Source organism: Enhydra lutris, unplaced genomic scaffold (genome assembly GCF_002288905.1).
Source record: "Enhydra lutris kenyoni isolate GAN:26980312 unplaced genomic scaffold, ASM228890v2 scaffoldscaffold10, whole genome shotgun sequence".
NCBI lineage: Eukaryota > Metazoa > Chordata > Mammalia > Carnivora > Mustelidae > Enhydra > Enhydra lutris.
In genome coordinates this window covers 2,873,414-3,009,082 of record NW_019154094.1, presented here as the reverse complement: position 1 = coordinate 3,009,082, position 135,669 = coordinate 2,873,414, and the positions used below count along the sequence as shown (strand labels likewise).

General features: G+C 55.6%; 5 protein-coding genes across 8 annotated transcripts in view; 4 read left to right on the top strand and 1 right to left on the bottom strand.

Moving 5' to 3' along the window:
- The first annotated feature begins 5,741 nt into the window (after positions 1-5,741).
- LOC111143795 (FK506 binding protein 8) lies at positions 5,742-15,621 on the top strand. Of its 2 annotated transcripts, XM_022497675.1 has the most exons (9): positions 5,742-5,818; positions 7,176-7,492; positions 10,261-10,430; positions 10,598-10,686; positions 10,971-11,191; positions 11,838-12,010; positions 13,936-14,013; positions 14,530-14,661; positions 15,090-15,621. In XM_022497675.1, the coding sequence occupies exons 2-9, from the start codon at positions 7,201-7,203 to the stop codon at positions 15,174-15,176; spliced, it is 1,242 nt and encodes a 413-aa protein (XP_022353383.1). In that variant the 5' UTR covers positions 5,742-5,818; positions 7,176-7,200; the 3' UTR covers positions 15,177-15,621. The 2 variants fall into 2 exon arrangements, with proteins under 2 accessions (XP_022353383.1, XP_022353384.1); XM_022497676.1 differs by lacking the exon at positions 5,742-5,818 and having other exon boundaries at positions 6,355-7,492; positions 10,974-11,191.
- A 10,500-nt stretch (positions 15,622-26,121) lies between these two features.
- LOC111143794 (elongation factor for RNA polymerase II) lies at positions 26,122-98,533 on the top strand. The gene is made up of 12 exons (XM_022497674.1): positions 26,122-26,278; positions 72,945-72,992; positions 79,403-79,524; positions 79,968-80,131; positions 82,206-82,480; positions 86,168-86,292; positions 90,950-91,046; positions 92,178-92,652; positions 95,963-96,029; positions 96,281-96,452; positions 97,634-97,678; positions 98,327-98,533. Exons 1-12 carry the CDS (start codon positions 26,144-26,146, stop codon positions 98,441-98,443), a joined length of 1,842 nt encoding a protein of 613 aa, XP_022353382.1. The 5' UTR covers positions 26,122-26,143; the 3' UTR covers positions 98,444-98,533.
- A 29-nt stretch (positions 98,534-98,562) lies between these two features.
- On the top strand, positions 98,563-106,865 carry LOC111143792 (inositol-3-phosphate synthase 1). 2 transcript variants are annotated; one of them, XM_022497673.1, is made up of 11 exons: positions 102,790-103,674; positions 103,781-103,909; positions 104,058-104,219; positions 104,525-104,657; positions 104,761-104,954; positions 105,183-105,332; positions 105,416-105,631; positions 105,764-105,928; positions 106,023-106,136; positions 106,210-106,427; positions 106,565-106,865. In XM_022497673.1, exons 2-11 carry the CDS (start codon positions 103,790-103,792, stop codon positions 106,764-106,766), a joined length of 1,674 nt encoding a protein of 557 aa, XP_022353381.1. In that variant the 5' UTR covers positions 102,790-103,674; positions 103,781-103,789; the 3' UTR covers positions 106,767-106,865. The 2 variants fall into 2 exon arrangements, with proteins under 2 accessions (XP_022353380.1, XP_022353381.1); XM_022497672.1 differs by lacking the exon at positions 102,790-103,674 and adding an exon at positions 98,563-101,278 and having other exon boundaries at positions 105,416-105,928.
- Positions 106,866-107,081: 216 nt separating this feature from the next.
- LOC111143796 (single stranded DNA binding protein 4) lies at positions 107,082-121,588 on the bottom strand. Its single transcript, XM_022497677.1, is given in 19 exon segments — positions 107,082-107,489; positions 107,861-107,968; positions 108,130-108,158; positions 108,532-108,610; positions 108,705-108,775; positions 108,867-108,921; positions 109,029-109,064; positions 109,168-109,213; positions 109,514-109,581; positions 109,668-109,735; positions 109,887-109,956; positions 110,042-110,101; positions 110,327-110,371; positions 110,373-110,393; positions 110,886-110,975; positions 114,553-114,637; positions 114,733-114,794; positions 115,168-115,240; positions 121,530-121,588. Coding segments are annotated over 19 exon segments (1,155 nt in total). The 3' UTR covers positions 107,082-107,459.
- A 10,000-nt stretch (positions 121,589-131,588) lies between these two features.
- The window catches only part of LOC111143799 (leucine rich repeat containing 25), a 6,269-nt gene continuing 2,188 nt past the window's right edge, over positions 131,589-135,669 (top strand). The window contains exons 1-3 of one of the 2 annotated variants that reach the window (XM_022497682.1): positions 131,589-131,617; positions 133,779-133,890; positions 134,495-135,288. In XM_022497682.1, coding sequence (XP_022353390.1) covers positions 134,504-135,288 — 785 coding nt within the window. In that variant the 5' untranslated portion in view covers positions 131,589-131,617; positions 133,779-133,890; positions 134,495-134,503. Of the gene's footprint in view, positions 131,618-133,778; positions 133,891-134,255; positions 135,289-135,669 lie in introns of those variants that run through there. The other variant, XM_022497683.1, reaches the window with a different exon arrangement.

Sequence of the window (135,669 nt, the reverse complement as noted above, 5' to 3'; positions counted from 1 at the left end):
CCAACCAGGAAATATCCCATGCTACGTTTAGTCTTGTCTCCTTAGTCTCCACTCGGTGACATTTTCTCAGTCTTTCCTAATCTTTTATGACCTTAATACTTGGGAAGAGTACTGGTTTTGTAGACTACTCAGCAATATGGGTTTGTCCAGTGTTTCCTCATGATTAGAAGGAAGTTTCTGACTTTTGGCAGGAATCCCACAGAAGGGATGTGTCCTCAGTATGTCATATCTGGAGTCACAGGTTATTGATGTGTCTCATCATTGGTGATGTTGACGTTAGTTACTTGCTTAAGGCATTGCCTGCCAGTTTCTCAACTGTTAAGTTACTAATTTCCCCTTTACAGTAATTATCTTATGGGGAGAGACCTTAAGAGACCATGCAAATACCCTAGTTTTTTTTTTTTAATTATTTTTTTTTAAATTTTATTTATTTCTTTGACAGAGAGAGAGAGAGAGCCAGCGAGCGCAGTTGGGGGTGGGGGTGGAGGTGGAGGGGAGATGGCAGAGGGAGAAGGAAAAGCCGGCTCCCCGCTGAGCAGGGAGCCCCATGTGGGGCTCCATCCCAGGACCCCCAGATCATGACCAGAACCAAAGGCCAACCCTTAACTGACTCAGCCACCCAGGTGCCCTACTTTTTTTTTTCTTTTTTAAAGTATTTTCATCCACTAGTTTTAGCATCCATCCATGGCTCTTGCCAGCAAAAATTGCTATAGTGATTTCTGTTTATTAATTAGTTATTAATTGGAATTCTATTGTAAGCAAGAGCTGTCCATTCTTCTCTAGTTATGCATTTATTCAAGTATTTATATCACTATGAACTTATGAGTATTTATTTTATTTTGTGGGTTACAATAATTTCTTTCTTTCTTTCTTTCTTTTTTTTTTGTAGGCTTCATGCCCAATATGGGACTTGAACTCACGACCTGAGATCAAGAGTCATGCGCTCTGCAGCCTGAGCTAGCCAGCACCCCTACAATTAATTCATTACTTACTTTGCTGCCCCTTTAGGTTAGCTTCTATGTTCTTTTAATATGTCTTCATCTTTGGGGCTCCTGGGTGGCTCAGTTGGTTAAGTGTCCGACTCTTGATTTCAGCCCAGGTCATGATTTCAGCGTCGTGGGATCAGGCTCCGTGCTCAGTGGGGAGTCTGCTTGAGAGTCTCTCTCTCCCTTTCCCTCTGCCTGTCCCCCGCAAATAAATATTTTAAAAAATATGTCTCCATCTTTCTCTGAGAACGTCCTTAGTTTTAGCACTACAAGCTGTTCCATGTTTGGTTTGGAATATCCCTGGAATCAGCCATTTCTCCAAGGAGGCTGGTTCCTCTTCTTGGAGAATGGTATTGAGAAACTAAGATCTGGGAGGTTGGTGTGCTCACTGCTACTGGGGTATCATTCATTGCTCAGAGATCCTCTCAGCAGTAAGAGTTAGAAAATACAGGGGTGCCTGTGTGGCTCAGTGGGTTAGGCCTCTGCCTTCAGCTCAGGTCATGATTTCAGGGTCCTAGAATCGAGCCCCATATCAGGCTCTCTGCTCAGCAGGGAGCCTGCTTTCCTCCCTCTCTCTCTGCCTGCCTCTCTGCCTACTTGTGATCTCTGTCTGTCAAATAAGTAAATAAAAATCTTAAAAAAAAAAAAAGAGAAAATACAAATATATGGGCCACCTGGGTGGCTTAGTCGTTAAGCGTCTGCCCTCAACTCAGGTCATGATACCAGGGTCCTGGGATGGAGCCCCGCATTGGGCTCCCTGCTTGGCAGGAAGCCTGCTTCTCCCTCTCCCTCTCCCCCTGCTTGTGTTCCCTCTCTTGCTGTGTCTATGACAAATAAATAAATAAAATCTTAAAAAAAAAAAAAAAAAAGGACGCCTGGGTGGCTCGGTTGGGCGACTGCCTTCCGCTCAGGTCATGATCCGGGAGTCCCACATTGGGCTCCCTGCTCATTGGGGAGTCTCCTTCTCCCTCTGACCTTCTCCCTTCTCATGCTCTCTCTCTCTCTCTCTCTCTCTCTCTCTCAAATAAATTAAAATCTTAAAAAATAATTATAAGAAAAAAGAAAGAATTGTGGAGCTCTGTGAGTCAGGCAGCAGCCAGTGCTGAGAAAAGAGCCTGGGTGTGGGATGCTGGGAACCATGGCTTTTGTCTGCAGACTGCACCATAAGTGACCCATGCTGGAAAAACCAAGCTTTTCAATGGGTCCCTCAGGCTCTGTGGGAAGCCAGGAAACTTTCGTAAGGGTCCTGGAAGGGCTGGGGGGTACAGGTCAAGGCTAAAAGGGTCTTGGTTGGCCCCAAATGTTTGTGCAGAGTAGAGACAAGAAAATATTTTTCTCTTTTGTGTTCAAAGGAGAGGGTGAAAAGTGATGGGGACACTCAGACCAGTGATGGGAACATTGTTTGGGGGAGGCCTGAGTCTAGGGACTGGAAGCCGCTCTCTGCCCCTTTTTTAGTTTTATTTCCCACTTAGTGCTTATCACAGCTGCTATTAGATACTTACCTGAATCATTGTTTGTGCAATATCCCGCTCCCTAGGTGAAATAAAAGCTCAATAGGGGAAGAGACCTGACCTATATTGTTTTTCATCACTGTGACCTTGAACAAGGCACAGTGCCTTTGTGCCTCAGTTTCTCCATCTGTAAGATGAGGATAGTCTTTTTTTTTTTTTTTAAAGATTTTATTTATTTATTTGAGAGAGAGGCAGTGAGAGAGAGCATGAGCGAGGAGAAGGTCAGAGGGAGAAGCAGACTCCCCATGGAGCTGGGAGTCCGATGCGGGACTCGATCCCGGGACTCCGGGATCATGACCTGAGCCGAAGGCAGTCGTCCAACCAACTGAGCCACCCAGGCGTCCCAGATGAGGATAGTCTTAACAAAAAACATGCATCAAATCCCAAAAAAGGCAAGAAAAGAGAGAGAAAAGGAGCACAGAGCAGGTGAGTCAGAGAAAAAACACATAGGAAATCAAATAGGTCCATAATTATATTAAATGTAAATGGGCCAAATGCCCCAGTTAAAAAGACAAAAGATGGGCAGACTAAATAAAAAAGCAAAACCCAATTCTGTGCTATTTACAGGAGACACATACAACGTAAAGATACAGAAAGGTAGAAGGTAAAGGTTGCAAAAGGATGGTACATTTTAAAAATGAGGCTGGAGCACCTGGGTGGTTCAGTTAAGCATCTGCCTTCGGCTCAGGTCATGATCCTGGTGTCCTAGGATCAAGTTCTGCACTGGGCTCCCTGCTCAGCGGAAAGCCTGCTTCTCCCTCTCCCCCTGCTTGTGTTCCCTGTCTCTCTATATTTCTGTCAAATAAATAAAATCTTGGGGAAAAAAGAAAAATAAATAAATAAATAACAAGCCAAGGGTCACCTGGGTGGCTCAAGTCAGTTGGGCATCTACCTTCGGCTCCTGGGGGTTCCTGGGATTGAGTCCTACATTGGGCTCCTTGCTCAGCGGGGAACCTGCTTCTCTCTCTGCCTGCTGCTCCCCCTGCTTGTGTGCTCTCTCTCTGACAAATAAATAAATATAGTCTTTAAAAAAATGAGCCAAGAAAAAACAATGAGCCAAAAGAGAACTGTGTGTCATCTTAATGTGAGACAAACTCCACTCCAAGGCAAGAAACACTGAAATAAAGAAGAGCACATCATAACAATAAAAAGTCGAGTTCACCAGGAAAACTATGACAATTGCAATACCATGTAGTCAATGACATGATCTCCAGATAGCAAAGCATTTGTCTCCTAAGGCTCATACAACAACAATTAAATACATGTGAATGTGGGGTGCCTGAGTGGCTCAGTGGGATAAAGCCTCTGCCTTCGGCTCAGGTCATGATCTCAGGGTCCTGGGATTGAGCCCCGCATCGGGCTCTCTGCTCAATAGGGAACCTGCTTCTTCCTCTCTCTCTCTGCCTGCCTCTCTGCCTACTTGTGATCTCTGTCAAATGAATAAAATCTTTAAAAAAAAATACATGTGAATGTTTGCCTTCACCTGTGAAGTCTGAGTGTCAGCCATTACTGTTAGTGTTGCAATAGTTGCTGTTATTAGTTTATATTTAATTTGGTTGTTTACTTATTAGTATCAGTGTTTATTACAATTCTTCCAGCCCTTATAATAGAGATGGGGCTGGATGGGTAAGAGATTCCACTATGCAGATAAAAACACTGACTAGGTTGCCTGGGTGGCTCGGTGGGTTAAAGCCTCTGCCTTTGGCTTGGGTCATGATCCCAGGGTCCTGGGATGGAGCCCTGCGTCGGGCTCTCTGCTCCACAGGGAGCCTGCTTCCTACTCTCTCTCTGTCTGCCTCTCCGCTTGTGATCTCTGTCTGTCAAATAAATAAATAAATAATCTTTACAAACAAACAAAACCACTGAGGTTCAGAGATGGATAGGGAGTAGTCCAAGTCCCTCAGAACCAGCACTGGCCCAGGGTTTATTTGATGTTCTTTCCCAGGAAATTTCTCACATATCTTCACCACCCTAGCACCTCTTTCGCTGGTTAGCTTGCCTGCCTTCCAACCACAATGATTTCCCTGAATTCCCCCCACCTCCTCTCCTTTTGTGCCAGTCACTGTGTAGGCCCCAGTGCTAAAACAATGACAAACAGACCCTTCCTAGACTATGGGGGTTTTCCAACCTAGGGGGCAAGGCAGAGTTAAGTCAAATAATAATACAGACATAAAATCAGTTATGAAGTGAAGGTTCATCATGCTAAGAGGGCTGCCAATCAGGCTTTGCCTTGGGGAAGTCTGGGAGAGCTTCCTGTAGGAGGTGACCTTGGAAGGAGCACCAGTCTGACAAGTTAGTTACCTCCAAAGCCAGTTACCTCCTCTGGTGTTAGCTACCTCCAATAGCCAGTGACTCATTCATTCATTCATTCATTTATCCAACTACCATACCATAGGTGCTAGGCATCAGTCAAGGATGCAGTGGGGACAAAACAGGCATAATTCGTCCCAGGGTGGAGCAGAGTGGGATAAGAATGAAGGAGATCTGCAAATGGGTAACTCCTGGGAAGGAAACAAAATAGAACGAGGGAAGTGTAAGTGTCCCCCCTCCTTTTCAAAACAAGATCCTTAAAAACCCATCTAATCGAAGCTACCACCTTCTCCATGGGTATCTTATCACCCTCTGGCAGAGGGTGCAGGGAGAAGAAACTCCTTCCAGCAGCCTTGCTTGCTCACTCCCTCACCTAACCATTAATTGCGTTTCTTCTCTGTGCAAAAGAAAAGCTTTCTCGGAGATTAGACCACGCGAGGGTGGCGGAGGTTCTGCGTGCCCTTGGGTGATCGCTCCCCTGGAGACCTTGGGTCCACATCTGTAATTAGGGCTTAAGGGTGGGTCGTCCAGCTGTCCCAGAGCTGCACTGACAGTCACGTCTGAGCTCCTTAAGGCAACACCTTTTAGGGCTGTCCTCTCAACAGCCCCCACAAGGTGAGAGTGCGTGCATGGGAGTGTTTATCCCCATTTCGCAGATGAGCAAGATGAAGCTCAAACGCGAACGGTGAGTCCTGGTAGGCAGCGCGGCGCTAATTGGCGAAGAGACCCCGAGACCCCTTCTCCCGCCTCCGCCCCCGCCCCCGCTCCGGGTGGCGCGGCAGCCTCTGCCCCTTTAAGAATTCCCCGCGGAAACAAGCAGGAAGGGGGTGGCGCTTGCTTCCGAGACGGATGTGCGCACAGACCAATGGATGCTACAGTCGCCGCAGCGGCGGCCAATGGGCGCGGCGGGGGCGGGGCCGGGCGCCCGAGCCTGGTTCCCGAGGCGCGGCGGCCACGGCTGGGGGCGGGGAGGGGGGCGCAGGACCCCAGGCGGGGGTCCCGGAGCCGGAGGCACGTGTCCCGGGGCGCCGGCAGGGTTGCACCGGCTGGGGGCGCTGCCCAGGCCTGGGCTGGTCTGGGTGCCGGGGCGACGGGGGCTGGGGCCGATGGGCGGGGCTAAGGGCCGCTGGGGGAGGCGAGCCGGGGGGCGAGGAGGGTCGGAGTGCTAGAGGGGGCGCGGCAGAGCGCGGGCGGCTGGGGGTGGGAACCGAAGGGGACTGAGGGGAGTAGGTGGGGGCAGTGCTGGCAGAGAAGTGCAGGGCCGGGGGCCCTGAGGGGTGCGGGGGTCGGGGGCCCCAGACTGGTGGCGTCAAACAGGCATGAGGCGTTGGGGCCCTGGGTGGGAGGTTGACGGAGAGCCAGGCCCGGGTGGGGGGGTCGTCTGGAGGGTGTAGGGTATGATGCGATCCGTTGAGGGGCGTCTGGGGACATCAGGGTGTTTACGGGTCGACTGAGCGGCTGTGGGGAGAGCTGGCCCAGGCTGGGGGCGGTGGTTGGGGGAGGGGGGAGGGCGAGTTATACGGGCGCAGGGGATTGTGGGGGGGGGGGCTGGGAGGGTCTCAGAAAATGGGGCCGGAGCCCGGAAGGAGCAGGCAGGTGAGGGTTAGGGAGGAGATGCTGTGGGTTAGAATTAGAATGAAAGCTAGGCTTTACCACCTCTGAGCTTGGGGCCTGGGGAAGAGGGGCAGTTGTTCATAGCCAGAAGAGGAGGCTGTAGAATCCCTTGGGGGTCTTGACCACCCCTGTAAAGGAGGCTACTTTGAGAGAGTGGTCAGGAGGCTTGAGGAGAGGAGGAAGGGCTCCCAGGGAAGGGTATGGGCTAGAGTCCTTGGCATTGGGGGAGTGGTATTAGATTCAGGGTATGGAAAGAAAAGGCTTGGGATTTCTAGTGGCAACCCTTAGGAGAAGGGGCAGCTGGAGGTGGGATTCCTGGTAAAGATTCAATTCCCTTTGGGCTCTAAAAACAGACTTCCTGAGACTTCAGTCACCCTAAAAAAATCCTGGCAACCCCCTCTGGGCGTTTAAAACCCCGGTTCAAATTCTGTCCCTGCAGTTACCTTGCTCTGTGACCTTGGGCAAATAGCTTTGCCTCTCTGGGCCTCAATTTACTTTTCTGTAAAATATGGGGGCAGAGGATGTTTCCTACTCTGGGTATTTGTAAAAACTAAAAAATAATCAGCTGTAAAACAGCTAACATTGAGACTGATTGATGGCTAGGGTTTGATGTGTGGGACAAGCCTGGGTTGTTCTTTACCCACTGTACAGATGAGGAAATTAAGGCCGGGTGCTCCTAAGTCACACAGCGGGTGAATGGATGCAGAGGAGAATGTGAGGGTGGGATTCTTACCCCATCCATTCCCCCCACCAGGGCCAATTCCCATCCCCCCAGCAGCATGGCTTCCTGTGCTGAGCCCTCTGCCTCGGGGCCTGAGCCCACTGCCCCACCGCCTGCTGGGGTCCCACCACTCGAGGACTTCGAGGTGCTGGATGGGGTGGAAGATGCAGAGGGCGAGGAGGAGGAGGAGGAGGAGGAAGACCTGAGTGAGCTGCCACCACTTGAAGACGTGGGGCGGCCTCCACTGGAGGAGGCCGAGCAGCCTGGGGCCCTGGCCCGAGAGTTCCTGGCCGCCATGGAGCCTGAGCCCGAGCCCGCCCCAGCCCCGGATGAGTGGCTGGACATCCTGGGTAAGGAGCAGGGGTGGCTTGGGTTGACCCACACGGCCTGGACAGCTCAGGTTCAGGAATGACCTTGGCCTAGGCCATCTTCTCCCCTGAGCCTCATTTCCCCCTCTCTGCTATGCAGTAGTTTGGAAGTCAAACATGTAACCACGGTGATCGCTTGCCACAGGCAACTGGTTGAGACACTTCATATCTAAGAACCCCTTTCATTGTCACATGCACACATGCACGTCGTGTTCTAGCCCTGTTTCTCAGAGCTGCTAAGAGCAGCTCAGAGAGGCTGAGTCACCTGCCCAGGGCCACACAGCCAGTACTCCAGGTGCTGGCAGCTCCCAGCCCCCACTGCTTCCTTTTTTGGCATTTGTCTGACAAGTGCCTCTTCCCTGAAAATGTGTCCAGGGGTCAAATAGATCTGGAAAACATCTCATTTTGTTCAATCCTCTGTCTGACTCATAGCATGCATTAGCATTGCAACTACTCAGAGAAGGCCTACAAGAAAGAAACTGGGGGATCCCACACACATGCCCCATCATGTACCCCATGATAGTGACCCTGGAAACTAGAGAGAAATACTGCTGCTGGTACTGATACTTTGTATATTAAATAACATTAGTGTCCACTAATAATGATGGTAGTGAAACATCGTTAATAAGATCACAAATACTGATATTAAAGCAATAGTGTCAAGTAATCCTGATTTGATAATGCAGATTTGTTACTGTTATCATCTCTACTGCTGATAGAAATGCCACTTCTGAAAATAACACCAGGTTGGGGTGCCTGGGTGGCTCAGTCAGTTAAGCATCTGTCTTCGGCTCAGGTCATAATCTCAGGGTCCATGGATCGAGTTCCCACATCCCCACGTCATGCTCTCTGCTTGGAGGGGAGGTTGCTACTCCCTCTCTGCCTGCCCCTACCCCAGCTCATGCTGTCTCTTGTTCTTGCTCGGTCTCAAATGAATAAATCATAACATTACAAAAAATAAAAATAACACCACTTAATATTTGCTGGGTCCGTGCCAGGCCCACACATCATTTTTTAGCCTTACAACGACCCTAAAATGTAATTCTTATCAAATCCCCCTTTTTTTTTTTTTTTAAGATTTTATTTATTTATTTGAGAGAGAGCGCATGTGCATGCACGAGAAGGGAGAGGGTCAGAGGGAGAAGTAGATGCGGGACTCGATTCTGGGACTCCGGGATCATGACCCAAACCCAAGCCAGACGCTTAACCAAATCAGCCACCCAGGCGTCCCACCATCTCCCCGTCTTACAGATGAGGGAACTGAGGCTCAGTGAATGGAGGTGCTTGCCCAGCAGACAGCTTCCTAGGCTGTATTAGAATTTGGGAAGCTCTTCTTTACTGATATTAAGAGCTGCTCTGCTTTCCCTCTGAGCACGAACCTGACTGCCCATTTATGTTTGAGCCAGCTGCTTTCTGAGGTGAGAATTTGGGCTTCTGTCCAAGGAAACTGAGGCCTTGAGAGGGTACATGATTTGCCCAGAGTCTACTGAGATAAGAGGCTAGTGCCTGCTTATAACCCGACCAGCACATCCACCATTCATGCCCAGATACTTAGAGACACAGGGATTCCTAGGGAGCCACTAGATGAGTTCTGAAACTGGATGTGGAGCATGGACAAGTTGGGGAACAGTATAGAAATTTGGAACATTCTAGAATATTCCAGAATATTAACAGCTATTTCCCTGTCCCTCACCTTTAGTCAAAGGTCCATTCAGAGTTACAGTATATCCCAAACTGGTGGAATATTATAGAATCCAGGTAAATGCTGGGAATATGGATGACTGCAGGTATTAGTCTGATGGGCCTCACAGGTGTAAGCCCTCAGTTGCCTCAGTGGTGGTTGTGGGATGACAGTGGCTTTCTTTGTTGTGCGGGTTCCTTGAGTGGATTCGTGAGGGTGCTGGGCCTCACGGCTGCTCAGTAGCTGTTCGCCAGGGCCATTTGTCCATTCCTGTGATTGCTTGGGGCTTGGAGGAAAATATGGGCTGTGGGCCCATCAGGGACACTGTTGCTTATAGACCCTCTGGCTGCTTAACTTTGAATTGTAGGGATGTGCTTCTTTGGTAGAGACACAATCCTGGTGTCACAGAGACTCTGATAACCAAGCAGACTGCTCACTGGGTATCACCAGGGGTCTCCCTGATGTCCCCATTTCATGGCTAGGTAAATGGAGGCCCAGTGTTGAAGGGCTGGATGGGAACCAGGAGAGGGAGTGGAGGGCGGCTTCAGAGTCTATCCTGCACATCCCTGCCAGCCTGATTCTGCTTGGCAGGATGACTTTTCTCAGCTCTTTGTCCGGGCCAAGACTTAATTTTCTTTTCTTTTTTTAAAGATTTATTTATTTAATTGTCAGAGAAGGGGTGTATGTGCACACAAGCAGGGGAGTGATAGGCAGAGGGAGAAGCAGGCTCCCCACTGAACAAGGAGCCCGATATGGTACTCGATCCCAGGACCCCAGGATCATGACCTGAGCCGAAGGCAGACGCTTAACCAACTGAGCCACCCAGGCATCCCAGATCTAAATTTTCTTAAGATAATGGTCAGACGGGCCATAATTGTCACCCCTCAGATTGATCCTTTCATGCCTAGTGTCCAGCCAGGGACAGTTCCAGGGGCATGGGATCACCTACCCAGTAAGTGGCAGAGCAGCTCTTTGAGGCTCAGCTGGGTGCTGGGAGAGGGGTGCTGGGGGGAGCAAGCACCCATCTGACCTGCGTGGTGATAGGCTGCTCGTCCCCGGTCCCCGGCAGGGAACGGGCTGTTACGGAAGAAGACGTTGGTCCCAGGCCCACCCGGCTCGAGCCGCCCAGCTAAAGGCCAGGTAGTCACTGTACAGCTGCAGACCTCGCTGGAGAACGGCACTCGGGTGCAGGAAGAGCCAGAGCTGGTGTTCACCCTGGGCGACTGTGACGTCATCCAGGTGGGAGGGCGCGAGGGCCCTGGCAGCTGGTCTGGAGCTGAGTGGAGGAGGCCTGCTAAGGGGAGGTGGTGGCTGCTGGGGGGCAGGGTGGTGGTGGGGTCGGAGTGGGCGTGGCATTGCTACTGTGTACCTGAGCCTGCCTGACCCTCTTGCCCCCGCACACCCAGGCCCTGGATCTCAGCGTTCCACTCATGGATGTGGGGGAGACAGCTATGGTCACTGCTGATTCCAAGTACTGCTATGGCCCCCAGGGCAGGTGAGAACCTGTTACCAGCAGGGTCCCAATGGAGGACCCCTTTGCCCACCAAATTGATAGCAGAAGAAACAGACTTAGGGAGGGGAAGTCACTCACCAAGTCAGGAAGCCCATGGGTCGCAAGTTACTTCCCTTTCGTTTCACTGAGGAGGGGGTGATGGTGGGGCCAGCTCCCAAGTCTTGAGCCCTCGCCCTTTCCCCCCTGCTCCCTAGCCAACCCAGTGTATCTGGGGTTCGCTCATGGTGGCCGCTGGGTCTGAGTGCTGCTCTTGCCCCATCCCCCAGCAGGAGCCCGTACATCCCCCCACACGCGGCCCTGTGCCTGGAGGTGACCCTGAAGACTGCCGTAGATGGGCCTGACCTGGAAATGCTCACAGGGCAGGAGCGTGTGGCTCTGGCCAACCGGAAGCGGGAGTGTGGCAATGCCCACTACCAGCGGGCCGACTTCGTGTTGGCTGCCAATTCCTACGACCTCGCCATCAAGGCCATCACCTCTAGCGCCAAAGGTGAGTGCCAAGTCAAATCCTGCCGCACCCCCTGCGAAGCCATCCACTCGTGCCAGAAGCATCCAGCCACAGAAGGACTCAGACTCAGAATGATCTAGAATATTCCAGAATGTGGACAGATGATCAACTATTCCTGACCCTTAGACTAGAGTCCACTGTAGACTTAAGGTATGTCCTCAATCAACAGAATAATACAGAACACAGGTAGATGTTGGAATGTGAGTGACCATGGACCATGTCAATCCACATGCCCTGTGGTTAGGTCTTCGCATTGCTTAGGCTCGATCTTATTCTTTAGGAGCACCCTGAGGATGGGCTGGTCTTGGCCCGTGTTAGAAATAGGGAAACTGAGACCAGAGAGGCTTGAGGTCCTCCAAGGAATAGATGGTGGAGGCCCCGCCCCTGGGAATTCAGAGCCCCTCTCTCCAGTCTCTTGGGACTGGGGTACTCCGAGGCCCTCCCCACTCAGTCCCCTCTGCCACCAGGTCCAGAGGGAGCGGGCCTTGACCTGGGTCACAGTGTGTGGGGTGCCTTTCCCTGGGGTCAAAGGTGGCCAGCCCTCCACAGATGGGCGGCTATGGGGGGCTGGCGGTACGGTAACCAAGGCCACGGTTGAACACCAACATCCCCCTGCCCCCCGCTGCAGTGGACATGACATTCGAGGAGGAGGAGCAGCTCCTGCAGCTGAAGGTGAAATGTCTGAACAACCTGGCAGCATCACAGCTGAAGCTGGACCACTACCGAGCTGCACTGCGCTCCTGCAGCCTTGTGCTGGAGCATCAGCCCGACAACATCAAGGCTCTCTTCCGCAAGGGCAAGGTGAGCTGCGGGCCGGTGGACCCGCTGATTCCCCCACACCCAGAGCAGTGGGGCTGATTCCAAACGCTGGATTTGAGACGAGCACGGGCATCAGCCAGCCAAGCTCTCTGGGATACAGGTGGGGAAACTGAGTCCCAGACAGGTGCTGAGGTGTGGTCTGGATCATAGCAATTTGTTGACAAGCCAGACTTGAACCGTAGGTCTTAGGTTCCCTCCTAACTGCTGACACTGCCCTGTGACCCTTTGGTGACTGCTCTTTGTATATAATTCTCCATGGTTCACACATCTCAGAGTAAAAAGCCAAGTCCTCATTGCAGACCTTGGGGCTCTGGGTCATCGGGTCCTCCCACCATCCCCTTCCATCCCTCCTCTTCCTTCTCTCCATCCTGCTCAGCTTCCTCAGTGCTTGCTGCCCAGGCTGGGGTTATTCCCACCCTAGTGACTTTACACAGGCTCTGCCCTCTGCCTGAGCCGTTCACACCCCAGATCGCCCCATGGGTCCCTCTTTCACCTCCTTCAGGTCTTTGCTCCTATGTCACCTCCTCAGGAAGCTCTCCCCCCCACACCCACCTGACTCCCTGCCCTGTCTTCATGTTCACCATGGTGGCGTTAGCAGAGGCAGGTGTCATCCTGGCTGTTAGGTCCCTTATTAGAAGCTGGAGATTTTGTCCATTTCACTCACTGGTAAATCTCTAGCCATGCAAACAGGGCCGGGTACACAGTGGGTGCCCAGTAAATGCTGTGGAATGTAGGGATGAATTTGACCTGTGTAGACTTGACCGTAATTGCTTTTGTCCCCATCTGCTATTCATCTCCACCTGTGTGTGTGTGTGTGTGTTTGGTGCGGGGGGGGGGGGGGGGGGGCGGAGTTCAGCGCCTTTAGCAGTACTGAGGAAATTGAGACACAAGCAAATGGTGGGTCACCTAGCCTGTCGGTGAGAGGCATGAGCAGGGCTTCCCTCCAACCGGCATTTTTAAACCACTTGTGTGTAGGGTTCTGTGTAGAAATGTGGGAAGAAGATGCTATCTCTATTTTCTCAGGGGTCTGATGCTCTTGGGGGCAGTGGAATTGTCTGCTCCTATAGCCTCACATTTATATCTGCTGGTTGTAGGCGACACAAACCCATCCTAACAGATTCAGACAGGAGGAGGAATTAATAACTTATGGAATTGCCAAGTATAGGGTGTTGGCTTCAGGCATGGCTGGATCCAGGCATTAGCAATGTTGTTGGGATGCTGTGCCTGTCTGCTGTGGGTTTTCCCCTCAGGGTGATCAAGGTGCTTCTACCTGCTCACTCAGAAAGTTCAAGGCTTCCATGTCTGTCCGTGACACCTGCATGGTTCAGGTGGGCCTCATTGGCTGGCTCTGAATCATTCACTGTAGTCAAAGCTTTGGAAATGCTCATTTAGCTTCTTGAGCCAGCTAGGGTGGCAAGGGAGGAGGTGAGGCCAGCACCCAGGTTTCCTGCAAAGGCTGAGACAGACATGCAGAGGAGGGAGCAGACTGGGACGACATTGAGCCTAGTGGGGCACTTATGTCGTCTTAGGGCTCAGGGACGGTATAAGGGTGGCTGGGTCCCTGGGGTGATTGTGGGTGATGGATTTGGGACTAGTCAGGGTGACCAGGAGCCTAGCAGGGCTGGGCCTTTTTTTTTTTTTTTTTTTTTAAGATTTTTATTTATTTATTTGACAGAGATCACAAGTAGTTAGAGAAGCAGGCAGAGAGAAAGAGAGGAGGAAGCAGGCTCCCTGCTGAGCAGAGAGCCCGAGGCGGGGCTCAATCCCTGGACCCTGGGATCATGACCTGAGCCGAAGGCAGAGGCTCCAACCCACTGAGCCACCCAGGCGCCCCAAGGGCTGGGCCTTTTGAAGAAGATCATGGCGCACTGTCATTCTAGAATGACGCCATCCATTTCCTTCCACAGGTGCTGGCCCAGCAGGGGGAGTACAGTGAGGCCATCCCCATTCTGAGGGCAGCCCTGAAGCTGGAACCTTCCAACAAGGTGAGCAGAAAGGAGGCAGCCTTGGGACCTACCCTGCTAACTTGTCTGGGAAGTCATCCTGTGGTCTTTGCCTTGTCCTGCTTGCTGTGGCTCTCCTGGGGTTCTAGCCTGGGCAGTGACGGCGAGGGGCTGGGTGACTGAAGAGCCCCAGCCAGCTTGCTGAGACCCTTATGACCCCTGCATAGATGGTCAGGGCTCACCCCTCCCCAGCCAGAATCCCAGAGGCCAAAGGTGCTACCAACATGGCCAGTGTCAGTGTCCTCAGGTTTTCTACCAAAATCTTCCTTTCTCCTGGCCACCTTGTACTCTGCCCCATCCACTGGTTGCCTAGGGGGATAGAGATGGCAGCCCCTACTTTGCTGATGCCCTGAGAGGAGCAGATGGAACTTTCGTGTCTCAGTGGTCCTCACCCCAAAGTGACCAGGGTTCCCCAGAAAGGCGGAACATCGGAGATGATGGTCAGGTTGGCTGCTCCCACTGCATGTTCTTAGCCCAACTGACACCCACCTTTTGCAGACGATCCATGCAGAGCTTTCAAAACTGGTGAAGAAGCACGCGGCCCAGAGAAGCACAGAGACCGCCCTATACCGGAAAATGCTGGGGAACCCCAGCCGGCTGCCTGCCAAGTGTCCTGGCAAGGGTGCCTGGGTGAGCGGGGGCTGGCAGGCGCAGGGATGTTCCCAGACGAGGGGCAGGGGCTAAGGGTGGGGCATGCCACCCAGAAGGAGTTTCTTCATTTTGCAAATGTTGATGTCAACTGGGCTATGTTGGACCATGTTGGGAACACAGAGAAGCCTCAGCCCTGTGCAGTCAGGGTTAGAGCAGAAGATGGAAGAAGACTTGGAGGGCTCAGGGCGGGGAGTGATAGCTCTTCCAGAGGGGAAGGGGAGGTGTTCTAGAGCAGGGGACACTTGGCTTGAGTTTTGATGTATGAGTAGGAGTTTGCCAGAAGGTGGGAAAGGCTTTGTCAGGCAGTGGTTTGCTGGGAGGCCTCTTTGGGCCATGTTGGTAGCTGAAGCCTGGGGAATCAATCTTGACCACTCTCCAGCCTTCTCTTCCCTCCCATTTATCCACAGTCCATCCCCTGGAAGTGGCTGTTTGGGGCGACTGCTGTTGCCCTGGGGGGCGTGGCTCTCTCCGTGGTCATCGCTGCCAGGAACTGACCACCCAGGTGGCCACCACCCCCTTGCACACCACGGACCCCACCCCGCGCTCCCTAACTTCCCCAGGCTCCCTGTCCACTGCCCTGTCTGATCCAGCCCCCTCCTCTGGGGCGGGAGCAGTGAGGTGTGGGGGCCACATGGCCCCAGTGAGACAGGAGGGACTATGGCCCTATAGGAGGAAAGTGAGGCAGGGCCCGGGCTTCAAGTCCAGCCCAGAGGGAGGGGACCCTCATTCCTCCAGACCCAATTCCCATCCCCACCCCCATCCCCTTGGGTTAGGTCTCAACAGAGGCCAGCCTCAGTTTCTCCTTCCCAACAGGCCTGGGGGCAGCCCTTCCCCAACCCAGTCCCTGTCCAAGCGTCAATCCCCACCCACACCGCCTGCTGCCCTCTGTCCAGGTTCTCCCTCCCACTCCTTCAGTGAAATAAAGCCTCCTACCCCGCACTCTGCTGCCTCTAGTCCCTTCTTCCGCTGTCACTTGGGGCTGGGCCAGAGATAACCTGTGTCACATCCAGGGTCATGTGGGACTAAAGCGGGGGTGGGGGCATCTCCTCTTAGGCCACGGCAGATCTGCTTTACAAAGGGGGCAGCAGAGACCTAGAGAAGTGGGGCGATGCATTCAGGGTACCCAGCCGGCCTCTGCAGGAGTTTACACTCAGTTAAACTCCACTTCTCTTGTCTCTGTTGCCTCATCTGAAAATAGGGATCCTGACAGGATCTAACTGGGGACAGTGCTGAGACCTGTGCAACCATAGGGGGCCGGCTGTGCGGCAAGCAGACAGCCCCATGCCTGGGTAACAGCATAGCCAATGCAAAGGCCCTGGAACAGGATTGAGCCCAGCGCGTTCAAGGTTAAGGAGAGTGTGTGGTCAGCAGTTCCTCTTGATTTCGTTTCGTTCCCCCCCCCAACCTGGGGCTGTAGGAGCTTCTCCCTTAAATGCTGCCTACCATCACAGCCAGAGCGGGTGGTCAGGCCTCTGTCAAGACAGCACCTGTGACCCTTCTCACGGCTTCATCCTGCCTCCGGGAGAGGAGATCTCCAGGAATAGACCACCACCACCAGGACTGTGTTGCACCTGTCCCCTAACAGCCGCATTAGGGAAAGCCACCGGTCATAGCCACCCAGCAGAAGGTAGCAGTTAGGCCTTGAGCTTGCCTACTCTGGGGTCCTGGTCTGTGAGCCATCTGGATAACTCTCTGGGCACAGATCTGTGGGTGGCTTGAACCTGCTACCCTTTCCAGCATTCAGCTGCTTTAGGCTTAGACACAGCAGGGGGGCTCTGTGGGTGGCACTGCGGGAGGGGCTGTGGGTTGGCCACGCTTGGCGGGGCTAGAGTCCTAGGTAGGACACCCCCTCTTTCCTCAGTCTTGCTGACCTCAGACTGGGGAGCTGGCCTGAGTGGTGACCAGCGGGATGGTGGGCTGGGAGGGTGACTTCCTGGCCTGGGTTGTGAGGGTCACAGCTGCTGTCGTTCCCAAGCGCTGATCATTAGCGTGGCATTAGTCTACCAGGGACACACGGTGGCTTCATTCTGTGCCCATTATTTGCATATTTTGGAGACAAGTCCTTTCTCGGGTAGGTATATTATGAATATTTTTTCCCATTCTGGGGCTCACTTTTCATTTTCTTAGAGCAGACATTTTAATTTTGAAGAAGTTCAGTTTATGTTTTTGTCAATATTTGCTAACCAGGTTTGTAGGGATTTTCAAGGTGTTCTTTTATTTTTTTTATTTTTTATTTTTATTATATAAGGATTTTATTTATTTATTTGACAGAGAGAGAGCGAGAGCAGGAACACAAGGAGGGGGAGTGGGAGAGGGAAAAGCGGGCTTCCCACCAAGCAGGGAGCCCAATGCAGGGCTCGATCCCAGAACCCTGGGATCATGACCTGACCCAAAGGCAGATGCTTAACGACTGAGCCATCCAGGCGCCCCTAGGTTTTCTTTTAAATGGTATGGCTTCAGCTTTTCTATGGAGATCCATGATTCACTTTTGTGTGAGGTTGGAGTTGAGGTTCATTTTCCAGGTAGCCTATCCAGTTGTTCTAGAAACAACTGTGGGGAAGACTTTCTTTTTCCTAGCAAGTTATTGTGGCAGCCTTATTAAAAATCAGCTGATCACGCATGTGTGAGTCTTCTGGCCTCTTCTCCATGCTCAGGATCTCTCTGTCCTCAGGTTTTCTGTGTCCTCTTTGTGGGTCCCACGCTGGGTTCCACGGTGTGCTGAAGGCTGTAGCTTTCTAGTAATGCTGGAGTCAGGCTTTGCTCCAAGGTTCTTTTGGTTGTGCCCATTATTAGTTAAGCACACTGAGGCCCAGAAAGGAGTCAGCTCCCAACCAAGGTCCCATCACCTGGGCACAATGGGCAAGATTAGCCCCAGGTCAACCTCCCTTCAGAGCCCATGCTGTGCCCACCAGCCAGGTCTACACCTCCCTGCAAGTTAGAGCCAGGAAACAAGAGAGGCTTTGAAGGCCATGACCAGGAGTGTGAACTTCAGTATGTTCCTTCCCTTGGTCTTTCCATCCTCTGGTCTGAATGGGAGAGGGGACAGGGTGTCCAGGACAAGGGGCACTGATGTTTCCTTGTAGGCACAGGAGTACTTTGGCAGGTATGAAGCATGCTGCCAGGACTGGCATGGCTTGTGCAAGAGGTGTGCTGGCCGGGCAGTACATGACACATTCAGAGGACAGCTAGGATGGATTTTTATTTCGTATGAAAACATGTACCAATGCCTCCTGTATACTTGGTCTTAGGCAATGACTCAACCTGGCCTTGCCCTTGAGGGGTACAGCTCACAGTGGGCTATGAATTGGAAGTGAGCAAGACAGAATGAGCTGTGTGTGTGTGTGTGTGTGTGTGTGTGTGTGAGTGTGTGTGTGTGTGTGTGTGTTTGAGTGAGGGAGGGAGGGCATTCATATCTGAGCACTGGACATCCTTTGCATGCCTCCATGTCAAGTCATTGTTAAAACCTCCTGGGTCACCCAGTGTGGGACTATCGGGGAGCCTCCCTCATCAGGCAGAGGACAGAAAAGAGTCATCATGAATGCTTGTGGGCAGATGGGTGGGTGGAAGAAAATTACCATGGAATCATCAGTCACCAGGGCTGATGGAGATGTTTTAACCGACACTGAAATGTTCCCAGGAGGTCTAGCAAGCACACGGGCCATCTTTGAGGAAGAGTCTGCACGGCTGTCCCTACAAACTGTTCCCACGGAATGCTAGGCCTTACCTTCTTCATGGGACCCAGGGAGGAAAATTCAGCTGATTCACGAAGCAAAATGGAGGTTTGGGGGCACTTGAAGGCCCTACTGATGTAGGTCAGTAAAAAAAAAATAACTAAGCAGGCTTAGGTTATTCAAACCTGCACGTTCTCAAGAAAGGACTGGCCCTCGGTCAGCTCCTGGCAGGTCACATTCTAAGTTCTTGGGATGTTCTGGCTGAGAGTCTATGCTAACAATATAATTTAGGGTGGGGCCTTTGGTCCCATGGTTTCAGCTTGACCTGTGGAGTGGCTGGAGACTGAGTTCAAGCATGTGGGTGGTCAGCACTCCTTCCCAGTAAAAACCCTGGACAAGGCTCAGGTGAGCTTCCTTGGTTGGCAGTACTCTGTGCATGTTGTCACAAAGATTTCTGGGAGAATTAAGGGGTCCGCACCTGGATGCTTGCCTGGTTTTTCCTGGTCTCTGCCTCATGCACTTTCACTGTGATCAACCATGGCCACGAATATCACAGCTAGACTTGCTGGTTCTGAGATGCCCAGCTGAGCGAGCAGCAGAACAGGCATGGGACCCGAGGGCTGCTTGCTGGCTGCCCGCCATGCAGAGGGACTGGCTCCAAAGTGAGTGCTTTCAGGACACCTGGGTGGCTCAGTGGGATAACCCTCTGCCTTCAGCTCAGGTCATGATCTTGGGGTCCTGGGATCGAGCCCTGCATTGGGCTCTCTGCTCAGCGGGGAGCCTGCATCCCCATCTCTCTTTCTGCCTACCTCTCTGCCTACTTGTGATCTTTGTCAAATAAATAAAATATTAAAACAACAACAAAAAAAAACCAAAGTGAGTGCTCTCATGGATCCTTGCATTCCCTCTGCTACAAAACAATATGGTTCAACATCTCTAAGGCTCATTGGCTGGCTGAGCAGCTGAGCGGGTAGGAGGCTGGCTCTGAGGGCTGTGGGCTGCAGAAATTTTAAGGGGCTCCTGAGATTTCTTCCGTGTATCATCCCAGGACTGGAAGTGGGCAGGATCTCACTCCTGTGATTACATTGTTATTGGGCACAGTTGACTTTAAGATACGGAGATAATCTGGGTGGGCCTGACCTCATGGGTTGCAGATGACAAAGCCAGAGAGACTTGAACTATGAGAGGGATTCAACATTCAAAATTCTCCCTCTCAAGAGGGGCAGACTCTCTGTTACTGAGGTGGAGGGGGCCACGAGGCTAGCACCTGAGAGTGGCCCCCAGCCAACAGCAAAGAAATGGGGACCAGAGTCCTACAACCACCAGGAAATGAGTTCCGCCCACAACCTGAAGAAGCTTGGACATTGAGCCTTGGGACGAGGATGTAGCCAGTCAACGCCTTGCTTGCAGCTTCATGAGACCTCGAGCAGAGGACCAGTTAAGACATACCAGACTTCTGACTCACGGAAACTGCGAGATAATAAACATATATTGTTTTAGGCCTAAGTGGGAAGTGCTTCGTTATGCAGCAATAGCGAGCTAACGTGTATTGACAGCAGATATGTTAGCAACTGCTGAATAACAAAGAGTGGGTATTCATCTCAGTGTGGTTGAAAAACACATAAATAGGGCGCCTGGGTGGCTCAGTGGGTTAAAGCCTCTGCCTTCGGCTCAGGTCATGATCTCGGGGTCCTGGGTTCGAGCCCCGCATCGGGTTCTCTGCTCAGCAGGGAGCCTGCTTCCTCCTCCTCTCTCTCTCTGCCTGCCTCTCTGCCTACTTGTGATCTCTCTTTGTGAAATAAAATAAAATCTTTAAAAAAGAAAACACATAAATAAACTGCAAGCGACATAAATAGATGATAGAAAGGGATTAGATAGACAAATTCTCAAAAACTCATTAATAATAATGATTTCCGGGGCGTCTGGGTACCTCAGTCGCTAAGCGTCTGCTTTCAGCTCAGGTCATGATCCCAGGGTCCTGGGATCGAGCCCTGCATTGGGCTCCTCGCTTGTCGGGAGGCCTGCTTCTCCCTCTCCCACTCCCCCTGTTTGTGTTCCTGCTCTTGATGTCTCTCTCTCTGTCAAATAAATACATAAAATCTTAAACAAACAAATAACGATTTCCATGATGATGCCATTTGCCGTTTGCTGTGCTTATCCATATTTTATGATGTGGGCACACCAAGGAGGTCAAGACACGTCCCAAGCCATGTAGGGAATGAGGAGCCGATGAGGGTCATAGAGTTAGAACTTCTGCAATGAGCTTGGCAGGTGGAGTGCTTGTCCAGGGGCATCCCATGGTGATCAACCAGCTTCCTGGGGTTCCACTGGGAGCCACTGGGGCATCAAGCATAAAGTGGAGAAATGCTTGTTGTGAAGCAGCACAGCCCATGGCTGTGGTGTTCTTTTTTTTTTTTTTTTTAAAGATTTTATTTATTTATTTGACAGAGAGAGATCACAAGCAGGCAGAGAAGCAGGCAGAGAGAGAGGAGGAAGCAAGCTCCCTGCTGAGCAGAGAACCCGATACGGGGCTCGATCCCAGGACTCTGAGATCATGACCTGAGCCAAAGGCAGCGGCTTAACCCACTGAGCCACCCAGGCGCCCCGGCTGTGGTGTTCTTAATTCCTTCTCTCTTTTGGGGGGGGGTAAGGAAGGAAGGGAGAGGGATCAGCAGGGGCAGAGGGAGAGAGAGAGAATCTTAAGCCGGCTCCACCCAGCACAGAACCTGAGATACAGCTTGATCTCACAACCCTGAAATCATGACCTGAGCCAAAATCAAGAGTCAGACACTTGACCAACTGAGCCACGCAGGTGACCCCCTTCTCTTTTTTTAAAATATTTATTTAAGTGTCTCTGCACATAACCTGGGGCTTGAACTCACAATCCTGAGATAATAAAATCACACGCTCCCGCAACTAAGCCAGGCAGGCACCCCTGTTCTTAATTCTCTTAACTTCTCCAAGCCTTGGTTTCCTCATCTGGTGGATGAGTCCAAACCACTGTATTTACTCCAAAAGGTGGTCTTGGATGCCAAGCACTGAACACAGAGCCTGGTGCATTTTAAACACTCAGTGTTACTACTGTTTATGAGCTAAATTCACAGAGGCTCAGAAAGGGGTCCTGCCTTTCCCAGTGTTATTACACAGTGAGCTGGTCAGCCCTCAAAGCTGGCTCCTCCCATGTTCTCCATTCAGCAGTCCAGCTGTCTCTATCCTCCCCATCCTTCTCTCCAGACTGCCCATACCTCAGCTACCCTATTCCTGCCCTTCTGCAATCCCTCTGGGCAGTGCAGCCCTGCCTGCTCGAATATTTATCTGGCCTAGCCCCTGGATAAATAGCTGGGCCCAGACAGCGGGCAGAGGGCTCAATGTATCTGAGCAAGTGCTGGCATCTTCCATTTAGGAGGGACTGATCCCAGGTGAAGGGTAGGGGATTCCAGAGTTTTGACCCTGGGCTTAGGCAGTCCGGAGTTGGAATCTCTGCAGCAGCGTGTGAAACCATTCTGAGCCTCATTCTCCTCATCTACAAAATGGGCTGATATCTGTGTTGGGAAAATGAAATGATATCATTTATTCATTCAGCACATATTTCCTGAACACCTAGTTCATGCTAGGCCCTGTGCTGAGGGTGCTCAATGAGGAAATATACAGAAAGGGACCTGGGTACCAGAGGCAGAGTGAAGGGTAATCAGGGAGGCTCTGGGTCAGAAAGATTTTAAGTTCAAGTTCCAGCCAGCCCACTCACTGGCAGTGCCACTCTCCTTGAGTCCTGCCTCACCCCTCTGGGCCTTAGTTTCTCCATTTGTAAATGGAGATATTAATGGCAGGTATGGGAGAATGTTTCAAGGAATCTGGCATTGCCTTGGGCTCAGCAGTTTATGGTTAGGGGGTAAATGGATGATAGTGCCAACTTGGCAGTGGTGGGCAGAAGTAAGGAGGTCACCTTGGTAGAGATACATAGGTCCCTGAACTTCACCTTCCTCTCTTACCTCAAAATCTTTATCTTATGACCACTGTCTGTAATTAGATTGAAGGGGAAAAGAAAACAAGAATGTCCCACAGGTTAGGAGACCCAGGAGCCCAGGAGAAGCTTGCCTGGGCAAGTCAGTGCTGTTTTCCAGCCTCAGTTTCCCCACCTGTAAAATGAGAGATTGATAAAACTGCACAGTTCCTGTGGAAGAAAGTCTGGCAGGTCCTTGAAAAGTTAAACATGGAATTACAATAGGACTTAGTAATGTCACTCGTAAGTATAGACCCAGGAAAAGGGAAGACATTCATCCACACAAAAACTTGTACATGAGTGTTTACAGCAGCACTATTCATAATAGGGAAATGGTGGAAACAACCCAAATGGCCATCGATGGATGAATGAATAAACAAAATATGGTCTGTCCACACAATGGGGTATCACATAGTCATAAAAAGGAATGAAACAGGGGCACCTGGGTGGCTCAGTGGGTAAAGCCTCTGCCTTCAGCCCCGGGTCATGATCTCAGGATCCTGGGACCATGCCCCTCATTGGGCTCTCTGCTCTGCGGGGAGCCTGCTTCCCCCCTCTCTCTCTGCCTGGCTCTGTGCCTACTTGTGATCTCTCTCTGTCAAATAAATAAATAAAATTAAAGAAAAAAAAAGGAATGAAACATTGATACATCCTATAATGGGACCAGCCTTGAAAACACCAATCTTTTTTTTTTTTAAAGATTTTATTTATTTATTTGACAGACAGAGATCACAAGTAGGCAGAGAGGCAGGCAGAGAGAGAGAGGAGGAAGCAGGCTCCCCGCTGAGCAGAGAGCCCGACGTGGGGCGATCCCAGGACCCTGGGATCATGACCTGAGCCGAAGGCAGAGGCTTTAACCCACTGAGCCATCCAGGCACCCCAGTTCTTTTTTTAAAATTTCTCCCTTCAGGGGCACCTGGGTGGCTCGGTGGGTTAAAGCCTCTGCCTTCGGCTCAGGTCATGATCTCAGGTTCCTGAGATAGAGCCCCGCGTCGGGCTCTCTGCTCAGCGGGGAGCCTCCTTCCTCCTCTCTCTGCCTGCTTGTGATCTCTGTCTGTCAAATAAATAACTAAATAAAATCTTTAAAAAGAATAAAATCTTTAAAAAAAGTTTCTCCCTCCAATTATTTTTATTTTATTTTAATTTTTTTTTACATTTTCTTAATTAACATATACTGTATTATTAGCCCCAGGGGTTCAGGTCTGTGTATCGTCAGGCTCACACACTTCACAGCACTCACCATAGCGCATACCCTCCCCTATGTCCATAACCCAACCACCCTCTCCCTAGAAAATACAAATCTTGAAAATAAAACAGCAAGTTATTTTACCGGCAAAATAGGTTTATTCAGGAATAGCAGAGGAATGGCAACTCAGAACACTCAGGCTATGACAAAACTCTTGGCAAAATGGAACAAAGAAGTTGAAACATTACCTCAGGGAGGAGGAGGAAGTTGGGAGGGGCTGCTTTGGAGGAAAGTAAGAGTTCAAGGTAGTGACAGTTTCTCATTGGCTGAGTTGCATTAGGTTCGTTGGCTGGGCTATTGCTGGGCCAGGGGAAAATCATCCTTCATCTTGCTGGGGTAGCAAAGTAGACTCCTTCCTGTTGGGGTTTGCATTTGAAAATGAGTCAGTAGGGTACAGAGCTCCCTCTCCTGACCTCCTGACTTCATTTATTTACTGAGAGAGAGAGAGAGAGAGAGAGAGAGAGAGAGAGAGAAGGGGCAGGGAGTGATGGAGAAAATCTTAAGTAGGCTCCATGTCCAGTGAAGAGCCCAACTTGGGGCTTGATCTCACAACCTGCGATCATGACCTGAGCCAAAATCAAGAGTTGGGCGCTTAACCCACTGAGCCACCCAGACGTCCCTGACTCGATTTTAAATGAGGTTGCCTTCATTCAGTTTCAAAAAAACATCATGCTGGGGCGCCTGGGTGGCTCAGTGGGTTAAGCCTCTGCCTTCGGCTCAGGTCATGATCTCAGGGTCCTGGGATTGAGCCCCCAGTCGGGCTCTCTGCTCAGCGGGGAGCCTGCTTCCCTTTCTCTCTGTGGGCCTTTCTGCCTACTTGTGATCTCTCTCTGTCAAATGAATAAATAAAATCTTAAAAAAAACCCACATCATGCTGAGTTTTTCACTGAGTGCCAGTCACAGAAGGTCACATATGGTATGATCCCAGTGATATGAAATATCCAAAATAAGTAAAAGCATAGACACAGAAAGTTGGTTAATAGTTGCAGGGGCTGGGAAGGGAGGAATGCAGAGTGACCATTTTGGTGGGAAGGGGATTTCCTTAGCGGTGATAAAATTTTCCCCAAATGAGATAGTTGTAGTGGCTGCACAGTGGTCTATATGTACTAAATGCCACTGAATAGTACACTGTATTTATTACTTATTTAAGATTTTATTTATTAATCTGACAGAGAGAGGTACAGTGAGAGAGGGAACATAAGCAGGGGGAGTGGGAGAGGGGGAAGCACGCTCTCCGCACGCCCGGCTGTATCTCAGGACCCCAGAATCATGACCCCAGCAGAAGGCAGATGCTCAACGACTGAGCTATCCAGGTTCCCCTGAATAATATATTTTATTTATTTATTTATTTTTTGACAGACAGATCACAAGTAGGCAGAGAGGCAGGCAGAGAGAGACAGGAGAAGGAGGCAGGCTCCCTGCCGAGCAGAGAGCCCGATGCGGGACTCGATCCCAGGACCCTGAGATCATGACCTGAGCCGAAGGCAGAGGCCCCAACCACTGAGCCACCCAGGCGCCCCATATATTTTATTTATTTTTTAAAAAGATTTTTATTTATTTGACAGATCACAAGTAGGCAGAGAGACAGGCAGAGAGAAAGAGGAAGGGGAGCAGGCTCCCTACTGAGCAGAGAGCATGAGGAGGGGCTCCATCCCAGGACCCCGAGATCATGACCTGAGCTGAAGGCAGAGGATTAACCCACTAAGCCACCCAGGGGTCCCCTGAATAGTATATTTTAAATGGATTTTTGGTACCTTATGATACCTAAATGTTTTCTTAAAATGGGAAAGCTGGACAAACACCAGGTCTCAGGAACCTTGAGGATATAGAATTTTGTTCTATTAAAACTGTACTTTTATCACTAGCAAAATTTACCTCCTCCCCAACATCCTTAATGACCCAAAAGCCCCAGGCAGGGAATCCCATCTGCTTACCTTAAGGGAAGCTCCGCCAGCCCCACCCAGCGTCCAACGCGCACTTGGTTTGCATAGCCACGCCCATTCACTCCGTCAGCAGCCGGCCCCGCCCCCCACGTGTTTTGCACTGGCCCCGCCCCCTCTTTGCCCGGGCTCTCAACGGAAACCCAGGACAGAAGGCTTGGAGCAAACTCATAAATAATGCATCACGTCAGCAGGCAGTGGGGCGTGGCTTCGATCATTGCCTGGTGGAGCCAGGATCATGAATTATGCATATTGAGGCGGGGTCTGAAGGTGTGCGCGTGTCGGGGCGGAGTCTGGGCACGGAAGTGGTCCCCTCTGGGGTCTTGAAAGGTGGGGCCATCCACGCCTCATGAATATACAGCACCTCGGGGCGGTGACTGTGAACTTCGCCAGGCCCATAGGGGGCGCGACCAGCTGCATTCATGAATAATGCAGCAATCGGCGGGCCGCGCAGAGGTGACCGTGGGTTTCACTAGAGCCATAGGGGGCGTGGTCAGCCGCGTCTCATGAATAATGCAGCGCGTCAGCGGGCGGCGGGGCGGGGCGGGGCTGGCGCGCCGGCGCTGGAACCGGGGAGGGGGGGCGGGGGAGCGATGGTCGCAAGATGGCGGCGCTAAAGGAGGCTCGGAGCTACGGGCTGTCGTGCGGGCGGGTCAGCGACGGCAGCAAAGTGTCCGTGTTCCACGTGAAGCTCACCGACAGTGCCCTGAGGGCCTTCGAGAGCTACCGCGCCAGCCAGGTGAGCGGAGCGGGGCCCGGAGCGACCGTCGGGGACGTCGAGGCGCAGGCCGGCCTCATGCGCCCCTCGCGGAGGCGTCCTGTCCTGGGGGCGCGGGGTCCGGCGTCCGGCGTGCTGCTCGCGGGTCCCTGGACCGGCAGGTCGCGGGGTGAGCACCTGTCCGGCTTGGAGCGTGGGGAACCGCGTTCCCTCACGGCTCTGGGAGGTGACACCGGCAGGCGGCCCGGGGCGGCCAAGGGGCCCCGAGCTAGCGCATCTGGTCAGCGGTGGGGGGGGGGGCGGTGTTTGCGATTGAGTCGGCACCTGGAGGCGTCCGGAGCCTTCCCGGCTCACCCAGCCTCTGAGTAGGAACTGAGCTATTTACCTGGCTGGGGGGCGGGGGAGAGGGTTGGGGAGGGTTGAGGTTTTTCCGTCCGGGTCCCAGGCAGGGTGGGTCAGTGGGGCCCCGCTGTTGGGACATCTGTGGAGAACCTGTTCCGTCTGTGTGGGGAGGCTGAGTCTGCACTTGAGGGGGCTTCAACACCAATGAAGCCCTTGGAATTGGGCTCACTCTTGGTTCGAGGGAAGGGGAGTTTGGGCAGAAACTGACAGCTTGTTTGCAACCCCCCTGCTCCTCGCAGGTGACTCTGTCTTACTGGACAATTTTGGAGAATGGGAGTGTTTTGGTTTGGGGGAGAAGCTGTGCATGTGTGGGGGGGTCGCTGGCATGGTGCCTTTCCCAGGCTGGGAGCTCTTAGTGGGCACCTGGGAGGGAGCTCTGGCCACCGCACCTGGCCGCTGACTCTCAAACTTCTCAGGGGCCGATTTGGGTCCATCTGGGGGAAGTTAGAGGCGTTTCACTTCTGCCACCTGGCCCAGGGTGTGTGGGTTGGGGGAGGCTGCTGTGCACCTTCTTTCAGGCTTGATTTGCGGACACATCTGGGGCCCTGGTCAGAAACTTGCTTCTTCCCGTTTCTGTTTGTCATGGTGCCCTCTTTGTCGGGACAGAAGTTGCAGGTGCCCAGAGTGGTCAGGGCTTGAGGGGAAGTGGTTTGGGAGCCCTTTTCCTTGTTGTCTGGAAAGTGGGAGCTTTATAGTCATGAAATGGCTGGGGAAGGGTCTGGTGTCCGGCTCAGGGAGGCCCTGCTCCCTGTGTGTGTGTGTGTTTGTGTATACTGGGAATGGGGGGACTGAGGGCGGGTGAGGAGAGAGACTAACTAGGAAGGAATGTGGCTTTCTTCCTGCCCCAGACTTGTTCAGCACCATTAGCTAAGTTGGGAATTTCTTCCCCTGTTACGTTCCCACCACTTTCCTGGTGCCCACCCTTCCCGTGCTGCTTCCCACTTTTTTGGGGCAGTTTCCTTCCTGTCCTAGTATCTTTTATCATAGTTTCCCATTGGTAGAAGAGGTCTTCTTTTTCTTTTCTTTTCTTTTTTTTTTTTTTTTTAGAAGAGCGAGTTCTCCCCTTGTCAAAAGGATTCCTCAGGATGAGGCTAAGGTGCCCTTGCAGGTGAGAAGTTGGGGTGGGGGAACAACACACACTGTCCAGCTTAAGTTGCCCTTCCTTGTGGAATTCCAGTGTGGAGTCTTTTCCCTAGGCAATTCTGACTTGTCCTGCAGGAAGGCAGGCTTTCCTAGAAACAGCTGGGGGAGAGCTCATGAGTCATGTAAATAAGGTGAACTTGGTACCTGGTCACTTATGAGCCCCACCCTCCCTACCATGCTGCCCTCGCTTGATCTAGTCGTCAGGAAGGCCCGCCTATGTGTCCACCTCATGCTGTCACACGGCTATTTTTAATTTAGGGTGTTGGTTACATCCCCTAACTAAGCTGGATCTTCCTCATGTGAGGGTGAAGGTAACTGCAGACTCTAGCTCATCCCACTGGGAGCCCAGCTGTGGATGTCAGCCAGGAGGGGCTCCCTTGAAGAACTTCTCCAGGCCAGTTGGGGCATCTTGGCCAGCTGGGCTAAACTTTGAGGGTGACCCAATTTGCATTTTTCTCCGAAGCTGATAGGTCATTTAAGTTACTCGGCAGTTTCATATTTAACATTACTTGTTTGGGCATTGTAGTGGACTGAGCTAAAGTCAGGGCAGCTTGGGTGCTTTTGGGTGGTGGGGATAGGAAAAGTGACTTGAAGAACTGGTTTGTGTGACCAGAGAAGTGTATGGGTTAGTAAGAAAACCTCTTCCGCACAGACGTCAATAGTGTCTGGAGTTTTCTATCCTGTAGCACTGTGGTTATATGGTTTGCCAATGGCAACCTGTGGAGAGGGTTTTTATTTTTACTTTTAATTGCAGAGAGGCTTTTGCAGATTCAGATGTGGCAGGGGACTGGAGAGGAAGTTCCTGTGAAACTTTCTCTGTGGCCCAAGAGAGCCTGTAATCCTAGCTCTTGGAGGGAGCCTGAGTAAAAGTCCTCCATGGTTTCTCTCTCCAGAGTGGTATGGTGTCTGAGCTGCCTTTGTGCAGACCTGGTGGCCAGCCTGGAATGTGGCAGAAGATAACATATGCTGCCACCATAGACTTTGACTTCATGCAGTTTCTCTTTGAATTTAAAAAACTCGAGTGAGTCCTGATGTGGTTCCTCCTATAGATCTCCCTTTTCACTGTGATGGGCTACTTTTGGGAGAGAAGAGAGAGGAAGTGTAGACCCATCCTTCCAAGATAGCGTCATGTGCCTGCTCAGAGAAGTGTTCCCTGGCCACTCTGAGGAAGTGTCCCTTCTTGGGGCACCTGCCTCAACCACCTTGGTATTTCATTTTTGGATTTGGTGGGCTCTGTTGCTTAGTGACCTTCTCCTCTCCTGGTTTATAAGCTCCTTGGTGGAGAGGAGCATATTGTTGTTCAGTAAAAACTGAGGGCCCAGGGGAGGGGCTTAAGAAGCCTGAGGATTGTAGCCTAGCAGGGTTTAAATCTTGGTTCTATCTTCTTGAGGCCTCGGGCCAGTGCATGGCCCCCTCCCAGTCCCGATCTTCCCCTTTGGAGGGGAGGATCCCAGTGTCCAACCCTCTCCCAGCTCTGGATCCTTCCTGTCTTCAGGATTGTACACATCACAGTAGCTGACCCCTCCCAGCCCTGAGAGTCCTTCTCTCAGGGCTACAACATCCCAGTGCCCTATCCTTTTTGAGCTCTGGATTCTTCTCAGGTCTGGGAGGGTCCTACTGCCTGGCCATTTCTGAGCTCTAGATCCTTCTCCTCAAGCCTATGAGGGTCCCAGTACCCAACCCCTCCCAGCTCCAGATCCTTCTCTCAGGGCTGTGAGGGTCCCAGTGCCCGGCTTCTTTCTGATCTCTGGATCCTTCTCAGGACTATTGAGGGTCCCAGTGCCCTGCCCTGCCTAAGCTCTGGCTCCTTCTTCTCTCAGGGCTGTGGGGATTCTTTTGACACATGTGTGGCCATCAGTGCAGCCCTGACACCTTCCCCTCCCCCTGTGTTCTCAGCATTGGGGTGCCTGTACCCAGAGCTGGTTCCCACCTGGAGGTTTGAATAGAGACTGTGAGAGACAGGGAGCCTGGGCTCCTGCATCTGCCTTGGTCAGATTGAGCACCTGGTTTGTATAGGGCTCCTGCTCAAGTGCGGGACATTCAGGAGTGACCAGGATGGGCCCCTAGCATCATGAGCTGGTATTCTGGAGGCAGGAGACATATCGTGAACAGGGCAGCACAGAAATTGGTACAAAGAACTTGTCAGCAGTCAGCATCAGGAAGGAAATAGAATGGGGTGATGTGATGGTGCGGGGCGGTGCGAAAGGATACTGAGAGAGCTGCTTCTAGGATATGGCCAGAGCTGAGGTCTCCCTGGCGAGGGGTCCTTTGCAGGGAGGGGTGGGGGTTCCAGGCATGCTGCCTTCAAGCCTTAAGGCACAAGAGGCTGGGGAGGGTGTTGGGGCATAGAGGGCAGCTGCTGGGGCTCTGTCCTGGGGAACGGTGTGTGGGGAGAGGAGATGGAAGAGGCCTGGAGCAACTAGCCCATGACTCTTGCAGAGCCGTGCTAGGGGCTGCTCGCCTGCTGCTAAGGAGGCGGCTGTGTGGATGTCATCTCGGGCACTGGTGGCAGGAGGAGCCTTAATTTAGCCTCTGTTCCCCTCCCACAGTGAGGCTCCAGGAGGTAGGCTTGTCTCCCCTTTCTGGGGTGGGGGGTGCGCAGTGTGTCCTAAGCAGGGCAGCTTTCTCACCAGCGCTGCCTGCTTTTCAGACTGGCCATCTTCAGGAATAGCCGGGGCTGCTCCTCTCAGCTGTGGGCCAGGCCCCTCTAAGCCCTTTGTCCAGGCCTCTGTCATCTTGTCAGTGACCTTGGCAAGAAGGCTGGCTTATTGTTTGCCCTATGCATTGGGGGCAGTTGGAGCTCAGAGGGTCCTCTTCTACCTGCCCAAGATCACTCAGACTGCCTTCAGTGGCCCGGGCTGCTTCTTGAGTTGGGGGGAGATCTTGGGCCACTGGGGTGCAGCTAGGAAAGGGGGTCCCAGCATGGTCTCAGGTTCTTGTTAAACAGCAGCGTTCTGGACTCCTGCAAGCACCGGTGACTTGAGTGGCCGTGCAAATTCCTGAGGTTGCTGTAGTGCCTGTACTGTGCCCCCTGCCCCTGAGAAAGCCTAAAGATGGTGATAACCAACATCCGTGGATCACACCTCACATGCCAGCATGGGCCCGAGCTGCTGCACACACTCACTTATCTCACCCCGTCTGTCAGCCCTGCGGTGGGGAATGGTTCCCACCTGTCAGGTGAGGAAACGGGAAGAGACTCTAGGAGACCACATCACTGGAAGGAAATTCCCAGCTGGGACGGGACTGAGAACCAGGCATCAGGCTGGAATGGCACGTGTGGCTCCAAGCGCTGCCCCCTCTGAAGGGAGGTGGTCCAGCGGGGTGGGCAGCAGCCTGGCCCACTCGTGTTAGGGGCATGGCTTCCTGTCTCCTGCGCTCTGGCTGTAGGGGTTCAGTTTACATGTGTGTTTCGGAGTGGGCTCTTGGTAGTTCTGGGTGGGGTGAGTCCTTCCTCGAAGGTGCCTGTCTCATAGGCGCTGTGGGAAGATGTATGAGTGACCCAGCGTGTGGAGTAAGTGATGGACGTTTCTGCAAGGCAGCCAGTGACGCTGCGTGTGACGGGCCAGACCCCACCTCAACCACTATGACCCTTGACTAGGCTTCCGGCTTGCGCCACGGTGACTGTGGTGATTGTGTGTAAACAGCAGGCTGCTTGGCGGAAACCCACCCTCTGTTGACTCATCGGCAAGGCCAGAGTTCATCACTCTTGAAGCAGTTTTGACATCATACCCGGATTGTGACATCTCTGGGGAGTCTTTGAAAATAACACTGCTTCTCCCGTTCCGAGTAACTGTGGTTGCAGAGCAGACATGGGAGATCTGCTTCTGGGGCAGCAGACCTGCCTGATGCAGCCTGGCCAGGCCCACGCCGGCCCTCCCTGCTGTGCCTTGGGGGTTTGGCCTCCTCTGGGTCCTTCATTTTTAGGGTCTTGCTCCCCTGCTCCCTGGCCTGGTGATTTTCCCTTTGGTCTGTGGCGACCATGGTCTGGAGTTGTCTGAGATCTTACTCCGGTGATGTGTGGCCGCTGAACAGTCACCAAGTGCCCAAAGGGACGCCTTTGAGACCAAGTGACCTCTGACCTGTAGGCGCAGTGAGTGATAGACAACTACGATGTGTAGTTTTTTGTCACTTTACTCTTCAGTAAAAAAGCTGGTGTCCAAATGAACCATCTAGAGAGAGACCTCCTGTGCCCACACCAAGTGGCCGTGCCAGAGTCTGATGCTAATTATATTCTCTGGGTCGGTCCCTCCCTGGCCACGTTGTGACGCGGATCTCAGCTGAGTCACCAGGTCAGCGGGGCACATTGGTGACTCCCCGAAGCCATTCTGGGGGGGAGTGGACCTCACATGTTTGTGAAGTTCTTGGGGTCACCTAGCTGTTATTTAAAAGTAACACATGTTGAGAAGTTTACTGTAAAGGGAGTATAGCTCAGCGTAGAAAACTTGGAAAATACCTGAAAGGAGCCACTTCCTGTTCTTATGGGCACGGCCGTGGGGCTGTTGTTGACACCTGGGCACCTTCCTCTGTCTTGTGTCCGGGCACCTCATCATCACAGTGGTATCCTCGTATTGTGTTAGATCTTACTTCTTCCCTGACACCATTTTAACTGTTATTCCATATAATTGAAAGCTTTACATTTTAGTGACTGCATCTGTCTTGCAGTGTGCACCCTAATGGGTCAGTATTCCTCAAGTATATGTTCCAGGCATCACACGGCTGCTGGGGATTCCCGTGTGCTGGGAGCCTTGTCTGCTGTCCCGTGCCGAGGGCTGTGCAGAGGCGCTGAAGGGCAGTGAGGGGCATCCCTGCTGTGCCTGTGCATCAGAGCGGACCATGAGGGTGCATGTGGCTGAGTGGGTACAACTGTATGATGAATTTGAGGCTTGGGAGACATGTGGTTTGGCCCGTGGTGGTGGATGGTCCAGGAGGGACAAGGCTAGAGGTGGGCGGCCAGGAAAGGAGGCTCTGAGGGCCCGAGCTGGGGTGGCACTGGGGAATGGGCCAGGGGGCAGGTGTGAGAAGTGTTTGGGCAGCCACCTGTGGCTAGTTGGAGAGGTGGACATTTCTAACCTTTCCTGATTCTGGCCATGTGGCAGAAACATCTTCATACTCAGCTTTATTGTCGTGCTCGAGCTGGGTTTGTGAGAGTTGCGTTATGCGTGGCTTGAGAAGAGGTTGACAGTTGCCCCTGGAGTGACTCTGGGCTGGAGGAAAGATGAGCAGCTGATGGGAGAGCTGCTGCAGGTCTGTGGCAGGTGCCCGTCATTGTCCCCATCGATGTCAAGCCGAGTGGTGGATGTGTATACGCCGCCTCATTGATGCTGGCTCTGGAGCCCACACCTTTCTGGGTTGCTGCTTTTGTGCTCGGACACGGATGTCATGTGGTTCTTTCAAGTGTCCTGAGTATAATTGGAAGGTGTTTTGAACTGATGTGGCAGCTCTGGAAGCCAGCAGCTTTTTTTCCCCCAGTTCTTAGATTGTGTTCTTTGCTCGGGGGTAGTTGGATGCCAGCTTTCCCTTATTGTGCTGGTGTGACCAGTTTCTGGGTAATGGGTGCTCGGGATACTGGGGGAGCCAAGGCTGGACGGAGGGCAGGTGATGTGTGGTCCAAAGCATTGATAAAGTTGGGTTGAGGGCCTTGTGACCACTCATCACTTCCCAGCTTTCTCAGATGTGCTGTGGCACAGGTGGCCTTGGATCACCCCATCCTTGAGAAGCTCATGAGCTGCCTCGGATTGAGGATGGGTTAGTCCTCCACACCGTCGTGCCATTGTGGGTGTTCTCACTGTTCTTCAGATGGGGAGACTGATGCTTGACTTGGGACACCTTTCCTGAATGTGTGCCCTTCCAGTGACCCCCCACTCCTACCTTGGACTGTCAGTGGGTGTCAGCTCCTCAGTGTTTGCCTTGCTGTCCCCGTGTCCATCTTAGACATCTTAGGGAAGGTGTCCTAATAAGGAGGTGCCTCCCTCAAAGGATGCTGAGGACCATGAGTTGGGGTCAGGTAGACTGGCTCTAGCTAGCTCCAGCTGACAGCCTGGAGACCCAGGCTTCCTCCTGAGCTTCAGTTTCCCTGGGTTGAAGCAACACCTAAGATGGTAGTAGGCACCCCAGGTCAGAGGGTCCTGCCATCCCATCCTGTCTCATTGGTCCCCCCCCCGACTCCCCACCTTGTATGCATGTGTTACTGTACCATAAGTTTAAAATATCCACTCATTTGTTTCTGTTGTTAAGGGTTTATTTATTTATTTATTTATTTATTTATTTGACAGAGAGAGAAAGAGCATAAGTAGGCAGAGCAGCAGGCAGAGGGAGAGAGAGAAGGCAGCTCCCCACCGAGCAGGGAGCCCGACGTGGGGCTTGATCCCAGGACCCCAGGATCGTGACCTGAGCTGAAGGCAGCCACTTAACTGACTGAGCCACCTGAGTGCCCTGGCTTTCCCCAGATTCTTTAGCAGCTTTTCTGCCAAGAAGCCCACCCCCCTGTGCATGTCCCCCTTCTCTGTCCCTCGAGCAGCCTCACCAGGTGGTGGTGATGGAGTGGGCAGTGGGTAGGGACCATACAGAGCAGAGGAGGACCTAGGAAGTGCTGGCTGAGTTTCTGACGAGACTTCTGACCTGGCCTAGGGGCCACTGCTAATGGAGTATGAGGAGTCAGGCCCAGAGCTGTGGATGCCATGGCTCCGTCTTTGCCTTCAGGTTGCATGTGAACTCAGGGCTGTTGGGGAGTGACATAAGGGCAGTCTCGAGGGGCCAAGCCCCCTCTCCACTGGAGAATGCTATTTCTTAGGGACGGGAGGTGGGGGTCTGTTTCCTCCATCGTCTACCCTGGGCAAGTGGAGCCCCAGTGTGTAACGGCTGAGTAACAGGGGCACCCCTTACATTTCCCCATGCTCCTTGGCCTCTTTCTGATACGGGGACAGGTCCACCACAGCCCTTGTGTGGACATGTGCATGTGGCATGTGGCCTCGTTGTCCTGTTTATCAGAGTGACTTTGGATTTCGTGGTGGGTTGAGGCAGGCCAGGTGCTGTTCTGGGCCTGGGGGCTTCATGATGGGCAGGCTAGCCAGGCTCCATCCCAAGGTCCTCACATCTCTGGGGGAGGCCCATTAAGAGCATGGTGGTGGTGGTGACCATGGGTGATGACTTCTGGGAGGGAGAAACACAGCCGGCTGTGGGCAGGAGGTGCCGTGGGAAGTGGGGCAGGCGGAACCGTCTGGGAAGAGGCTGAGATTGCCGAAGTCTGTGTGAGATCTGAGAGGGTGGCCACAGGAGGAAGGCTGGGGTAGTAGGGCAGCTGGAGGGCGTGGGGGTAAGGGATGCCTAGGCAGGAAGTTGGGGTTAATTTCATCATCTAGCTGACTAAGGAGTTGTGACTGCAAGGACCTAAGCGGGTATAGACAAACTCCATCCCCTGTCTAGGTTCACTGTGGGGGGACTGACGCAGTGCTGATTTCATTCATGGACAAACATTTTTTCTGGGGGGTTCCATCCTGTGACTGGCCATGGTCAGGAAGGCCTTGGGAATGCTAAGACCAATCAGTAGGTCTTTATTGGAACCTCTTAGAGTCTTTCTTAAAATATTTATTTATTTATTTATTCATTCATTCATGCTCCTTTCCTTCATTTCGTCCCCTTGTAAAGGGAGATTCAAGTTTCTTGGAGCCTTTTTTTTTTTTTTTTTTTTAAGATTTTATTTATTTATCTGACAGAGATCACAAGCAGGCGGAGAGGCAGGCAGAGAGAAAGGAGGAAGCAGGCTCCCCGCTGAGCAGAGAGCCCGATGCGGGGCTCGATCCCAGGACCCTGAGATCATGACCTGAGCCGAAGGCAGAGGCTTTAACCCACTGAGCCACCCAGGCGCCCCATCTTGGAGCCTTTTAATAAAAATGGTGGTGAGAGGCGCCTGGGTGGTTCAGTGGTTAAGCCTCTGCCTTCTACTCAGGTTTTGATCCCAGGGTCTTGGGATGGAGCCCAGCATCAGGCTCTCTGCTCAGCAGGGAGCCTGCTTCCCCCCCTCTCTCTGCCTGTCTCTGCCTACTTTTAATCTTTCTCTCTCTCTCCAAATAAATAAATAAAATCTTGAAAAAAAAAACTAGTGAGATACACATAACTTAAAATTACCATCTTAACCGTTTTTTCCCCCCTTCTTAACCTTTTTTTTTTTTTTAAGATTTTTATTTATTTATTTGACAGAGATCACAAGTAGGTAAAGAGGCAGGCAGAGAGAGAGGAGGAAGCAGGCTCCCTGCCCAGCAGAGAGCCCGATGCAGGGCTCGATCCCAGGACCCTGAGATCATAACCTGAGCCGAACGAAGGCGGAGGCTTTAACCCACTGAGCCACCCAGGCACCCCTCTTAACCGTTTTTGACTGTACCGCTCAGTGGTATGAAGTGTGTGCACAGCCGTCACTGCCATCCCTCCCCAGAGCTTTTCTGTCTTGCCAAACTGAAACTCGGTCCGCATTGAGCCATAACTCCCCCTTCCCTTCCTCAGCCCCTGGTGTTTGCCGCTCTGGTTTCTGTCTTTATGAATTTGATAACTTTTGGGATCTCATATAGCGGAGATCATATGGTATTTGTCCTTTAAAATTTTTTTAAAAGTTTGTTTGTTTGTTTAAATAATCTTTACACCCAACATGGGGCTTGAACCCATGACCCCAAGATCAAGAGTTGCATGCTCTGAGCCAGATAGGCACCCTGGTATTTATCTTTTTATGACTGGTTTCTTTCACTGATCGTAATGTGTCCAAGGTTCATCTGTGTGGTAGCATGTGTCAGTTTCCTTCTGTTGTAAGGCTGACTAGTGTTCCATCATATGGTGTATACCACATTTTGTTTATCTTATCGTCTGTTGATAGGCGCTGGATTGTTTCTACCTCTTGGCTGCTGTGAATAATGCTGCTGTGAACCTGGGCATAGAAACATCTGGTCAAGTCCCTGCCTTTTTTTTCCCTCCTAGTTTTATTAAGATATATTTGAGATCTAGCACTGTATAAGGTTAAGGTGTATAGCATAATAATATGACTGACGTATATCATGAGATCACGACCATAACAAGTTTAGTTAATATTTAGAATCACATGTTGATACAAAAACAGGAAAAAAAAGTTTGGTTTTTTTTTTTTTAGAACTCTTAAGATGTTTTCTTTCTTTCTTTCTCTCCCTTTCCCTCCCTCTCTTTCTTTCTTTCTTTCTTCTCTCTCTCTCTCTTTCTTTCTAACATTTTATCTATTTATTTGAACGAGGGAGTGAGCAGCGGGAGAGAGCATGAGGCGGGTGGGTAGGAGCAGAGGGAGAGAGAGAAGCAGATTCCCTGCTGAGCAGGGAGCCCTACACAGGGCTTGATCCCAGGACCAGTGAGTGGTCTTGACCTGAGCTGAAGGCAGACACTTAACCGACTGAGCTACCCAGGCGCCCCTAAGATCTACTGTCTCAAGATCCACTCTTCACAGGGAGCCTGGGTGGCTCAGTGGGTTAAGCCTCTGCCTTTGGCTACAGTCATGATCTCGGGGTCCTGTGATCGAGCCCCATATCTGGCTCTCTGCTCAGCGGGGAGACTGCTCCCCGCCCCCCTGCCCCCCCGCCTGCCTCTCTGCCTACTTGTGCTCTCTCTCTGTCAAATAAATAAATAAAATATTAAAAAAAAAAAAGATCTACTCTTCACAACTTTTCTGTATATCACATAGCCGTGTTAACTGTAGTCATCATGTTATGTATTACATCTCTGGTGCTTATTTATCTTACAACTGGAAGTTTGTGGCTTTTGATCCCCTTCCTCCAATTTCCCCTCAAGTCTGATCTCTTCTTCTGTGGTTTATCTTTTTCTTTTCTTTTTTAGGATTCTGCATATAATTGAGATCTTACAGTATTTGTCTTTCTCGGTCTGAGAGAAAGAAACTTGAGTCCTTGAGTCCTTGTTTTCAGTTCTTTTGAATATATATTCAGAAGTTGAGTTGCTAGATCATATGGTAATTCTGTTTACCTTTGAAAAACTGCTAAGCTGTTTTGCACAGTGGATGTCCCATTTCCCATTTTACATTCCCACCAGCAGTGCATGAGGGCTTCAGTTTCTCCAGCCAGCCATCCTCACCAACACTTGTTCTTTTCTGCTTTTTTGTTTTTGTTTTTTTGTTTTTGTAATAGTGGTACTGATGGGTGTGAAGTGGTCTCCAAGCCTTTAAAAGTACGTGACTCTTCAGTGAGAGTTAAGTTCTGTTAGGGTGCTGACACCTACTGGATCATTGATGGGCTCAGGAGTCTCGTCTTAGGTGACAGAGAGCTGGACCCCAGTGGAAATCAGGCCATGTTGGCTCTCACACTTGAGATGGGCTTGGGCTAGTTTTAGGTCCTGCCTAAGGGAGGATCTTGATCAGGGTCACCTGGGTGCAGATAGCAGGAAGGGCAAGGAGAGCTGTTACCATGCCCCAGCTCTCCCAGGGGTAGGACTTCTGTGTCCCTTCCTGTCCTCAAACAGGGGTCCTGAGGGTGATAGGCAAGGCTAGGTTCCGCCCTTTAGCACCTGAGGCTGCTGAGCCCCTCCCTGGCCATAAGTTCAGATGGGGCAGAGTTTGTGCTTTGGTGAATTTACCTCTTTGTGTCCCATGTTGAATCACAAGGTGACTGGTGGAAAATGGGCTTTCTTCCAGATAGGAAGTGGCTTGGAGGCCCCTCAGGTTGGGTGCTGCCCTTTGGGGGGTATTAGACAGGGAGCTATACCTTTGGCTTGGCCTTGGGCCTGGGGTCTGTGCCGGTGCCCAAGATGGATGGGAAGGAGGAGTGTTTTTTTTCTGACCCTGTGGGCAGATGCAGTCCACTTGTCTCAGGGCTTTTGACTCTGGAGGCTGTGCTCCTTGCCTCTGTCCTGCTCCTGTCTCCCCTTCTCCTGCAGGATGTGCCTGTGTGCCTGGGGCCGCACACTTGCTTTCAGGCCCCATAGGTGAGCATAGGCTGATCAGAGCCCAGCTGAGGGACTGGGCTGAGGCAGCCGTCCCTTCACGCTACTCTTCCTGGCGGTGGTGGTACTGCTGGGACCCAGGGGCCTTTTGGAGCAGCATTGTCTCCTGCCATTGGCCAGAGGAGGATAAGTGGGTTCAGAGGTTCCCTTTTTTATTTTCCTCTTTTTCTGCACAATGACTTTTTGGAGGAAATTCAGCTTCCTGATATGGCCCTTGTGGTTCTCCCCACACCTGGAGGGGATGATTTAAGGGTCCTATAGCAACACTTAACACTAAGGAGAATGCCCACTGAATGAAGTCAGGACAGCTAGATTTGTAGTAGCTGGGGTAGAACATGAGCTTAGCATGGCTTTCCCTTTGACAATGGGTGCCTCCTGCCTGTGACCTCCCTACCATGTTGTTCTCAAGGTCCTGACAGGGATTGTGCACCTTGTCCCCATCCTGGCTGCTCTGTTTCCTCCCTCCCTCCCTCCTTCCCTCCCTCCCTTCCTCCCTTCTTTCCTAGATTTTATTTATTTGAGAGAGAGAATGAACACATGCATGAACAGGGGGAGGGGCAGAGGGAGAGGGAGGAGAAGCAGACTCCCTGCTGAGAAGGACCCTGGGATCTTGATCTGAGCCAAAGGCAGGGGCTTAACTGACTGAGCCACACAGGCACTTCTCTTTCTTCTTCTTCTTTTTTTTTTTTTCTCTTCTCTCTTCTCTTTTCTCTTTCCCTCCCTCCCTCCCTCTCTTCTCTCTCTCTCTCTCTTTCTTTTTTTTTTCAACATTCATTTTTTTTTTTTAGAGAGCGTACATGCACGTGAGTGGAGATGAGGGGATGGGGGGCAGAGGGGAAGAATCTCCAAGCTGACTCCTGGCTAAGCGCGGAGCCTGATGCAGGGCTCTATCTGTGGACCCTGAGATCATGACCTGGGCCAAAATCAAGAGTCATCCAACCGAGCCACCCAGGTGCTCAGTTTTCTGGCTACTCTGTTTTCTGTACCATTAGTGGTAGAGCTTTCCCCATACCATAAGTGGTAGTGTGCCTCCTACTATCCTCAAGGAGGCTGAGGTCTGCTGTGCCTGGTGTTGCTGCCGAAGCTGCGAGTCCCTAAAACAAGGGCCTCTGGCATGTTTGCTGCCATGTTAGGGGAGCAGAATTGGATAAGGATGCCAATGAAGTAGACTGTTACAGCATTTTCTTCTTTCAGTGCCAGCCTTAGAATCTAAAACAAGTTGGTAAACCATGACCCAGGGGGCAAATCCAGCCTGCCAAGTGTACTTGTATTTTATTGGGACAAAAGCATCGTTTATGGCTGCTTTTGCTGTATGAAAGCATCTGAATCTTTGTGACAGAGATTGTCTAATTCTCAAACCTTGTGGTTGATTCTCTAGCCCTTTCCAGACAAAGTTCAAGAGCTGCCGTGTGGAGTGTCGGGATGGGCGTATGACGTGAGGACTGTTTGTGTTAGTGGAATGTGCTGTCCAGGCCTCACACCCTGGGCTCCTGTGCTGTGACCTGTCACCCTGTGGGTCTTGGCTTCCTGTTACATCTTGGCTGGACTGAGATCTTGGAGCATCCTTTTGGTCTGGCCCCTTCATTTCATGGATGGGATGCCTAGAGGATGCTGGCTGACTTGAGGGCATGTGGTCAGTGTAGATTAAATTGCCTCAAACCTGAGGGTGTCTGCTCTGGGACTGCCTCCCCCCCCATCCCCCACCGCTGATTCCATGCAGACTCACAATGCTTCCCACCCCATGTGCAAGTCCCTGGGGTTCCCAGGAGCTTTTCTCAGGCACAGCGTCAAGACTGACAGAGCCTTTGGTGGGCCTGACTTTTTATTCGTGACCTGCTGGTGAGCTCTGGAAACACATTCACACATAGCCTGGCAGGAAGAGCCAAGCATGGGTGTCCCCAGTGGAGCTGGGAGGGCAGGCATCTGCCTCCCATTGGAGTCAGGCTCTGGTGGCAGCATCCCCCTCCCCTCCCTTCCTCTTCTCAGCCTCAGTTCCCTGGGGATACAGTGGGACCAATGTCATCTTCCAAGGGAGGATTGTGTCAGTTAGGGGTTCATTGTTTGTATGGGTGTCTGTCAGATGTGTGCTCCATGACAGGAGAAACAACCAGGTAACAGTGGCTTCGGATGGGTCCCTTGTGTGGAGACTGGGCAACAGGTGTCTCCTGTTCCCTAGGAGTGAGCTTTCCGTGGGCTGGGGGGCCTTGGTGAATCTTCCAGAGCTTTCTCAGCTCAGGATGAGTATCATGTATAAATGGCTTCTGAATTCGATACCAGCAGCCTGAAAAGCCCAGAGAAGGCCTTTTCAGACAGGCCTCTCTGCCAAGGGGCTGAGGTTTCTGGGTTCTGTCAGCAGAAATGGCATGATTTTGGTGTTCTTTTCTTTTTTTCTTTCTTTTTAAAATTTTATTTATTTATTTACTTATTTGAGAGAGAGAGAGAAAGAGAGAGAGAGCGAGCACGCATGGTGGGGGCAGAGGGGGAGGGAATCCTGAAGCAGACTTCCCACTGAATGCAGAGCCTGTGGGCAGCTTGATCCCGGGTCCCCGAGGTTGTGATCTGAGCCAAGATCGAGAGTTGGGCACATAACCTACTGAACCCCCCAGGTGCCCCTGCTGTTCTTATCTTTCGACTTTGTTTCTCCCTTTTCAGGATCAGGTGGGTGTTGAGCTGGTGTGGGCTGGGTGGGTCGGGGGTTACACTATGGTGGGGAGGATCTGGCAGGGATGTTCCTGTGTGCAGGGAGATGTCTGAGGCAGAGACAGGTCACAGCTAGAAGAGTGTGTTCCTTCCTCCCCTGGTCACACTATTTTTGGTGTTGGACGCTCACAGATGTCTGCTTGTTCCAATGTGCTCAGCTCGCAGTGGATCTGGCAAGTGGGATGAGGACAACCAGCACTGTGTTCAGTTTGTCTCTAGCTTGCTTTGGCACTGGGGTGAGGCCTTGCTGGCTCCCTTACCTGTGCACAGGGTCCTGCTGGTTGGGGGCCTTGTGCACAGAGCCTCATGACCCAGTGGTCTGTGCCAGTTCCTCCTGACAGGAAGTGGAGCTGTGTCAAGGATTCTGAGACAGGCTTTGGCTTAGAGTGTAGGATTGACGATACTGGCCCTCCCTTCCTTTAGCTCTGCCAGTTAGTGTCTCTGTGAGGAGGGTCCTGTCTTGTCTCTGAACAGATGAAGTTAATGCCGCCCATCCCCCGGGTGAGCCCGGGCTGGGAGAATGTGGCCAGTGGACCAGGTTCGCTGGTGCCCAGGTATGCAGGGTGAGGCTCGCAGGTTGTCTGCAGAAGTTGGGCTGGGCTGATGCTGTTCCGAAAAGACCCGAGGCTTTGGACCCCTTTCTCCTCAGGGGTGGATGCCAACTCCCAGGGGTCTGTACCCCAGAGCAGTGGCTCTAATTAACATTCATTCTCAGATTTTCACATGGCTTCTGCCACCTGCCTCTCCTCTCCCCTTGTCTTGGTCTCTCATGTGTAAATTCACTGAGGCCCCATGCTCTTGGATGATAGGAATCGGTGAGCGTGTGATCTGCTAGGCACAGCTCAGCTTTGGGGAGTGGCTGGTCTGAGTGCACGTGGTATTACCTCTGTGCTCCCTCCTTGGGGCTCCTGGTGCTATTCCTGGGGTTCAGCCAGTCAAGAGCAAGCACCCTGCGTGTTGCACGTGTGGGCGTCCCTCTGCTGCTGTGAAGCTCAGGGGGTGGACAAGCTTGTGGGGGGACGATGCAGGCAGGTCACTGGGGGGTGCAGGATGCAGGGCTCAGGCCGGGGGTGGTGGGACAGGATGCCTCACCTTGGCCAAGCTGGGGCCGGTTCTGAAGCAGCCTGCAGACCCAGGAGGTTGCCACTGCCTGGAGTTCACGTGGGTGTCTGGTGTGCCTAGGCCCAGGTTCCAGCTATCTGAGCTGCTGTCCCTTGGACAGCTGAGGATCAGGGTAGGGGACAGACTATATTGTTTCCGAACCCTCACAGGTATTGACATGGCTAGGTGGTTGTGAAGTTCAGAGCAGGACACAGGACAGGGAGGAGGAGGGGAGAAGGGGCTGGCTATACAGCAACACCACCCTTTGGGGCTCAGATTACCACCCTGCGGGGTGGGGGTCATCATTATGTCATGTGTCTGTGTCTTCCTTACATGCTGTAGCCCCGGCTGTCTAGGAGAATAATTAAGGCCTGCGGTGTCTCAGAAAGTCAGGACTTTGTTTGCTCTTGGTTGAATCACTGGATGAAGGGTCTTCTGAGCACAGATGCCATAGACCCCAGGCCAGCCGGCTCCGTGGGTGCTCAAGGCTGCAGGGTCTGTGTGAGTCCCCAGAACCTGTTGATTGGACAGGTTGGTGGCAGGCCTCAGTGATGGCTGTGGAGGGCTTCCCACTGCGGGCGCTGTCTCAGGATAGCCCGCAGGGCATGTTAGAGGAGGGGTGGGGACACAACTCCTGGGCAGACACTGTTGGGCTTTACCTGGGATGTAGCCTGGGTAGCTCTGTTTGTGTCAAGTTGGGCCTAAGGTTTCTTGTTACTTTTTAACCTATTGATTAAAGCTGTGGGTGGTGCTGAGCTCACCTTAGGCTTGACACGTGGGGTTGGAAGGCCCAGAGGCTGAGCTCTGCAAACTGGCCAGTTCTGGGGAGAGGAGCATCACTGTTCTGAAAACCAGGTTCCAGGCTTGAGGGTTGGCTTTTCTTTCTTTTTTTAAAAGATTTCATTTGGGGCGCCTGGGTGGTTCAGTGGGTGAAAGCCTCTGCCTTCGGCTCAGGTCATGAGCCCAGGGTCCTGGGATGGAGCCCCACATCGGGCTCTCTGCTCAGCAGGGAGCCTGCTTCCTTCCTCTCTCTGCCTGCCTCTTTGCCTACTTGTGATCTCTGTCTGTCAAATAAATAAATAAAATCCTTAAAAAAAAATAAAAGATTTCATTTATCTGTTTGTCAGAGAGAGAGATAGAGGCGCAAGTGAGCACAAGCAGGGGGAGCTGCAGGCAGAGGAGGAAGCAGGCTTCCTGCTGAGCGAGGAGCCCAATGTAGGACTCATTCCTAGGACCCCAAGACCATGACCTGAGGTGAAGGCAGACACTTAACCAGCTGAGACACCCAGGCGTCCCAGGCTTGAGGATTCTGAAGCCTCTAGCTGCTTCCTCTTGTCTCTGCCCCAGTCATAGATGAACATGACAGAAATCACATATGCACAGCAGTTTTCTGTAGGAGTCCGGGAGGAATCCTGAAGTCTGCGGAAAATTTAGGGGAAATTCAGAAAAGCAAGCCCTGTGTCATCGTTTTTACTCAGGATGTATGTTGAGATTTGGGTAACCCAGAGAGTCACAAGATTGCGCTTGAGAAACAGAACAGGAGTGGCATCAGTCCGCCCACACAGGCAGATCGCTTAACAGAGTAGCCGGCCTCCCTGTCCTGTGGCCACTTACGGGGCCAGCCTTCCTTAACCCCTGTGCCACCCTGGCGCACCTGCACGGTGCATGAGCATCCCCCTACTCAGGGCCTGAAATGAAGCCATGTGTGCCCATCTTCGCACACTGGCCACCTGGTGAGTCATCCCAGACTCTCCAGCCCAGGTGAGGCCGTGGGTGTTGAGTGAGTGGGATGTGTACATGTGGGGTCCCAGTCAGGCCTGGGCATCTGGCCTCCAATGTATGTCCTTAACCTTGGCGAGACTGTAGCCAGACCCCAGGTACGACCACGAAGCAAGCAAACAGCACTCTAGCACCTGGCCTTGTGCTGGGCAGTGAGGGTCCCAAGTGAAGAGTGACAGTCTCATGGGCTCTAATCCGGCCTGTGGGCCAGGAGAGCTCCCTGGAGAGAAGATATTTGTCAGGATCTGCAGGAAAAGTGGCGTTCCTGGGCCCTGAGCAGGTAGTGGGGAAGAGCCTATACCCTGAGGAGGCCTGGAAGGATGTGCTGAGGGAGCACCTGGCCCTCTCCCTTGGGTACCAGGGTCAGGGTGGGAGGGTGGCCAGGACATGCTGCACCACAGGGCGACACCACATGCTTCTGGGCTTCAAGACATAGTGCACCATGTCCACACCTGGAATGCTCTTCCTCCAGGTCTTCCTGGCCCTCCCCCGGCCCTTCTATTTCATCTCTGGTCAGAGGGCCTCTCCTCCACGTGCCTTCCAGCACTCAGTGTGTCCCCAGAGGTCAGCTTCTATCACAGCACGCAGGGGTGCAGTGAATCATTTGTTACCACATGAAGGTGTGGGAGGGCCACGTCAGGGGAGGGACACAGGTCCTGTGTGATCTCATGGCCCAGTTCCCCTTGCACAGTCTGTTCTGTTGTTCCAAAGGTGAACATCTTGGTTGGGGTCTGGATACGAGCAGCTCAGCTCCCATGGTGGACCCCTGGCCTGGCGGCTCCTGGTAACTCCTCAATAGAGGCCTCTCCATGTTCATATGTTTGATTTTGTTGCTGTTCTCCAGCTCTGCCAGATTCCTTTTCCAAAAAGAAAGCCCTGCCACCTCCTTTTCACTTGCATTATCGCGGTTCTCAGCCCAGACTGGTGGTGGTCTCTCCACAGAGCACCATGCGGGCACCTCCGAAATGGCCTGCGGCAGCTTGGGCCCACAGGGCAGACAGGGTAGTCGGACATGCCCTGAAACGGCTCTTCACGGCATCTTCCTGGTCGTAGGCCTGCGCCTGGGGTGCTACACATATTTTTACACTTTTCTTTTTGAGCTGAGTTTCCTTTTTACCAAGTAAACCCAGGTGTAAAGTGCTGCTTTATGAAGGAGGAGACAGGAGTGGGGGCAGGGAGTCCCACACTGTGGCCTGGCTCTGTCCAGGAGCTGGCGGCCTGTGGCGAGTTCTTGGCCTTGTGTGGTTGTGGGCAGTGCCTTCCCCTGTGGGGTGCTCTCAGTAGGGAGTGCTCCCTCTTCCTTCCCGTGGGGGGAAGGAAGCAGCCTGAGGCTGCGGGCTGTTTGCTTGGGGCCCCGGCCTGTATGTTCCCAGCAGCCAGGCTTGTGCCCGGCGTTGGCAAACCTGGTGAGGCTGCTAAGTGGTTTCCCCAGGCAGGGGCTTTGGATTCTGCATTTATGGTCTCCAGACTTCTTCCCTAACTTGGTTCAGAAGCAGAAAGACAGAGGTCATTGGTTTTCCTCACAGAACACCAACCATGCTGTATTCCCCATATGCTGGCACTTTGCGATGTAACAAGTGGCAAATGTCATCACTGACATTTGTCTTCCTTCGAAGATCTGGTTTGGGGACCTCCCATGTTTAGGGTACTAGAACGTCCTTGGTGGGGGACATTTACCTTTTCAACTCTAAACATTTGCTCCTAATTTAGCTGGTTGCAGGATTTTCTGCGGTGGTGGGGTTGGTGGTCCTTGTTTGCAGGATTGACTGAAGCCAGCTCTCTCTGCATTCTGGCCGCCCTGCCTGGGGCACTGCCATCGCGGTAAGCCGGGGTGAGTGCCTGCTGCTCACCAGAGCTTCCTCCTGGAGCCTGGAGCAGAGGCGGCAATCAGTGCAGACCTGCGCCTCTCTCTCCTCAGGGGCCTGTGCTCCTCGACCCTCTCACCTGAGATGCCTTCCATCCTCTCCTGACTCACTCCTGTCATGCCCATGCCCCATAGAAAGTGCCCTGTCAGCAAAGATAGCTCTGTGGTCACGGCTCCCGGAAGCTTCTCTCTACCCACAGCCACAGGGCCTGTCCTGTGTTCTTGTGGCTCATCACCCCAGGGTGGCTGTGCATGTTCCCTCGGTCCCCTGCTGTCCTGGAGCCCTTGTTCATCTCTGGCTGGACTGAGAGTGTGGGTTCTTTTGTTTTACTTATAGCAGGGCCCGGACCCACAACCCTGAGATGAAGACCTGAGCTAAAATTAAGAGTCTCACACTTCTTTTTTTTTTTAAAGATTTTATTTATTTATTTGACAGACAGAGATCACAAGTAGGCAGAGAGAGAGGGAGAAGCAGGCTCCCTGCTGAGCAGAGAGCCCGATACAGGGCTCGATCCCAGGACCCTGAGATCATGACCTGAGCTGAAGGCAGAGCCTTTAACCCACTGAGCCACCCAGGCGCCCCAAGAGTCTGACACTTCTGACTGAGCCACCCAGCTGCCCCGAGAGTTCTTAATGGAGGATATTGAGCCGCAGTGACAGGGGCCACTTCTGGGGCATTCCTATCCCACAGCTCTGGCACATTTGGTGGCCTAACACAGGGCTTCTTCCGCCGGTTACAAACCCGTTGTCTCAGCCAGCTGGGTAGTGGTGCCACTCAGTGCCACTGGGGAATGCTTACAGTGGCAGTGAGTGAGTGAATGCTGATCACGTGTCTCCCATGCCCAGATCACCCTCCCAGGGTGCCTGAGGGCTCTGCTGCTCAGACCCCGCTGTGCTCTCCTTGGCTGCCGAGGGCCTCTCTTTGGCAGTCTCCTCTCCAGTGCCTGTGCCCTCTCTGCCTCCCCACCCTCCTCCCCATTGAGAGGCACATTCCCAGAGCCCAGGACTCTCCTCAGGACAGAGTGTGTGTGGGAGGGCAGCACACACCAGGCCTTCGCTGTGAGCCCATGGATTGGATTGGACCTTTCTTTTCTGGATCAGTGGCTTCTGACTTCATATTGCTTTTACATGTCCTAACCTGCTCTTGGGCACCAGCCAGGTGTACCAGCCGTACCTGCGGGAAGTGCTTGGGATTACGTTCCTCACACACATCCTGCTGAGGCCCGTGGGTTCCACCCCGTGCCTCCTGTCCGTCCTCGTCTGAGCAAGTGGCCCCTGGCCTGAGACGCTAGCCCAGCCTGCTCACACAGACCCAAGGGAGGGCCCGGCTCTGAGCCGTTGACCCGTGGGTTGTGCCTTGTTCTCTCCGCCCCCTAGCTCCACCGTGCCTTTCCCACTTCCTCTTGCACACCAGATTATCTGATTCTTCCTAATTTTGTGGTAGTGCTGGGCAAAAACGATACCTCCTTCTTGTGTTTTGCTGATGACTTCTTACGTGTTTTTGACAACTTGCAGCTATCTTTTCAGTCTGTGCTGTGTTCATTGCCATTTCCAGTTGGTTGGTCTTTTAATGGGGCTTTCTCCAGCATGGGTTGATCCTGGTTTTCTCTGAGTGCTGTCTGCTGGCTGAGAGGGTGAGGTTGGCAGCGTGGCATGTTCCTTCTCCCTGGTGTGACCCACCCCGCTCCTCATGGAGCAAGTCCCCTCTCGCTGTAAGCTTTGGCCTCAGGTGGTGGCTGGAAGTGGCAGTTACTTCAGGGCTCTGCTCTGGTGAATTAAATGTGCGCAGTTGGCACCCAGTGGCCTTTTATCATTTCCTTGATCTTGACAGTGGACCCAGCTGGCTAGTGACTTTGAAGCACTCGGGCTATGTTGTCAGGCTCTTTTCCAGGGTCTCAGGTTTGCTTCACCTTATCTCAGTGACATATTAGTGAAAAAACCAAAGTGGCATTTGTGAATTGGAAAATACTAAATTCTGTTTGACTCCTGATGGTTCCCAAAGTCTGTTCATACACATGTCACGTTGAAACTCACAACTGCTGAATCTTGGGAGCAGGGACAGTCAGGGCCACCGTGCTGGGCCATGTGAAGTGCTTCCTGTCCCTGGGGCAGAACAGAGGCTCTGGAGGTCTGGGCACCTGTGCCATGCTGACCTCTGCAGGGACAAGGTTGCACTGTCAACTCTGACCACACAGCCACTTCCCTGAAGTTCGTGGTTCCTCCTCTGTCCCTTCATCCCTTCCTCCTGCAAGGACATTTCCCATTTCCACCTTTGTCAGAGGAGGTAGTTGGAGGAGGAAGGTGCCTGCAGTCCCTCCTGAGAAGACCACAGTTGGTGTGCAGGATTTCAGATGTCATGATTGGAGGGTTGGCAGGGCTGCTATTAAATCCATGGCGCCTCCACATGGTGAGTTCTCAGCATCACCTAAGGGGGTTTGCTCAGATGTCGAGTGCATGCCAGACTCCTTGTGGTGATAACCTGCCACATACGTGGTAGACCTGGGGACATGAGCATGGCCGCTAGCCATGTTTTCCTTAAATGAGCACCTATTATTATTAATTGCTTGTTTTTACTTTGCTGAATATTGTTTGAAGTCGTTGATGCAGTTTTGGGAAAGGTTATCTGGTTCTTCTGATGGTTCTCTTGGTTTGGGGGCAGGGGCACTCCCTTTGTCAGGGCTTGTCCCATCAGCTATCCCTGATGGGGCCTCCTAGGGCACCCGAGAGAAATGATGCAGTGAGGTCACGTGCCTGTTACCTCTTTATTGCCTCTCAGGGTTGAGGGTGTAAACTTGCCAGGTCCTGACTGCAGCCATTGAAAGTCAAGAATGGGATCATTCCCGTTTCAGAGATGAGGAAACTGATTAGTGCAGGCATGACATCCATCATCACCCAAGTTCATGTGGTCAGTTAAGGGGTGGTCTCCCTGACTCCCTGACTCCGGTGGTCTTGCCCCCTTGCTTGTGTTTCCTATTTGTTTGTTTTCTCTTCCCCGAAGAACGTTGCAGTGCTTTACTTTCCTGCGCACAGAAACTTGGAAGTGGGAGCTGGAGGTCATGTGTGTGGCGGAGCTGGTGTGTGTTTTCATCCTTGTTTCAGCAGCCTGGTGAGTTCCATCACCAGCCCTGTGAGACCAAGCCAGAAGGATTCAGTTACTTTACTTAGCTCGCACAGCTTTTTAAAATTTTACTTTATTTTGTTGGTTAAGATTTTATTGTGTAAGATTTTATTTACTTTTGGTGAGAGAGAGAATGAGAGCGCGCTGGGGGAGGGGCAGCGGGAGGGGGGAAGCAGACTCTCCACTGAGCAGGGAACCCATTGTGGGCCTTGATCCCAGGACCTGGAATCAAAGCTTGAGCCAAAGGCAGACACTTAACGGACTGAGCCACCCAGACGCCCCTGTCACACAGCTTTTAAATGGCCCATCCTGAAGCGGAAGTGAATCTTCTCATCTCAGCTTCTGGGCCTGAGACAGAAGTTTTGCTTTCAATTCCCATTAGCTGTCAGTGGCCTAGTGTGTCATTCCTGTTCTTGAGCCCTTGGTTCCCTGTCCCTACTAGGACTGGTTGATTGATGTGGAAGCCGGGCAGGAGTGCTGCATGGGTCTAGATCTACTGTAAGGAAGGAATATGACACCTTCAGGCACTGCCTCAGCTTTCAAGGGAGGTCGCGCCCTTTCCCCCCAGCCCTGGGTTGGGTTTGAGTGTCCAGGGATGTAGAGGGGGGAGCTCAGGACCAGGGTGGTTTTAGTGCCTTTAACTTTGTCATTCCTGCCTGCGTCTGTGAGTTTCATGTTGAGTTCTTTGTAACCCAGGCCCCTGGCTGTGTGACCTTTGCTCACTGGCTGGTGTGGTGGGCAGCATGGTGATGGTGTGAAGCCAGACCAGCCTCAGGCCATGAGGGAGGGCCTTAAAAGGCCTCTGGAGTTATCCATACCTCTGGTCTTGGTCAGTTACAGGTTCCTAGCCTGGAAGTCCAGAAAGGGGTTGGATCGTACTCTGCATCTCACTGCTGATACACGCAGCTGCCAGCGCCAGCGAGACGGTTCCGTTTTCCCTTCCTAAATAGACCTTCTGGCCTCCTCCGGCAGATGCGGCTGGCCTGGAGTCCTGCCAGGATTTGCTCTCGTGATGGCGCACATCATGAACTGCTCCCAAAATTTAATTTCAGGCCTGAAGTAAAATGATTATCACAACCTTGGGTTGTCTGGGAGGGAGGCAGGAGACCTGATCTTTCCTTCTAGATGTTTCTTGTTACTGATGTGATGTTTGTGTCCTTGGAAGACTTGATACTATAGCCACAGTGAGCCGCTGTGTTCCTCCAGTCACTGGGGCTTGCCTTACTGTTCCTTCTACCCGAATTACACTTCTAGTAATGTTTTTATTTATTCTTATTTTTTAAAAGATTTTGTTTATTTGAGAGAGAGAATGAGAGAGAGAGAGCATGAGAGGGGGAAGGTCAGAGGGAGAAGCAGACTCCCTGCTGAGCAGGAAGCCAGGTGTGGGGTGCGGGGCTTGATTCCAGGATCGTGGGGTCGTGACCTGAGCTGAAAGCAGTCACTCAACCAACTGAGCCACCCAGGCGTCCTCTAGTAATGTTTTAAAAAGTTGTTCCTTGCATCTGACTTGGTTTTATTTATCTTTGAGCACAGGAAACACTCTGGTGTGGCTTGTAGTCAGGTCTGGTCTGGTCTGGTCTTGTCTGGTCCTGTGACAGCTGAGTGGTTGCAGTGGCATCTTACCAAGGCACCCTTGGGGAGGGTCGCTGGTTCTAGAGGGCGGTGTGTGCTCCATTGTGCACCTGGGTTGCATAAACGCTCCAGGAACTCCCGCCTCATTCAGAGTTTTGGCCGGCGTTGTCTCAGACAGCACCTGGGCCCTTCCTTCATGTTGAGGATGTTTCTGGATGAAGCAAGGACCCATTCTGTCCACAGGGGCTGGTATGTAGCTCTCCTTCCCTCAGGCCACATATCACACGCTCCGGCGTGGCGGTCTCGGCTCATTGCTGTCACATTCTGTTGTTTGGCATGGGGTGCCTTTAGGTGTCTGTGTGGGAAGCCAGACCTCCTGAGTTGAGTCCTCCTTCCCTTGTTATGGGACACCTCTGTGGCTGTCTTGCCTGCTCTGCTCATTCGGTCACCTGGGTAGGTTAGAGATGGAAAAATAGGCCACATTCATGTCATTCCATCCTCCTGAGTGAGCTGTCGTGCTCCCATTTAATTGTCTCTGTTTTCCACCCAGAATGAAAGGCCGCAGGCTCTGTGTTTGGGAGAGCCCAGAGTGGACAAAAGTGTCATGCTGCCTGGAGTCCAAGGCAAGCTCCGTGGAGGCATGGTTTAGAGAGGGTCTTTTCTGGAAGGTACAAGGCAGAACTTTCTAGCATGGCCTGGTAGGCAGTTCTGGTGACAGTGGCCCTGTTTTCACACTGGTCTCTCAGTTGCCTCTCACCATCTTCTGCCTCTTTCCTCTTTTTTTTTTTTTTAAGATTTATTTGTGTATTTATTTATTTGACAGAGAGAGACACAGCAAGAGAGGGAACACAAGCAAGGGAATGGGAGAGGGAGAAGTGGACTCCCCGCTGAGCAGGGAGCTGGGTGCGGGGTGTGGGGCTTGATCCCGGGACCCTGGGATCATGACCTGAGCTGAAGGCAGATGCTTAAGCTACTGAGCCACCCGGGCGCCCCTGCCTTTTTCCTTTTTAATTTTTCAGACAAATCCCTGGGCTTGTAGAAAAGGTTTGTCTTAATTGGTTTAAGCCCTCATTTTCCTTCTTGGTTGCCCTAGTGTTCTGGTGTCAGTGCAGTAGACGAAGGCTGCCGGTGCTTGCTTGCCTCTGCTTGTCCGTTTTGGCTTTAGAAAGCACACTGGATCAGAAGCAGCAGCAGCACGGTGAGATCACTGTGTGGCCTGGCCTGCTCACAGACATGCTCAAAGTTATACTTTTCATTTTGTGGGTTGGAGGGGTCTTAGCAGGAGGACTCATGAGGGTGGGGCTGGGGTGCATACTTGTCCCAGCCTTTCCTGGAGTCATCTCAGCCTGGCCAGTGTGTCTTCATGATCCTGTTTTCCAGAAGAGGAAACTGAGGCTTAAGGAAGCTTACCCATTTGCCCAAGACCATGAGGATAGGAAGGGAGAGGCCTGGGTGTGTGGCCTGGCCCCTGGACTCAGAGCCCTGCTCTCTGCTCTGAGCTGCCTTCCCCAGCTTCAGCCTACCTGTTGTCACCTCCGTCCATTGGTCATTGAAGAGTCTGGGAACACCTTGGGCAGAGAGGGCAAGGGGGCACCCATGCGCTTTAGGCCCTGGAGGCCATGCATAGTTGCACTTCATTTGGGTCAGAATGCTGGAGGTTGGTGTCAGAAGCCACCATGCTCACTGCTGAAAGATTGCTGAATTTTTTTTTTTAAGATTTTATTTATTTATTTGACAGACAGAGATCACAAGTAGGTGGAGAGGCAGGCAGAGAGAGGGGGAAGCAGGCTCCCTGCTGAGCAGAGAGCCCGATGTGGGGCTCGATCCCGGGACCCTGAGATCATGACCTGAGCCAAAGGCAGAGGCTTAATCCACTGAGCCACCCAGGCGCCCCATGATTGCTAAATTTGTAAGTAGGCCGCTGAGTTTACAAGATCCCTGGGTTCCCTCTGGTCAGGCCTGTGGGGCCCAGAGGTGAAGCGAATGATGTGCTTTCACACTGCAGAATGCTTGAGTTCGTGCTGCTGGAGGTTGAGCTGCGGGCACTGCACAGGTGCTCTCTGCTGGGGCTGTGGGGAGTTGGAGCAGAAGGGGTAGCCACTCCAGGGCGCACCATCCGTGCCCACCTGGAAACCTGTGGGAGGCTCCCAAGAAGGGAAGGCACAAAAGAGGCCAGGCAGGGGGTAGGCAGGGGCTCCCATAGGGCCTGGGGTAGGGGGGTGGGGGGTGTGCGTTCAAGTCTAGGTGTCCTCTCAGTCATGTGAAGTCTTGCTTGTGTTCATGGTGTAGTTATGGCTTTTCTAGTAACTAGAACCAAATCCTCATGCATTTGTCTGTGTGTTTCCTGCTGCATGGAGACCGCTCACCCCACTCCCATAGGTCCCAGGCAGCACCGGGGATGTCCGTGCCCAGCAGCCCTGGTGTGGATTGGGCTCTTGATGTTTCATGCCTGAGCTAGCGGTTTATGTGGCTCATCTGGTAAGGCCTCACTCAGGCTTTCTGCGGCCAGGAGTAAATACTGGTTCAGAAAAAGCAGATTGGTGAGGCTGATTTTTTATTTTTATTTTTTAGTTCCAGTTGACTTTATAAGTACCTTCCTAATGCAGCCCTCCGTGCCTGAACCTCAGTTAAGGCAGGTTGTGTCAAGATAGTGAGTCACGGGGCAGGGGCCTTGGGCTTTTCTGGACACGGATCCCTCTCAGAAACCCAAAATATGTAGAATTACCAAAGCAATGTGCTATGCAGACAGCAAGTAATGCATTAAGTAGAAATGTGTGACCTAGTAACGCATTTCCTGTTAATGTGTTAAATGGTGAGATTTAATTGCTGCTACACATATTGTAATTTAGAAATAGTGGTGAGTGAAATGACATTTGAAGGCATTGACACAGCTGTCGTCTGATGTGCTAGAGCATAGCAGAGTTGATGCTCCTCGTCCTACTGCACAGTCGACCCCTGACCCATGTGGGGACTAGGGGTGCTGACCCCGCCACACAGTTGCAAATCTGTTTGTGACTCTTGACTCCCCCAAGACTTCATAGCCTACTGTTGACCAGAAGCTTTACCGACAACACAGTCAGTTAGCACATGCTTTGTGTGTCGTATGTATTCTTACAAAGTCAGCAAGAGAAAAGGAAATGTTATCAAGAAAATCATAAGGATGAGGGCTGCCTGCTTGGCTCTGTCGGTTAAGGGTCAGACTCTTTGATTTTGGCTCGGGTCATGATCTCAGGGTGGCAAGATTGAACCCTGTGTCAGGCTGGGTGTGCAGCCTGCTTGAGATTCTCCCTTTCCCCCATTCCTCTTTCCTTCTCTCTTAAAAAAAAAAAACTCATAAGGAGGAGAAAATATATTTAAGTACTATTACTGTATTTCTCAAAAAACAAACAAACAAAAAAAACCTGTGTGTAAGTGGACTCTTGTAGTTTAAGCCAGGGTTGTTCAAGGTCAGCTGTGTTTGTAACTAAAAAAAAAGCTAAATTTCAGTTAGTGGAAATATGTTTTTTTTCTTCCCACTCAAATTCAAGAATACCCCAAGTTCAAGCCATGTCCTGTGGACTTCCTCTGATGCAGTGCCCTTAGGAGCTATCCTGGTGGGGGCCTTTGTAAGCTGTTCTGACAGATGAAGCTTCTAGGTTTCAGTCTTGGAACCAGGGCTCCTTAGAGAGGTAGGAGATGCTACTGCTGTGCTGCCGCAGGCCAGGTGGGGCCCAGAGCTGCTGCTGCTTTTTTTTTTTTTTTTTTTTTAATATTTTATTTATTTGACAGAGAGCTAGAGAGAGAGCACAAATAAGCAGAGCAGCAGGGAGAGGGTGAGAGAGAGAAGCAGACTCTCCGCCGAGCAGGGAGCCCGATGCGGGGCTCCATCCCAGGACCCTGGAATCACAACCTGAGCTGAAGGCAGCTGCGTAACCAACTGAGCCACCTGGGCGCCCCCAGGGCCCAGAGCTTCTTGTGGTGCCAGGACTTCAGGGAGAACTCAGAGAAGGGCAGAGGTAGGGCCAGAGCCAACACCAAGTGCTCCAGAGCCAACCTGGGGCAGTCTGAGTATCAAGATAATTAAGGACTGTAATGCGCCGGAGGCCTTTACAAAAGGCGCTCCTCGAATCTGTCTGTATTAGGGTTCTCCAGAGAAACAGAACCAGTAGAGGGCAAGAGGGACAGAGACTTATTTTTAAGGAATCAGCTCATGCAGTCGTGGGAGTTGGTAAGTCCAGATTTGCAGGGCAGACTGGCAGGCTGGAGACCCAGGGAAGAGCTAATGGTATATCTTGAGTCAAAGGCAGTCTGGAGGTAGAATTCTTTCTTTCTCCAGGATATTGTGGTCTTTTGGGTCATAAGGCCTTCGACTTATGTCTTCAACTTAGAAGAGGTCTACCCACATTGTGAAGGATGATTTATTCAAAGTCTATTGATTTGAATGTTTTTCCCATCTAAAAAATGTCTTTGCTGTAGCTTCTAGACTAGTGTTTGAGCAAACAGCTGGATTCTATGACCTAGCCAGGCTGACACATAAAATGAAGCATCGCACTGCCGATGGCAAGCATGGAAATAAATGATCAAGAAGGGAAGGCTCCTGCTTACTGTGGGATGCCGAGGCTGCTAGAGGCGGGAACTTGGTTTTCTGGCCGCAGCCCTGAAGCAGTGGATGGCAGGGTGGAACCCAGACTGTTGGGAGGAGGCATCCTCTCTGAGCTGCACAGGGAGAAGGTGGATCGAACAGGGCGGCCCTGCCTGGGCAATCAGTGTTCACGGCCCCATGAGAGCTGAAGGACTCTGTGTGCTAACGGTGCGGTGCCATGGGGGGCCACTGTCACCTCGAGGCCTGCGGCTGGAACGCACAGTGAGTTCCACCATGGGTTGCATGAGTCAGACCTGAAATGTACCACACTCTAGTCAAGAAAGGGGGTGCTGTCCCGAATTATCCCCAAACGGCAGTGCCTAAATGTCAAAGGACTGCTAAGAAACTTCCAGATTAAAGCTGGCTTTCAGGGTGGGGTGGCTCAGTGTGGTCCTCTCCCTAGAGTGATGCGAGGACACCACTGCGCCAGGTGGCAACATGGGAGCTGGACTGTGGTGCAAAATGTCCTGTTAACAGGGAACGTAGTGCGGCTGGCAGCTACCGGGTGGTTGTGGGAGAGTGCCGTCACTTTTGGAAGCATGCCGCATGTTCAGGGGTGACGTGTGGTGATGTGTGAAACTTGCTCTCAGGTGATCCAGGAAAGCAAGCATGTGTCCCTGGGTTGGTATGCATGTTGGGAGGGTGCAGGGAGAAAACCCACCTGCTTGTGAGCACAGGGAGGGAAACTTAACAGCAGGCCAGCATGGGGTTTAAATGCGTTTGGGCGTTCATTGCACCCTTGCAGCTTTTCTATGAGTTTGGTATTGTTTCTAGATCACGTCTAGGAGAGGGAACTGGGCAGTGGAACTTACTCCCTGCCTTTGGAAGCAGCGTGTCTCACCAGACACATGGTGTAGCTGGGGCAGCCTCTGACAGCCTGGTGCCAGGCTCTAGGCCCTGGGGCTCTGATGGGACATACTCTCCCCCTAGGCTTCACCTTCGGGTAGGGAGAGACCACTCAAGCACGTCGGTCAGGGAGAAGCCCTCAGCTAGGGTCTGAGTGAGTGTGCCTGGCGGGAAGTCTGTCTGAGGAGCCCTCTGTTGAGAAGTCCGGGGGGTGGATCCCAGGACCAGTGCCGTAGATGGGGGATCCCATGAGTGCTGGGTTTGGGAACCATAAAGGGGGCCAGTGTGGGCGCTCAGGACTGCAGGGCAAGATTTAATGGATGCTCGTACAAGATTGGAGTCCCCATCTTGGGGGTCTGGGAGGAGCTGGGGGCGCTGGCTGGGAGAGAGGTATAGTGCCTCGGGGTCAGCGGGTGAGGAGGTCCACTCAGGAGGGAGCATGGCAGGGGGTGAACCATGTGAGAGGGAGGTGGCCAGCCTGAAGTCCATCCGGGCTTGGACTGCGGTCCCCAGACCTCTCCGTCACAGTGACATTGTCTGATTTTACATACTTTAAGGACTATTCTTCTGAAGCTCCAAGGGCTGTGCTGCAGCTGCTAGAGGAGCTCTGCGTTCGCATCTGTGTGGTCCTTACCTGGATCTGCAGTTTGCTCAGCAGAACTTGAGCTGCCTCCTGGTTTCTGGGCCACATCAGCTTTTGGCAACTATGTGATGCTCATCTTGTCACTCTGATCTGAGATCAGGCACTTTTGTTTTTAGGCAGGTGACAAAACGTTCTGTAAAAAGCTTATTGACAGTTTCAGACTTCTGGCTCATTCATCTTGTCAGGGCAAGGCTCTTCCCCAGCAGATGAGTTAAGGAAAGCAGAGCTGCAGAAATGGGGAGCGCCCCGCATAGCTCCAGCTGACGAGGCTGGTTAGCCGGTGTGGGAGGGTGGCAGGCATGTCCAAAGCAGTGTGACCCCATTGATGTGGAAGGAAGGGCAGTCAGGAGAAAAGACAGATCCGAAGTAGCAGCAGGCCTGCTCCCTCCTTATTATTATTTTTAAGAATTTTCTGTTTCTTGGGGCGCCCGGGTGGCTCGGTTGAGCGTCTGCCTTCGGCTCAGGTCATGGTCTCAGGGTCCTTGGATCGAGACCTGCATGAGGCTCTCTGCTCAGCGGGGAGCCTGCTTCCCCCCCACCCCCACCGCCTGCCTCTCTGCCTACTTGTGATCTCTGTCTCTCAAGTAAATAAAATCTTTAAAAAAAGAAAAGAATTTTCTGTTTCTTTATCTGAGAGAGAGACAAAGTGAGCACAAGTAGGAGGAGGGGCAGAAGGAGAGGGACAAGCAGACTCCCTGCAGAACTGGGAGCCCAACAGAGGATTCAGTCCCAGGACCTTGAGGTCCGACCTGAGCCAAAGCAGACGCTTAACCGACTGAGCCACCCAGGCGGCCCTGCTTCCTCCTTCCTTGAGGAAGGTCCTGGGTCCAAGTGCGTGCTTGGCTGCTTACTGAGCCGGTGACCTTGAATCAGTTGCCTGGCTTCCCTGAGCCTGTTTCCTTATCTGCCTGAAGCTGGCCCTGGAAATGTATGGCCTTGTACACAGGAGGTCCCCATGCCAGGCTCTTGAGGGCCAGGGGGCCCTGGGCACTTGACAGAGCCCGTGCTGCTCTCTGGCCTCACCACACAGGAGGCAGGTACCACTGCCCCATGTGCTTTTGCAGGATGAGCCCAGTTTGGTGGCACTTTTTACTGGGCAGTGTGCTCGCAGGGATGGCCATCCTTCTGCAGAGTAGCCTGTCAGTGGACCTTGGTGGATGCTTACGTGGGACTTACCCTGAGAACAGGACTGATCCCTTTGTGTCATGGGAGCCGGGTGGTGGGAGTGGAGTGGTGGCCGCCGTGCATAAAGCAGCAGTGTGGGACAAACTTCCCTTAGCTGTTCACCTGCCAGGCGCCCTAAGGGGGAGCGTGGTTGAGGATGCTCACCCCTCAGACGCCCTTCAGCCTGTCTGTCTGCACTTAGAGGGGCCACACTCCGCTCCAGGTGGGTATGGCAGGCAGAGCGCCCTTCTCGGGATAGGTCTGGAGCCCGTGCCTGAGATGACAGGTGGATGGGTGGATAGGCTCTGTCTCCCTGGGCTCCATAGCTCCTGAGCCTCCAGAGGCTGAAAGTCCAGATTATTCCAGGATGGTCCGTTCTGTTTGTCCAGGTGACAACGGATCTTGTTGTCTGAAAGACAACAGTTAGGCCCCCTGGAAGCCAAGCCAGGATCTGAAGGGATCGATCTGTTCTTGGCTCTACTGGTGATGAAAGCTGAGCACCTGGCAGCCACAGGGGACCTTGTTGAGGAGACATGGTGGCGCTCTGTGGGTGTAGGATGTAGGGTGTTGTTTGGTCCTGGAGCCTCCCTGCGGGACCTAACCCAGCCTGGCCTGGGCCAAGTAAGGTTCTGGTTCTTAAAAGTAAAAATGCATGGGGCGCCTGGGTTAACCCTCAGTGGGTTAAGCCACTGCCTTTGGCTCAGGTCATGATCTCGGGGTCCTGGGATCGAGCCCTGCATCAGACTCTCTGCTCAGCCGGGAGCCTGCTTCCCCGCCCCCCCCCCCACCTCTCTGCCTACTTGTGATCTCTGTCTGTCAAGTGAATAAATAAAATCTTTTAAAAAAAAAGAAAGTAAAAATGCATGGATTTCATGCAGCTTGCTTTCTGTCAGACCCAGTGAGGGTGAGAGCTTTCCTGAGATGTGCTGCTGGTAACGAGGGGCCCGTATCTAAGCCAGCTGGCTGCTCTGAGCCTGACCCCTGAACCCTGAGTCTGGCTCCCGGCACAGTGCCTGTGCGCTCCTCCAGGAGAAGGAACACCACGGGCCGACGGCAGCCAGGTCTGCTTTCGGAGGCTTCACTGCACCCACCTCACGTGTGTTGGTCACATCTGCTCACTCTCGTTAGAGAGTAGGTCCAGTTGAACCCTGGGCCCAGTGCCCTCCCTCTGGTGTCAACAAGAGTGTGTTGCCAGTGACTGAGGGACTCAGAACTGGCACATGGGTGGCCCCAGAGCCCCAGACAATTTTGACACCTCTTTGAGATGTTTGGAGTGTTCTGGCTTAAAATATTAGAGCTTCTAGAAAAAGAGAGGGTGATCCAGCTCCCTGGGGAGATTGGCTTCTCCAGACGGTCCCCTAAAGCTTCAGAGATGTCTTTGGAGGTCTTAGAAGGGATTTCCCAGGTGAACCTCACCCTGTGTTCTAAGGTCGAGTCTCTGAACCGGACTTCTGGCAGAAGCAGTCCCCATTCCCATGGCCCTGGCCGGTGAGTGGCGGGGTCTGCCTGCTCTGTGTTCCTGAGCAGTTGGGATTTACTGCAGTGCGCTGAGAAAGCTGGCGCCGGGTGTTGAGCACGGCCCGGAGTTGACACCCAGGCTTGGAGGCTGGTGTTACCTGGAGGCTTCGCTAGGGCTGGAGGGGTGGAGAGGCTGTGGAATCGCAGCGCGTGCCCAGGAGACAGGGCTGGACCAACGTGAGTGCTGAGGCTGGGGAAGGTCCCCGACCCGCAGCTCCCTACTTGCAGGCCCTACTCTGTCTGTGACAGGGATGTCGGAGAATGACCTTTCACTAGGCACTGACCAGAGGCCCTGGGGTACCAGTGTGCCCCGAAGGGAAGAGAAGGCTCGGTTTGCAGCCAGCACTTTTCTTGTGATTTGGGCCCGTGTCTCCAGGGACAAGTTCGTGGCCCTTGGCAGGGGGCGGGCTGTGAGACAGGACAAGTGCAGGCTGTGCCTGCTGTGAGATGCAGAGCATCCCGTAGCCCAAATCCCGGGCGGTACCCCCAGGGACCCAGGGACCTAGTCAGGCCCCCAGCTTGCTCCACTATTACTCGATCCTCTGTCAGTTGTCTGGGGAGTGGGGCTTTCATGCCCCCGACCCCTGCCCACCGGGCTCTGGGCAGAGTGAAGGTTGGCACTGAGTTCAGTGCCTGGTGTGATGAGTTTCAGTCAAGTTAGGAAAGCCGAAGCAGCCCACCCAGCACTCAGGCTCCTCATGGGGCTGTGTCAGAAGAGCCGTGGTCCCGAGTGCTCCGTGTGCTTTCTTGCTCATTGATCCGGGTTTCCCATGGGTTTTCGTTGGGCTGCTCGAGGACTCTGTGAGAGAAACTAGCGGCCAAGGGCACATCTTCCTGAGGTTGGCTCCTGCCTAGACAGGAGTCTTGGATCCCAGGAGCAGAGCGACGGGCTGGGGACTAGGGCTTCTGTACCTGAGTTTGCTCTATCCCAGAAGGTGACTGGTAACACAGACAAGACGAGATTTGAGGTTTGGCGGTTTGGCCATTCGCCACCGTGGGGACAGAGGGGCCAAGTCTGACTTGAGGACCCAGCCTCTGCGTGGGCTGTACTCAGCTCTGCAGGCTGTGTGCATGGAGGGCGTGCATCGAGCATCGAGGGAGGGATTGGCTTGATTCCTCTCTTTGAGGAAAGACAGAGGGGAAAGATGAAATAGTAATGAGACATAAGTGTTGAAAAGAGGGCCTGGCCCAGGCACGGCTCACACGACTCAGAGAGGTGGCCCCGGCTGGCAGCTCACGATAGCCGCACTCCCCTGGGAGCGGGCCTGCGACTGTGGGAGCACCTTGCCGTGGGCAGTGTTTTCTGCATGGGCAGTGTTTTCTGCGGATGGAGCAGGGCCCGGTGGCATAGAAGCACTTCGTTGTGAAGTTTTGTTTAGCGAATGTTTGTCTCATCCCATCACCGTGGCGTCGTGTAGCTTACATAAGGAATTTGGATAAATTGTGAAATTGGATTAAGATCAGGTGGGCTGGTCACAGCGTGAGGCAGGCGGGAGCCCCAGGGCTGGTCTTCTGTGAGGCTGAGATAAGCTCTGCTTGCGGAGTGGGGACCCCAGCCCCTACCCACTGCCCCGTGACCTCCAGCAGCCTTGTCTTCTCCTTGTGCCTCATTTTCCGCACTTGTAACAATGGTTATGGGCTACCTGAGCAGTTGAAGAGGGGTTTTTACGATGAAGGCTGGTCGTTATCACAAGTTGTTATGTTCAGTTCGGCTGCAGATTCTGCACCGAGCCTGTGACTACCATGTCCATGGAGCACCTGCTCTGGTCAGGGCTCAGATGCGGCCCACCCTCTTCTGAGGGGAACATGCGCCAGACCCTGCCTTAAGGGTCCTTCTGCACTTCCTGTGTCCCCGTGTACCCTGTGTTCTGATTCACTTCGTGTCCCCGCTGTAGGGTCACTGCTTTGGGCACCAAGGGGTAATCGTGTTGGCTGACACACAAGGGGACACGGAACCCAGTGGGGGAATGGTCTTGGGTCTTGGCCCCATGTGGCCCCGACCCAACTTGCTGGCCGTACCAGTGTATAAGTCTTGAAGCAGTGAGGGCTGTAGTTCACGGTGAGGGGCAGGTGTGGTGGGAAGACAGCACCCAGCCCACCCACTAGGGTCAGGAGGCTAAGTCCAGACGGTGTCTGAGCGGTCAGCATACAGGGAGCATCTGTGGTCCTGATCCGAGTGCGCCAGACATGGGAATCTGAAAGAAATGCTTCCGTGGGGACTCGGGGGGAGGGGGGCTGGACCCAGAAGTTCCCAGGAGCTTCTTTTCTGGGAAAGAAAGGGAGAGTTGGTAAGAATGGCAATTTAGAAGATTTTCTTAAAATAGAACTATTTGAAGAAAGGAAAGGGGTAGTTATAACACCAAAGAGCAAGGCCCATAAAAGAAAAAATGGTAAGTGCCACTTCATCAGAATTAAGAACGTCTCTTTGAAGGACACTGTTTTCGGTTATAAGAAGGAAAAGATAAGCTGTGGACTGGGAGAGACTTGCCAAAACTTAACATGATGAAGCTCTTGTATCCAGAATTCTCAAAATGCATTACTAAGAAAATGACCCATTTTTTTGTTTTTATTTTAATTATTTATTTTAAAGATTTCGTTTATTTGAAAGAGGGAGTGAGAGAGAGAGCACAAGATGGGAGCGGGTCAGAGGGAGAAGCAGACTCCCCGCCGAGCAGAGAGCCTGATGTGGGGCTTGATCCTGGGAGCCTGGGAGCATGACTTGAGCTGAAGGCAGACGCTCAACCCATTGAGCCCCCAGGTGCCCCGACGGGTTTGTAAAAATGCGCTACAGCTTTATGTAGCTTTACCACGAAGGTACAAGAATGGCAGATTAGTCCAAGAAAGACGCTCCACATTAGTGGTCAATAAGGAATTGCAAACTAAAGTCCCAGTGAGCTCCCACTTCCCACCTCTGAGAATGGCCAACACTGCCCACTGCTGGTGTGGACAGAGCTGGGCAGCGGCTGGACCCCCTCACTGCTGGTGGGACGCAGAGTGATGAGGCCACACTGGGAGGTGGTTTGGCAGCTTCTTGTAAAGTTAAACAGACACTTACAAGAGGACCTTCCAGTTATGCTCTTGGGTAAAAAGAAAACTCATGTCTATACAAAATCCATATGTGAAGGTTTATGGCAGCTTCATTTATCTGTCCCCAGAATAGGAGACAAGGCTTGTGTTCTTCAGGCAGCGAATGGATGAACAAACTGGTATACCACAGGAGCTCAACAACAGTGCAAAGGAAGGGACTCTGGAGACCGCAGCACAGATGAATCTCAAAGGCATTCTGCTCAGTTTGTATGGTCAGCTGGACAAGGGTCTGATAAATGTCCAGGACTCAATACCTAGAACTTGTGAATGGGACCTCACATGGAAAAAAGGGCTTTGTAGATGGGACTTAAGAATCTTTAGATGGGGAAATCATCCTGGATTATCTGGTTGGGTCCCACATGTAATCACAAGTGACCCTGCAAGAAAGAGGCAGGAAGGGGCACCTGGGTGGCTCAGTTGGTTAAGCCTCTACCTTCAGCTCAGGTCATGATCCCAGGGTTCTGGGATTGAGCCGCGCATCGGGCTCCCTGCTCAGCGGAGAGCCTGCTGCTCCCCTGCTTGTGCTCGCTCGCTCTCTCTCTGTCAAATAAATAAAATCTTTAAAAAAAAAAAAAGGAAGAAATATGACAAAGAAGAAAAGGTGGTATGACCACATAGGCAGAGGTTGGGGTGATGTGGCCACAAGCTGAGAGATCCCTAGGGGTCCCAGGAGGCTGGAAGAAGTGAGGAAGTTTCACCCCCAAGAGCCTCTGGGCAGAGTGCGGCCCTGCCCACACCTGGATTTCAGCTGGGGAATGCTGATTTCAGACTTCTGGCCTCCTGGACTGGGAGAGGATACACTTCTCTTGTTTCCAGCTACGAGGTTTGTGGTGATTTGTTACAGTGGCCACAGGAAACTAAGACCGTGTAATTCAATTTATGTAACCGGGAAGAGGCTCAACTGTAGGGACAGAAAACAGATCTGTGATCGCCAGGGACCGGGGGTGGCGGAGGGTTGGAGTACAGGTGGGCAAGGGAAATCAGTGGAGAGAAGGTGGCCTTTCTAGTCTGCCTTTCTTTGAGGACCCAAGAGGAGCAAACAGAACACGCAGGGGTGGGGGTGTCCGGGTCACAGTTTCAGGTGATTTGCATCTTTTTTTTTCCTAGTCCTCAATCTTTTCTTAACCTCAAACACGTCCCTCCATGAATTTAGATAGAAATATGTGCTGTGCTGGCCATTGTGTAGTCCTGATTTACACCTGGCTCTTGGCCCCTTGGAATCTCTTTTTTTGCCTTTATTATTATTTTTTAAGATTTTATTTATTTATTGAGACAGATGGAACACAAGCAGAGGGAGTGGGAGAAGGAGAAGCAGGCTTCCCGCCAAGCAGGGAGCTCAATCCCAGGACTCCAGGATCTTGACCTGAGCCGAAGGCAGATGCTTAACGACTGAGCCCACCCAGGCACCCCTCTTTTCTTGCTTTTATGTGCCCCTCCATGTAATGATCAGTGTGTTGCCGTTCTCCCTCTCTGTACTTCACGGAAATGGCGCCTCACCATCCCAGACACTGTCTAAACTCTCCACAGCCTCGGCATCCTGCTCTGAGTCTGCCAGGAAGTTGCAGGGAGGATTCCTTGAAAGGAGTTTCCCAATTGTTTGTGCTTTACTGGAAAGAGGGGAACAGTTGCCAGGAGGTCGGCAGCCAGGCCTTTTCTCGGGACTTAACTGCCCACTTTCCTGGCCACATTCTGCTCAGGAGAGGGTGATGGATTGATAGCAGCCCCTGAGAAGTCCTGGTGCACTCCTCTTGTGCTTTGTCAAGACAGTCTTTAAGGAGGAACAGACACGCCTTCTTTTCAGTCCATTTTCCACAGGCACCTCTGTGCCATGGGGGTCAGGCCCTGCAGATTGCCAGGAGCATGTCTCTCCGGGCAGAGCTGACACTGAGCCCAACATGCACTTGGCGGCTGGGAGGGGTGGAGTTCAGTGCTGCTCCCAGGTGGGGCCGATGGCGGCATCGTGAGGCTCTGTCCAGGTCAGGCCAGTTCTCACTTGTCCTACCTCTGCTGGCTCTGTCCCCCTTCCCCAGATGATGTGCAGCCTCTGTGCTTGTCTCTCTCACTGGCTTTGCCCCATGTCCATTCTGTGTGGCTTGAGAGGTCTCGTACATGTGCACTTTTTATTTTAAACCTTTCACATGAGAATGCTAACGTGTGGAGATGACAGAGATGAGAAGAACATTTGGCCCTCTGCCATCACCCAGCCTTGCCCTCTGTGAGAGCCTAGCCCTTCTGGTCACAACTCCTCCCGGCGCCCTCCCCGCTTCTGTTTGTTTAGTTTTGCTGGTGCATTTGTAAAACAATCCCAGGTGTCTTTTTGTTTCACACTGTTTTTTTCCAAGACCAAGTTAAATGTTAACAGACACGGACTGTTTTCAGACTGGTCTTCCCGCCGCTCTGCGAGCACCTGAGCGCCGCCCCTGGCGTCCTTGCAGGCTGTGTCCGCTGGGGCTTCACGTGGCGGGATCCACGAGGAGCCACATGTGGTATGCATGTCAAGTCTGGTAATTTATAGCACTCCATCCTTCTTCCTTTTGTGCCATCCATCTGTTGAAACCAGGTCATTTGTCCCGTGGACTGTCCCACGTTATGGCCCATGTTCTACTCTGAGAATTGCTTTCCCCTTTGTTTTCCTTATGGCAGCCTTAGGTCAGGGCTCTGGGCTTGGCACTGCTGATGCTGGGGGCTGGGCCTCTCTGGGGTGGGGCTGCTGGGGGCACAGCATCCTGGGCCCTGTTGCACCTGATTCCAGAAGTGCCCTGCTCCCCAACCAAGGATGTCTCCGGATGTCACCTTTGTCCCCGGGGCACGATCACCCACCTGAGAATCCGGAGCGTTTAACTCCGTGCCTTACCCAGGGTGCTTCCTGGACTCAGAGGCGGATTTTGAAAGCTCTGTCCTGTGGCTCCACCCGGGAAGCATTCTTCTCCGTGGGGGGCTATAGGGGGATTCTGGCTGTGGTAAAGTTCTCACTCGCCCTCTCCTGGTGCTAGTGTGGTGGGGTCTTGGGCAGGGGCTGTCTGTTCCCTTGCTCTACCTGCTCCCTTTGTCTTCCTGCCCGCATCAGCACCTTTGGGATGCCTGTGGGAGCTGCTTGGGCCAAAGACCGCAGGCTCTCCTGGGGTGATGCCTCACTGGCCGCCCCCACTGGGCCTCCTGACTCATGCCGGGCTCTTAGCTGAAGCACAGCACCAGCAGTGCCACTTGTCCCACTGAGCTCCTGATTTCAAACCCCACACATGCCCAGTCGGAGATGGGGCTCTGCTACACAGGGTCCTGATGGGGCCAGCAGGGGCGGAGGGCGGCCCTCCATGCCTGCTGCAGTCACTGCGGTCACTGGGGTGCTCGGTCCCTGGGGCAGATGTGACCTCTGAGCCTGGGGTGGGAGTGATGTGAACCCCCTCAAAAAGGTCTGCAGAGACTAAAGGCATCGTGTGTAACTTTGCCAGCCTGAAGCACAGCCCACACAGGCCCTGAGCGTGACGCATGCAGACAGGTAGTACCATGTGCCAGAGACTGTTCTAGAAAGTTACATTACCTGGTGACTTGCTTGTCACAGTCTGGGCAATAACGCAAAAGCTGCCAAGGCAACAGAGAAATGGGCAACACCCTGGCTAGTCTGTTGGACCCTCCTGGCCTTGCCATGTTCACTGCCTTTTGCCTTTTGTCCTGCTGAGGAGGCAAGGTAATAGGGTGACAGGGCTCCCCTAACAAATGGTATGGCCCTGGTCCCGTGAGCTGTCATCCCCTGCAGGGAGTAGCCAGCTAGAAGGCCGTGGTTGGCCATGTTAGCGTGGTGCACCCATGCATTGCCAGGGTGTCCCAGTTGCTGGGGGCTGGGCCAGGCCCGGCGGGTCCAGAGGGTGAGCGTGGGTCCCACTGAGAAGGCATCTCTGACAAGGGCTCTGGCTGTTTGCTTCACGGACACTGTTGGTGCCACCCCTTGGGGCAAGTCCATGAGCCCGGAGGAAGGCCTGCCCCTGCCACACTGCCACTGACTTCCATTTGCACCATGTTTTCTTACCTGGGGCCGCTGTCCCACCTTCCCTCGGCAGTCCTGCTGCTCCACACCAGCCTCTGCCCACCCTTGGTCAGGTCTGCTCTCTGGCCGTGTGCGCCGTACCCCTCACTTGATCCTTCATGTGCCCTCATGGCCGTGTGGTGGGGTGGTCTGTGTCCAGTTGTCCCGCCCTTCCTGCCATGCTCTGTGGGCCTGGCCTGGGACCCGAGGAACTCGGGAAGTACCCCTCGAGTGTGTAAAGGGCCGAGTGGTCCCACCATGCTAGAGGTGTACGGACAGTGTGTCTAGCAGGCAAATGTACAGAGCCTGGCTGCTCTACTCCCCCAGAGCCATGGTTCAGGGAAGTCAGGGTTAGCTTGGCACTGGGGGAACACAGCCCTCCAGTTAACCTTGTGCCGCAGGTCATATGATGGCAGGACCCTGGCATAGTTTGCGTCCATCTCCCCACCCCGCCCACCCCAGTCCTTGTGCCCCGTTGCCACCCTTTCAGAGCTGCACTTCCAAATCCTGTACTTCGTCACTGTTCACGCCCTCAATAGTCCGTGATCGTCTGTAGAAACGTAACCACGAGACAGTCTTCCATGTTCGTACGCACACTCCCCGTGCCCTGGTGCTCTTAAAACAGTGTGCAGATCCACACGTCCATCTGGTGTCACTGTCCCTCCTGAAGGACTTCTGGAACCTTCCTTTGCAGTGCAGCTCTATTGCAGAGATGCTCTCAGACTTTGTGTGCCTGAACAAGCTTTTGTTTCCCCTTCTCCTTCACTGGATGAGGAGCGCTGCTGGCATTGGCATTCGCTGTTCTTCTTCGGTGTTTTACAGATGTGTCCTTCCCTGGCCTCCACACTTGTTTCTGACACTTGGCCTTGTGAGTCTTACCTTTGCTCCTTGGTTCGTAGCATGGCAGTCAGTGGTCGGACGGTTTTGCTTATGGTGTTGCTGTGACACGGTGCTTTGTTTTCCTGCTGGTGCTCCTTGGATCTGTGGAATTATTGTGTTCCTCACATTTGGGCCATTCTTTCCTCGGATACCACGCTCATGGGATTCCAGTTACGCATATGTTGGAACTCTTGGTACCATCATCCCACGGTTCACTGAGGCTGTGTTCATTTTCCTGTAGACTTCTTTCTGTGTATGATTCATCTTGGATAGTTTCTGGTAGTTTGTTATCAGGTTCATAACCTTTTCTTCCACATTGTCTAATATCAATCCCACCTCGTGAGTTTTTCTTTCCAGATATTTCATTTCTCGGCTCTAGAAGTTCCATGTGGCTCTCTCATACCTCATATTTCTCTTCTCACCAGTTCAAGTTTCTTTAAAGTCCTTGAACGTTTTCCAAAGCTAGTAGTTGCTCTGAAGTGAAACCCTTGTCTTTCAGTTCTGTTGTCTCTGTCCTTTGTGAGTCTGTTTTCATTCGCTGAATTTTCTCCTGGGTTAGAGGGGGGTCACATTTTCCTATGGCTTCACACATCTGGAGGTTTGGTTTCGGATACTGAGTGTTGTGAATTCCATGGGGTCGTGTGGTGGATTTCGTTGTCTTGAAGTGCGTTGGTTCTGCTGCTGGCTGCTGGGTTAGTGGTGGATCAGCTGATCCTGCGGAAGCTTGTTTCTGAGATTTTTTTTAGTAAAGGGAACTGGGTGAAGCCTTTACTTGAGGGCCAGTTTTGCTCCCTTGCTGAGTGGGGTACAACGAGGGTTCCCCTGGACTAGCAACACATATGGCACATCTCCTAGGCCACATCCTCTGGCCCTGGGCCCTGCCTAGGGGGATTGCCCCTGAGCCTTCAAGGGGAGCAGCTCCGGGCCCCGAGTACAGGCTCCAGGAGAGCCTTCTGCACTGCCCCCTCCTCCGTGGGCCTCTGCCCACACATCCGGTGCCTTCAGCCTCCCCAGCCCTTGATCTGGAAGTTTTCTTAAGGCAGTGAGCTGGGCAGGCAGAGACTGCCACAGGGGTCTACAGCATTTGGGGTTCTCCTGAGCCTGCCTGCCCCACCCTGGACTTGACTCAGAGGGAAGGTTACGAATTGATGAATTATGCAGCCAACTTTATTCCAGTAGGTTCTTGGAGGTGATAGGCTTGATGTGTTTTGAGTTATTCAAATTAAATATGTTTGCTTTATAGTAAATAGCCGAGAACCTTTGTTTAGAAAAATAAAAACCTTACTTTGATCTAAAAACAGATTTCCATTGCAAGTAGCAAACCTCCCCCCACAACAAAACAGTGTGTGCCAAAGGCCACTTGAGTGGATGTTAGAGACACACAAGCGGTTTTAGTACATTTTAGAACTCTTTAGAGATTTCTCTTTTCTTAAGCATTTTCATAACAATTTTAATTTCGTTACCCTTCATTGAAATGTTGCTGGGCCTCTGAGCTGGGAGTTTGTGGCAGGTGGGGTGGTCACATGCCGGTGTACAGGACACTCCAAATCAGATTCCTGCAGCCCCAACTGGGACCTATGGTTCCTCCTGGAAATCTTAAGTGGGGCAGGGGGGCGGTGGGCACAGTGGCGAACAGGTGCCCCATGTGGAAGAGTTTGCACAAAAGGTCAAGGTAGTCTGCCCTGGGGTGGAGGAGCTGAGTCAGGCAGCCTCATTAACCCCGATTACCAAGGGTGGGTCCTGCTGGGCCTGTAAATGTGGCTAGGACTGTGACCAGCTGTCCACTGCTGGGTGGCGTGGCCTGAGAGCCGTTAGAGCACATCGTGTCATCCATTGAGTGTGAGGGCACTGGGGGCTGCTTCTCCCTTTGTTCTAATGTCTTAGCAGGTGGGGCCTCTATCCCCCTGCCTGCACAGGGCTGGTGGAACATAGCTGGGTCCAGTCCTGGTGCCTCTTTTTGTTAGGGGCTATGGATGGGGCCTGTGGGGAGTCACCCAGGTATGTATGTGATAGGATATGTGAACGGCTCTGCTGTTGACAAGAAGGGCCTGGTTCTCCTGCTGAAGGGAGGAGTCACCATGAGAACCAGGGGCCTGGTTCTGTGACGATAGCCCGCGTGGGGACATGTACTTGGCATTGTTGAGAAAGCCTGGGCTTTTGGGCCTCTCTGCCAGCTTCTCCAATGGGTAAAGTCACGGCTGTTGGGGAATGAGTGACTGCAGGAAAGGAGTCTTCTAGATAACTTGCTTGACAGCTTCCAAACCAGTTAAATGCTTTACCAGATGGCCCACGGGGAGCATGCGGTCCAGGGGGAGGGTGGCCCACCACACCAGCTGGTGGGGGTGCTGGTTGTTGGTGCCCAGGCACTGCTGGGGCTGCCCTGGTGGGGTTCCTTCTGGGGAGATGTGCCCTTTCAGGTTCCTCCCCATTATTACTCTAAATCCAGACTTGCATCATTACCGTTGTCATGGCCCCTGTCCCCCAAGCCCCTAGAGCCCACAGGCCTTGCCCTGTGTTGATAGCAGACACACACGGCCCTTGAGTTAGCCCCAGGCTGGCTCACATGGGGGTCTGGGCCTGCAGACCTGGGGGTCCGAGAAGCAAGCCCCAGGAGCTCTCTGCCACTGTGGCATCCCGTGTGTCTGCTCTGGGCTTTGTGCCTGCTGTTCTCTCTGCCAGGAGCAGCCTGCCTTCCTGTCCTTGACGATCAGGTAAGGTAGGTAGAGAGTTCCCGAGGACTGCTTTGCCTTAGCTGTGGTGTTCGTGTGTCTTCTGCTGTTTTCTTCCATCTGCTCTATATCCTGCACTGGAAATGGTTAACAGACTGGAATATCTCCCCTGGGTGTTCAGGAATCTTCTGGGTTCAGGTGATTGCCCAGGAGTCTGCAGAGAAAGACCCTCCGTGAGCCTGAGGGCAGGTCGCAGCTGTCACGGAGGTGTGCTGAGGGTCGGTGGAACTTACCCATTTTAGGTGTAGAGTCTGTGAGTGTTAACACACCGCCCTAGACCTTGCCTCCTGCAGCCACTCCCTGCTCTCGCCCGTGGCCCAGGCACTCACTGATCTGCTTTCTGTCTCTTTGGTTTTGCCTTTCCTGGACACGTATGTGAGCAGAGTCACGCGGTGCAGGGTGTCCTGTGTGGAGGCGTGCTTACTTACTAGGCAGTGGCTTTGAGGTTTGTCCATGTGTCCACCCGGAGTTTGTTCCTTTCCTTCGGGGTAGTTTTCTCTTGTTACCCAGTCCGCCGGTTGGTGGATGCTTGGGTTGTTGCTGCCTTTTGGATCCTGCGAGTAATTCTGCTGTGCACATCTGTACCTACGTTTTCGTGTAGACCTATATTTTAATTTCTCTTGGGTCTGTCCCTTTGAGTGGAAATGCGGGGTCATATGGTAACTGTGTTTAACCTTTTTTAGAAACTACCAGACCATTTTCCACAGTGGCTTTGCTGTGTGAGCTCCCACCAGTGTGTTGGGTCTTGTCCTTATTGGTTTAGCCATCCTGATAAGTGCATGGTATCTCCTGCGAAACCTGCATCTTCTCGTGAGCTCATCGGCCACCTGCAGGTTTTCTTTTTGGTCTCTGTCTTTAACCCAATCCCAAGCAAAGACCTCTTAAATGTTGTGTCTCCAAGGGCCCAGCCAGGCCAGGGACCCCACAGGTGCTGTTTCTTATTCTCTGAACATCAGCGCAGGGGGTGATCATAGCTTATAGGATGGGTCAGCTGGTCCTGAGCCTGCTTTGGGGAAGCCTGGCCTCTGTCTTCGAAGCACAGTGACCCTCCGAGGCAGGGGCTGGTTTCCAGTCCTGGAGCCGGATGAGGGGCTGGAGGATGTCCCACGTCTGACAGCCTGGCAGCGAGAGGTGACGTGCTTTGGAAGTGTAGGCTGTGTAGGAAGTGTCAGCCGGTTTCTAGGGTGTCAGGTAAGTGCTGGTGCTTGGTGTGGTCTCTCAGGACATTTGGAATTCTGCCCCAAGTTCACTGACAAGCTGCTGCAGATGACAAGAGTCCTTGAGATTTGGCAAAAGAGTGAGCTCTTGGTAAACAAAGTATGGGTTGGGGGGGAGCACATGCGTGGCTTGTGTGGGCCGTGCCTCCCTCATACGACCACAGCCCTCAGCCGAGCCCCTGACGGACCCACGCACGTCGAGAGTTGGTTGGTCCTTCCCGTGATTCTAGAGAGCTGCTTCACCCACCCAGGGTCCGTGGTGGGCCTGACAGTCTGGGTGGGGAGCAGACAAGTAGTCACTCCAGACACCTGGGGTCTAGGAGTGTGGGGACCAGCTGGGGGGTGCCTCCTCTCACTGCCAGTCAGGCTGGGGTGCAGACCGGAGGGCAGACTTGGATGGAGATGGGAGGCCCAGCCATCTGGAGGAGGCTGCGGAGGACATTGGGCACAGAAGCAAGGAGGGTTTGGGGGCAGAGGGAAGCGGTTCTGATGACAAACGAGGGCCATGCCATGGGGTGATAATGTGTTGTACAGAAGGTGGGTGCTCGGGCCCAAGATGGGTGAGAAAGAGTTAGGTGCGACCCTCCATCTGGATCCACGTTCTTTCTGAAATTCTAACAGAAGGCTGATCTCTGAATAGCTGAAGCTTAAAGTATTTTGAGTTTTTATGTATATTTTTTCTTGTGACATTTGGAAATTCCGCCACCCCAGGCTCAGTGACAAACTGCTCTGAAGCTGTCATGTGGGGGTGAGTAGGCCTTGGGCCCTGTCCTGGGAGCCTTCTGGCCAGCAGTGCTCATCCATCGTGATTCCCGGGGGTGTCTCCGGGGCAGGGCGGTCTGGGCTGATGTTGGTCTGGGGGGAACAGTGAGGGGCTGCCCATTGCCTGTGTCTCCATTATGACCTCTCATCTACCTGCCCCCGTGCGGTCCAGGAACTCCTACTGAGGCTTCAAAATCCTGCTCCAGAGACCTTTCCTGTGATTTTTAGATGTGTGTGTGTTTTCTCTTGCCTCTTCTGAAAACACTGTCCTTACCTACTCTTTTTTTTTTTTTTTAAAGATTTTTTATTTCTTTATTTAACAGAGAGAGAGATCACAAGTATGCAGAGGCAGGCAGAGAGAGAGGGGGAAGCAGGCTCCCTGCTGAGCAGAGAGCCTGATGCGGGCCTTAATCCCAGAACCCTGAGATCCTGCCCTGAGCCGAAGGCAGAGGCTTAACCCACTGAGTCACCCAGGTGCCCTGCCCTACTCTTTCTATAACTGGGAAGTGAGTCTTGGATTTCGAGGTATCTTTATTGACATTTTCCCATTTTGCTTTTTTTGCAGGAGTCTGTTTCACTGAGACCATCAATCCGATTTCAAGGAAGTCAAGGGGTGAGTGTTCTTTGTCTTAAGCACATCCGGAATTGTGGCAGCACGCTCTCTGGACTGTCTGGCCTGCTGCGTGCGGAAGCAGGCTGGGGACAGCATTTTGGTCCCATCTCTGTGTGTCAGGGCAGGTGCTGGGCCGAGCTAAGGTCTGCCAGGTTGGTCCCACCGGGGCCATACCAAGAGGCTCTCTGGGGTGAATGCAGCTTTTCTATCCAGCAGTCCCTCAGTCTCCCCTTCCTTCCTGTAGCCAATGCATAGCTGACTCCCAGACCCCCAGGTCTCTGTTCTCATCTCATCTCTGCGATGATTCAAAACAGGGGTGTCCCAGGGGCCAAGCAGGCCTGGAGCTGTGGCCTCCCCAGGACCTGGTTTGTTGGTACACCTGGGACCATGGGTGTCTGATTTTAGTACTGGGCTACTGATGGGGGAAGGGGGTTGTTATAGAAACTGAGCACTCCATGTTTTCTGAAACGCATTTATTTCATTCTAAACGACCATCTTACAGAAAAATTGGAGAATAAAAGGAAGGATGAGTTGTCCACAATCCTTGCCCCCCAAGGCTTGGACATCCCCCATCCCCGTATCCTTCACCCACCAAACATGCCTTGGAACATTTCAGGTTTTTTTCTGGTCTTTATTGCAATTCTTTTTTTTTAAATCTGAAGTGTTGCTGCAAGTGTCTGAGTCAGTTTTCACCTGACAGCTGGCCGGCTGCCTCCTTATGGAGGAGGTCTGTGGGTTTCACCCCCTGCCAGCATGCTCTAGAGAGACAGGGCCTGTAGAAGGGCCTGTAGAAGATCCGTGTGTCTGTGTGCAGATGCAAAGATACCTGAAGATACATTGTAAGGCATTGGCTCCCACAGTTGTGGGGCTGGTGAGGCTGAAGTCCATCTATGGGGCAGGCAGGAATGGACACTGTGGTACACAGGAGAGCTTCTTTGTCCCCAGGGAAACCTCAGTTTCCCTCTTAAGCTCTTCAGCTGATTGGATGAGGCCCACTCAGACCATTGAGGGTCATTTTCTTGAAATCAGCTGGTCGTGGATGTCACCACATCTACAGAATACCTCCATCCAGATTAGCATTCAAGGTGTCACTTGGGGCTGTGGCCTGGCCAGGTGCATATGTGAACTGAACTGACCATTATGCCAAGACCTGTCAGGGTCAGCAAGACTCCCTGAAAGGCCCCAGACTCCCTGCTCCCCCCGCAGTGTCTCCTCTGGGACATCCTCATCTTTGTTGGGCCCCTTCGGGAGTCTTGTGGCAGCTTTCCCTTTGTCTTCCCTGGGACATTTCCCCAAGGGCAGAGGTCAGTGTTGGGGGCAGGACTCCCTGGGCTTGCTGCCAGGCTAGCCTTCATGGCGCCCTCTGGTGGCCAGTGATCCTGCTGTGCCCTCAGCAGTCCGGGAAAGAAGAGCAAGTGGATCCATGGAAAGGGCCACTGAATTCTGTGGCTTATCTAGTGAGCAGCATTTTCTGGTCAGCAAGACACCACACGACCACTCACAAAAGGCACAGAAGCACCACGAGGTCCTCTTGGGCCCTGCCTTGTGTTACCGAAATTTCTGTGCAAAGCCTCAGAACCACATCCATTTAACTTGGAGGCCCTCCACCTCAGATTTAGAATCATGTTTTACCTGCTTTTTCTTCTTTTTGGATTTTTCTCATGTGTTACAGAGTTTCTAGAGGGTTCTGAGGGTACAGAGGTCCCGTGCTACAGCTCCGGGGAGGCCAGACTACAATTCTCCGCTAGGAGGTTTATCCCTGTGCAAGCCTGTGTGAGGGCTGGAGGATGCCAAATGGCGAGGAGGAATGCTCTTCTTTCCCTGCTTGCCGTGAGGTGTCAGGCACTAGGTCTGCCATCTGTTTTCTTAACCTTGTCCTTCTCCTCCTGGGCATTGATGGGATGCGTCCCCTCCTCACTGCCAGTTGTGATGGGCCTGGCGTGGTGCTAGGCACATAGCAGGCCACATCCACATAGTCACCTTGCTGCAGGAAGACGCAGGGCATCCGGGCTCTCACCTCCCACTTCTGGCCGCTCAGCCGCTTGTGGATAGCTGGGGCTGGAGATGAACCAGTAAGGTAGGCTGGACAGTGGTCAGTGGGGTGGGGCTGGGCAGGCTCATTCATTTTTCATGGTACATGGGCTGATTCCATGTTTGGCTCCTTGTAGGGTGACGGGGACCCTCTTTCCCAGAGCCCTATGAAGCTGACAGACTGAAGATTGAGACCCCATTTGTGGGCTCCTGAGCTCAGGGAGCTTGGCCAATTCTTTTCACCATGCCTCAGCCTCCTTGCCCAGGAGATAGGCTCTCTGCCTCAGGGGTCATGTGTGTGCCATTAATGAGTCCTTAGGAGAACCAGTGTCTTCCCTGCAGCCCAGAATGAGCTCGCTCAGCCTCTTATGTGTGTCCCCCTCCGTGCACACACCAGCATCAGGCTGTAGCATTGGAGGCTGCCCGGGTGGGGGGTGCCACTTGGCCTGGCCACTTCCCTGCCTATGCTTGCAAGCACCATGAGCCCACCCTGCCCAGGGAGGTGTGCAGCTGGGCCCTGGTGTTGGCCGCTTCCTTGGAGTGACTAATGGCATTTGCCATGGCGTCCAGAGAGCCTGGCCCGCCTGTAGCATGTTGGGCCTCAAGGGTGTCATGTGCCCCAGCAAGATGTTCATCCTTGTTTCATTTGCTGAGTACGTGTTTGTGCTTGCATTCTCGGCCTTGTCTTAGACACTACGCTGGCTGACATGGGCCCCTGTGGTCTCTGGTGGTCACTTCTAAGTTGTTAACCTCTGACAGGTGTGAAAAGTCAGCTCCAGAGGGGAAGAAAAACCCCCACCTGGCCAGCCCCACCCTGAAACTCTTCAGTTGATGAAAAAAGAGAAGTAGGGTCGGCATCCAGGGCTGTGAAGGGTCTTGGCATTTCCCTGCACTGCTCCAGGAGCCTCAGCTGCACTTTCTAGAATGAGGTTTGACAGCTCTGGTACGAGGTGTTTGACCAGTTTTTGTGTGTGTGGCCAGGAGCCGTCTCTGCAGGTAAGAATACACACAAGATTGAGCCACTAGGTGCCTGCTGCTGCGTCGTTTGTAACAGGGGCAATTTGGAAACGGTCTAAAAACTTTCTAAAATGGGGAGTTTCTGGGGTGCCTGGGTGGCTCAGTGGGTTGAAGCTTCTGCCTTCGACTCAGGTCATAGTCCCGGGGTGCTGGGATCGAGCCCCGCCTCAGGCTCTCTGCTCAGCAGGGAGCCTGCTTCCTCCTCTCTCTCTGCCTGCCTCTCTGCCTACTTGTGATCTCTGTTAAATAAATTTTTTAAAAAAATTTATAAAATGGGGGGTTTCCGAGTTGGGGGCCAACCATGTGCCAGGGTTGAACAGAGTGCAGGGGCTGTGCGCTCCCTCTCCTGAGCCTCCTGGGTCAGTGAGCACTTGAGGGTGGCTTTTGGAATGCAGGCAGGTGCTTGCGGTGCATCCTGGGGCTGGGGCTGAGGGAGTGCCCCTGGGCGGAAGAGGGCGCTTTGCTCTTGGAAGTCCAGTTCAGCAGTGGTAGTTCTCTTTACCCAGAATACGTTTTATTCTGAAGCTTCCTTGGGAAGTGACAGTAAGGAGGAGAACAAGTGATGTCTACAAACTCCTCTGGCCAGAGAGAGAGAAGCTCCTGGTCCGTTGATGTTTGGGTTCCTGTACATGCCTGTTGCCCTCGTTCTTGCCCAGATGGAATATCAGGTGCTTTCCCCCACCAGTTTTTGCCCCCAAGACTTGCTGTGTCTTTTCACAGCCCCCACCTGCACCACAGACGAGACCCTGCAGACCGGGGCCGGTGGCGGGGTGGGGGTGGTGGGGGACCGCAGAGGCAGGCCCTGCTTGGGACAGATTTCAAAGGCAGGAACCCCTGCCCCCTTGCAGACCTCAGAAGCACTCAGGGCCACAAAGGAAGGATAGACCCGTTTGCTGCTCCAGGTCTGTGTGCACAGATGCTGGATTAGGTTAATAGTGACCTAACCCAGAGTCCAGGCTGTCATCAGACCCACCCAAACCTGTGTGCTCAGGCCACCTGAGGGCCACATGGTGCCCCCCCGTGGGGGCAGCTGAGACTCGGTCTGGAAGGCACATGGTCCAGCCAAGCAGGGCTGTTTCGGGCCACATCCTGGAACATGTGCCAAGCTCTTTGCTGACCCAGAGAAAGCCATGCACTCCTGGGCTGTTCATGCCCCACTGGCTAATTTCCCTGCCTGGTTCCCGGTGACTGGTAACCAGTAACCGTTGTCACTTGGGAGCTGGCAAAGCAGCCTGTTAACCAGGCGATTCCACAGGCCGTGGTAGTGCTGGGAAGGGGCTGGGACTGACAGAACGGGCCACACCAGGCCCCTGGCAAACCTCCCTTCTACTTCCCTCCCTCCCCGACTTGGGTGCTCCCCGCTTTGTCCCGAAGGATACCAGAGACCTCAATGTGCGTCCTCCCCTGTCACGGGCAGCATCATGTTCTCGTCCATCAGTTTCATGCCCTGGGTTCCTTATCATCCTATGGCTCCAGGAGCTACACAAACCCACTTCTGGGCTCTGTGCTGGGACCCCCACTTCTAGAATGAATTTTGAAAGTGGGCATACCCACCTGCATGGTAAAGGTTTAGGTGGGGTAAGAGAGTGAAGAGTCCCCCACAGGCCCTACCCAGAGAGAAGCACGGTCACTTTGGCAGTCAGACCTGACCTCCTTCCCTCCTCTTAGGGGCGCAGCCCAGTTGCTGTCCTGAGCAGACTGAGGTGGAAAATGCCACCTGGGGAGGCCATGTCTCCACCAGACCAGGATGGGATAAGGGAGAGGTTCAAGAGAGAGGTGAAAAAAGCGCCCCCCCCGCCCCGCCACGGCAGCAGGTGTCCGGCTCCACTGGAAGCTGCTTTTGATTTGCTGACTTGGTGGCACTTGAGCGTCCTATGGCATTTTGGGCCACTGTGTCGGTGTGCGTCTGGCTCTGGGTGCATCTCCTGCAGTGACCCTTAGCAGCCTGAACCTTGGCCTCTGGGCAGCGTGTTTCCTGCTACTTCTATAAAGGAAAACAGGAGTCACATCCAAGAAGGGATGAGTGGAAGCGCAGGGTAGCCCCATGTGTTGGAAAGGAGATCCCACATGCGGGCAGGACAGGCCCCCACTGCAGGGTCTGGGAGCCACTCTGAGCCAGGCTGGCTCTCACTGTGCATATCCGGACCTCTCCTTGGGGCAGGGACTGACTGTATGCTGGGCAGGTCACTCAGTATTTGGGGACCAACTGTAGGCCAGGTGCATATGCAAGTTCCCTGCGGGTCCATGCACCACCCTGAGGGGAGAGGCAGGGAGGCCGTGGAGCTGGGTCAGGAGCAGCATCCCTTCTTATGGCCTGAGCCACTGTGTCTTCAGTGTCAGACAGGCTGAACTGCCCTGATTTACCTGTGACAGCGGAGCAGGGGTGGAATTCAGCTGCGCCGTGTTCAGTCCGGGGCTGATGAAGGGTGTTTGCGTGCTCACCTCATTGGAGAGGAAACAGGGCTTGGGCATACCGAGGTGGTTTGGCAGCCTGGGGGTGAGACCGGAATGCAGCCTGCCTATCCCCTTAACCTCCATTTACCACTCGTGCCCCCTTGTGCGTTTGCCAGCTGTGATGAGCTCTAGCACCCAAAACCCAGGGATTACTTTATGAGGGGTGACCACTGGTGACAGGGCTCTAGAGGCCCATCCTGTACCCTGAATATGGGCCAGCAACCAGAACATGGGGTCTTCCTACAAGTCCCTCCATAGCCCCTAGGACCTCACCGAGGGAGGGCTGGTCTGGAATCCTTCAGTGGCCTCTGGACACAAGGCTGTCCCACCTGTGCTGAGCCCTGCACCTTGGGTGGAATCATTGCTGTCTGCTAGCCAGGTTAGCCATCCTTTCTGCAGAGGCACTGCCCAAAGTGAGGTTTACATTAACCAAGACGTTCATCCTGTGTCACATCTAACCATGTTCCTGATTTGTTGGGGTGAGTGCTGCCCATCCATGAGCCCCTCAGGGCCTGCCGGGCAGTGACGGACACTCAGGTGGAGTCTGCATCGCACAGGGGAGCAAGGATTGGGGCATCTTGGCTGCTCCGTGTGCCCTGATGGCTCCTGATGCCCATCTTGTCTCATTTCATCTTCACGCACGTCCCAGGTCAGACCTGCCCCATATGCTGGGCAGGAAGCTGGGTCATGGCCCAGATCAAGCTGGGAATCCCTGTCTCTGGGTGTATGTTAAGCACTCTGCGCTCCTCAGACCGAAATGCCATTGCTGCTTAGAAAGTGCTAGCACATTCTCATTGTGTCAAGTTGTGGGGTGGTCTGGGGTCCAGTGGATGGGCCATTCCATGGTTCCCCACCCCCATGCTCCTGTGTTGTGAACCTCCCAGTGATGTCTCCCATTCTCTGCACAGCACATCTCCATCCCCCAGCCTGACTGCCCCACAGAGGCACGGACGTTCTCCTTCTACCTCTCCAACATTGGCCGTGACAGCCCCCAGGGCAGCTTCGACTGCATCCAGCAATATGTCTCCAGGTGAGGTCCCACCCGGGCCCAGTGCCCCCTTCTTTTTCTTCTTCTTCTTCTTTTTTTTACATAAGTTTATTTATTTAAATAATCTCTATACACAACATGGGCCTTAAACTCAGGACCACGGGATCGAGAGCCTCATGCTCTACATGCTGAGCCAGCCAGGCTGGCCCGGTGCCGCCTCCCTTTCTCCGCATGAGCCTTGCTGCTGCTTTCACCGTGTCCGGGGCGTGGGTACAGGTTCTGGCCTGCTGCTGCCTCTGCCCAGGGTCCTGGGTTCCCTTGTTTCTTCCAGATCGAGACGTGCCATGTGGAAACATGCTGCTCAAGTTAGCCCTGACCCCATTTCCCAACTGGGGGTCGTGGGGTGGGGGGCGGCACGGGCTCCTAGACCGTCTGTCCTTGTCATCCCAGGAGTTCACCTTGGCTCCTGGCCCCTTATCTTACAGCCGCGGGGATGTTCACCTGGACTGCCTGGGCAGCATCCAGGACAAAATCACAGTGTGTGCCACCGACGACTCCTACCAGAAAGCACGGCAGAGCATGGCACAGGCCGAAGAGGAGACACGGAGCCGTGGGGCCATTGTCATCAAGGCTGGAGGCCGCTACCTGGGTGAGGATGAGGCTCGGGACTCCCACCTGTCGGGGGTTCGTGCCTGCTGGGCACCTGTGGCAGGGGCGGGGGGAGCAGGAGAGACTCAGGGCCTGTCCTGGCCAGGAGCTGGAGGTATGGGTTGATGGGTGTGACCCCAAGCAGGGTGAGCCAGGTTGTTGTTGGGTCAAAAAGGAAGGCCCCATTACACTGGATGAGTCAGCTGGGGGCTGTGACATCTGTCCATTACCCAATTTGGATAAGAGCCCCAAGAACTCTAGGAATTCCAAATCCACGGGCCCCTCTCCTAGGCTCTGGCCTCAGGGATCTCTACCTGTCAGAGAGAGAGTGCTCCTCGAGGGCTGCGGTTTGTCCTCTTCTAGTGGCCACCCCTGCCCTCACCTGCCTGCCCAACTCTTCCCCAAGACCGACACAGCCAGTGGCAAGGTGCACATGGCGAGACGTACCCTGTGGCAAGAGGCCTGCTGCTGGGTTGGGGCCAGTGAGGGGCTGTCGGGTCACACCTGAGAAGGAGATGTGTTGACCCCTGCCAGATGAGAAGGCCCTGGCAGTGCATCATCTGTTTGGAAGCAGTTTTGGTGAAGTTGAGACACCCCCTATGTGGAGAGTGTGTTTACTTAGGAAGCTCTGTGGCTGCTTTAGGCTTCCCAGCACCTAGGCCCAAACAAATTCATGAGTCATCAGGATTCAAGGCCAGGAGGAAGGGTGTTAGGCCTGAGGGAGACACGGAGTGGCTTACAGCAAATGGCTTTGAGGGCTTTTCTTTTTTAAGAAAAGGTAGGAGGATTTCAAAGACCCCCGCAGAGGAGCACGTGATTTCACTGGCTTGGCGGTGGGATTGACTCTGGACAAAACCCCAGACGTCCTTGCAGGAGTCCGTGCTGCCAGTGAATGCTGCGTCCAGGCGGACGTGGCTGTGCGTGCTGTGGGAGCCTGTGCTCTGGGATGTGAGCCACTGCTGGGGACGGAGCCCACCCCCCACACCCCCAGAGCTGCAGCCAGAATCCCAGCATGCTTCCCCTGCCTGCTGTCACCTCGATGTGCAAACGTGAACGTGCCTACACATCTTCATAAATTTTTGGTCCTTTAGCCTAAAACTGGGACAGAAATGCGACTTCTTTGGTCACTTAGGGTACAGCAAGAGTTTTGCAGCGGTTTCGGTTCTGGCGGAAGCACTTGTCCCCTGGCCTCTGAAGACAGACATGCATGTCCCACTGTGTCAAGCCTCTCGCTGACCCTAAGCCTGACCCTGAGGATTCTGATAGCACTTCTTCCTGTGTTAATTTGACAAATGAGATTTAAGGGATGAGAACAAAAACAAACAACAAAAAGTCCTCACGGAGAGCTTTCTGGCCCAAGTTCATGAGGCATGCACTGCCTGCCCTTGGCCGTGCATGTTCCTCAGGGGCGGTGCTGCTGTCCAGAGTGGAGTTCACAGTTTCCGAGCAGAGGCCCCTCCGTCCAGAGCAGAGCTGGAGTCTATTTGCTCTGGAAGGGTGGGGGGATCTGGCTGCTGCCCCTGGGACTCTGAGCATAGCCATGTCTGCCCAAGAAGTGCTTGATGGGGCTGCAGCCAGGGAGCTGCTCTTACCCCCCGGCATCTCCAGAGAAGCTACCCAAGCGGCCCGATGCCTTTGTTCAGTCCTCCTTTTTCATAAAAGTGAATGGGGGATCCTGTGGGGCCAGCATAGTGCTGTGATGTGTAGGCTCTGGGGGCACCTGCCTCGGACCATTCAGGAACCCCACTCTTTTTACTATCGGCCCCCTCTCCCTGTAGTGGTTGGGCTGCCGGTGATGAAGTCCATTCTGTCTCCTGTAGTTCCAGCTTCTGACGCTGGGGGCCCTGCAAACCCCTGCTGAGCTCTGTGCGGTCAGCAGGTGGTGCTCTTAGCTGTCCTGGGTCTCCACTGAGCCGCCCAGGCAGGGCCCGGCTCAGACTGCCTTCCCCTGGGGCTGGCGGCCATCGGTGGGCATCCTTGCACTCGTTCCGAACTTGGCATCCGCCCCAGGCAGAGGGACACTGAGGGACAGCCCTCACCCCCTCACATCCCTAATGCCTTGGCTCTTGTTGCAGGCAAGAAGGTTCAGTTTCGGAAACCAGCCCCGGGGGCCACGGACGCTGTCCCTTCCCGGAAGCGGGCGACCCCCATCAACCTGGCCAGTGCCATCAAGAAGAGCAATGTTGGTGGCATTAGCGGGGGCAGTGGGGTGTCTCAGAGGCCTTTCCGCGACCGGGTGCTGCACCTCCTGGCGCTGAGGCCCTACCGGAAGGCCGAGCTGTTGCTGCGGCTGCAGAAGGACGGCCTGGCCCAGGCGGACAAGGATGCGCTGGATGGCCTCCTCCAGCAGGTTCGTGCTTGCCCGGGGCCAGGTTGAGGGTCCAGTCAGCCTTGAGTGGCTCCTGCACCGGGTCTGGACACAGGGCGGCTTGGGAAGGGCCCTTCCTGGGGTCTCTTCCAGGAGTCTCAGCCTGCCTCAGAGCCTCGGCCTTCTCGGTTAGGACGTGCTTAGGGCTGTCACGGACATGTCCCTGGTCGTGGTGCTTGCTGTCCAGTGGCCCTGAGGTTGGTCAGTGTGAGGTCAGCACCCTAGTCTGCACCGTCTGCAAACACACAGGCAGCAGGCACAGCACACAGGAAACTGGACATCAGTTGCCCAGTGATTGTAGAATCCAGAGAAGCCTGGGTAACCGCAGAGCTCAGCCTCCTCAGTCAGGCAGCTTCCCTGCCACTCGCCAGCCGCAGCCCTGGGCAAGGGGCTTCACTAGTGGACCCTCGGGCTGCTGTGTGTGGCCACAGCTTGACTGCAGCGCCTTGTGCGGGGTGAGAGGCTGAGCTGGGGGGAACGTGATGTCAGCACATGGAGCCTGCTATTATGGAAGAGCTCAGGCCTCGGAGCAAGAGCTGTAGGCCTGGCCGCTTCCCCTACGCCCTTCCCTGTCTCCCAGAGCCTGTGGAGGGAGCTGGAGGACCCCCGGGAAGGTGAACAGCTTGTTCTGGCCTCACCACGTCAGCTGGACCATGCAGCTGCCTTGGGGCCCTGCCGAGAGGTTCACTTGGCTGGCAGCGGACAGTCCTGTCCTGTGGAGGAGGCACGCTTGAACCTCGAGGGGTTCTGTCCTCCAGCTCACTTGTCGCCCTTACATCCTGCCTCAGACGCTCTGGGTGCACAGACAGCGCAAAACTCACATGCTGTGATAATGAGTAGTTGTGTCTGAAGATGAGCTATGGGGCTCGCTGCCCCTCGTGTCACTGGGACTCTGGCCTCAGGGGCACCACTTGCTGGGAAACTCTGGATATGGTCTCTTTTGTTTTAAGGGTTCGTGTGAAGGCAGGAGGGAGGTGGGCAGAGGGAGAAAGAATTCTAAGCAGGCTCCATGTCCAGCACGGAGCCCAACACGGGGCTCGATCTCACGACCCTGAGATCATGATGAAATCAGGAGTCAGCTGCCTGACCAACTGAGTCACCCAGGTGCCCCTGGATTTGGCCTCTTGAGCCACTCTCCCCCGCCCGGAGGTAGCGCAGGTGAGGACCAAGCTGCGCAGTTCTCCCTCTGAGCATACGAGTTGGCCCAAGGCCTGTTTAGAAGATAGACGTGTAGCTTCACGGCTCAGAAGTTTTCTTTGGCAGAGGGGCCTATCAAAGCATCCGGAAAGCTCCAGAACCAGGAATGATGTTCTGAGGGGATTGGTTTCCTTGGAAGGTCACAGGTGTCAGCCTTATCCTTGGGAACTCAAAGGAGGCACAGTGGAGGCCCTTCCCCTGGGCTGGAACTCGGAGAGAATGAGGCAGGGCTGGCAAAATGCCGGGTCTTTAGACATGAGCCAGCATTGTCCCTGGGTGTGCTGCAGCTTACACTGCTGGCCGGTCAGGCTGCCATCAGCCCCTACTGTGGCATTCTTGGAAGTGGCCCTTGCTCCCATCTTCCTCTCTCGCCCTGTTTGTGCCCAGAATAAAGAAGAAGCACATGAGCCCCTCAAATGCAGAATGTGGAACTTGGCTGACCAAGCACACAGTTAACATCTGAGATTTACCCTCTGAGCAACCCTCGAGTGCAGCCAGCAGGCCAGGCTTGGTTTTTGAAGAGCTGGGGACCTGTTGGTACTGATGTCATTCTGCCCAGGGTGCCTGCTTTTCTAACCTCTGAGATGCTGCCGTTGCTCCCAGCCCTTGCTCGGGATCAGAGAGGCCCCGTGCTGGGCTCCAGCTTCTCTGGTTGATTCGGATTCAGCAGCCTTCTGTGGGGCAGCTTATCTGGTGTCTGTGGGCAGAACATCCCCCCCATCTACTCTGTTTTCTTTGAATGGCCCCGTCTGCTTTGTGCTTCTGTATTTACTACCCAGCATGTCCTCCCTGGGGGCTGGGTGCAGTAGCAGGACCCCAGCAGCTTGAGGAAGGGGAAGGTCTCGGGGGATACCATGGGCTGGTCATTTCCAGCCTCCCCCCAAGCCCCCCTCGAGGGATCAGGGATTCTGATGAGCAGCACAGATGAAATCACACTCTTCAAAGGCACCTTCTCTTTTCCTTCTGTGAAAACATTTGTCTCCAGTGCTGGCGGGGCCTCAGAGAAGCCCGGAGGCTCATCCTCTGTGGGAGGGAGTGTGAACGGGTGGGTGGCTCTTCTGGGGAGCATTTTAGCAAACTGCTTCAAGAGCTGTAAAAATGTTCAGAGCCTTTGACCCACTCATCCCACTTCTGGGAAGCTGGCCGAAGGAAACCGTCACCAGCGTGGGAGAACCTGCACACAGTGGTGTCTGTTTAAGCTACAGAGAAACTGGAAATGGCATCCAGTGCAGATGCTTGGTGGAATATTACTCAGCCATTAAAAAATGCTCCCTGTGGAAACCCTTGTGACCTGGAGTCCCCTTAGAAGCCTGTGGTAGTGGGACGCCTGGGTGGCTCAGTGGGTTAAGCCGCTGCCTTCGGCTCAGGTCATGATCCCAGCGTCCTGGGATTGAGTCCCACATCGGGCTCCTTGCTCAGCAGGGAGCCTGCTTCTCCCTCTGCCTCTGCCTGCCACTCTATCTGCTTGTGCTCACTCTCGCGCTCTCTCTCTCTCTCTGACAAATAAATAAATAAAATCTTTAAAAAAAAAAAAAAAAGAAGCCTGTGGTAGTGAAAACGGCTGCTGTCACACCAGCTTCCCCGCAGGTGCGTGCCATGGGCCCAGTGAGGCTGGCACAGGGGCTCCCACTTGGGAGCGGGGCCTGAACTTCTTCAAGTGCCCTTAAGGTCGATGTTCTGAGTCCAACTTTGCCATCTTGGAGACAAGCTCGGCCGAAGTTAATCAGCCTGAGCAGGGCTAGCTGGCTGCGGGGAAGATGGACTTAGCCTGGTCCCTGGGGGCCCTGGCTCCCCCACCTGCCGCCGTCTCTGCCACGGGAGTGCATGTCCAAGAGGGGGTGTCCCGTCTCTTCAGACTGCTCTACTGGAGTAACATAAACTGGGAGGCTTATGAACAACAGATGTTTACTCCTTGCGGTTCTGGAGGCTGGGAAGTCCTAAGGTCAAGGCACCATAAGATTGGATGATTGCTGAAGACCCCCTTCCCGGTTCACAGACTGTCTTCTCACGGTGTTACCACGTGGCAGGGGTGGGGAGGGAGCTTCTGGAGTCTCTTTTACAGGGACACTGGTCCCATTCATGAGGGCTCCACCCTGATGACCTGATCACCTCCCAGAGGCCCCACCTCCTAATACCTCATTTTGGGTGCTGAGATTTAACATGAATTTTGGTAAGATGAAAACCTTCAGTCCATAACAGGGGAGGCCGGTGCTGGGGTCCTGGGAGTGTAGACGGCAGCCCCTCCTGCTTTGGAGCCGACGTGTCTTCCAGCAGCTGTAAGACCTGGGTGTCAGGACCTGGTGTTCGGATCCTTTTGCAACCCAAGGCTTGTTGCCCCAGTGTGCAGGGGATTGGGGGAGTGCTGTCCTCTTTCCCCTTGTGTGTCTCTGCCCCCCAGCCTCCATCACCTACTTTCAGTAACTTCTGCCTCTCCTAGGCTTCCAGCAAGGTGATCCTGTCCCTGTCTTACAGGTGGCCAACGTGAATGCCAAGGATGGTACGTGCACATTGAAGGACTGTGTATATAAGGACGTGCAGAAGGACTGGCCTGGCTACTCGGAAGGGGACCAGCAGCTGTTGAAGCGGATGCTTGTCCGGTAATGCCGCCTCCTGTGCCTGGGCATGTCCCTGCACCCTGGTTCTGGAACAGATGGCATCCTGAGGGTGCTAGGGTGGCCTTGTGTGGTCCCAAAGGTCATAGGGCCCTTGAGCAGGATGGAGGGATCTGTGGAGACTCTCTGGCAGTCTTTCCCACTACCTGGGACACTTCAGGGTCGGGCCAGCACCTGCTGAGTGGAGTGAAGGGTGCAGGTCACGTACCAGAGCCCCAGAGTGCCCACACAGGACGCTTCGGTCCGCTCTGCTTGTTCCATGCTTCCTTTCCCGTCAAGTGCCCTTCCAAAACCTGCGCAGCCCCACAGGCTTGAGCTACAGGCCGCCTCCTTCTTTAAAAGAACCTCCCAAGAACTTGAAGCAGAGAGAAACAAAGCAAAACAAAACTCCCCACAGGCGTGATTAAGTAGCATTAATTAAACACATTCCCCTTCAGATTAATTGGGACCCGAGGTCAGGAGTGGACTTGGTGGCTCGGGGGAGGAGTGGTTAAGTAGGCCCCTGCCTGGCTCAGGCGAGCAGTTAATGATTTCCTTCTCGGCCGATGCCTGACGGGAGCGCAGGCTGTGAAGCGCCGCTCGGAACTGGCTGATACACTAATTAGTCTTTAAATGATTTCTCAGGGACTTGAGTTATTTATGTGGTTGTGGGTTTTTTTTTTTTTTTTTTTTAAGCTCAGCTGTTTAAAGCAGTAATTGCATGTAGACTTGGGGCAACTCTAGGTGAACCCGGAGTTCCTCCTCAGCCCTGCAGGACACTCCTCCCCAAACCAGTACCTGCTTCTGAACCAGCCTGGGGTCACCACTCCGACTGTCCAAAGGTCATGGGGGGCTTGAGGAGCTGTTCTCAGCAGAAGACCGCTCCCACCCCCATCCTCTTTCTGGTGTTTCCTGTTGTAGCAGCTAAATGCGCCTGGGGTTGGTTCTGTCACCTACAGGTGTTTTGATCCATCAGACATTTTTGGACAAAGAGTCTGGTGTTGAATTGGTCAAATTTACCCACCAAAGTGCTTTGAGGTGACAAGGCACGCATTAGGGACACTGCAAGGCTATTCCTGCCCTCCCTTCAGAGTCTCTTGCTGGGTAGCTTCTGTTCTCAGAACCCGAGGGCCTTGGCCGCACAGAGTGCTCCAGGAGGAGCGTGGCCAAGACCAAGTAGCCTTGTTGTGTGTTGGTGTGTAGGTGGGTCAGTAGGAATCTCGGCTCTGGAGCTTTGTGTCATTCCGGGCTCCTTCTCCCTGTTCCTCCCTGCTCCGATGAGTGAGCTGCCGGGCCTTGTGTGAACCCAGGGCTCTCAGCCTTCACCTGGACCAGCAAGGCCAGCACCGGGGCCCTGCTTGGGGATCAGCCGTGCCAGAAACCACTTGTTGCCAGCAGCACCTGCTGTCCTTGGAAGCTTGGTCTCGTTGGTGTGTGAAGGTCACCGTCGGCATCCTCGATGCCAGCAACTGCCCTAAAGGTTACCCAGCCACCTGTCTGCGCACTTTTTTTCCTTCAGTTTAGGTTGTTCCCTCCCTGAAGAAAACCCAATTTATAGCGGTTCTTGAAGTCTCGCAGCAAGAAGGAAAAATAAGGCCTTGGGGTATTTCTGTCGCTGAGGATTGGTATCACCCAGAAGCTGGGCTGCCTCCTTTTCCTACAGCTTTTTCAAAATCATACCTGACCTAAGTATGCTGATGCTTCCAGGGTCAGCCTGGGCCCCTGAGGCTCGGCTCTACATGGACACCTGCTGCCACCATCATTTTGATTCTTCCTCTGTGTTTGTTTCCTGTGTGAGGGGCTGCTGGGGCCCGTCCTGTCCCGGGTGTTCGAGGGCACTGCGAGGCCTCAGCAGCCGTGCCCAGCCCTGTAGTCACTCCCCTTGTGTCTTGTCTTTCATGTTAAGGCCATACTGTGTTGACTATTACGGCTTTAGAGTAGATCTTGAAATCTGGGATTGTGAGGCCTCCAGCCTTGTTCTTCTTTCTCACAATTCAGTGGTGTGAATTACATTTGCAGTGTTGTACAGCTGCTACCTGTACTAGTTCCAGAACACGTGCCCTAAAATGGAACCCCAAATGTCAGCAGATACTCCCGTGCCCCCTCCCCCCAGCCCCTAGCAACCACGAATCTTTCGGTCTCTGTGGATTTGCCTGTTCTGGATGTTTCCTATCAATGGGATCTTTGGGACTTTGGGATCTTTGGCCTTTTGTTTCTTTTAAAGATTTTTTATTTATTTATTTGTCAGAGAGAGAGAGAGAGGGAGAGAGAGTGAGCATAGGCAGACAGAATGGCAGGCAGAGGCAGAGGGAGAAGCAGGCTCCCTGACGAGCAAGGAGCCCGATGTGGGACTCAATCCCAGGACGCTGGGATCATGACCTGAGCCGAAGGCAGCTGCTTAACCAACTGAGCCACCCAGGCGTCCCTCTTTGGCCTTTTGTGACTGCCTTCTATCTGTGTATGGTTAGGGTTCACATAGGCCGTAACGTGTATCAGAGCTTCATTCCTTTACGTGTGCTGCGTGGGTATCTGGTGCGCGTGGAGATCCGCCACAGTTGTCAAGTCTGCTGATGCACCCTGGGGCCATCTCCGCCTCCCAGCATTGTGTCTGGGGTTCTGCGAACATTTGTGTACGAGGATATGTACGGACGTGGATTCTCCTATCTCTCAAGGAGGAGTGGAGTTGAGGTTTTTGCGAAACAGCCAGACTCTTTTCCACAACAGCTCCCGCTCCAGTGACACACACAGAGGTTTCTAGTTTCCCCCACTTTCTCACCAACACTTGTTCTTTTCCGTTCTTGTTTTGTTTTATTCCAGCCCTCCTAGTGGGTGTGAGGTAATATCTCCTTGTGGTTCTGACTTGCATTTTCCTGATGACCAATCACACGTACTTGTTCGTGTGCTTATTGGCCATTTGTGTATCATCTTTGGAGAAATTCTATTCAAGTATTTTGTCTTTTGGGGGATATTGAGGGTGGTGTTTCTATTGTGGATTTAAAGTTTTCGTTTGCTTAGAGAGTCTCTCTTTGCTTTCAAATGCTTTCTCTTGTGTCTTTTGGACTCTGACATTTGTTACCTGGAGGCCTCGGTGCAGCCCTTCAAGGCTTTTCTGAGTGGCTCCGTCCCCTCAGGAGGGCTGCCGAGGTTTCTCCGCACCCCTCATGGGCCCCTCTGTTTCCTCAGTCTCCTGAGGCCACACCTCTGTCCATCCCGTGGTCCAGGTGTGCCTGGAGCAGCCTGGCCTCCTAGGACACACTGTGGGTTCCTTCCCCACAGCCCCAGAGCAGAGCGGGGACAGCCCTGCAGGAGCCCCTTCTGTGAGGTCTCTGAGCTCTGGGCCGGGGGGTGCTATGGCCTGGGTCCCCATTTCCTTGGATCCTGTAAGATAGTCACTGTGTCTGCTTTCAGCATTAGATCGTGCTGCTCTTTTTTTTTTTTTTTTTTAAAGATTTTATTCATTTATTTGACAGAGATTACAAGTAGGCAGAGAAGCAGGCAGAGAGAGAGGAGGAAGCAGGCTCCCCGCTGAGCAGAGAGCCCGATGCGGGGCTCGATTCCAGGTCCCTGGGATCATGACCTGAGCCAAAGGCAGAGGCTTTTACCCACTGAGCCACCCAGGTGCCCCTCGTGCTGTTCTCTTTTCCCTTCCTCCTTCATGCATTTTCAGTGGGGGCTGGAAAGAGAGCGGATGGAAAGGGCTGCGCTTCTGTGTGGCTGGACAGCAGATATGAGCCACCTCGGCCGTGGCCAGTGCTTGCACGCTACAGGCACTTGCCCTGGGGCTGTCCTTACATTTGGGGCCACCACGGAGGGGACAGCAGCAGAGGCCTGTCACGTGGCCATCGGTCAAGGAGGTCTACTCAGCTCGTCACTACTCGGCAGTGCAAACAGGGTCCCCGTAGCCCCAGACCCCAGCTGGGCATGGAGGGCCTGCGGTCCCACACACTGCACCGGGCTGGCTGCTGGGCTCCCGTGAGACTTGCAGCCTCGGAATATGAGAGGGGATCAGAGGGTGACCTCAAGCCAGGGTCCCTAGTGGGGCCTCCATCTGCCCTTTGAGTGTCATGGTGTCTCTTTTCTTGTCCCTGGCTGCACTGTTGTGCTTGGGTACCGGTAGGCTGTTGACTGCCCCTGTCATCCTTGAGGAGGTACTGTCATGTTGGCTCCCAGGAAGGTGGGACCTGAATCCGGGAGTCCTTCCTGTCAGGCTAGGGCATTTCAGTCCCCTGCAGCATCTTTTAAGGTTTCTGCAGTAAGCATTATTAGGATGAATGATTGCTTTTTAAAGGAGGGGCTGGTGCTCGAGTGTGCCCAGCTCCCGCAGGGACACAGCACAGAGCTTGAATATCCAGTCAGTTTTACTCGGGTCTCTGGTCTCCACAGTGACGGGTGTCTGGGTGAGCGGGCGGCCCACTGAGCCTTCTCTGGGCATACAGGACTCCGGGTGGGCCATCCTCCGGGCTGTGGGTAAACCTGGGGTCGGGGGGGATGTGTTCGGGCTGCTCTCTGCCCGCCATGCCCTGAAGTACCCCATGTACTCGGCCCTGCTCTGGTTCATTGGGACAGCGGGCCCACCCTGAATCACTGGTGTAGGGGACACAGTGTGGCATCAGTGGGAAGGCAGGTTGTGGGGCCATACAGCTACCCCGCCTCTCCTCTGTAGGAAGCTGTGTCAGCCGCAGAGTGCCGTTGTCCTGCCCGGAGACCCCGCTGCCGCCAGTCCTCCCAGGGAACATGGAAACTCAGCCTCACCCCCTCAGGTAGGAGCAGTGGGCCAGGCTGGGACAAGGCACGGTGGCAGTGAGGGCGGAGGGTGGGCGAGGGGCCCGTGGGCCAGGCCTGAGCTGCGTTAGGGCTTGCTTCAGAGGCAGGTGTTTTCTTTGGTGACTGAGCAACTGCCCAGCCTTCCCCAGACTGGGCCCGGGCCCTCCGTGCAGTTCCCTCAAATGTTCGTGGGTGTTGTGGCCAAGGGAGGGCAGGCTCCCGGATTGCCCTGAGCCCAGTGCTCTGTGTACAGCAGGCATGGCAGGTGCACTGGCCTCCCAGGGCTGTCATGAAGGTTCTGTAGAATCGAGTGGGCCGGCTGCAGGCCTAGGGCCTTGTGAGCCGTGACCACTGCTGGTTCAGTCAGTAGTCAGGATGGGTGCTCAGGTGTCCCCACCTGTGTGCTCTGGCTCATGAGTCCCTCACCCTAAGTCCCTTATTTTCCCCCTTCGGCCTGGAAGCTCCTAGCGCATGTCCAAGGCCCTGAATCCTCCTTGAGGAGAGGTCAGGTCTGTGCCTGCCCTGGCCCTGGGCCAAAGTAGAGGGCTGACAGCCTCCTTACCCTGTTCCCCCCAATGGTGGGCCTGCCACCTTGCTCTCTCTAGTCATTTCCCAGGGTCTGGGCGATCCATGGTCTGGCCTCGTCTCACATGCCTCAGCATTCTCACTTGTGGAGTAAGGCTGCGCCTGCACCACGTCACAGGGTGTCCCTTGGGGATGCAAGTAGTCCTGGGTCTAGTGGGGAGGTGGGGGGAGTCCCAGCCTGAGGGGCTGCTGTATGTCCTTCAGACTTGGTCCTTTCACCATCCCCATCATCCAGGGATGACGCCGAACACTGCCAAGTTTCAGAGCAGTCTGTGGAGATGGCCCTTCTTGACTGCTCAGCTGGCTAGATCCATGGATGTTGCCCTTCCTTGGCTCTGTCAGGGTGAGCTGAGCCTAGGTTAGCAAGAGGCTGGTTCTTTTCTGGGTGTGCCCCCTTGTGGCCAGAGTGGGCCTTGCAGTTAGGCCCCAGGTTTCCTAGGGCCTCCTGAGCTCAGGGCCTATTGTTCCCCAGCTACTCCTCAGGAGACATCAGTGGCTCCAGACGCAGTCTCCCTTTTAAATTTGTTTCCCTCCCATTGCAGAAACGATCACAGCCTCCTGATTTCAGCGACTCCCTGGTCAGCAAGAAAACCAGGATATCACATTTTACCCAGAGAGCTCAGCCTGCCATCAATGGGAAGCTGAGTGCACCCCACAGCCGTGAGGCCCTGCTGCCCACTCCAGGCCCACTAGCTGGCTCAGACGCCCACCTGCCCCCACGGTTGGAGCCCCCGAGGGCCCATGACCCTCTAGCTGATGTCAGCAATGACCTGGGTCACAGTGGCCGGGACTGTGAGCACGGGGAAGTGGCCGCGCCGGCCCCGACTACATGCCTCAGCTTGCCTCTGCTGACGGACTGTGCCCAGCCCAGCAGGCCCCATGGTGGCTCATCACGCAGCAAATCCAAGAAGAAGTCCAAGAAGCACAAAGACAAGGAGAGAGCAGCTGAGGATAGACACCGGGCCCGGTTGCCAGACCACATGCCCAGCCCCCTAGGAGCCCCACCAGATGCCCCGGGTATGTACCAGGAGGCAGGCCTGGGGTGGGGGACTCTGTAGGAGGACAGTTCCAGGAGCCCGAGCTCCAGCCTACCCCCACCATTACCCAGAGAGGGACTCTACCACCGCAAGAGCCCCATAGTGGCATGCCCTGCACATTCAGCTTCTTCGTGCCCTGTGTTTGGTTGGTTGTTTTTTAGGAATTTATTTATTTATCTGAAAAAAAAAAGTGAGTGAGAAAGAGAGCATGAGCGGGGTTGGGGTCGGTTAGAGAAGCAGACTCCCCGCTGAACAGGGAGCCCAATGTGGAGCTTGACCCCAGGACCCCGACAGCATGACCTGAGCCGAAGACAGACACTTAACCAACTGAGCCACCCAGGCGCCCCTGTGCCCAGTGGTTTTTTTTTTGTTTTTTAAGATTTTTTGTTTATTCACTAAAGAGAGAGGCAGAGAGAGCCCAAGCAGGAGGAGAGGCAGAGAGAGGGGAAGAAGCAGATACCCCGTGATCTGCAAAATTGGAGATCATGACCTGAGCTAAAGGCAGATGCTTAACCATCTGAGCCACCCGGGCGCCCCTGCACCCTGTGTTCTTATACAAGGTTGTCTGTGAAGGTCCCAGCGGTCTCAGTCCTGCTGTGTGTCAGGCCAGTGCTGGTAGCACAGAGCCTCTGACCTGGGGCCCGTGGGAGGGGACAGTCCACCCAGAGAGGAACTAGTTCCAGGCTCAGCTCTGGCTCCCAGACTCCCAGGCTCCCAGACACTGAAAGTGAGCAGGGTGGGGCTGGGGTTCAAGGAAGGCAGTGGGGTGCAGGGCCTGGCTGGAGAGGGGCAGTACCTGGACTGCCACAGGCCTCATGTAGCCTGCTGACTGGTGAACATTCAGCACGTGGAGACTGGGTTTGGGAAGCTGTCCATAGAACAGCAGGCAGTAGGAGTCAGAAGGAGGTCACAGAGTGGGAAGTCGAGAGATTTGGGATCGCAGCAGCAGGATGAGAGGGGTGTGGGGCCAGCTGGGGCTGTGTGCTGAGCCAGAGAACCTTTGTGGGGCCAGAGACACTGTGGAGGTGTATGGACAGGCCAGACTTGGGGTGGGAGTAGGGATCTTCACCCTCAGAACCTGGGCTACCTTGAGTTCGTAGCTCAGGGCTCCCGAGCAGAACACCCCATGTTGCTGTTAACCTAATGGGCTTGGCATGGCCAGAGAGCTGCGCCTGCAGACACTCCCGGCTGTGAAACTTGCTGCTGCTTTCAGATCAATTCCACCCCCCTCCTCAAGGATCCACCCGGGAGGCATTCCTGGGGCAAGAGCAGAGCTGCTTTCTCCTGAAGGCTTTTTAATGAGTAGTTCACCGGCTCTCCAGAAAGGCCTTTGCCAGCCCCTCCCTCTGGCTGGAGGGCGGGTGTTGGCAGCCGCGGGGTGGGGAGGCAAGGCCTGGCTCCCCTGAGGTGGTCGGGTCTGGAGAGACAAACCCTGAGCAGGCCCAGCCAGGCAGCACGTCCTGTGCTAAATGGTGAAAGCAAAGCCCCGTGTTCCCCCAGCAGGGCCTGGGGAGGGAGGAGGACATGTGGCGCTCAGCCAGCTTCAGATCCTGTCCAGGGCACATGGGCCTGGGCAGCTTGTCCCCAGGTTAAGGTGGGAAAGTGAGATTTGGAATCAGGCACACCAGGGAGTAGGGGGCCCAAGGAAGGGACAAGGTACTAAAAGCAATGCTTTGTCCATCTGAATCTCTGTCTCCCAGGCGCCTCAAATGTAACAGGAATGGCCGAGCACAGAGGCCTACCGCCCTGTTCCCGGATGCCTTCTGGGACAGTGTGCTCTGCTGGTGGGCGCAGCCACCCACGCTGGAACCACCCACCTCCCTTTAACAATGTTCTTTATGCAACATGGTTCTTTGTGCACCATGCCCCTCCCTCAGATGTTCTGGAGAAGGTTCCAGGGCAGCACGTGAGGAAGTCTCCTTGCATTTGTGTCTCATGTGGGAGGGACAGCTTCGGTTGAACCCACTCCTCAGTGGGGCACCGTCCGGGCCCCATGCCACGCTCACCTCTGCCCTAGGCAGACGCAGCAGCCCGCACCTGTCCGGCGGATGGCTCTCCTTAGCCACCCCTGTGCAGATGCCAACCTGGACCTGTAGCCCCAGCTTGTGTCCCTCAGGGCTACCTGTCCCCCTGTGCTACTGGTCGAGCTGGGTCCTCTGTCCATTCTCGTGCCTGCTCCCCGCTCTTGCTCAATCCGTGGCCCCCTCCTGCTGCCTCCGTGTGCCTTCCTGGGCAGGCTGGTGTGCTGGGTGGGGAGCCTTCTCCCAGTGGGACCCAGCCCCGGGGAGGCACAGGAGAAGCTGGTAGAAGGGGCAGGAGGCAGCTGCAGGGAGGGTTCCCTTTAGGCCCCAGCCCTGCCGTGGGAACCAGCTCAGCGGGTTTGGTGGGGGCTGAGCCCTGAGGTTTGCCTCAGGCCAGAGCTCAAAGGTGTCTTAAGTGCCAGGAGAATATGACCCTGAATCTTGGTTTCTCCGTTTGTTCTCTCACCTGGTAAAGATTTCAGAAGGGCTAAATGAGGCTGTGTTGACTGGGCTCACAAATGGCAGAACACTCTGGAAGGCATAACTCACAAAGCATGTGTGGCAGAAGTAGGGCCTAAGCTCTCACGTGTGTGTTCATTGGGCTACAGCCCCGAGAGGTGGGAAACATGCGCTCCCTCCATTAGTGGGAGTCGCGGGGCACAGGGATTCCCGGGGGGTCCACTGTCCTCTCTAGGGACACATGCTGTGTACTGACGACATGTGCCACAGTGACAGAATCTCTTTTACGCTGGGAAGAAAGGCCATTGGAAGGAAATTCCTGGGAAGGAGGCTACATTGTAGTTCTGGTCAGCTGTGCCCCCAAGCGGCGTGAACAGCCCCATGTCCTGCAGTCCCACCTCATGGGTGGCCTGGGGTGCAGGCCGGAGCCGGGGCTCTCCCATGCAGCCCTCTGTCTCTCCCACCAGGCCAGAGGTGGGCAGGTGGGTTGCTTATCTCCAGAGTAATGGCCTTTTCCATGCAGTTTGCAGAGACAGCGGGGCTGCCGGCTAGCTCAGGCTCTGGCCCTGCAATGAACTTGGACTTGCTTGCCGTTCCTTGCTGAAAACCTGCACATGGCACGTCATGCTCTCTGTACATCCCGCGACTGGTTGGGGGACACACGCTATGCTTGGCTGTGGTGCTGCTGGGTCCCGTGAGGCGCCCTAGGTGGCCCCTGACCGGCCCTCTCCCTGCCTCTGCCCATCCGACTCCCCTTCTGCTGCCCCTCCGTGTCCTTCAGACAACAGACCTTTTGATCTTTCTTTGTAGGTTTGAACGGGACCTGCAGCAGCTCAAGTGTCCCCACATCGACCTCAGAGACGCCCGACTACTTGCTGTGAGCACTTCCCTCGCTGGCCTAGCGCCCTCTCCCCACCCTGCCCTCTGCCCTGCACTGCAGCTGGGCCTCTGGAGGACTTCCCCGGGGGTGGGGGTCTTCCTGGGCCACACAGCCTGTTCCAGGCCCAGGCTCCTCCTGGAGCCGGGACGTTGGCGCCCGGTGGGGCCACAGCCGTGCAGCCAGGGGCACTCCAGCCTCTCCCCCGCAGCCCCCTGAGCCCCGCTGGCCCCTCTTCTCCATCTCCTCAGAAAATACGCTACCATTTCCTCCTCGGAGCAGCGCCAGAGCTACAAGAACGACTTCAATGCGGAATACAGCGAGTACCGCGACCTGCACGCACGCATCGAGCAGATCACGAGGCGCTTCACGCAGCTGGACGCCCAGCTCCGGCAGCTGTCCCAGGGCTCTGAGGAGTATGAGGTAGCGCCCCACCCACGGCCCCCTGCCCTCCCCCCGGTTCCCTGCTCCCCACCCCTGGTGGGGCGTGCTAGTCCTTGCGCTCTGCACCCCGCCTGGGTAGGGCGGCAGGTTTCTCGTGGGTGTAGCCAAAGCCAGGACTTCCAACCCCACCCGTGGCCCCAGAGCCTGGCCACTACCTCTCCCAGGTGAGGAGGGCCGCCACACTCAGCCCGTGTTTCTCCCTGTTGCAGCCTGGTAGGTGGCTGTCCCTAGCTGCTGGTGTGCTTGGTCTGTCCCCCAGGGCTCTGCCATGGGAGTCCACGGGCTCTGGGGCCCGGCTCCACTTCCTGTGCAGTGGAGACCGGCTCCATAGGCAGGAGATGGCCCCCAACAAGACAAGGAGTCTTGTTCAGAGCCCCTGAAACAGCCAGGACCTGTAGGGTTGGGTCCTCTGGCAGCTCACAGCCCATCTGTGCTGTCAGAGCCACAGGGCTGGGGCTGGAGAGTCTCTGTGGCTCCTCCCCCTCTGCTCAAGCTGATCCATGTTGGGAGCTCCCTGCTGAGAGGAGTGGTGGGGGGGGCAGCGCCGTTGGTCACCAGCCTCCCCTCATGCCACCTTTCAGAGTTAGTCTGATTAATTGGGGTGTTGGGGTCATGGGGACCTCTTTGGTTTCCAGAGGAAACAGCTCATAGTTGGAGGAGTGATGAGGGTTCTGAGGGTCTGGGACAGAGGAGTCCTGGGGTCTTGCTCTTCTCCCTCCTGTAGCCCCCACATGGATGTTCCTCAGTATCCCCCTGTACCCCCAGGTGGTGGTGGGGCTCTGCTCTTGGCCTTGAACAGTAGGCAGGCCAGCTGGGTGTGAGGGAAGGAGGCCTCCCAGCCTGCTCTTAGCCTCCTCCCTCCCACTGCGTAGGCCATTGTGTTTGTCCCTAAGGCTGGGCCCCTGCCCCTCACTCCCCTGGCCCGTCATCCTCCCCCACCTCTTGCCCTGCTCATCCTCCCCTCCCACCCCACCCCCTTCCAGCCCTAGCCTGGCTCTCTTTACTTTGTCAGCTTCTCTCAGGCCACGATGAGCCTACTGTCTCAAGGCTGATGGTGACTCTTCAGGTCACAGGTTATCAGACAAGAGGGGATCGATGGCTCAGTAGGGGCCTCCTGCAGGCGAGAGCATTGTTCCCTTTCTCTTTTGTTTCTCCTCCAGACTACTCGGGGCCAGATTTTGCAGGAATATCGAAAAATCAAAAAGGTAAGTTTCCACCCCTTGTGGGGGGTGGGGTGGGGTCAGATGAAGCTGGCTCAAGGTGAGCCACACTAGGGAAGGGCCTTGGGTAGGCCCGGTTCTCCAGTCCTCAGAGCAGCTCCTGCCTCCCCCTCCCCCACCATTTACTGCTGAGAAGCTCAGTGCATCCCTTCCCTGGCAGCAAAATACCCTCCCTCCCGCACCCCCACCCCTCCGTGGGTGCAGCCCCCAGGCTCTTTCCAGCTCCCCGCAAGGACACCGGAGGAGCCGAAGCTCCCCGCCCCCCCTGCAGCAGGAATGCGCCCGCAGGGCTCTCTCAATTCTTGCTCTGAAGGCCGCTAGCCATGTGTGTGCCCCTGTGCGCCAGGCCCCCAGTCCAGGAAGGAGGCTTCCTGACAGTCTCGCCTCTGGCCGCCCTCATCCTGGCAGTGACCCTGTTTCCCAGGATGGGGCTTGGGGAGAGGCACCAGCCCAGGGCTCTGGCCTGAGGTAGAGCAAGGGTCCTCGTCCTTGCGTGGTGGGCGCTGGCCTGCAGGCAGGGGATGCGAGCCCAGAGCTGCCCGTAGGCTGGCACACGAGGCAGCCCTTGGCCCCGCTGAGCTCTTGGACTCGGGCTGGTGGGGGATGTGGCTCAGGCCCACCTCTCTCTTGCAGACCAACACCAACTACAGCCAGGAAAAGCACCGCTGCGAGTACCTGCACAGCAAGCTGGCCCACATCAAGAGGCTCATTGCCGAGTACGACCAGCGGCAGCTGCAGGCCTGGCCCTAGCCTGACGTCAGGGCGCCGGAGATTCTGCGCGGCCTGCTGGGCCAGCTCCCCTTGCTGGGCTGACCCTTCTGGACGGCGGGGGAGTGGGGGGGCTGGGCGGGGGGGGGGGGAAGCTACAGAGCGGAAAAAGAGATTTATTTAAAAAAATAAACACAAGGAAGACGTGTTCATCTGAGCCAGCAACGCCGGCTTTCAGGGGAGCCCCCGCAGACTGCTGCCCTCAGCTCCGTGAGGAAGGTGTGGTGGCCAGTGTCTCATCCCACGCCCCCAGCCCCCCACATCTCCTGGGGAGCCCTCACCCGGGATGGGCTCTTCAGGAGGCCCACCTCCTCTCCAGCCTGCAGCCCAAGGGGCTTCAGTGTCCCCTCCTGGAAAGACTCCAAGGCCAGCCTGTCTGCCTTTTCTAGTTTTATACAAAGACAGCCACTTTTAGCTACTACTTAGGAGACTCCTATTTTTGTATGAGAGAGAAAGCATCTTTTCTAAACCTGTGCCTCCCCTCCTTGGATACCAGGGTCCAGATGCCGCCCTGTGTCCTGCCTGCAGTATTACAGATGCCATCGGAAAGTTCAGAGCTGTTCCTGAGGGCTGGGGGCCGGGGAGGGTGGGGCGCAGGGGTTGCTGCCGGCTAGGCTGGCCTCCTGGGCTGTCCTCCTGGCCTGGTGTCTGGCTGTGCTCCTGCTCTGGGCCCTCCTTCCTGCCCTGGCCTCCCCAGCCCTCACGGCACCCCCAGGCGAGGACAGGGTCTCTGCTGTACCGGGGTGGAGGCCCGCCCAGGGCTATTTCGAGAACTCCAGCTGGCCCGGAGCAGCTGCAGGAGCTGCGGGAGCAGAGCCGCTCTTGGCCCACCGGGCCTGCCCTGCTATTTCAGGCTCTCAGCTGTAGGGGGTCACTGGGGCTTTTCTGGGCTACGAGCTCACACTGCAAGAGCAGTGTCAGATTTTATTATGTTCTCAATTTCCCCCTTTGCTGCTGCTTTTCTTTTCGCGCTGAGACTGTGTGGTCTCCATGCTGTTGACCTCGCTCTGTCCCTCAGTCCGCTTGTGGGTCTTGGGGTCATCTTAGCAGAGCCACCGCAGGCTTTGCACTCAGGGAGGAGCTGGGGGTCAGGGGGGTCGGGGGACCCCCCCGCCCGAGAGCGAGCTCAGAAAATGTGCCCTGTCCGCCCACTCTGGGGGCATGGGCTCTATGGACACCATAATTGCTGCTTAGTAGCTGTGCCTAGTCCAGTGTCCCCCAGAGTGTCGGGGGACCAGGCGCACGCATGCGCCTGTGTGTGCGCGCGTGTGCACGTGTGTGTGTGTATGTGTGTGCGGGGGGGGACCCTGCCGGGTTGCAGTGGGGCCTAAGGCATGTGTTCACATTCAGGGCCACAGTCCACGGAGCCACCAGGACTGGGGAAGGCAGAGGCAGTGGCTGCAACCTGGAGCCTGGGGCTGACAAGCTGGGGCGGGGCTGGGGATGCTGCCGCCCACGGGAGTGAGGCAGGGAGAGCATGAGCGATCGGCAGGCAGGTCTGTTCTTCTAAGCCACGGGGAGGTCTCCTGCTGGCTTCCCAAAGAGCGGCTCAGCGTGGAGGCTCCCCCGCAGCATGACTGGCCCACTGGTGCCTTTTTGGGGACCCTAGGATGTCCAGAGCACCAAGGCAACTGATCCTTCATGTTTCAATGAGTGTTTTGTTTTTCATTTGGGATGGAGTGGGAGGGCTGAGTGGACCCCAGGGACCCCCGAGCTCCACAGATGGCCGTGTCGCGTGCGCAGACTGTACCCAGCCAGATAGGCAGACTCGGGTGAAGGATTATTTAAGGAGGCTGCAGCCGGAGGGCTAACCCAGCCCTCTGCCCTGGGAACCAGTTCAAGGGACTCTAAGTTGAATTTCCTTTTTGTTGTTGGCTTTTTGTTGTTTTTTGTTGTTGTTGTTTTTCTCCTTTTAAGGAATTATGAAGCTAAGAAAAGTATTGTGCTTTGGGGGATGATGGACAAAAGTTCTAGCTGATTAAATATGGTCTAACTTATTGATACTGTGTCCCCCCCCCCCCTTTTAATATTGTACTGTGGAGAAAAACTGTTTTGAGCCATGGAGTTGGTGTTTACAAGAACTTTTCACTTTTGCCAAAATGTTACGATTGAAAGGCATCTGCGTCTTCAGTTTCCTAATATTTTCTTAAAAGATCTAGTGTCCTTTTTGTACACTAAGCAGGTGAATGCTGATTTTTTCAACCTACAATAAATTTCACTGAACCGAACCCCGCAGCCCCAGGTGCCTGGGTGCATTTGTGTCTGTCCTAACCGGGGCCTCCTGGCCCCCTGTGGGGGTGGGCTGGGGTTGGAAGGAGACAGGGCGCTGGAGCAGCCATGGTGTTGAGCAGGTATGAGGTGGGGGGTAGGGTGGGAGGCAGGGAGGCGGGCAGTTGGAGACTCGCAGAGACGGATGGGCCCTGCTAGTGCGAGGCATGAGGTCAAACTGCCTGGTCATAGGTAGGAAAAGATGAAGACAAGCCATGGGGATAGTGGGGAGCCACGGTAGGTATAGGAGTAGGGCTGTGTCCTCAGGTGTGTACAGGGTAGACCAGGTCTAGCAGGGGCCTTCCAAAGTGCCATAGCCCCCAGGAGTAGTAGGGACACATGGGGCCAGGGGAGTGCCCTTCCTTGGGGGGAAATGACCTGTGGATGGGGAAAAGGGCAGTGATGGCGCTGTTTTATTGTTTCTTCCCACCAGGCTGGCTCGCAGGGGCTGCCCCTGTGCCCATGATGGGGATGGGGATGCCAAGGCCCAGTGGGATCCCCCAGGCCCAGAATGCCAGCAGGGATGGCTGTCCTTGTCCCATGCTCCAGGTGAGGAGATGAAGGCAGGGGTCAGGGTCCTGCTTTTGAAGGACAGGGTGGGGGTGGGTGTTTATTTTAGAAAGGAAAAACAGACAAAGAATAATAAGCCTGGGATGAAAGGGGTCCAGGGGTCAGGGGCTCTGGGCCTTAGGCTTTTGGACAGCCCCGCTGGCTCCAGCCTTGGCCCGAGTTCTAAGGTGGCCTGGGAATCCAAGGGGCGCAGGAGACAAGGTCAGGCGGGCCCATGGGGCAGAGTGTACCCTGCTCCCTGGGCAGCCTGGCCATCCCGTCCTTTCAGGGGATAACATCTCTATCCGCACAGTCCAGGGTCCAGGGCCATTGTCTGCTTCTTTGTACCCTGTCATGCCTTAGCTTTGCTGTGGCCACATGCTCCCCAAGTCCTTCACCGGACTCCCCTGCAGCCCCTCACGCTGCCCAGAGGCACCATGGCCATCACGCCCTGAGTGCGCCTCAGCCGCAGGAGGTGCCCCCAGCACTCTGATCCCATGGCCCCTTCTATGTGCTAGGCTCTGCATGGGCACTGGTACTTGGTGGAGATAGCCCTGCCCCTGCCCTCAGTAGCCTGTGTTATGGTGGGGGCTGGGATTCCCCAGTCCCTCCTGGGGAGCACAGTACCCCCGTGTCACACACGCAGGCAGTCCCTGCAATCGCTGTCCGGTGCCCAACTGACTGTTCTGTCCTCGCCCTCCTCCTGGCACCTCCCAGCGGCTGCCCAGTGAGTGCTGGGGCTCCCCAGGCCTGGGTCTTGGGGCCTTTCCAGTCTCTGCACATTCCCAGGTCACCTGGCACTTGGAGGCACAAGCGCCTTCCAGACCGCTGGCACCAACTGGATTTCAGTTCTTGGAGCTGGTAGCAGAGCCTGCAGGTTAAGGGCTCAGTCCCATGAGACCGCCCCCAACTCCAGGCACCTGCCACAAGTCTCTGGCCACTGGCTATGAATCAGGTGTTCCCACGGCTCCTTCCTAGGTTTGCTCGAATGGCTCACAGCACTCAGGAGAACACTTCAGGCGCCAAACAGGAGGTAGATGCTGAAGGCAGGGTGTGGGGAATGGCACTGGGCGCCCATGCCCTTCTCCAGGTGTGCCCCCCTCCCACATGTATGATGAAATCACCAGCCTTTGGCTGTTGCCCTCCATCTCCAGCCAGAAACCAGGGACAAGACCCAAATACTTACTACGCAGTATTCCCTGTCCCCAGCCTTGAGGGTCGGCCCTGGTCCCCAGACTGCTGCTCTCCCCATCCCACCTGGCCACCTTCTCACCTGCCCCTGAACCCACTCCCCCCAGGCTTTTGCATGGGCAGTTCCTCATGTGTCTTGATAAAAGATGTGTCTCAAGACCCCTTCCAGCAACCACCTCTCCCAGGCAGCCTGCCCTGCCAGACCCAGCTTCCAAGTTGCCTCTGGCTTGGGGTGCCCCAGTCTACTTCCGGCTCCCCCACACTGGAGTCCCTTGAGGTTGAAGCTTGGAGCCCCCAACCCCCAAGGCCAGGCCCTGACCATGTTTCCTGCGAGTGTTCCCAACTATCCACCTTTTGGGTCCGCTCCAGTGGTGGAAACTTTCCAGCCAGAGGAGGCCGCTTGTTTTGGAAAGTTCCTGGGGGAGCCGCCCCCGCCCGCCCTCCGGGTTCCCACGCTCCCTTATCACTGGGTGCTACGGGGGCGCAGTGCTGTGCGAGCCTTGCTCCTCCCCAGCTGACCTCCTTGGTCCTGCCCCCCTCCCCCCTTCCCCTCCTCTCCTCACCGAACACTAGCCCCTCCAGCCTGGCTCCGCCAAGCCCTCCTGCTACAGGTAGGGAAACTGAGGCCTCGCAGCGCCCCTTCCAACACACCGTGTGAGCCAGGTCGGGAGTGCCTGGTGGGTAGTACGGCTCAGGAAAGGGGAGGTGGAGGCGCCCCGGGCTGGAGGACTGCCTGGCTGTGGGCTCTAAAGCCCTGGCTCAGCCTTTGGCCCTAGCTTCCACAGCAGCATCTCGGACCCAGGTGCCCAGGCCCACCTCCTGCCTAGTGGCTGGGCCTGGCGCTCTCTCGCAGCCCTAATGTTCTCTTTTGTAAAATGAGGAAAAGTGGCCGCGCGCCCTAACTGGCTGTGATGCGAAGCGAGTCCACGCGCCCGGTGCGGATGGCCGGGGTCTGTAGCCCATGTGGATGTCCCGCCGCACCCGGTGGGGCGGGAACCCAAGGGCAGGGATGGATCGGGCCTGCCGGGCCTTGAACCCGAGACCTCCGAGTGCTAGGCGGGCGCGCCCCTCCTCCCCGCGCGCCCCTCCTCCTTGGCGCGGGTGGGGTGAGGGGCGGGGCGTGGGCGGGGCCGCGGCTCTTTTCTCTGGAGTTCGCGCGCCCCGAGCCCTCGCCGACCGCCACTGTCCGAGTTGACTCCGCACCGGTGAGTGCTGCTCCGGGGCGTGGTGCGGGCTCTCTGGGGACCGCGGTCGGCTCGGTCCGCCGGCTCTTGTGTCCTCGCTGACCTTCTGCCCACCCTGCGCCCCTAGCTCTCCGCGATGGAGGCCACAGCCGATTTCGTGGTCGAGAGCCCCGACGTGGTCTACGGCCCCGATACCATCGAGGCTCAGTACGAGTACCGGACAGCGTGCGTCAGCCGCGAGGGCAACGTCCTCAAGGTAGGCAAGGGACCCGGGCTGGAGGGTGGGAGCTGGGGGAACCTGGGAGCCGGGAGGGGACAGGAATTACCCAACGTCGAAGACTCTGCTCCGATAGTGAGGGAGGAAGGGCCTGTGACCGCAGACTCACTGCGCTGCCTGCCCCTAGGTATACCCCACGTCCACGCGCTTCACCTTTCGGACCGCCCGGCAGGTCCCCCGGCTTGGGGTCATGCTCGTCGGCTGGGGCGGGAACAACGGCTCCACGCTCACCGCCGCGGTGCTGGCCAACCGACTGCGCCTCTCCTGGCCCACGCGCACTGGCCGCAAGGTGGAGGGTCGGGTGGGGCTCGGCTAGAGTTCTTGCAGGACGGGGAAGGGCCTTTAGGGGGCGGAGCTCTACGAAGGAGGCAACCCTCCCGGGACAGAGCCTAAAGTGCCCGCGTGCTGTCCTGGGTGTGTGTATGTGGTGGTGGTGGGGGGGTCTCCAAAGGGGGAACGGCTTCTGCCTTGACTCGGAGCACAGAGCTGAGGCGCCCAGAAGAAAGGCGGAGCTTGAGGGTGCTGGGTGGGGCCGTGAGGGCTGGTGGTTCACGCCACGCCCCACCTCACCCCGCCCTGCCTGCCGCCCCCCAGGAGGCCAACTACTACGGCTCGCTGACGCAGGCGGGCACCGTTAGCCTGGGTTTGGACGCCGAGGGCCAGGAGGTGTTCGTGCCCTTCAGCTCACTGCTGCCCATGGTGGCACCCGACGACCTCGTGTTCGACGGTGGGCGGGGCCCTAGGCAGGGGGCTGGGGTGGGAGGCGGGGCCTGGAGGGGTCCATGTTCTGAGTTGGGCTGAGCTTGGGGGTGTGTCGTCCCCTGCCCCAGGCTGGGACATATCGTCGCTGAACTTGGCTGAAGCAATGCGGCGCGCACAGGTACTGGATTGGGGGCTGCAGGAGCAACTGTGGCCGCACTTGGAGGCCCTGCGCCCGCGGCCCTCTGTCTACATCCCTGAGTTCATCGCAGCTAACCAGAGTGTGCGTGCTGACAACCTCATACTGGGCACGCGCGCACAGCAGGTGCGGCCCCGCCCCAAGCCCTGTATCCCTTGCCACTTGTTGCTCTTACCTTTCTCGAGCCTGAGTTACCACCCACCACTCCCATTCCATGCCCCTCACCCCTTATTGGCCTTTTGTCTCCTCGTTCCCATTCTGAGGTTCCAGACCTCACTTTGTACTTGGGGAACTGAGTAGCCCAGACCTCCCCAGGTCGAGGAGCCTGTACAATCCCTTTCCCTCCCCACCCAGCTGGAGCAGATCCGTAGGGACATCCGTGACTTCCGGTCCAGCGCTGGGCTAGACAAGGTCATCGTGCTGTGGACAGCGAACACTGAGCGCTTCTGCGAAGTGGTCCCAGGCCTCAATGACACCGCTGAGAACCTGCTGCGGACCATCCAGGTGGGTGCACCCAGGGTTGGAGAGAGGGGTCAGGACCCGTCCCAAAGGATCCCTCCCTGCTGATCCCCCGCCTGTGTCCACAGCTGGGCCTGGAGGTGTCGCCCTCCACTCTCTTCGCTGTGGCCAGCATCTTGGAGGGCTGCGCCTTCCTCAATGGGTCCCCACAGAACACACTGGTGCCCGGGGCGCTTGAGCTCGCCCGGCAACGACGTGTCTTCGTGGGTGGTGACGACTTCAAGTCAGGCCAGACCAAGGTCAAGTCCGTGCTTGTGGACTTCCTTATCGGCTCTGGCCTCAAGGTGCGTGGGCTTGGGGGGTGCACAGCTCAGGAGTGGGGAGGGGGTGGGCTGGACCCCAAGCACCAGGCTTGTGGCCGCGGGGCTTGTGTGCCCTGGGGCCTGCAGCTGCCGCGGGGCCCCTTGTTCCCACAGACCATGTCCATCGTGAGCTACAACCACCTGGGCAACAATGACGGGCAGAACCTGTCGGCGCCGCCACAGTTCCGCTCCAAGGAGGTGTCCAAGAGCAGCGTGGTGGACGACATGGTGCAGAGCAACCCGGTGCTCTACAGGCCCGGCGAGGAGCCTGACCACTGCGTGCGTGGGCCATAGGCCGCTGGGGGGCCGGGGGCAGGGGGGAGCCCCTGGCGGAGCAGGGCGGGGCCCCCTGTGACCTCGTGCTGCTCCCCAGGTGGTCATCAAGTATGTGCCGTACGTGGGCGACAGCAAGCGCGCGCTAGACGAGTACACCTCGGAGCTGATGCTGGGTGGCACCAACACGCTGGTGCTGCACAACACGTGCGAGGTGCGGGGCCTGCCGGGGCGGGAGTGGGGCTGCCTGTCGGCCCCACCTGCCTCCTGACCCGCCGGCCCCGCAGGACTCCCTCCTGGCTGCGCCCATCATGCTCGACCTGGTGCTGCTGACCGAGCTGTGCCAGCGTGTGAGCTTCTGCACGGACACCGACCCGGAGCCGCAGGGTTTCCACTCGGTGTTGTCGCTGCTCAGCTTCCTGTTCAAGGCGCCGCTGGTGCCCCCCGGCAGCCCGGTGGTGAATGCGCTCTTCCGCCAGCGCAGCTGCATCGAGAATATCCTCAGGTGGGCCCCGGCTTTGGGGTCCCCATCGGAGGCCCGCACATCTGCTGGCCGCCTCCGCACGGGGACTGGAGGGCCTGGAGGCTGTGGGGTCCCCGGCCTCGGAGTCCGGCTCCACTCAGTCCTGACCTTTCCCCCAGGGCCTGTGTGGGGCTCCCGCCGCAGAACCACATGCTTCTGGAGCACAAGATGGAGCGCCCTGGGCTCAAGCGAGTGGGGCCTGTGGTAGCCACCTGCCCTGTGCCTTGCAAGAGAGGAGCGGCGCCCACTGCCCCCAATGGCTGTACGGGTGATGCCAATGGGCTCTCGCAGGCTGACACACCCCAGATGCCCACCACTTAAGGCCATGGCCATCCTCCCCTAAAATTCTTGCCCCACTGCACCTTCAGGACCCAACCCTTCCAAGATCCCTGAAGACAATAAAGCCATTTGCCACTCTCAGCCACAGCATCATCTGTGGGTTCTTGGCGCCTGCGACCTAACCCTAGCCACCCCCCAACTCCAGCCCCATCTCCCATCTTTCTCATGGTAGACTCCTAGCTACCCTTCCCAAAGCGATGCCCCAGCTCTTGAAACTTACAGAACCCGGAGGCCTCTGCCCAACCCCTGATGGGAGGATGTGGCCACAAGCCACAGCGAAGAAATCTGGAGACCAGATACCAAAAACCAAAACCAAGTTACATTTATTGATGGGGCCCACCCCTGCTGTGCAGGGGAAAGGAGGTCCCCAAGAATCCCCCGGGGACAAAATAGAAATAGCGGGAAGGGCCTATACAGGAAAGAACGTCTCTGAGGTCCTTGTGTTTGCTTTTTTTTTTTTTTTTTTTGGTTTTTTGTTTTTGTTTTTTTATAAAATGAGAGTCCTTCGTGTGGGGCCTCCCAGCTGTCCAATCCTTGAACTGGATGGAGTACAGTCGCCCGAGGTGTGACCTCAGACCCTCACCCAGCAGACTGCCCCAGGCCCTGGACCTTGGTCCCAGGCAGGGGCACTGGGCAGAAGCCGAGGCCGGCAGTGGGCAAGGGGCTGCTGCCCCATCACACGCTCATGGTCATCCCGGGCGAGTACTGCGGAGAGACGAGGGGGTGGCGCGCGGAGGCGGGCTCAGCTCTGGCCTATGCTGGGACCCGCCCCCCGGGGAGAATGGGGGACGGGGCAGGGCGGAGGGAGGGGAGGAGAGAAGTGGCGATGCGTGGGGAGACTGCCCTGGGGTGCGGGTCCCAGGATGGGGTGGGGACAGGGAGGGGGACCGGTGAGATTAGGGCGGGAGTGGGGGAGGGAAAGAAAGGGGAGGGGAAGGATGCCGCGGCCGCCCCCCCACCTGGCCCGCCGCGGTCACGGTCTTGCTCTTGCCCCCCGGCCGCCCCGCCGGGGCCTGCCCGCCAGGCCCCTCCGGCCCGACGCCGCCGCGGGGGGGGGAGTCGACGCAGTCGCTTACGCTTTCGCTCGGGAACGGGTGCAGGAAGGTCCCGGCGGCCGCCATCTCGCCGTCGTCCCGCGGGGTGCCCGGGGCGTTGCTCAGGCCGGCCACGGCGCCGGGGGAGCTCTGGGGGCGGCCGCGGTCAGCGCAGGGCTCCCCGCCCCGCGGGCCGGGCCCTGCCCACTGCTCGGCCCAACCCCGACTAGGCTTCCCAGCTCTGACCCAACCCACATCCCCGCACCCAGGGAGTCCCAGGTTCCGTCCCCACGCAGGACCGCGGCCCTCACCTTCGGCAACCCGTCCATATCGCCCGAGCCTGTGGACCGACAGACCGCGGACCGTGGCTCAGATGTGCCTGGGACAGGCCAGCACCAATCCCCGGCTTCCCCCAGCCTAGGATCAACTAACCCCTTCCTGAACTTGCTGCGTGGCCCTACCTCCGTCCCTGGGCCCAGCCCGCTGGGACCCCGCTGGGGGTCCCGGATAGAGGGTCAGGACGGGGGGTCAGTGATGGCACTCTTGGTTTAGTTGCTGGAACTCCCCCCTGCCCCCCCCGCACACCTTCCGCCACTTCCCCCCTCGCAGCCCCTGCCAGTGGACTTGGGGTGCAACCGCCAGGGGGCGCAGGCGGCTTGCGAAGTAGCGGGGGTGGGGAGTGAGGTGTGTGTCTCTACTCAAAGCCCACTCACCCAGGGATCCGTTCACGTGGTGAGGCTCCATCGCACTCATGGCCGCCATGGGGCCCTCGGGACCAGGGCCGAGCGGGAACTGCGGGCAGGGGGCAGCGTGGGACTAGGGCCATCAAATCCCCAGCGGGGGCACCGCCTGCCACAACACCCACCCTGGAACCCCCGCAACTCACATTAGCCCTGCTGGCGCCCGGCCCAGTGGGGTTCATGATGGTGTACATGTTCTCGCTGGAGTTGGTGGAGTCTGGGGGAGATACCGGGACGTAAGGGGAAGGGCTGCGAGGACTTCTCCGGGAGCGCACACCCCTCCCTGTACCCCGCCCAGGCTGCAGCACCTCCAGGGCTGGGCATGATAGGTGTTCCAGGGGGCCCACCTCCTCCTGGGGGTCCCTGCGCAAGGAAGGAGACAGAAGGTGAGAAAGAGCCCCCCATCTGCCAACCACCGCCCCTGCCCCCTGGCTCGAATGGAGCAGCCACTGCGTCACTCAGTCACTCACCGTGTAGCTGCCGGGGGAGGAGGAGGAATAGGGAATCTGGGGAGAGGGGCAGCCATGAGAAGTTGCCCTGCTGTACCCCCACACCGCTCATCTGCTCATCCACCCACCACCCTCCCGGGGCCGCCAGCCCGCCTCTCACCGAGTTTCCACTGGGGCTGGCCCAGGGGCCTCGCACTCCAGGGCCCCTAGAAGACACAGTGGGTGGACCCCAGGGTGAGGCCAGGTGGTACACAGCCCCCCACTATACATTTTGTGACCTCCCCCACTCTGCCCCACGGGCCCCCAAACAGGGCCGCAGAGCAGCCCATGTTGGCTAAGAGTTGGTACCCAGGGATGGATTCCAATCAGCCTCCGAATCCCATCCTATCACTCACTGGCCTTTGGGCCTCAGTTTACCCCCCAATACAGAGTAAACCACCAGAGTGGTTGCGCAGACTGAGTATGCCCCAGCAGAGTCAGCCCATGAAGCTGGGTGGTGGCCTTACATGTTCATGGTGGGCAGGCCCGGGCCGGCGAGGGAGTTGGGTGGGGGCCGCATGCCACCTCCATAGCTCTGGGAAGGCAAAAGCATGGTGAGTGCAGGCCAAGATGTCGGGGAAAGCCCCAGAAGCGTACCCTCTCTCCTGGCCCAGCCCTTACCTGGGGTCCAATGTTGGCCATGCCCCGTGGAGGTGTCACTCTCTGCATCGGGCCCAGGCTAGGATGCCCTGGCGGGGAGGGAGGCAGGAGGAAGGGGGCTCAGGCCAGGAATACTCCCCAGTGTGGACACGCACTGGAGGGGGTGTTTCTGCACCAGCAGGCAGCAGGGACGAGGAACTTGGAGCTGAGGGTGGCAGCAGCGGGAGCTTCCCTACTCACCCTGAGCACGCGGGGAGGGTTCCATGGCGCCAGGGAGGAGGGGCTGGGAGCCGGGGAGCCCCACAGGAGGCTGCAGAGGGGGTGTGGCAGCACTGAGCGTGGGTACCCCCTCGCTGGCCCAACTCCTGCCCCCCCTCCCCTCATCCCTCTCTCACCTGACTCGGCATCCGCAGGGTGGGCCGGGGGCCCCCTGGGAACCGCGGTGACATGAAGGGCTGGAAGAGGTGGGCCGGGGATCAGCACCTCCCACCGCCCGCTCACCCCCCAAAGCTACCCCATTCCTGCAGCTGCCCGGGCCCCCAGCCTGGACAGCCCCCCTCCTCCAGGACCAGCCAGCAAACCACAGCCAGCCAGTGCCCGGTGCGTGAGTGCAGTGGGGCTGGGGACTCCATCTGCTGGGATGTGCGTGTGCAAAGGGGCAGGGCATCACAGGTCCTTACCTGAACATGAGGCCCCATCATGGGGGCGTTGGGATTGTGGGGGGGGTTGCTGGGAGCCAGGGGGGCCCTAGGAGGACAGAACCAGGTGGGTTGGGAGGAGCGAGGTCCACCGAAGCTTCACTGTTATCTGTGGCCCTACTGAGCCTGGCCAGGGAGGGTGAGGGGACGCCATGGAGGTGGGAGGGTGGGCCAGCCCTGTGCTCCCCCGAGGGGAAGACGGGGTTTGGAGTGAGGGGCCCTACAGGAACAGTCACAGGCAAGACCCATGGCTCAGAGAGCCATGCTCTGAGGCCCTTAGCAACCAGGCCCGCACTGGCCAACCTCACAGAGACACCACCCTCTCCTGCTTTGGGGCCCAGCCCAAACGGTCCCACCCCTGCCCTTGCCACCAAAGCCACTACACAAATACCCACCTCCTGGAAAGCCCCCGACCCACCTGCGGCTGGCCCAGGCCTCTCCCTGTAAGATCCACCGCCCCCCACCCTCACGGCCCATGCCTTCACCCTCCAACATATGCCCACTCGAGTTGGAGAACAAGGGGCACCGGCCCTGGCTGTACCTGGAAGAAGCTGGGGGCCATGGGGCCTGCTGCCATCGCATCGTTGGGGGCCATGCTCCCCATCACAGGACTGGGGGCCGCCACAGCACTCTGCAGGGGTGAGGAAGACCAGGAGAACGAGCTCTCGTCACTTCCTGCTGAGTGCCCCTCCTATCTGCAAGCAGCCCACTCTGCAGAACAAGGAGCCTGGGCCGTGGGATCCTCCACCCCGGTGAGGGTGTGAGGACGCCTGGAGCGTTCTCTACATGAAGGAGGAGCCGCTGCCCCTGTCCCCAGCCCAGTGTCAGCTGCCCTGACTCGGGGCTGCTCATTTGTTCTCAAACGTGCCCTGTGGACACAGGCTTTGCCTCTTTGCAGCACCCAAGACACTGGCAGTGGTCGGGGCCCTGCCTGATGCCGCCCACAGCCCAGGGAGGAGGCCAGAGACCTGGGGATCCCGGCTCCTAAGGAGTCAGTCCCAAGCCTGAGGATTCTGGGGGTCTGAAGATGCCAACGACCCAGGACCCCCGTGGGCATGTGCCTCCCGCATCTGGCACGGCTCGCTCTTCCCATCGGAATTTCACCTCAGACTAGTGGGCATGTCGTCCCTGACTCTAGCCCCAGCCCCACACGCCCCAGGTTCTCCTGGCTGGGAAGACGGACGAGCTGGACTCCCAGCTCTGCCCAAGATACCCAAATAAACAGAAATCAACTGGCAGCTTCAAGGTGAACCTCCCTCCCACAGGGCTCCTCCCGGGAGCTGCGGGGGCAGAGCACCCCCGCTTCCAGTCCGGAGGGGGAGGAAGAGCAGGACTAGGGGGCGGGGTGTCCAGGCTCCAGACCTCTCTTCAGTTGGAGGAGGGGAGAAGACCGGGTGCTAGACAGGGGAGTTCCCATGTCAGCCAAGGGTGGAGATGCTGGTGGCAGGCCAGAGCTGGCAGGGGGACAGGCTGACAGGCCACTTCCTCTGGTAGGTTCCAAGTCCCAGGCTTGTCTGCCTTTGGGAACAGAGGAGGGAGGAGGGAAATGGAGGCCTAGTCTACAGGGTAGAGGGAACACATTAAAGGACAAGAAAGGAGCACTCTGCAAGGACTGAGTAAAGACAGTACTTCTGTGGGGGGCCCCTCCACTCTTGCCTGCTGGATCATCTGCACCCACTCCACCCCCAACGGGATCTGAGAGGGAGGGTATGGTCTGCTTGGGGCACAGCTCTTCCTGGGACTGACACAAGCCATCACATGGGGATGCTCAGGAATCTGTAAAACTGCAGCCACTTGGACTCAGAGAAATGAAGCATTTTGCCCACAGTCACACAGCATTTCCTGCTCCAAAGAAGCAGGGAGAGGGTCTCTTGGCTGGGTCAGAGCAGGACCCCTGGAGACATACTCCTCCCCTTGGGTATTGCAAGCTGCCCCCCACCTTCCTGCCCCTTCTCGAAGATCAACCTCCAAAGGTCTCCTACCCAGGTCCCAAGCTGGGGGGGGCGGGGGACACGTCTTCCCCGGCCTATGGTGACTGAAAACAATCCCAGGGCCCATCACCAACCTTTTGAAAGCCAAAGAGATCCTAGGGGGGGGGGGGGGGGGCAAGCTCTCACACCCTCCAAACTGCCATCCCCCCCCACGGACACACACAGCCTGACAGCTGGAGCGCCTACTGTATTCTCGAAGGCGCCTGCCTCAGTGGCTGAAGGAGGCACTTCTGAGCCTTCGGTCTGTCAACTCCCCCCAACCTACCCCACAGAGAGGATGGGAGAGCAGTCCCCCCTTTCAAGCCAAAGCAGGCGCCAAAGCATTTCCTGGTCAGGAGGGAGGAGGGGGGGCAGCCGCTCTCTGGGCTGCCAACGAGGTGTGGGGGCAGGGAGAAGATGGGGCACCCCTCACTCACTGCGGCTCCCCAACTCTAGGCCCAGAAAGGTTAATACAGGGCCCACCCTCACTGGCGGGTGGCCCGAGCTAGACCCCCCCCACGTCAATCATCCACCCGGAGACGCCCTGGCCCATCCCGCGTTGCTATGACGATGGGTTGGGCGCGCTAGCGTTTCCTGGAGACGCCGCAGTCGGCTGCCGGGAGGGGTGAACTGAGCCCCCACTCGGAGGGGGGCCCCGATCGTGCGGGGGAGGCAAGCACAGAGCTCCCCCCACGTTAGAGCAGAGGCCGGGCAGGATGTGCGCCCGCAGCTATAGGGAACCCGTCACCCGGGGCCGGGGCGCTCCCTTCCCCACCACCACGCCTGCGGTGCCCGCACTATCTCCCCCGACGCACTCCGCTGCCATGGTAACCGTCGCGCTCCCAGAAGCGCGCTCCCGCCGAAGTGGAGAACGCTGTGCTCCGCCTTCCTGCCCTCCCCAGAGGGGCCCTGAGAGGCCGCTAGGGGCGGGGGCAGAGGAGAGGCCCGGGTAGGGGTGGGGAGGGAAGGGGGCACCAGCAGGCTGGGAGGGGGCTAGAGCCCGACTGGGAATGAGCGCCCACGCGGAGTCATGCACACACACAGATCCAGACACCCCTGGAGCCCCATTCTGGCAGAGGGGGGCCGGGGGTGGGGGGAGGGGGCGGGCGGGACGCTTAGGGGCAGTGGAACCCAGTGGGGACCCGGGCTCCCATGCACATTGTACAACAGGTGCGGAGCGGCTTCCGGACATGATGGTTACCCCTCGTGGACTGCACCCGGGCTCTAGAAAGGCCGTCACTTGCGGGGTGGGGGGAGGAAGCGCGTTTTGTGGGGAGGCGGTGCACGACCTTGACCAACTGCAGAGCGATTGGTGGGCGGGACGGGCCACGCCCTGGGAGGCCCGAAAGGGCACAGCAGGGCGGACTGCTCAGGCAGTGAAGCCCACAGCTGTAGGTGAGTGGGTGCACAAGGTGGGGGCGCGGGGGGAGAAGGGAGAACTCGCCTAGAGCTGCACCGTCCCTAGACGCCAGCTGAGCTGCTGCTTCCCCCTTGAGTGGGCCCGGAGGCCCCAAGCCCTTCCTGCCCAGCCGGAGACTTCTCTTGAGAAGCCAGGTGGCCAAGCCCCACAGCCAGGATGAAGAGGATAAAGGCAGGGGCAGCCATCTGCTCCCCATGACGACAAGATGCCACAGCCCTTTCATGTTATTCCCCTCCTCTCCAGATAGGCCTTGGACCCACACTCAACCTGGACGGAAACTGAGGCCAAAAAGGTGGGGTCAACAGCGCCAATCACCAAGCCAAGTCAGGAACTGTGCCTGTGCTGGGCCTCTACTGCTGGAGGGTGCCCCTGCCCCTTAGCCAAGCCCATTGCCCCAGGGGCTCAAAAAGGCTGGGGTGGGAGGGGCTATGCAATGGTGGGCCCACCGCCCAACACAAACACACACCACCACCCCCCCACCCGGAGCAGATGGGGAGGCAGAGCTCCCCACTTGGGGCTCCCAAGGGATTCAGATGAGGGGGGAGGTGACGTAGGGCTGGGGTCAGGAAGGTGGGGGGTGCTGAGGGGACCCTCAGGAGCTGGGTGCAATAGAAGGAGCCTCCCCCACCCCGTGAGTGACCCTAGATTGAGGGCATAGGGAAGCCCCAGAAGTGGCCAACATCCCAGATTAAACCCCAACACCAGACCCACCTGCCCACCCCAACCAGCCTCAGGCCATGCAGGCCCCCAAGGCCCCAGGCCCTGAAACTGGCCCGTGCCCAAGAGCCCTGATCCAGGTCCATGGGGCAGGGACTCACGTAGTCTTGGAAGGCCTTGGCCTCATTCGAGTGCTCACACGCCTCTCTGCGGTCAGGTGCTGCACAGTACAAGTCCCAGAACACGCTGTGGGCGGCAGGGGAGGCGGGGGGGGGGACAATGGTTTCCCTAGGCATCCCCACCCAGTCCCCTTCCACACCTCCCACCAGCCCCACACGCACCACCACCAGGAATGCAGGAAGCCTGGGGGCTCCCCCAGCGTAATGTTCTTCTCCCATCGGATCTGCAGGGGAAAAGCAAGATGGTGAGGGGGACCTACTGCCCAGCCCCTCCTGACCTCTTCCAACGTGAGGCAGCCCCAGCCCAGCCTGGTGCCTGGGGAATGGGGAACCAGCCACCCCAAGCAAGGGTGCGGGGCAGGGGACAACCGTGTCAGGGGCAGAGAAGTGGGCATAGATCCTCAGTTGGCCAAACAGATGCCCTGATCCCAGCCCACAGACCCCGACCCCCCCCCAGCCCTGAGCCCCCAGAGCCAGCAGAGGAGCAACCCAACCCCACCACTGGAGCCCCAGGGGAAGGGGGTGGAGAGGACGCCAGGGTATGGGAAGTAAGGAAGGACCCTGCCTGGGGGGCTCTGCCTGGCAAGGCTGGCTTACCTCGGACAGAAAGGTCTGGGCTGACTTCTGGGCACCGACGTGCAGCAGGTACTCGTACACATACAGCGCCAACCTGCAGGCAGGGTGCCGACCAATTCAGGCTCTCTGGAGGCCTGCAGCCGTCGCCACAAGCCCCTCCCCAAGGGTCCCCGGGAGAGGGCTCGGTGAGCCCTTTCGTGACACCATCCTCAGCCTCACTCACGGCCCCTCACTGGTTCCCCAACTGCCCCCCGCCATCTCTCCCACCCTGACGTGACGCCTTCATCAGGTGCTCAGTCCTGCCAGCTCCTACACATTCGCCAACACCCAGCCGGCGGGCCCTTCATCTAGGCAGCACCCCTGCAGCCCTGACCCCTGACTTGCAAGCCACCCATTCTGCTCAGTTCCACATCCCCTCGTGGGCCAAGCCCTGGCCCTGTCCTCCCAGTGTTGAGATCCCAGAACAGCCTTCATCCTAGGACGATCTGGCCAGGAGAAAGGGCTCCTGAACGTCACTCCAGATTCTACCCTGGGTGGGGTCTCCCAGCGGGTACCTGAGGCCATGTGGCCGGGGCCCAACACCTAATTTCCTTCTGGCTTTCTCTGCTAGGGAAAGAAAGGTGCCCTCTAACCTGAGGTCTTCCTCCTCCAGATGCCCCCACAACCCCATTTTCTTTTTCAGGTCAAGAGCCCATCTACCCATGGTGGCCATGACCCAGCTCCACCAGCCTTGCAGAAGTAGTGTGGACAAGTGAGGGCAGGTGAGGGGCCATGGGGCCGGCGGTGCCACTTGGCTGCCACAGCACTGCCTTGTGGAAACACAGTGCCCAGTACTCCTGGATGGACCAGGCTGGCTACGACCTGCCCCTAGAACACAGCCACCTTCTGACCAGCAGGGTCCTCCACAGGCCACACAGGAATGCCAGGCCCTCTACACCATCTTCCGAGCCTCCACATCCTTGGCCCTGACACCCCTCCCCCATCAGTCCTCCCCACCAGCAAGCAGAAAAACTTCCTGCCTCCTGGGGTCACCCACTTCCCAACCATCCACAGTTACGGGCCCTTCCCAGTGCTCCCAGGAACCTACTGTCCATCCAGGCCCCACATAGGCTGAGAGGGTTGGTTCTAGATCCAAGACCGGGGGGCTCCCCAAGGGCTGCCCTGAGCTAGAAACCCTTCCAGGACACCTCCCCACTCAGTTGGCCACCCTTCCCTGGCTGAGGGCCCCATCCTAAAATAACCCTGCTTTGACTCATGTTCCTGTTCTCTCCCACCTTCCCAGCCAGGCTTCTTGGTCCTCACATCCCCGCTCCCCATCAGATCACCCCCCCACTTCCTCAGCTCCCCTCAGACCTTGCGGAGATAGTTCTTGCCATTCTGTCCCGGCCCCTGCTCCCTGCTCCCCCCCACTGCTTCTGCTCTTACCCTGGATCCTCTTCCTTCCTCCACCCATTTTCATTCATTCAGCACTCGCCCAGCACATTTGTGCAGTATACGTTACAGACACCTGAACCCCTGGAGGCTACCTGAGGAGTTCTATGGTAGGCGGGAAGGTCGTGCGTGCTAGGGAAGGACAAGAAGCAGATGTTTGAGGGACTGGGGTGGGTGGACCCAGGGCAAGGTGTGCCCCCCAGCTCCCATCGCACCAGATGAGCTGTGACAGCCACCAACAGGGACAGGGCACAGCGGGGCATGGCTCATGGTGGTCCCGCCGCTCCAAGTGTGGGTTTTCCTCAAGACCGGCTGTTGACTCGGCCACATCATCACTCCGCTCTCTCAGCCTCCCTGGCCCCATAGCCTCCAGGTTTAGCTGTCCAACTCACTGCTAGGATTCTCTTCCTTTTTAGAGGCTTCCTGAGCCTTCAAGCGGTCTGCATCTGCTGGCCCAGCGTCCATCAGTGAAGGAACAACGGGCTGAAGCAGAGCCGACCAGCCCAGGCCTGCCCGCCCCTTCTCCCACCCTCCGGGCAAGGAGAGAGGCTGACAGAGAGATCCAGCCGGCCCCTCACCCATTCTGGGGGTCGCTGCGGGAAGCAGGAAAGTTGATGATGAGATGCCCAGAGATAAGGGAGCAGGATGGGATGGGGAATCAAGCTAGGCAGGTGTAGGGATGGGGCAGGGGGACTGCAGTCTTGCCCTTTGGGCATTCTGGCTCAGAAAGCTTTCTGGAGAAGTGACCCTTGGCTCCTACCACATCCACCAAGGACTCAACACCACCAGCCATCAGGTCCTCCCACACCTCCCTTTTGCCCTCAACTGTTCAGGGGTGGCATGTGACCCAGGATGCAGGACCCCACTCCTGCCTGCTCCCCTCCCCCCTCCACTAGTCCTGCCTGAGCTCAACCCTGGGCCCTAGCTTCTCTCTGGGTAGCCTCCTCTCCCGCCCGGATGACATCTTTGTGCAGTTGCCCAAACTCGGGGTTCAAGTGACATCTTCAACATGCTCCCCACCAGCTTCTTCCTTTTCCACCTCCCCTGTCCCATCTGACTTGGGTAGTCTGGCCTTGACTCAAAAAGATACATGGATGCATGACTATCCACCCAGCCATCCCCCTGAGATCACTGCACTTACTGAATGTAGGGAAAATTTTTAAGGAAAACACTCTCTCTTCTGCTTTGGAGCCCTCCTCTTGCCTTCTCTACCACACTGCATCCAGGCCACTACCGCCTCTTGCTTGGATTTCAACAGGGCTCCCCCAGGGGCTACGCTCTCCCCAGCCTCCAGAGTCTCCACATACACACTCACCCTACAGCACTCCTTCAGTCCCTCCAATGGCCCAGCACACGTACAGTGGCCCCCCTCCACCCCAGGGCCTTTGCACAGGGTGTTCCCCCACCTGGGGCACTTCCACCTAGAGACCTATGTGGCTCAAATGTCACTTGGCACAGTCTTCCCTGTCACACCTCACCTCCACCTGCCCCATCCACCCTCCAATCACCTTATTTGTCCCCTTCTGACACAGGTCTCTCTGCTCACTGCCTCAGCTCCTTCTGAAACAGCTTTGGGGGGGCAGCGACTTGGTCTCTTTAGCTCACGACTGAACTTACAACAGCGCCTGGGGCCTCTTGCACCCCTAGCTACCCCAGATGCATGAACAGACCAACACGGGGACTCCCTCCTGCGAGGACAGGATTGACACAGGCAGTCAACTGGTAAGCACCAGTAAAAATCAGCTTAGTATTTTGACGTTAAGGATTTGGGGTTTTATCCCCAAAGCAAAGAGAAGCCAGAAAACATTTTAAGTTTTGTTGGTTTCTCTTAAGTGTTCGTACTCTCATTTTTACCAGGATAGAGTCTCAGGGAAGGACTGTGAGCTGTTTTGTTTTCAGGGAAAACTTTTGAAGCCTGGACATTAGACCATGCTGTTTGAGACCCCACGCAGGAGCCTCCCGCCTGAGGTGTCCAGTCCAGCCCTGATCTCAGTTACAGGGAAGGGCCTGGGGTCTGAATCCAAATCCTGGCATTCCTACCCCTAACCAGGCTGGCAAATGACCTGCGGAACAAAGAGCACACTCATGGGAGGGGCTTCTGCTGTAAGAGGACAGGTGGCTGGAAGGAACGAGTGACCTAGAGGATACGGGGTGGGGGGGGTGTCCCCAGACCCCAAGTGTTCACAGGAAGAAATGCACGCGGGGTTGCTCAGGTGACAGAATGGGACATTAGAGCCTTGGAGACTACAATGTGGTCCCACCACTGTAATGAGCAAGAACTATGGCAGGGGCGCTTGGGTGGCTCAGTGGGTTGACCCTCTGCCTTCGGCTCAGGTCATGATCTCAGGGTTCTGGGATCGAGCCCTGCATAGAGCTCTCGGCTCATCAGGGAGCCTGCTTCCCCCTTCCCCTCTGCCTGCCTCTCTGCCTGCTCGTGCTCTGTCAAATAAATACATAAAATCTTTAAAAAAATAAAGAACTATGGCAGGTAACAGAGGTTCTGAGCACGAGTACAGTGTCCTCCTCCTGCTTAAAGCCTCTGGACTTGCTCCTGGGGGCTGGGAGACGCCCTCTATTCAGGGCCTTGTATCACTTCCCAACAGAGGGACGCTCCAGCCCACGCATTTCTTTCCCCACGCCCCTTCACCCTGCTACCCTCAAGGCCAGGCCTTTGGGTGTTTCCTCACCATCTGCCTGGCAGCCTCCATGCTTGCCCCTTCTCCCAGCCAGTGGCCCGGGTGATGACCCCCACTCACGAATTCGCCCTCTGTCTTCCTCCTCCTGTTCCTTCCCTCTTCTCAAGCCCTTCCTTGGAAGCTTCCCTGTGTCCCCTGGCTCTGCTCAGCCTCCAGGACTCAGTTCAGGGGTTCCTTTCTCAAGAACCTTTTGCTCATTTGCCCTCCAAACAAGGATGCCCACAGCCACACCTGGAAGCCCGGCAAGAGACAGAGCAAACACAAGGTGATTCCCTCACCTGCTGGGCTACGGAACAAACTACCCGTGGTCAGGGGCACCTTCTCAAAACCAATCCCGGCGAAAACCACAACACACCAACCACGGTTGTCATTTACAGAACTATTTAAACCTACCTGGCAGGACTTCACGTCGGCAGAACCTCTGGGGCCACAGGGGGAAGGATATAAAGGGGACTAAGGGGACTTCCACTAACCCTGTGACCTTCGTCCTCTTATTTAAAAAGCCTCGAAACCAAGGACCAAATGCAAGTGCTAGTTAGTCCTGGGTGGTAGGTGCCCTCCAGGCTGCCCTGTAGGCTGGGAGTGTTTATTATTGGATTCACCATCCACGCACCCAGCAGGTACTCAGTCCATTTCTGGGGCAGGCTGTCCCAGACCTAGTGCTGAGATGAGGAGCAAGAAGTGGGCCCAAGACAGGGACCCAAGAAGGAAGAAGGGCAGGAGGAGGCAGAACTGCCAGCCCGAAGAAAAACAGCACCACAGAGGGGCACCTGGGTGGCTCAGTCGTTAAGCATCTACCTTTGGCTCGGGTCATGATCCCAGTGTCCTGGGATCCAGCCCCACATCAGGTTCCCTGCTCCTCAGGAGGCCTGCTTCTCTCTCTCCCCCTTCCCTGCTTGTATTTCCTCTCTCACTGTCTCTCTCTCTGTCAAATAAATAAATAAAATCTTTAAAAAACAAAAAACAAAAAACCCAGCACCACAGAGCTGAGGACCTGAGCAGTTTAGCCTCCCCACACCCCCATTTCACAGAGGAAGAAACCGAGGCCCGGAGACAGGAAGTGGCTCTGCTGGTGGCTGCCTGTGTGCGGTGCCCTCCCTGCAGCCTCTCACCCCTGTCCTTGTAAGAATCCTACAAGGCCGGTTGTCCATATTTCAGAAACCGATGCTCAGAGCAACCAGGTATCCTCTCCAGGGTGCCCTCCCCCCTCCCGCCTTCTGAGATCTCTCCCGCGCCCCAGACCCAGAGACCTCCCTCAGCAGACCGCTTCCTCTCCAGGGCTCAGGCACCCCCACGGATGAAATACGGGATGTGACCATCTGGTGTTTTCTAAACTTTCTTTAGCAGCAGAACCCTATCTCCAAACCAAGGCTCCGATGGGACCCTCTCGAAGAAATGGACAAGCACAGGACGGGTCTGGCCACCCACGGGGGCTGGAAAACAGGCACGACGGGGCCTTTAGTCCCCGCAGGAGGTGTTTTTGCAGCAGATCCCAGAGTCCTCCCACTGTGAGCCGTGTGGTCTCCCCAAAGGACCCACCCAGCCGCCAGCGCGGGGCTGGGGCCTCCAGCCCTCACGCCCTCTCCTCGCTCAAGCTCTTCCCGACGTGCAGGGGTCCCCAACTGGTCAGACCCCCACCCCACCCCACCCCATCCACGGCCCCAGCAACTTCGCTGGAGACCGGGAGATGACGCTCCGGGGCGCGACCTCGCGCGCACGCGCGACCGCAAACCAGCGCACCCAAGACTCGACGGTCGGGGAGGTCGCGCGCCCCCTCAAATCCTGCGCCCACGAGTCTCGCGCGCCCCCGCAATGTCGCGACCCCTCCAGCGGGTCGGGTCTCCGCAGCCCTCGGGATTCACGCGCCCCTTCAACTCTCACGACCTCTCGGCTCTCGCGCACCCCGCCCCCTCCAAACCTCACAACTCCTGACGCCCCTCGCGCCCCCCGGAGTCTCACGCGCCCCCTCAAATCTCGCGAACTCTCAAGCACCTCACATGCCTTCGATCCAGCACGCTCCCACATATCTCGCGACCCCTCGAGCCCCTCCGGCCTCGCGCGCCCCTCAAATCTCGCGCCCCTCGGGTCTCGCGCGCCCCCGCAAATCTCGCGACCCCTCCAGCGCGCTCGGACCCCGCACGCCCTGCCCCCGCGCCCACGTGCCCCGCGCGGTGCCCGCCGGCATTGGGGCCCACGGAAGCTGCGCGGCCGCCGAGCCCCGCCCCCGGCTCCCGCGGCCCCGGCCCACCGACTCACTTCTCGCGGGCCTGGCTGTCGGAGGGCACGGCCGAGCCCTTGCCCCCCTTGGCGTACATGCTGCTCCGAGCCGCCGCCGCCGCCGCCGCCGCTGCCGCCGCCGGGGCCCACACCTGTCAGGCGGCACCGCGGGCCGCGCTAGCGGTCGCCATAGCTACCCCGCGCCCCGGGCCTCACCGCCCCGAGCCCCGCGCGGGCACCGTGGGCATCGTCCGCGCGGGGGAGCTCCAGACTGCCAAGGCGGCGGCGGCGGCAGCGGCGGCAGCTCCAGCTTCAGCTCCAGCCACGGGTTTTATTTTCTTCCTCTCTTCCCTCGGCGCGGGCTGTTCCGGGAAGCGCGCGCCCCCTCCTCCCGCCGCGCGCGCCCCCGCCTGCCGCCTCCCTGCCGCCCGCGGGCGCCGCTCTTAAAGGGGCGATGGCGGGCGCGCGGATGGGTCCCTCTGTGGGGACCGTGGGCCGGGCGCGCACGCGCAGTGCCCGCCGCGGGCGGGGGGGCGGGTACACACACGCAGGCACGGGTGGGGACGGCCACCTGGGGACACGCAGCAGGATACAGCCGATCACGGCTACACGCACACTCCTCAGATAGGACCAGCCCCCCAAATTGTACGCCCAGGAACACAGCCACACACAGTTGCAGCTACACTCTCGGACACCAAACTACACACATAGATCCACACAGCTCCTGGAACAACCGGTGAGAGTTTCATAAAGCAATAGGCAGTCACAGGGGGTACCACCCCGCAGAACTACCCCCACGCAGCTTGAGAGGGAACGCCACACATACAGCTCACCCAGGGACACGTTGTAATATACACAGAGGTATACACAGTGGCTATCAGAACAACAAAACACACAGATCACCACTCACATAGACACACAGCCAGAGAGACACACGGAAACTCAGCTATGCTGCAGCTTCGGACAAGCTGTGGAAAGAGCCCATGCAGCTACTTACTGTCACCCTGGGCCACACGGTCACCCTGGGGAACACAGTCGCAGCCTACCCGGGGCTCCACGCACAGACCTGGGGTCTCCCAGTGCCATAGATGAGTCAGCGTCACACAGTCACATGGCTCGTGGACACTCACACACATGCAACACAAAGACAACCACACGGGGCGGGGGGGGGGGGGGGGGGGGCGGATACCTGGGTCACACCCTGGGAGCCACCCTGCCGGGCCCCAGAGTCACACCCTCTGTCAATAGTAGCCGCTGGGTGATTGTCAACTGGGTCATTTCTTGCTGCCATTTCTCAACTTTTGTGTTGGCTGCTGTAAATGGGGCTCATCCCACCTTTAATTGCCCCTCTGCAGGAGTCAGGAATCCATTCCCCCTCCTGGGGCCCTTCTCCCTCCAGAGGGTGTGAGATGGGGGGGCAGACGCAGAGATAAGGGCCCCAGGGCAAGGGTGCTTGGAAGGGGTGGCCGCCTCTGCCGGGACCTGCCTGCACCGAGGATGGGGGAGGCAGACCAGTTGTGATTCCAGGTCTGGATGTTTCTGTGAATACTTGACATGGGTGTTCGTTTTTCCTGTGCCATACTGCGAGTGTGTGTTTGTGTCTGTGTGTGAACATGCAGTTCCTGTGTGAGTGCACGTGTGCCTCGGTATGCCTGGGGGTTGGCAGGTACCCAGTGAAAGGTTGCTGTCTGGTCTACTGGCCCTGGCGCTGTGGCCAGTGATCGAGTGTCCTTGGTGCTTGTGGGGGCCCCAGTGACGCCGCCAGCTTACGTTCACAAGTGTGTGTGCATTGCGTGCGTGTGCCTGTGCTTCCGCGCGTGGGTTGATTGCTAGCTCTTTGGGACCTGCATTGGGTGGTTGTGTGCTAGGGTTTCCTGCGTGGTGCGTGCGTGTGTGTATGTGTGTGTGTGTCTTGGGAGTACCCCCCTCCCATTGCGAGCTGACCCCCGGTTATACCTCCCTTTTAGAGGCCGCACCCCCCAGTGGGGATCCCCACCCGTCAGGCCTTTTGGCGGCCGGGAAGTCGGGAGACGCTGGGGTTCCAGACAGACGGAGAGGAAGGGAAGGGCCAGGCTGGCCCCAGCCCCGCCTCCCTCCCGAGGGGCCTCGGCCGGGGTTGGAGGGGGACGCCAGCCCTTCCCACTTCCTGTCCAGCCGGTCGTCCCCTCCCCCAGCTTCCTCTCCCGCAGCACCCCCGCCCCCCACCCCAGAGCCCGGGCCCGGCTTAGAGGAGGGGCCTGTGCTGCGAAGTCGTGGGGGTGCGACCGCCAAGCTTCTGTAGGGCCTCCAGCTGGGAGCGTCAGCGCCCCGGACGCCACGGGTGGACATGGGAGTCAAGGGACCCTCATCGGAATACCCGCTCCCAGTACCACTCTCCAGTGCCTACTTTCAACGAGACGTAGAGACAGGGTGCCTCACCCAAGTCACACTCTGTATTGGTGACAACTGTGACACCCAGGCCTTGCGGACGCTCCTCCTACCACCCCCTATTTATATCCCAAAGCTCCGTGGCTCCCCAGGATTCTGTGTCCAGCGTGGGTCCCTCGCCCTCTCTGAGCCACGGTTCCTTGAGTCGTTGAATCCAACCTCCCACAAACATTTATTGAGCGTCTGTTGTATGCAGGGCTCTGGAGACCCAGGCAGGACGCGTTGCTACTGCTTGTGGAGCAGAGATTCTGACGGGGAAGGCTGACCGTCAAAAGCTGGCGAGTCAGTAGGATAATTTCAGGGAGTACCACATGCTAGGCAGAGGGAGGAGTTCCCGGTGGAGAGGACCAAGCAACGGGCGAGTGGGCCCGGATCCCGGAGCAGGGTGGAGGAGAGGGGAGAGAAGGAGGGAGACGGAGGCGCGAGCTGCGAAGGGGGAGGCGCGGCCGGTTGGAGCGACAAGCGCGGTTCTCATGGCAACGGGGACGGTTCTCCAAACAGCCTCGGTGCCGGCGGAAAAGTCCGAGAAGAGCGAGCTCTGGGCCCCACGCGGCGTCAGGGAAGCTGAGCCGCAAGCACACCCAAACAGGGCGCACGCTCAGCAAAAGCCAAACCCACAGAAGAGGCCCCCCGCCCCCGCCCCCATGCGAGGGAGGAGCATGGGAGGGGAGGAAAGTTTTGTTTTGTTTAGTAAGGGGAGGGGTGGATCTGAAAGATCTGAAAGCAAAATGTTCAGACTGCAGTCACAGAGGTGCAAAGGCCCTGAGGTGGGTGCACGGTTAAGGTGTTGGACGCAGAGCGAGGAGGGCAGTGTGGCTGGAGCAGGGGGAAGGGGGAGCCGGATCACTCCCGAGGGGACGGGTTGAGAGTTGTTCCATGAGCAATAGGGAGCCACGGGAAGGTGTGTAGCCATGAGGGGCTGGATAGGCAACAGGATTTTTCGGAAGCTCCGTGGGGCTCCTAGGTAGACTGGAGTGGCATGGAGGAGGCAGGAGGTTCCCCCGGTAAGAGGCCCAGGCAGACCGGCGCTCTGGGCCATGGCAGGCCCGGGAATTGATTAAAGGGCCCGGGTGGGGACCGCAAGCAGAAAAGGCTAAGCGTCTAGGATGGATCCCAGACCCGCCATCTCTCCACCAGCTCCCGATCGCCCCCGTGTGGCTGCGCGGGCACTGCAGCCTTGAGCCGATTCTCTCTGCCTCTTGGGATTACCACCCGGCTGGGGGCTGTTCCTGGGGAGAGCCTGAAGCTGGCTGTGCTTGTAGGGCTGGAGGGTTGCCTGGAGGGGAGGCTGTCCCTCCCCACTTCGTTCCAGTCCTTCCCACCTCACGGTCTTTGCCCTACCTGTTCCTGCTGCCTGGAGGGCAGTTTGGCTCCAGGCTTGGCCTATTCTAGTTCCTTCTCCGCCCCCCATCCTCTCCCTCCTTCCCCTCTTTCTCCTCCCCTCCCTTCTTCTTGCCTTCCTTGGGCATCTCCCCTAGATCACAGACTCTGCACTGGCCTTGGTTGGATTTGTCACTGTTACGATAAAATGATGCATCAGATAATCTGAGGGCAGCCTCCGCCTCCCACTGGATTTGTCCTCCCTACGGACCCAGCTCTTGCGGCCGGTGAATATGTTGCAGGAGTCGCTCGGAAGTCGGCTTTGGGTTTTCCAAATGATGGTTATTCCTCTTCACTGGAGATGGAAGCAGCGCCCCCCACCTCCCTTCTCATTAAAGTGGCAGGCGTGGGGAGGGGCCGGGATCCGGAGGGCGGCTCCTGCAGCCCCGCCCCGGCCCTGCGTGGGAGGCGGGCCACAGCTGGGAGCAGGGCCTGGGCCCTGAGATGTTTCCTCGCAGAAGCTGTAATTACGGGTAATTTTCTAACTGCAACACAAAAATTAAAACCCAAACAACACCGGGAAGGGAGAAGCCGCAGCAGCCGGTGAGCGCTAGAGCAGGGGTGGGAGTTCCCGCCCTGGCGGGAGGACTAAGGCCCCCAGTCCAGGAATGCTGGGGTAATGGGAGGCAAAGGCTCCCTCAGATAGGGTAGGATACTAGAAGAGGCAGCAACCCCTTGGAGTTTCAGGTTCCTGTATTCCCAAGACGGATTAACCAGAGGCAGAAGTCCTCCGATGGAGGATGAGCCTGGGTTTGAATCCTGGCTGTGCAGGTCCGCTTGTGAGTCTCTGAGCAGGGGAGGACTGAACTCCCAAGTGTGCAGAGCTGGGAGGAACCCAAGCGAGAGAAGGGACCCAGCAGGACTGGGAGGAGGAGCCCCAACCAAACCCACAGTGCCGGCCCCTGCCCCAACACCTGTGTCCATCCTCCACAAGGCTTAGCCTGAGCCAATAAGCTGCCCTGCTTCCAGTACTTTCTGTGGGCTCCGGCGCCCACAAATTAAGTCCCTGCCTCTTTTTCCTGCACTTGAATTCCAGAGCCAAACCAATCATTAGAAACTGGTGTGCTCAGTCCGGGATCAGAGCATCCCTGGGAAATCCATCCTGCAGCCTCATTGGAGAGGCAGCCTATCTTCTCCCCGTGCTATAGAATGGGGAAACTGAGCCCTGAGAGGTACTGAGGGAGTCACATGGGTGACCCAGAGGCAGCACTTCACCCACTGTCATGCCTGCCCTGCCCTGTCTGCGTCTGGGAAATTGGAGGCATTTTGTGGAAACCTCAGGCCTAGGGGGAAGGAGGAGGGAAGAGAGGAATGAAGGAGGGGACAGCCTGTGGCAGCTACAGAGGAAGTTCTGCAGATAAAACTGAGGCTCAGCACGGGGAAGCAACTTGCCTGAAGGCACACAGCAAAGAGTGGAGGACCAGGTCCCACGTTAGGGTGCGCTAGCAGCATCCCTCCCTTACCTCCCCTCTCCAGAGCTCCAGTCTCTTCTTGTGGCAGAGGAAAGAGTTTCCATGGCATCCTAAGGTCCCACTCTCTTTCTGGGAGGTAAAGGGGAGGGGTCTTTTCTTCTCCATTTAGGAGTCCCTCAGCTTAATAACAACATTGGGGAAGGGATGCTTGCTAAGCACCAGAAATTGGGTATTTTTTGTCCATGATCCTGTTGTATGCATCCAGTTCAACCCCACTCCAGGGCCTTTGCATGGCTGTTCTCCCTGCCTGGGACACCTTTCCTCCAGCCCTTCCCCATGGCCTGCTTCTCTTCCTCCTACAGGCCTCAGCTCCAGCAATGTCTTCTCAGAGAGGCCCTCCAACCTGGGTCACATTGGATTTTCCTGAAAATGTTGATTTGCACATTGATTTCGTATGTCACCAGTAATCCATGAGGTCCACGAGGGCAGGGAATTTGAATGTTTTGTTCAGTGCTTAGAGCAATGCCTGGCACACAGCAGGAGCTCAATAAACACCTGTTGCTAAACAAATGAATTAAAAATTACCATTGTCCCCTCTGTGCTGGGATCTGAGGCCACCAGTGTCCCCAGGGGTCTCAGCCTGATTGTGACACAACTGTCATTACCATCCTCCCATCATTACTGTCCTTCCTATAGCCAGAGCGGAGTCAGGAGGTCCAAAGGGCCAGGGACCAATTTTCTGTCTCTGCCAAGGCCTGGGGCACCTGCAGTCCTGAGTATGGCCACACGAGGACAGCAGAGACTCACAGCACCCGCTCCTAGGGGCAGGACTCGCCCTGGTACCCCTTCAGAATAGCTCTTGAGACCTCAAGTTTCAGGCTTGGAATGTTGTCAGCTTCTCTTGACCTTGTCCATGCCCCCAAGTTGGCTTCCAAATACATACTTACATTTATACATGTTGAATTATTTCACAGCAAAAAAGGAGAAAAATACAGAAAAAAACCCACCCAGTTCCCCTACCACCTTAAGAAACTTCCCGTTTTGAACTCTGACCTGCATATATTTTGTCCCCCCTCCTTTTCTTTCTGCATTTCCCCCCCTCTGGCGGTCTTCTTTGATTAACCTTTTCAAAACTGTGAACCACCCCGTCTTGCTCTCCAAATCCCCCCACACTCTCTTTAACTTTTTCTCCATGGAGCTATTACTTCTTAACTGCTTTTAAATTTGAAAATTTACGGCTCATGGTGCCCTCCCCAGTGGAACAGGTCACAAGTTTTGCTGCATTCAGTAGGCGCTCAGTAAATATTTGAGGAAGGAAAGAAATCTTACCAAAAATAAACAAATAAAGCCTAACAAATAAAGTACCTTCTTAGGCCACAGCTGCAGAGAATCGCTATCATGAAGTCAAATCCAAATCCATGTCTTTGGGAGTGACATGGAGATTCATTGGGTGCCTTGAAATAGTTCTGCATCCGCCCCACCCCCCACCCCCAAGGTAGATGCAGACAAATGCATCTTGTGTTTGAGCAGAGTGTAGCCTCATGGTCAGCCACACAGATTCCGGGCTGACCTTCAGTTGCTATCGAGCTTTGGGCAAGCTACTCAAACAGGCCATGCCTCAATTTCCCTGTCTGTAAAATGGGGGAAGGGTTTTATCAGTTCCAATGAACTGGTAATGACCGTTCCTATCTCAAGTGGTTATCCTGAAGATTATGTCTCTCTTTTTTTAAGTTTATTTTTTATTTATTTTAAATAATTGCTACACCCAACGTGGGGCTCGAACTCATGACCCCGAGATCAAGAGTTGCATGCTCTGGGCGCCTGGGTAGCTCGGTCAGTTGATTATGCCCTCCGCTCTTCATTTTGGCTCAAGTCATGATTTCAGGGTCCTGGGGATGGAGCTCCACGTTGCGTTCCGTGCTCAGAGGGAAGTGTGCATCAGGATTCTCTTTCCCTCTGCTCCTCCCGGGGCAACAAAGCAGGAGCTCTCTCACTCTCTCTAAAATGAATGGATAAATCTTAAAAAAAAAAAAAAAAAGGAAAGTTGAGTGCTGTACCCACTGAGCCAGCCAGGTGTCCCAATCACTCCACCTGTCTTAATTTGAGGTCCCTGAGAAGTAGGCCCTAAAAACAGAATCGGGGAGCTTAACTGTTTGGGGAGGTCATTCCCCGCAGCCCCTGTTGGGGCGCGAGGAGAGAGAGGGAACCCTGCAGGGGGCGCCAACCAGCACTCCCAGGGACTGGGCTCCCAGCGGGCCCTCCGAGCCAGAGCCCGCCTCTGTGAGGTCCTACCGGAGGTGGTGAGGAGCTGAGGCATTTCTAATCAGCTCGCCTTCCGTCCTGCGGTCGAGGGCTGTCCCCAGGAGAGCCCTGCGGGCCAGCAGCGTGGCCTCCCCCCGCCGGAGCAGCCCTCTGCTAAGCAGCGAGCAGTGGACGGTGCTCGCTGACCCTGACCGCAGCGGCCTCGGTGCCACGTTTTGTTTGCCGTCCCCACCCCCCCACCCCAGCCTGCCCCGACTCTTTCTGCATCGTTAAAAATCCAGCTTTAACTTTCTAAATTTGATGTTGGTGCATCGATGGGCCCTCATGTACCCCTCCCCCTCCTCCATGAGACACTCAGCCTGCGTCTTAAGTCGCACATGTCCCCCGTGCCAGGCGTTCACATCTGCTACTCCGCCCTTCACAGCCTCCCCACGGGGTGGTTTTCACTGTCCGGCTTTTACAGAGGAGGAAGCGGAGGCGGAGAGAGATGAAGGCACCGGTCCTGGGTCATGCATCCGTGAAGTGGCCAAGCCGACCTTAGGCAGTGTTTGCACCCTTGATCTGCAGTCGCCAAGTAGGCCCACAGTCCAGGTTTGCCCCTAAGTCAGCTCTGCGGCCCCAGCTGAGCCCTGGGTTGTCACACCTGCCCCTGGACCTGATCTGCTGGCTCCAGAGCCTCTGAGACACCTTAAGATCCCTAGGCCTCTAGGCGGCCACCGCTGCTGGGCTGGGTGGTCCGGCACCCTGCCCTCCACCCTCCCCCAGGTGAGATGGGCCCCTAAGGGCAGCCAGACCCCCAGGGGTGCTGGGGAAGGATGTCTGGCATTCAAAGGCTGCACTTTGAACACGTGGGGAATGGAAATGGCAGGACAGCGGCCCCAGAGCTCCAGAGAAGGGGACAAGTGTGAGAGTCCAGGACCTGGATGGGAGGTGGATAGTGGGGGAGGGCAAACCCTTGATCCCACTTCAGCAGCCCAGTCTCCAGCATACTGGGGGCAGGGCCCAGGCTGAGGCCTCACCCAGCACAGGTAGGTACATGGGGGTCAGAGGGTGTGGGGCAAATATGGCTAAATTGAAGGGGGCATGGATTGGTGGCCCTAGATGTGGGTTATCCCCAGAAACTCTGTCTTTGTGGGAGGTCTCTGTGTTTTCCTGGCTATTTTGGGGGGTCTCTGAAGATCTCTAAAGGTCTCGGAGTACCCTGGTGTCTTGGGGATTCTGAGCTGTTCTAGGTGTCTCTGGGGATTTCTGAAGGTCTCTAGGGGTTCCTAAGGACCTCTGGAAGTCTCCATGCTGAGAGACTGGCCCTTCCTGGCCCTCAGGCTTTGTTTCAGACCCAGGCTCAGGGCATGTCAGGCGGGGAGGAGGCGGAGTATGGAGATGTGCCCTCTGGAAGCTTCTGGTCCCCCTCAGGCAGTGGAGCCCATAGCTGCCGTGCTTCCCATAGCCTGGCCATGACCTGCTAGGGCAGCAGCAAAAGGACCCAGGCCCCAGGCTCATCAGACGGCTGGCATGCTCCAGAACCCAGGACCACCCTATATGCCAGGAATTTCGAGACCCCCAAATCCCAGGACCTAGGCCTCCCGAACTTCAGACCCCTCTAAGTGTTCTAGACTCCAGGTCCCATAGGTCCCCCTCACCCACCTCTAGAACCCACTATCGCAGGCCCCAAGCCTGCCTCCCTCCGCCACCCCACAGAACCCCTGTGCCGGCACTTCCTCATTTCCTCATTTCTTCCTCTTCTAAGAGGCCTTAGTGCTGGTTGCTGCCTACTCCACCCAGGGTGTGGGATGTGGGGGACATCCACCCACACCCAGGCCTGAGGCGGGCTGCTGCCTCTCTGTCCCTCTTATCCCAAAAGCCCAAGTGTCTTTATGTGTGCTTGTTGGCTGAGTTCAGTGCTGTAATTAAAAAACACAGGGGGTGATGTTCTCCCCGCCATCTGCCTGCTGCTAAGAGGGAAGCATGAATATTCGTTTTTCCGGTTTCATCCAAGGTTTCTTTAGCCAATTGAAATCTGGGAGTTTATTTTTTGCCCCCCCCTTTTTTAAGATTTTATTTATTTGAGGGCGCCTGGGTGGCTCAGTGGGTTAAAGCCTCTGCCTTCAGCTCAGGTCATGATCCCAGGGTCCTGGGATCGAGCCCCATATCGGGCTCTCTGCTCGGCAGGGAGCCCGTTTCCCTTCCTCTCTCTCTGCCTGCCTCTCTGCCTACCTGTGATCTCTGTCTGTCAAATAAATAAATAAAATCTTAAAAAAAAAAAAGATTTTATTTATTTGAGAAAGAGGAAGAGCCCAGAGGGAGAGTGAAAGGGAGAAACAGATCGACTGGGGCTCCATCCCAGGACCCTGGGATCATGACCTGAGTTGAGGGCAGATGGTTAACCAACTGAGACACCCAGGCGTCCCTAAATAAATAAAATCTTAAAAAAATAAATAAATAAAAAAGAATTACCACCTTCCCAGCTTGCTTCTCACTTTTACTTTCCTCTTCATGGCTTCTTCTACCTGTCCCCTATTTTCCCGGTAGATCCTGCACGTCGCTGGTCTCTCCAACGGCTACAAGAAGCTCACGAGGACAAGGCTTTTTGTCTGTTTTGTTCAGACAAAAACTGTGTGCCTGGCACACAGTAGGTGCTTCATAAAGGTTTGTGGAAAAAGATAAATGAGTCTTTCCTTATCAGTTCATAGAGCACTATCGTTTTGTTTTAATGACTCTGAGACACGCCCCCCCCCAATGGATGAGCCGTTTTTCACCTACCCAACCCCTTAGGTTGCTTCCTCCCCCACCCCAACCCCCATTACAACAATGTTACAGTGAATCATCTCTTAGCTGTCCTTTTTGCCTTCCCTCTTTTTAAATGGTGCAAAAGACACTTAACATAAAATTTACCATTTTAGCCATGTTATAGTGAATAATCCAGTGTTTCGCAAGTACCACCAACATCTAGTTCCAGAACATTTCTATTGTCCCAACTGGAAACCCCGTCCCCAGGAGCAGACCCTCCCCCCCGGCTCTTCTCCAGCCCCGGCAACCACTAGTCACACTTTCTGTCCTCATGGATTTGCCTGTTCTGGACGTTTCCTATCAATGGAGTCACAGGCTATGTGGTCTTTTGTGTCTGGCTTCTCTCGCTCAGTGTTGTTTTCAAAGTTCATCCATGATGTAGCGCGTGTAAGGGCTTCGTCCCTTTCTATGGCTGAGTAACATTACACTGTACGTTCATTCACTGCTGCCTTTGTCACTTTGTTAACATCAAGTTATTCAGGAGTGTCCCAGAACTGGGCTGCTGGGTCAGCAGGCACAAGTATTTGTAACTCTGGTGGCCTGTGTCATTGTGCCTTCCACTGGGACAGGGCCCCAGATGCTCCTGCAGCAGGGCACGGGGCTGCCACTGTCCCCACAGCCCCTCCAGCACCAAACATTATCACGCTTTTGAAGTTTTACCAATCTAAAGGGGAAAAACACACACAGTACCCCAGAGTCGTGCTTTGTAATTTTTCTGTGCGGAGTGTGTACCTTTGGGTGTGTTGGATCAAAGATTTGCAACTTTCTATAAAGTCTCAGTTCAAAACCTTTGGTGAATTCCTCTGAGCTTGAAGATGTAGAGGGGCAGAGTTTGAGGAGAGGGGAAATCGTGGGGGCGTGGACTTCCGCTTCCCACAGTCAGGGAGAAGGCTCTAGCATTTATCCCATTTTACAGATGTGGAAACTGAGGCACAGAGTGGTTCAGGTTGCATTGTGAGCCAGGGTCCGGAATGGATTTGAACCTGGTGGGCCTGATGCCAGGACCCCGGTGAGGCTGAGACCCTCGCCAGCCCTTAATCTCCTCCTTAATCTACTTTTGTTACTGCCCCTTAGGTCTGATTCAGGCCCCCCTCCTCCTCTGGGACTCTGGCTTCCTCCCCAGGTTCCCCATCTCTAGACACCAGGCTCACTCCAGAGGAATCTTACAACACAGTACCCCTCCACTGCTCACACATCTTCCTTGGCTTCCCATGGCCCTGGAAATAACATCCCAGTCTTCAGCCTGGCTTCTGAGGCCAGCATTGCCCACCCCCTGCCCACACCACCATCTCCTCCTCTTAGCCCGGCCACTCCAGCCGCTCCACTCCTAAACACACAGTTCCAGGGGCCTGCTCTCTCAAGCTGTGGGGGCTTTGCTCCTGTTGTACTTCTGCCTGGAATCTTCCTTGCATTTGTTTCTGTCAGCTACCATGTGACTCATCCTCCAAGCCCCAGACTCAACCGTCTCCTTCCCCAGGGCACCCTCCTCACAGCCCACTCCAGCATGGAGGCATCCATGTACCAGAACAGGAGCTCTGAGTCTGTGGGGGAGGCTAGCAGCTTGGAGAGTCAAAGGCAGGTTTTAGGAATCCTCAGCAAAACACCACTCACGTGTTGAAGCCCCAATTCTAATGCTTCCTCCTCCAGGAAGCCTTCCAGGACTCTGTCCCTCTCTCGGACCTGATTGACTCCACTGGACAGGGTGTGTCTGGTCTGTGTCTAGCTCTGTCTGCTCCGAGGATTGGGTGCTCCCGCAGAACCTGGCCTACAGAGGCCTTTTGGAAGTCCACCCTGGGTGATTGTAGAATGAACACAGAATGCACGGGCTGGGCGTCAACTGAGCTGACACCAGGAAGCGAGTTGATGAGGTAGCAGTCGGTTGGTTGGGGTATTAATGGGGGACATTTAGTCACTGGGTTCCAGCAAAAGAGAAGCAGGTCGCCCCTCCCCCTCCCGTGAGAATCCTGGGCCTCAGGCCTTGAAGGGGGGCGGGTCTCAGTGTCTTCATTCTTCCCCTCAGCATTGCACCCGGACACCAGTTCCTCTTCCCTGAGTCGCTGGGTGCAGATCCTGAGAACCCCGGACCACAGCGGATCCGCGGAGGGTGCATACCACTTCTGCCCCACGTCCAGGTGAGCCACCACGCAGCCCCTCCCGCCCCAGATCCTTCCAGCACCGCCGAGGCAAGAGCGTGGCAGTGGGACCAGAAGGGACGCGCTAGAACTTGGGTCCGGGAAGGGACCTCAAGCCAGACTGGAGGGGCTTCCTTACGGCAGCCCCGTCGGACCCCAGCCCGAGACTCCCAGAACCACGCAGTTCTGCGAGAAACAATTAGCGCGGCCCCCTGCAGGCCGTTTCCGGGGCAACCTCTTATTTTGCATATGGTCCCGTCTTGGCCAATGAGGGCGCCTGAAATATTCGTGATGGGGGGTGGGGGGGGAAGGGGAGACTTAACCAGAAGGGACTCCATTGGGAGAAGGGGAGGGGCTGACTGGGCCGGGTTTTCCTGCTTTCCAGCACCATCAGGCACCGGGATTCCGTACCCATTCCCCGGAGGGGGCGACTGAGGCCAGAGGCCAGAGCCAACGAGTGGGGCGCCAAGCGAGGGCCCCTCGTTTTACCATTTCAGAAGCAGCCTGGGCCACTCTGAGATGATAATAATAACAAAACACAGGCAGTTAGGGTGAGGTGACCACAGGCTAAGGTCCGGGCCTGGATTCTGGTGTCTCTGCCTAGGTTGCTTGAATGGGGGGCTCCCTGGCGTGGATGCTGTTGTTGCCACTGCTGCTGCAGGATCCAGGCAGCCAAGCATTTTCCTGCAACGTGTCATCTGGAAACATGGACTGGAACACAGAGTTCAAAGACACATGCCTGAATTTCAGTGGCCAAGGCCTCAGACTGCCCCAGAACCAGTCTCTGCAGGCCAGGAGCCTGCTCCACCTTATCCTGTCTGGGAATGGTCTTCGAGAGCTACCACCGCTCTTCTTTAAACTGCTGGGAAACCTGAGTGTCCTGGATGTGACGAACAACCCACTGGACAGTGTGGATGGGGAGCTGGCCCTGCGCTGTACGCTTGACCTGAAGGCTGACTGCAGCTGTGTCCTAGAATCCTGGCACCAGATCCGACAGGACAACTGCTCTGGCTGGCTACCTCTCCAGTGCCGGGACACAGCTACTGGTGGCTGGCACAATGTCTCTTCCTTCCTGGAGGCTGGCTGCCCCCCTGGCCTGTCCTTACCGGTCATCGGGGCACTGGTGGCCAGTGGATGTCTGCTCCTGGGGCTCACCATTGCTGGCCTAGTGCTGGCCTGGAGACTCTGGGGCCGTGGGAGGATCAGTAAACGGGACGTGAACAAAACAAGGGCTGCTCAGGATGGTTCTCGGTCTGGCTCTGGCAAGCAGCCGAGATACAGTAGCCGGGGCCTCAGCCCTAAGCCCCCAGCAGCTGCCGTGCCCAGACCCTGCACCCCCGACTATGAGAATGTGTTCGTGGGCCAGCCAGCTGCCGGGCACCAGTGGGCCGAACATGGGTGAGTTATTCAGATCTGTCTGTAAGACTCTGGAACCAGATGGCCAGGGTTCAAATCCTGGTGCCACCTCTTGTAAGCTGTGTGACCTTGGGCCAGTCGATTTACCTCAGGGCCTCCGTTTTCTTATCTGTAAAATGGGGATAATAACAGCCCCCACCTAATAGAGTTGGGATAAGAATTAAGCGAGTTCCTGTATATGAGACAAGTTTCCTCCTTCGTGACCTGCAAACTTGAGTTTCTGGTGGCCAAGGATGGGGAGAGAGGAAGCAAGTGTTCTAGGCAGAGTAGGGGCTTTGCAGAAGTAGTCGGTGGCCTGGGCTCAGATCCTGTGTGACCGAGGGCTATCTCTGAGCCTCTCTTTCAGTCTCTGTAAAATGGGGA

Coding starts and splice junctions, on each gene's coding strand:
- LOC111143795 (XM_022497675.1), top strand. CDS start 7,201: ATGGCTTCCTGTGCTGAGCCCTCTGCCTCGGGGCCTGAGCCCACTGCC. Junction 7,493..10,260: donor TGAGTGGCTGGACATCCTGG/GTAAGGAGCAGG, acceptor GGTCCCCGGCAG/GGAACGGGCTGTTACGGAAG. Junction 14,014..14,529: donor AGCTGGAACCTTCCAACAAG/GTGAGCAGAAAG, acceptor CACCTTTTGCAG/ACGATCCATGCAGAGCTTTC.
- LOC111143794 (XM_022497674.1), top strand. CDS start 26,144: ATGGCGGCGCTAAAGGAGGCTCGGAGCTACGGGCTGTCGTGCGGGCGG. Junction 72,993..79,402: donor GATTTCAAGGAAGTCAAGGG/GTGAGTGTTCTT, acceptor TTCTCTGCACAG/CACATCTCCATCCCCCAGCC. Junction 96,030..96,280: donor GAGACGCCCGACTACTTGCT/GTGAGCACTTCC, acceptor CCATCTCCTCAG/AAAATACGCTACCATTTCCT.
- LOC111143792 (XM_022497672.1), top strand. CDS start 101,069: ATGGGGCCAGGGGAGTGCCCTTCCTTGGGGGGAAATGACCTGTGGATG. Junction 104,955..105,182: donor TGGGCACGCGCGCACAGCAG/GTGCGGCCCCGC, acceptor CTCCCCACCCAG/CTGGAGCAGATCCGTAGGGA. Junction 105,929..106,022: donor GCGAGGAGCCTGACCACTGC/GTGCGTGGGCCA, acceptor GCTGCTCCCCAG/GTGGTCATCAAGTATGTGCC.